Below are 144,179 nucleotides of genomic sequence, written 5' to 3' on the forward strand. Positions count from 1 at the left end.
AGCAGATGCTGCTGTGAGACCTCCCCGATGACTGTGTGGCTGCAACAGGGGCAGAAACTGGGAGGTCACATATAGCATCCATCACCATTAGGCCAGGACCAGGGCACAATATTGTACTCTTCTCCAACCTCCCCTCATAAGGACAGGGCAAAATATTGATAGATTTTGTATGTTTCTCTACTCATCTTTGACCTGTCCTTGCAGTAGTTGAGTTGGTGTACAGAAAGCGCTCCTAAATGATTGTTGTGCACACTTGACCTGAACCAGCTCCCTGTGTACTACACCATTAACCAAAATAGATTGGCTGACCCCTTTGCTTGCTAAAACCAATTTTAAGAGTAAATTACACTCAACTGATACTAACAGAATTTCTACTTAAAATAATGTTCAAACAGTGCAGTACATTGTGAGGAAAACATGACTTAATAGAAACAAAATATAGCTACAGCTACACACAAATTCTGTCACAGATTGCCCCTCAAATCTACTTCCTGGAGCTCGCTTCCATACCCTTGTGGATACCCATACACTTGTTTGGGGAAAACAGATGTACACTATTATATGCCTGATTGACAAGAATCTGTTGAGCCTGTCAGATTGGTGTTATAGTAATCTGTACATCCCCTCTCACTCCCCATTTGCTCCCCACTCACTCTCCACTCAGTCCCCACTCGCTCCCCACTCAATCTTACATCATTAACTCCACAACTGCTCGTAAATTTACCAATGTTTTTTCGTTCCACTACTACTGAGGGATTTTCCATGCATCGGCAGGACATCGAAAATATGTCTAGTAACACGAGGGTCGGGGGTGTGTGTCTATTTGTCAATAACAGCTGGTAAATGATGTCTAATATTAACAAAGTCTCAAGGTATTGCTCGCCTGAGGTAGAGTACCTTATGATAAGCTGTAGACCACACTATTTACCAAGAGAGTTCTCATCTAATTATATTATTCATAGCCATCTATTTTCCACCACAAACCAATGCTGGCACTAAGACCGCACTCAACCAGCTGTATAAGGCCATAAGCAAACAAGGAAATGATCATCCAGGAGCGGCGCTCCGGGGACTTTAATGCAGGTAAACTTAAATCCATGTTACTTAAATTCTACCAACATGTCACATGTGCAAACAAAGGAAAAAAAACTCTAGACCACCTTTACTCCACACACAGAGATGCATACAAAGTTCTCCCCCGCCCTCCATTTGGCAAATCTGACCATAATTATATCCTCCTGATTCCTGATTCCAAGCAAAAACTAAAGCAGGAAGTACCAGTGACTCGCTCAGTACGGAGTGGTCATATGACGCGGATGCTATGCTACAGCACAGAGTGGAATATGTTCCAGGATTCATCCAATGGCATTGAGGAGTATACCACCTCAGTCATCGGCTTCATCAAAAAGTGCATCAACGATGTCATCCCCACAGTGACCGTACGTACATATCCCAACCAAAAGCAATGAATTACAGGCAACATCCGCATCGAGCTAAAGGCTAGTGCCTCTGCTTTCAAGGTGCAGGACACTAATCCAGACGCTTATAAGAAATCCCGTTATGCCCTCAGACAAACCATCAAACAGGCAAAGCTTCAATACAGGATTAAGACTGAATCCTACTACACCAGCTCTGACGCACATCGGATGTGGCAGGGGTTGAAAACTATTACGGACTACATAGGGAAGCACAGCTGTGAGCTGTCCAGTGACGCGAGCCTACCAGACGAGCTAAATGCCTTTTATGCTCTCTTCGAGGCAAGCAACACTGAAGCATGCATGAGAGCACCAGCTGTTGCGGATGACTGTGTGATCACGCTCTCCGTAGCTGATGTGAGCAAGACCATTAAACAGGTCAACATTCACAAAGCCGCAGGGACAGGCAGATTACCAGGACGTATACTCAAAGCATGAGCAGACCAACTGGCAAGTATCTCCTCTGACATTTTGAACCTCTCCCTGACCGAGTCTGTAATACCTACATGTTTCAAGGGACGCAAACGTCCCACCGGCCAATAGCCAGGGAAAATACAGCGAGCCATATTCAAATAACATGATATAAAAATCAAACTTTCATTAAATCACACATGTAAGATACCAAATTAAAGCTACACTCGTTGTGAATCAAGCCAACATGTCAGATTTCAAAAAAGCTTTTTTGGCGAAAGCATAAGATGCTATTATCTGATGACAGCACATCAGTAAACAAACAGAGTAGCATATTTCAACACTGCAAGCACGACACAAAACGCAGAAATAAAATATAAATCATGCCTTACCTTTGACGAAATTCTTTTGTGGCACTCCAATATGTCCCATAAACATCACAAATGGTCCTTTTGTTCGATTAATTACGTCGATATATATCCAAAATGTCCATTTATTTGGACCGTTTCATCCAGAAAAACACAGCTTCCAACTTTCGCCAAGTCACTACAAAATATATCAAAAGTTACATGTAAATTTACCAAAACATTTCAAACTACTTTTGTCATACAACGTTAGGTATTTTTAAACGTTAATAATCGATCAATTTGAAGACGGGATGATCTGTGTTCAATACAAAACGAAACCAAACTGACGCAACTTTTTTCATAACGTGACTCTCCAAAAATGTACTTCATGTGACCCTCATTTACGATAGCCCTACTTCTTCAGTACACAAAGGAATAACCTCAACCGATTTCCAAGGACTGGTGACATCCAGTGGAAGCGGTAGGAACTGCAATCAAGTCCATTAAAAATCTGGTGTCTCTAAAATTCATTGAAAAGACAGTGACATCAAAAAAATACAAATTCTGAATGGTTTGTCCTCAGGGTTTTGCCTGCTACATAAGTTATGTTATTCTCACAGACATGATTCAAACAGTTTTAGAAACTTCCGAGTGTTTTCTATCCATCTACTAATACTATCCATATCTTATATTCTGGGGATGAGTAGCAAGCAGTAGAATTTAGGCATGCTATTTTTCCCGAAAGTGAAAAAGCTGCCCCCTGCCCTCAAGAAGTTTTAAGTACTTTGACAGGCTGGTTATAGCTCATGTCAACAGCATCATCCCGTATACCCTAGACCCACTCCAATTGGCATACCGCCCCAACAGATCCACAGATGAAGCAATCTCAATCGCACTCCATACTGCCCTTTCCCACCTGGACAAAAGGTACACCTATGTGAGAATGCTGTTCATTGACTACAGCTCAGTGTTGAACACCATAGTGCCCATAAAGCTCATCACTAAGCTAAGGACCCTGGGACTTAACACCTCCATCTGCAACTGGATCCTGAACTTCCTAACGGACCGCACCCAGGTGGTAAGGGTAGGCAATAACACGTCTGCCACACTGATCCTCAACACCGGGGCCCCTCAGGGGTGTGTGCTTAGTCTCCTCCTGTACTCAAACACGACTCCAACACCATCATTAAGTTTGCTGACAACAACAGTGGTAGGCCTGACCACCGACAAAGATGAGACAGCCTATAGGGAGGAGGTCAGAGACCTGGCAGTGTGGTGCCAGGACAACAACCTCTCACTCAATGTGAGCAAGACAAATGAGCTGATCAAGAACAGCAGGAAAAGGCTGGCCGAATAGGCACCCATTAACATTGATGGGGCTGTAGTGGAGCGTGTGGAGAGTTCTAAGTTCCTTGGTGTCGACATCACCAACAAACCTTCATGGTCAAAACACACCAAGACAGTCTTGAAGAGGGCATGACAACACATTTTCCCCCTCAGGAGACTGAAAAGATTTGGCATGTGTCCCCAGATCCTCAAAAACTTTTACATCTGTACCATCGAGAGCATCCTGACCGGTTGCATTACCGCCTGGTATGGCAATTGCTCGACATCGGATCATAAGGCTCTACAGAGGGTAGTGCATACTGCCCAGTATATCACTGGGGCCAAGCTTCCTGCCATCCAGGACCTATATACTTAGTGGTGTCAGAGGAAATCCCCAAAAATTGTCAAAGACTCCAGTCACCCAAGTCATAGACAGTTCTCTCTGCTACCACACATCAAGTGGTACCGGAGCACCAAGTCAAGGCCCAAATGGCTCCTTAACAGCTTCTACCCCAAACCATAAGACTGCTGAACAATTAATCACATGGCCACCGGACTATTTACATTGACCCCCCCATTTGTTTTTTACACTGCTGCTACTCGCTGTTTGTTGTCTATGCATAGTCACTTCACCCTTACCTACGTGTACAAATTACCTCGACTAACCTGAACCCCCACACATTGACTCGATACCGGTACCCCCTGTATAAGGCCTCATTATTGTTATTTTACTGTGTTTCTTGTTATTATTTAGTTTATTTGGTAAATATTTTCTTAACACTTTCTTGATCTGCACTGTTGCTTAAGGGCTTGTAAGTAAGCATTGCACTGTAAAGTCTACATCTGTTGTATTTGGCGCATCTGACAAATAAATTTTGATTTCATTTGATTTTATCCTGTTCTTTGTCATCACAACAATTATTTGCTGAACAGCTTCAATTACATGTCAGGCTACCTAAGACTCAGTGACACCAGTTAAAACCAATAATAAACTTTCTGCCAGAGTTACACCTTGGTTAAATGACCACTCACGTGCTAATTTAAGTTACATCTGGTACTTTAGGCTGAACATAAAAGGAAGGCATGCAAACTTCCAGAATTCTGTGATATAATGAATGATCTGATGAGAAATTACAATGTTGGTTTAAAAATTAAAAGCAAGCTACTTCTCTACTCTGATCTCTGAGAACTCCCACAACTCAAAAAATTAGTGTTGTTGGTGCCCCAACTAACAGTGACATGCTCGCATTCCCTGATCTCTTCGAACAGATTTTATGATTCTTTACAGAAAATACATTAAATATTCAGTTTTGCCTGTTTAGATTGGCGAAAAGTAGCTATCAGCTAACTGCTTCTCTCATGTTTCTTCATTGAGTAGAGCAGTCCAAGTGGAGCCATTGCTGTGAATATTCACAGACTTAGAGCCGCCATAAGTAGAGTGCATGCAGAGCAAGCAGTGGGCAGGGAGCGTGTGACAGACAGAGAGAAGCAGTTAATGGATTTACAAATTGAGAAAGTTATTTCTAATTTTAGGTTTCAGGCAGGACCTTAAGTTGGGCAGAAGCAATCGGGCCTGGGTAGGGTAGGGTCTGAACGTTGCGCGCATGGGTAGGGCTCAGGCTTAAAATTCATGCCCATGCAGGGCTTTAATTGTAAATGGCTTACTAACCTCTGGCTCATTTCTTGTCTATTTTAAAACTGCTCTGGTCCAACCTATCCTTTAAAAAAAGCTAAATCTAGACCCCTCCTCGATGAGTAATTATAGAACTATCTCTATACTTTTTTATCAAAGATTTTAGAAAAAGTAGTTTTCAAGCAATTTATGGATTATTTAAATATTAACAATTTATTTGAAAAATTCCAGCTGGGCTTCTGTTCAGCACAGAAACTGCTTTATTGAAAGTCAGTAATGACCTTTGTTGGCTGCCGATGCCGGTGAATGCTTGATTCTAGTTCGGATTTCAGTCTACTATTGATCATAACATCCTTGCTGACCAGCTGGAGAGGTGGTGGGAATCTCCGGCATTACCCTCGGCTGGTTCAGGTCAAATCTATGTGGCAGACTTTTCTCAGTGAGCATGGGTGGTTCAGTATTTTCTCCAGCACCTCTTCACTATGGTGTCCCTCAGGGGTCAATTCTGAGCTCCACTCTTTTTCCCTGTACATGCTTCCCATTGGTGACATCATCCACAATCATAACATTGAGTTTCACTGCTATGCGTATGACACACAGCTTTATTTACCAATCAGACCCACTGTCCAATGTAGCTACCCTTCACAAGTTTCTTGCTGTCATCAAATGTATGTCTGACTATTTTCTACAAGTTAATGATAAGTAATCAGATGTTGTTTATTTTTTATTTTTTACCATATCACACAATTTTAGCTTGTCTCCACTGGTCACTTTTAGAATATATTTGAAAATGTTCTTAATCACGTTTAAGGTTTCGTTTAGCCCCATTTAATATCTTGTATCTCCTCTGGTTGGGCAGTTGACCATTCCAAAGTCTAGGTTGAAAGTGAAAGGAGACTGGGTATTTGCCATTAAGGCTCCTAGACATTGGAATGGTCTGCCAGAGGAGATCAGGCATGCAGATTCAGTGCTTCTTTTTAAATCCTTGCTGAAGACACACTTTTATAAAGATGCTTAATGGATGATTTCAAAGAATGATTTTAATTAACTCATTTATATTTTTTCATTCTCCTTCCTCCTGTCTTTGTTTATTTGTTAGTACTTTAATTTTATGATGTGAAGCACTTTGTAACGTGCATTGAAAAGTGTTGAACAAATAAAGTTTATTAATATTATTATTATTATTACACTTTCCTGCACTTACAACTATTTAATGACATGCATCCTTCTGAATCTAAATAATCTCTGAAAGCAATGACAAGCCATGTGCAGTACATCTTTTCTGGAATCTCTTTAAAAAGCCAATGGACATTCCATGGTTGTTTGCAGCCAATATTGAACCTGGAAAGGGTTAAGACGCTAGTGTGCAATTAGAGGAGCGTTCCCATCCATGGTAACTCAGTTACCATCGGTAAGTCCATTACCAGAGGTGTATTTCTACTGAGAGGCTCGTGCAAATCGTTTAATGGCTCTCAGATTGCCTGTAAAACACAACAATCTTATTACCACCCTCAATCCTTTATAATCCTGACACCGCAATTCTAATGTGTTTTAAACTAAACATATCTGACTCCTCTGAAAATAAAATGTTGTACATTTTATGGTTTAATGGTTTCTCAGAGGCTCTGTAAAGCATGAAATCTTTATGCCATCTAAGGTTTTAACAAATCGACTTTAGTGTTACAGCTTTTAACCCACACGTCTATAAGTCTGCTGAATAACCTTGCTCTGTTTCATTAGCATTTCCATAAAAAAAACTTAACCGTTTCTCTCAGGACTTATGGCATATTTTTTACTAATTAATGGTGTGAATTCTGATGGCTTTTTCCCAATATTCCCCCTAAAAAAGCAAGCTGAATTTGTACCAATAATTACTTAAAAGACACAATACAGTGCATTCGCAAAGTATTCAGACCCTTGACTTTTTCCATATTGTTCTACATTTTATTACATTACAGCCTTATTCTGATTTTTTTTATTTTATATAAATTATATATATTTTTTCACATTTGCATAAGTATTCAGACCCTTTACTCAGTACTTTGTTGAAGCGACTTTGGCAGCGATTACAGCCTTGAGTGTTTTTGGGTATGACGCTACAAGCTTGGCACACCTGTATTTTGGGAGTTTCTCCCATTCTTCTCTGCAGATCCTCTCGAGCTCTATCAGGTTGGATGAGGAGCGCAGCTGCACAGATGTTTTCAGGTCGGGTTCAAGTCTGGGCTCTGGCTGGACCACTCAAGAACATTCAGAGACTTGCCCCGAAACCACTCTTGCTTTGTCTTGGCTGTGTGCTTAGAGTCGTTGTCCTGTTGGAAGGTGAATCTTCGCCCCAGTCCTAGGTCTTGAGCGCTTTAGAGAAAGTTTTCACCAAGGATCTCTCTGTACTTTGCTCCATTTATCTTTTCCTTGATCCTGACTAGTATCCCAGTCCCTGCTGCTGAAAAACATCCCCACAGCATGATGCTGCCAACACCATGCTTCACCGTAGGGATGGTGCCAGGTTTCTTTCAGATGTTATGCTTGGCATTCAGGCCAAAGAGTTCAATCTTGATTTCATCAGACCAGAGAATCTTGTTTCTCATGGTCTGAGTGTCTTTAGGTGCCTTTTGCCAAACCAAGTGGACTGTCATGTGCTTTTTACTGAGGAGTGGCTTCCGTCTGGCCACTCTACCATAAAGGCCTGATTGGTGGAGTGCTGCAGAGATGGTTGTCCTTCTGGAAGGTTCTCCCATCTTCACAGAGGAACTCTGGAGATCTGTCAGAGGGACCAGCGGGTTCTTGGTCACCTCCCTGACCAAGGCCCTTCTCCGCCGTTTGTCCAGGTGGCCAGCTCTAGGAAGAGTCTTTGTGGTTCCAAAGCTCTTCCATTTAAGAATGATGGAGGCCGCTGTGTTTTTGGGGACCTTCATTGCTGCAGAAATATGTTGGTACCCTTCCCCAGATCTGTGCCTCAATGCAATCCTGACTCGGAGCTCTACGGACAATTCCGTCGACCACATGACTTGGTTTTTGCACTGTCATGCACTGTCAACTGTGGGACCTTTATATAGACAGGTGTGTCCCTTTCCAAATCATGACCAATCAATTGAATTTACCACAGGTGGACTCCAATCAAGTTGTTAAAACAGCTCAAGGATGATCAATGGAAACAGGACCTGAGCTCAATTTCGAGTCTCATAACAAAGGGTGTCACGGCCGTTGTCTAGGTGGAAATGACCGGACCAAGGTGCAGCGTGGTTAGCGTAAATTTTATTTTATTTAGAATGTCGCCAACAAAACAAGAAACAAAGAAACGACTGTGAAGCTTAACAGGGCTATAGTGCCATTAACAAAGATAACTACCCACAAACACCAAAGGAAAAAAGGCTGCCTATGTATGATTCCCAATCAGAGACAACGATAGACAGCTGTCCCTGATTGAGAACCATACCCGGCCAAAACATAGAAATACAAAACATAGAAATGAAGAAACTAGAATGCCCACCCTAGTCACACCCTGGCCTAACCAAAAGAGAGAATAAAGCCTCTCTATGGCCAGGGCGTGACAAAGGGTCAGAATACTTATGTAATTATGTTTCTAAAAACCTGTTCTTGCTTTGTCATTATGGGGTATTGTGTGTAGACTGATGATAAAAAAAAATATATATTTTAGAATAAGGCTAACGTAACAAAATGCGGAATGAGTCAAGGTGTCGGAATAGTTTCTGAAATCACTGTAGGTCTCACTGGCGAGGAAAATTTTGACACATTCTCAACATGTACAATGTAAATATTGGTTATTTCTTTAGACAGAGCTACATTAACACATGTGCGCATCTCCCTTTGAGTGTTCTGACGTATGTTCCATCTTGTTCATGTAGTCAGTCTAGCATCCGCGCCTTTAGGCTCACATATTTCCACAACATCTGCTGTGCAACCTGAGGATCTTTAAGCAGTATTTATTTATGTATTTAGATTTACAAATAAGTCAATGTGTTTCATTCATTCATAACCCTCCAATACTCAAGTGTAAATAATCATGTTACCTTGTTCACAGTTAAGCATCAGAAGCCCTCTGATACTGGAACTGTCTGAATCCCCTTGATTGTTCTCGCCAGAAATAAATCTAATACCACGAAGAAAAATAAGATGGATAACCACAGTACAACAGTTTCTCGACTGATGTTCAAGCAGTCATAGATTATACCTAACAATGAAATGTGGTCTTTTAAAAAGGGATTCAAATTAATCTTACAATACAGTGTAAAGGAATCACAGAAATCAAAAGGTCAGCACTGCCACATCCTCCAAGCTTTCTAAGCTTTCTGACTGGCACAGAGTGGACTGGAAGCTAAAGAGATTGGCTGTGATACCCAGTCATTGCCAATAGTTCCTTGGCAGAGAGCTTAATCGGGTGGCAGGCGGCACACTCACTTTCCTTTCCTGTTCCATCCTCCACATCTTAGTGTTATTACTCACTGTTTTCCTGAAGCAAGAGGGTAAGACGTGTGTGGCCTCTCTTTTGGGAGTGAATGAAATGTGTGGAGGACTGAGACTGAGGGGGAAAAATGTACCCCTCTCTTTCTGCAATTTACAATCCCTCAGGTCAGGGGATAGGTCTTAAATCTCAGAGAAATAGTTGTTGGTTTTATACTGCCGCAAAACATCTCTTTCCACTGGCCTTGGTTCTCACAGGCACACTGCTTTTCTTCTCCCATTCCCTAAGGACACCATACTAAATCCTAATAATCACACTGCTTTTCTTCTCCCGTTCCCTAAGGACACCATATTAAATCCTAATGATCACACTGCTTTTCTTCTCCCATTCCCTAAGGACACCATATTAAATCCTAATGATCACACTGCTTTTCTTCTCCCATTCCCTAAGGACACCATATTAAATCCTAATGATCACACTGCTTTTCTTCTCCCATTCCCTAAGGACACCATATTAAATCCTAATGATCACACTGCTTTTCTTCTCCCATTCCCTAAGGACACCATATTAAATCCTAATGATCACACTGCTTTTCTTCTCCCATTCCCTAAGGACACCATATTAAATCCTAATGATCACACTGCTTTTCTTCTCCCATTCCCTAAGGACACCACATTAAATCCTAATGATCACACTGCTTTTCTTCTCCCATTCCCTAAGGACACCATACTAAATCCTAATAATCACACTGCTTTTCTTCTCCCATTCCCTAAGGACACCATACTAAATCCTAATAATCACACTGCTTTTCTTCTCCCATTCCCTTAGGACACCATACTATATCCTAATAATCACACTGGCTGTGCTGGTTTGCAGTACTTTTTCCTATAATGGGCTGTCTCAGATTTATTAAGAGAGATCAACCTAGTTTGGCTGAAATAATATCCATCCTTATACTTCTTATACACCTCCCTTTTATGCTCTCTATGCTCTCTCTCTCTATGCTCTCTCTATGCTCTCTCTCTCTCTCTCTCTCTCTCTCTCTCTCTCTCTCTCTCTCTCTCTCTCTCTCTCTCTCTCTCTCTCTCTCTCTCTCTCTCTCTCTCTCTCTCTCTCTCTCTATGAACTCTATCTCTCACTCTCGCTCTGTCTTTCGCTCTCTCTCTCGCTCTTGTTCTCTCACTCTCTGTCTTTTTAGCTATCATATTTTCTCTCTCATTGTCACAACAATTTCCATACATTCCCCTATACCTCTGAGAAGAGATGATTAACTGTGAACTGTCAGCTCCAAATGACACTGATACTTTTCCATTTAAGGAATATGTATATTGTGTTGATTGTTAGGGGTCTTAAATCAACATGAGTTGCAGGTGGGTGCCTTAAATTTACATCAGTAAATTGTCAGTTAAATTGCTGTTTTAGATTGAGATTCATTCCGACGTTTGCCAATCACAATAACATTAATCATCTTCATAGATTTAGAAGGCTTTTTGATTTCTCTTGATATGGACTGTAGGTCGGCCATCCAATTTAAATCAGATATCTGGTTGCATTGTTAATATGTAGCACTTAAATTGCCACCCATCTTGAGTGTCTGGCGGGAACAATGACTGTTACTTACATCTTAAAAAAGGGCTCCTACTGCCTCCCGGGTGGCGCAGTGGTCTAGGGCACTGCATCGCAGTGCTAACTGCGCCACCAGAGTCTCTGGGTTCGCCCCCAGGCTCTGTCGCAGCCGGCCGCGACCGGGAGGTCCGTGGGGCGACGCACAATTGGGCTAGCGTCGTCCGGGTTAGGGAGGGTTTGGCTGGTAGGGATTTCCTTGTCTCATCGCGCTCCAGCGACTCCTGTGGCGGGCCGGGCGCAGTGCGCGCTAACCAAGGGGGCCAGGTGCACGGTGTTGCCTCTGACACATTGGTGCGGCTGGCTTCCGGGTTGGAGGCGCGCTGTGTTAAAGAAGCAGTGCGGCTTGGTTGGGTTGTGCCTCGGAGGACGCATGGCTTTCGACCTTCGTCTCTCCCGAGCCCGTACGGGAGTTGTAGCGATGAGACAAGATAGTAATTACTAGCGATTGGATACCACGAAAATTGGGGGGAAAAGGGGATAAAATGTATTTAAATAAAAAAGGGCTCCTACTTATCTGCTCGTGATTACATTTTTCTGTCCGCCATGATTTTAGCGCTGCTTGAATGGCACACTCATTTTCCTCTCTCTCTGCTTGGCTCTCCCCTGGCTGCCTCTTACATGCTCACATAGACAGGGGCCAGGTTTTCCAGTGCAGGTGGAGCTACATCTGCTTCATGCCTCCGGGTGCCAACATCCAGGCTCTAGTTAGAGCTGTCCAAAGCCTACAAAATAGAGAGGTGTAAAACTGGCTATAGACACCTGACATATAGCTGCCCCCCTGCTGGAAACACTCTGGTCAACATACAGTACCAGCTGGGATACGTAGACTGAAAAAAAGGGGCAATGAATTAAAGAAATAAAGAATGGATAAATACCCTTTAGCTGAGGTGCTGACTAACGGTACTGGTCAAAAGTAGTGCACTATATAGGGAATAGGGTGCCATTTGGGACGCAGAAAGTCGGAGCAGAGCGTAGGCGTCCTGATTGTTGAGTGAACCTGGCTCATAGCTGGTCCGGACATCTCATCTCAGTAGCAGAGCACGGTGATTAAACAGGAGAAAGGCCTCAACCCTGTTTAGGAGAAAAGAGCACAGGGCAGAATTGAACTCTGTGCTCGTTCAAGCAGATCTGCTGCGGACTGGTTGACATTATTTATCATCTCTCTATATGTGTATTTGTATTTATTAGGGATCCCCATTAGCTGTTGCCAAGGCAGCAGCTACTCTTCCTGGTGTCCAAACACGTTAAGGCACTTACATTACATATAAAACAAAAGATAAAACATTACACCATATAACATTACTGCACCACTACATATCTACAATACAAAATGTATTATACCACCATACAACAATATTGCAATGTACATGTGTGTAGAGTGTGTGTGTGTGTGTGTGCGTATGCGTGTGTCGGGACGATACTAGGGCCGGGATGATACCATCATCACGATACTCATTTGTAATGTGGCAAGGAAACAAAACACGAAGTGGATTTAAATTCTTTAGGAAAACAGCCCTAATGTTGGAAGCAAATCATTATGTTGTCATCCAGAGTCACATGTATTTATTTTCCAAGCTATAGCACACAATATTTTACATACTGCAGGTTTTTAAAGGACCAAAGAGTTCGGACTGCTTTGTGTTTGATTTTTGTAATGGAAAAAGTATTGTGATACTGGTATCGTCACAGCCGGGCTATGGGCTGAAGGAGTGGAGCAATTTAACTTCAAAAACAGGTGGTCCGAGATTAGAATAGAACAGGAGGTGTGTGTGTGTGTGTGTGTGTGTGTGTGTGTGTGTGTGTGTGTGTGTGTGTGTGTGTGTGTGTGTGTGTGTGTGTGTGTGTGTGTGTGTGTGTGTGTGTGTGTGTGTGTGTGTGTGTGTGTGTGTGTGTGTGTGTGTGTGTGTGTGTGTGTGTGTGTGTGTGTGTGTGTGTGTGTGTGTGGAGGCTTGGAGCGGAGAGTGCAATGGTTCTGTGACACAGGTTTTCAATGAGAGGGGTTCACAGGAGGGCTGTGGCAGTCAGAATGGCTCAGTCTCCCTGTTTGTCACCGAGAGGAGCTTTCCGGCCTGCCTGATGACCGACCCACCTAATGTTCATTACAACTCATACCGGGTATGGGGTAGACTGACAGGTGACAAGGTATGCTGTTGGTGCTCTCCTCTTTTCCGTCTCTCCATCTATATCTCTCTTTCTCAGCTGTTCACTCTCTCCCCATCCACCTCTCCCCATCTACCCCCTCTCTCACTCTCTCTCTCTCTCTCGCTCTCTCTCTCTCCATCCATCTCTATTTCACTCTCTCATCTGCCACCTGAACTGCTCATTAGCAGAAAGTGTATTTTGATCCTCCAAGGGTGAGTGCAATGCCACTGAACCCCGGGTGTTAGTTGTGTGTGTGTGTGTGTGTGTGTGTGTGTGTGTGTGTGTGTGTGTGTGTGTGTGTGTGTGTGTGTGTGTGTGTGTGTGTGTGTGTGTGTGTGTGTGTGTGTGTGTGTGTGTGTGTGTGTGTGTGTGTGTGTGTGTGTGTGTGTGTGTATAGTCTGGAGAGAGGCTACTGTGGAATTATCCACAGACCATAGGCCACAGGATACCATGCAGGTGGCACCTACTGACAGCTGGACTCTTTCTGATAGGTCATTTGGTGGACTGGCCACCTGTTGAACAAAACGTGATTATAGTAGGCCACTTTGGAATTCCAACACAAACTCTAACATTCCAACAAATAATTTTTGGGGTGAAATATTTCAAGTAAGGGAACTATTTTCTCAAAAGGTAAATTATTTAACATTGCTCAACAAAGGACTACAGAAATTGGAACAAGCTTAAAGTAGAGGAGGCTGTGGGTTGGTTGATGACAGGGATCATTTGACTCTATGTCGGGTTGATTATTGTCTAAGTGTGATGGCATGCTGACTTCCTTGTGATGGTCATTTGACTGCATGTCATTCTGACTCCCTTGTGATGGTAATTTGCCTGTCATGCTGTCTGACTGTTGAGTGAGGGTGATGGTCATTTGATTGTCCTGCAGTGTGGTCCCAGTAAGGCAGAGCGGGTCACTATTTCATGAAGATTTATTCTAGGGGTTAGAAAGGGGGAGGGGAGGGGTAGAGGGATATGTTGTGTCAACATACCAGGTGGGTAGCTGATGCAGGTTGACGTTTACTATCATGGTCTTGCCCTGGAGGCAGAACTGAGCGATTTCTGCGAGATGGGCCAGCTGTAAAGTCAAAATTGGCTATACCATTGCTTTTGGTCTTAATTTACAGTTAGATTATTACTTTGTTGCTGTGCCAGCTAGTGACCACTCTGTATAGCTGCCTCCAGGGAAAGATTTATGACAATATATGCCAACCTGCGTAGCTTACAAAGGCAATGCCTGGTCTGACTCTGACCCATGCTGTGTTGTGGTGTTCAGACCCTAGCTGCTTGACATATTGGGATGAGTGTGTGGAGCTATCCATCAGTGTGTCTATTTTTCTGTCCTCGCTTTCTTTCTCTTTTCACAGTCTCTCTCTTTCTTTCTCTCTCCCCCCCCATTTGGTGAAATTACACTCTGTAATTGTTTAATATTTTTTTAATTTTGTCAGGAAATGCTGCGCCGTCTCAGGTTCTGCTGTTGTGCAGGGGTTGCACAGCCTTTCCTCTACGGGGATCCAGGTTATCCTGTGTCTACCCTTCTCAATGGCAAGGCTGTGCTCACTGAGTCTGTACTTTGTCAAGGTTTCTCAAAGTTTTTTTTTCTCTCTCTCTCTCTCTCTCTCCCTCTCTGTCTCTGTCTTTCTGTCTGTCTCTCACTATCTATCTCCCTCTCTGTCTCTGTCTGTCTCTCTCTCTCTTCATCTCTTTGTGTCTCTTTCTCCGTCTGTCTGTCTGTCTGTCTTTCTCTCTCTCTTTCTCTCTCTGTCTGTCTCTCACTATCTTGTCTCCCTCTCTGTCTCTGTCTGTCTGTCTTTCTCTCTCTCTCCCTCTCTTTGTCTCTTTCTCTCATGTTTTTTTTCAGCTCTCCATGTGGCTCAGGACAGCTGCCCAAGGCGCCTGAATGGGTTTGCTCCTTTTGAATGAGTCTCATTCACTGGCCATGTATTTTTCTTGGTGCATGCTTTGTTGAGTATCCAAATGCTTCTTCAACCAGATACATTAAGTGCATAGCAGAGCACTAGCTGAATGAAGTGGCCTTCCTACCAGTGATTACATTAGCAAACAAACTCAATATCGGCTCCAAATCTTCATGTCTCTGTTCATCCATTCTCCCTTACAATCACCATTTCACCCATGGCTGTATTGAGACAATATCCCCAAATCAACTCACTTTCATCACCCTAGATCCCTATTGAATTAGCAAGCGTCTTTGTTGCAAAAAACAATTTAATGCACATTGTTAGTCTTCAAGGGCAAACTGCAATGCATTGTCTGGTCTGCAGAGAAGGTCATCGGCTCCCACCTTCCCTCCATTGAGGACATGCACGACTCCAGGTCAAGGAAGCGTGCATGATAATTGCTGACCGGGTACACCCCCTTTTCCAAAAACTCTCCTCTGGCAAACGGTTCAGGTCAATCACGACCAAAACCGTTTGAACAGCTAATAATAATGTCTGTAATGGAGTAAATGGAATGGCATCAAACCATGTATTTGTTGTATTTGATACCATTCCACCTGTACCATTCCACCTGTTCCACTCCAGCCATGAACACGAGCCTGTCCTCCCCAATTAAGGTGCCACCAACCTTCTGTGATTTAGATGTATTATTTATCCTGTAGATTATCCATTCCTACAGTTTCTCTTTATTGCATATCTAGTATGTAAACATTATGGAAATTCCTCTGTTTGTTTCTGTATCTCTATTTGGTGTCTATTGCTATCAGCAATAGAAACCATTTCTGGGTTTGTGTAAATGTACTTGGTGAATAAAGGTGGTTCTGATTCATTCAGAGGGACAGGGCTGGTTAACAGTGCGGCACTGACCCCCTTGTGATCGATCAGGCTGCACCAATACTATGATAATAAAAACATTTCTTCATGGGGAAACAAAATTATTTTCCACCCCACTCTTATTTCCATTGCTGTTATAACTGTACTGGTTGGCCAAGACGCCCGTAACAAATATATCCCTGTTCCATCAAGGGTGGATAATCTGAAATGTTTCAAATCAGGAGTTTAAGTTTAAGAATAAACTACCAGCCATACTGGTTTAGTCCTTAGCAAGAATGATAAAGCTTCATACAGAAATAAGTGATCTGAAATGAGTGACAGGTGACTATATCTATTGACATCTTATTTAAATGTGACTTGTGATATTGTGTATTTTAACACTGCTTGATGAATAGTTAGAACAAACTCTCCTTATCATTCCCATTGAGCTCAGTTCACATTCTTCCTGCCTTCGTTATCTGGCTGCATGTTGTTGAAGATGTGGCTTAGCTTTTTTTGCTGCACATTCCTCTGCATTTATTCTCTTGTTCAAAATGAAACATAGGATTCGTACAGTATAGTCTCTACTGTTGTCGAGTGAGACTAAAGTGAATTGGCATTGACATTAAAACGGTCTACACAGCCAGTAAACAATGGTCAAGCAGATCAAATCAAACTTTATTTGTCACGTGCGCCGAATACAACAGGTGTAGACCTTACAGTGAAATGCTTACTTACAGGCTCTAACCAATAGTGCAAAAAAGGTATTAGGTGAACAATAGGTAAGTAAAGAAGTAAAACAACAGTAAAAAGACAGGCTATATACAGTAGCGAGGCCATAAAAGTAGCAAGGCTACATACAGACACCGGTTAGTCAGGCTGATTGAGGTAGTATGTACATGTAGGTATGGTTAAAGTGACTATGCATATATGATAAACAGAGAGTAGCAGCAGAGTAAAACAGAGGGGTTGGGGGGGAACACAATGCAAATAGTCCAGGTAGACATTTGATTACCTGTTCAGGAATCTTATGGCTTGGAGGTAAAAACTGTTGAGAAGCCTTTTTGTCCTAGACTTGGCATTCCGGTACAGGAGATGCACAGTATGGGGTGTATGCACAGTTCTCTTTGAGGAATAAAATGGGTTGGTATATAAGCAGCGATCCGGTGGATTTCAGAACAGACACGCTCTCCTGTTTTTATTAATGCATAAACCAAAATAGTGGAGAGATTAACCAAATCCAACCAAGATATGAACTTTTCCCTCTAAATGTGTTATTCTTCCGAGCATGTCACTCTCTGATTATCATTTTACAATATCCTTACTAGCACCCAACTCAGAATGCATTCCCAAATACTGTACCTTACATCATTCCAAGTAGTATGCTAGTGGACTTTGTTGGAACCTTGGTACAGAGCCACACTGCTCAAACAAAGCAAGAGGAACAAAAGCAAGTACCAAGGCCTTGCTTTGTCCAAAATGGCACCCTATTCCCTATATAGTGGACTACTCTTGACAAGAGCTATGGGTCCTGGTCAAAAGTAGAGCACTGTAAAGGGAATAGGGTGCGATTTCAGACGCAGTTCCTGTCTTTGATGGAGGTGGAACAGCTTGCCTTTTCCTCTGAGACTCAGCTGCCTCCCCTTCCCTAAATGCATAGGCCATCGAACATGTCTGAACAGCACTCATACCACTTTGAATGTGGATGTGGACATTAGGTATTATGCAGAGAGACAGTGAAAAACAATTAACCGTTTTCTGCGAGTAGCATCATCTTTTTTTGTGTTACCACAGATACCTGGGAAGTCATTTAGTTCGAAGGCCTGGCGTTCTAGACTTGGTGTTGGTTTATACAGTGCTCTGTTGTGTCACATTGATCTCTTGTCTAACAGGTAAACTGGTCACATACTTTTTGAAACAACAAAACAGTCAGAAGTCACACAGATGAGTAGTCTTCTCTCTGCCTGCTTTCTCTTTGTTCCCTTTATTTCACACCATCATCCACCTTTAATTGGCATTAAATTGAACACTGTTTGTCTGGTAAAGACGTTTTGGTCTAGCTAATCTGAGCATAGCAAAGCCATGTCCCCTTGTGTTTCACTAAAGGACTACATCATACAGATTACTGCAGATTTCAATGGCATCACTAAATTGACCAAATCTTATCTGTCTGCTTGAAATGACCTATCACTGAGGAGCACAAGCTCAGGGTAAGAGGCTTGAGATTGTATAAACAAGTACAAATGGGATAGTTATTATGGCACCATGCTCTGAAATATGTAAAAATGGTCTAGGTGCTTTTCTTTTAACTTCTCTGAGATATGTGGGACGGTAGCGTCCCACTTGGACAAAAGCCAGAAAAAATGTAGTGCGCCAAATTCAAATATACTACTATAAAAATCAATCTTTCATGAAATCACACATGAAAGACACCAAATTAAAGCTACACATGTTGTGAATCCAGACAACATGTCTGATTTCAAAAAGGATTTACGGGGAAAGCACACCAAACAATTATGTTAGCTCAGTACATAGCCACAGAAAAACACAGCCATTTTCCCAGCAAAAGATAGTAGTCACAAAAAGCAGAAATAGAGATCAAATGAATCACTAACCTTTGATGATCTTCATCAGATGACACTCATAGGACATCATGTTTGTAATGTTCGTCGTTGGGAGAAAGAGAGGAGGACCAAGGTGCAGTGTGGTAAGTATTCATTATCTCTTTTAATGAAAACGAATACTCGAACAAAAACAACAAAACACGAGAACGAAACAGTCCTGAACGGTGAAAATACAAACACAGAACAGAAAATAATCACCCACGAAACACAGGTGGAAAAAGGCTACCTAAGTATGATTGTCAATCAGAGACAACTAACGACACCTGCCTCTGATTGAGAACCATACCAGGCCAAACGCAAAACACAACATAGAAAAACTAACATAGACAACCCACTCAACTCACGCCCTGACCATACTAAAACAAAGAAATAACAAAAGAATTAAGGTCAGAACGTGACAATGTTACACAATACATTTATGTTTTGTTCGATAATGTGCATATTTATATCCACAAATCCCGGTTTACATTGGCGCCATGTTCAGAAATATCTGGAGAAATTGCAGAGAGCCACGTCAAATAACATAAAAAATCATCATAAATTTTGATGAAAGACAAATATTTTACATAGAATTAAAGATACACTTGTTCTTAATGCAACCGCTGTGTCAGATTTCAAAAAAACTTTTTTACGTAAAAAGCACACCATGCAATAATCTGAGACGGCGCTCAGATAAAAACAACATTTCTCCGCCATGTTGGAGTCAACAGAAATACGAAATTACATCATAAATATTCCCTTACCTTTTATGATCTTCATCAGAAAGCACTCCCAGGAATCCTAGTTCCACAATAAATTTTTGTTTTGTTCGATAATTTGCATTACTTATGTCTAAGTAGCTACTTTTGCTAGCATGTTTAGTGCACATGTCCAAACGCTCGCGCAGATGCAGGCGAACTCGGACGAAACCTTCAAAAAGTTATATAACAGGTCAAATAAACTGGTCAAACTAAGTAGAAAATCAATCTTCAGGATGTTGTTATCATAACTATCCAATAATGTTCCAAACCGGAGAATTTCTTCGTGTCTCTAGAAGAAATGGAACGCAAGGCGATATCATGTGTAATGCGCATGACCAGGAACTGGCATATTGCCAGACCACTGACTGAAACACCTCCCATCCGGCTCAACATCACAGCAGAGGCTTCATTCCACATTCTACAGACTGTTGACATCTAGTGGAAGGCGTTGGAAGTGCAAACAGATCCATATCTTACAGGGAACTGAAAAGGTGATGAGTTGAACGTCGACCAGCCTCAGAATTTTCACTTCCTGTTTGGAATATTTCTCAGGTTTTTGCCTGCCATATGAGTTATGTTATACTCACAGACATCATTCAAACAGTTTTAGAAACTTCAGAGTGTTCTATATCCAATAGTAATAATAATATGCATATATTAGCATCTGGGACAGAGTATGAGGCAGTTCACTATGGGCACGCAATTCATCCAAAAGTGAAAATGCTGCCCCCTATCATAAAGAAGTTTAAAGGAGAACAAGGTAGTGTGGGCATGATGATCAGCTGTGTTTCTCATTGTTAGCTGCAATAACAATGTTCCTGGAAAGTGTTGTGCAGTTGGTTTGATAGTAGAACACACAGTACTTGTGATGTGAGTATAGCCTCGCTGTCAGCCACTCTCCTCTCTGCTCTTTAATGGTCTGATGTGATGGTAGCCCCTCTCCAGCCCCTTTCCAGTGTGTGTGTGTGTGTGTGTGTGTGTGTGTGTGTGTGTGTGTGTGTGTGTGTGTGTGTGTGTGTGTGTGTGTGTGTGTGTGTGTGCGTGTGTGTGTGTGTGTGTGTGTGTGTGTGTGTGTGTGTGTGTGTGTGTGTGTGTGTGTGCGTGTGTGTGTGTGTGTGTGTGTGTGTGTGTGTGTGTGTGTGTGTGTGTGTGCGTGCGTACGTGCGTGCACGAGTGCTCGTGTGCGGGCGTGCGTGCTTGTGTTAGTCCAGGCCCCGGACTCCTCATCTGCCCTGTAATGATGACGGACATATCCAATGACTTGTCCCACTGGCAGACACAACACATGTATCCTGTGTAGCTCAGTTGGTAGAGCATGCAACTTGCAACACCAGGGTTGTGTATTCGATTCCTTTGTCTGCTAAATGACTAAAATGTAAAAATTGAGGATTTCATCCAGACCACATACCTCACCTAACAGTAGATCCTTCAAGTCTGGTGAGGAGTTCAGCCTTCTGTGTTGTATGTCTGGGGCAAAGAGTGTTAGGGAACATTGCATAAAAAAACACATTGCAATGATCAGTATCTCATTTGTTGCATTCAATGGAGCTTTGGGCACTACAAGGTTTTAATGATGTACTCATCCTAACTGGCGAAACTTTTAATGAGGGTTTCCCAAAACAAATGTAGAGAGTGAAAACATCCCCAAATGTACACGGTTGGAGTGTGGTGGAACATTGTGAAATAATCAATGTGCTGGCAGTGCTGCTAATTATTGCACCTTATTACACGTTTTTGATTCCAGATATATTTGAATATGAACAAGGCAGCTTCCAGCTCTCAATATGTGTGGATAATGTTTATAACATGTTTTCATTTCCATGAACGTAGGAATTTGGCTTGGTGACAGGAGTGGATGGGGATAATGTTATGCAGAGGATTCTTGTCTTTCGAATCCACTTGGGGATTCTGTTTCCATTGTCTCTAGGAGTGAGCCTGTGTTCCTGGCAGCTGTCTGTGTCACAGATAAGCGTGTGACTATATCACTTGAAGGAGGTTTATGCCGGGTCTCTCTCTCTCTCGGATCAGAAGACTGATTGATTACCAGCAGGTGTGTGTGTGTGCGTCTGTCTGTGCTTGCATGCCTGCATGTGTGTGTATGCAGGGAGCATAATGTACTGCAGACTAGAAAAACAGAAAAAAATGGCGTCTGTGTCACATTGAGCTAAACACCCCCCCCCCACCCCCGCGCTTCCCCAATCAGAGATCAGACCACACATGACCAGCTGTCTCAAACACTTCATATTCAGTTGCTCAGCCAATGTACACACGCTGAAGTATACACACGTACTTTAATGATGCTGGATTGGTACTGTATAGTCTGCTGGTCAGCTACAATGAAAGACCACAGAGACTGCACCACGGGAGGGCAAAATGCAAATGAGTACAGTGTAAAGGTAATCTCATCTTCCTATTCAAATACAGTTAGACTTAAAACCCAGACAGCGGGGCCATGCACAGACCTTTGGGGGGGAAGATGCTCAAAATAAAATAGTGCTGCCCCACCCCCCACCACCAAAAAGGAGAAAAAAATAAAATCGACATTCATAATTCATTACTCAAATCATAACGTCATAACATGCCAACTGCCTCTGCAGCATATCAATATTTATAGGCCTATTTATTTTCTGATACAACCCACTCATTCATCACACATTGTAAACTAGCTAGTGCCAGTGAGTCCTAGGCCTAGAGACAATGAGAGATGATTGACATCAGGAAAAGAGTGGCTATAAACTCATCAGAGCGAACGATGATATAGGCTAAATATGCTAGCTAGCTAAATAGTTAGCTATGCTGTTGAAACAAAATAGTTTTCACTTGATTTGAGTTTGTTCTACTGCTGACATCTGCCTCTTACAAGCAAGCAGTCGAATTGCCCTATTCCTTTCCCCTAACAGTGAGAGAGACACATGATAGATCCAACTCAAAAGTAGCCTCCTACCAGTATTCATGTCTCCCTGCCCAGCGCCAGTGGAAACTGCATGCAAGTCAGACCAGTGCACTTTTGGGTCGAGAGAGCGGGGAGGGTTTTTTGGAAATTCAAGAGCTTATGAAATTAGCTATTTTGATGTGGAAATCATTATATATTTAAGGAAAAAAAAAGAATATAACTCAAAATAACATTTAAAGGTAATTCATAAAATAAAATAAAATCCACTGAGCTGTGAGGGCACTTTTTCATAGGAGGGCAAAAGGGCAGGTGCTTGGGCACTGGTTGAGCACTGGTTGAGCACTGGTTGGGCACTGGTTGCACGTGCCTGCCAGACAGAGTGTTTTGATATGGGGACCTATGGACTACATGGCTATGTCTCGATGGTCCTAGTTAGATAGTTGGATACAATGGATATACCAAACTCCAGCTGTATCCCTGGCACATATAAAGAAGCTACTCACCTGCATATAAATGAGTCGTATGGAAGAACAGCTCATGCAGGCACCAGCTCAAGGGCAAAGTAAAAACTATTTTCAAATCAGTGGCTTCATTAACTAGGAAACACACCAAAGGGAGAAAGCATATCTCATATATCCTACCTGTCACTAATGTATTCCTGTTCAGATGTTGCATAACATTTAAGATGGTTAATCTCCATCAGGGTAATTAGCCCTATTTTTCAATGTTCTCTACTAAATTTAGACCACACAATAGAGGAAAAACAACCAATGCAAAAATAAACCAACGTTACATGGAGCCTATCCAAATACTCACCATGAAATAAGTCCCTTGGGGAATATACATTCTCTATTACCACTATCTGGAATTTGGTATTTAATTAAGATTCCCATTAGCTGTTGCGATAGCAGCAGCTACGCTTCCTGGGGTCCACACAAAAGATGAAACATGACATAATACAGAACATTAACAGACAAGAACAGCTCAAGGACAGAACTACAGTTGAAGTCGGAAGTTTACATACACCTTAGTCAAATACATTTAAACTCAGTTTTTCACAATTCCTGACATTTAATCCTAGTAAAAAGTCCTTGTTTTAGGTCAGATAGGATCACCACTTTATTTTAAGAATGTGAAATGTCAGAATAATAGTAGAGAAAATTATTTTTTTCAGCTTATATTTCTTTCATCACATTCCCAGTGGGACAGGAGTTTACATACACTCAATTAGTATTTGGTAGCATTGCCTTTAAATTGTTTACCTTGGGTCAAATGTTTTGGGTAGCCTTCCACAAGCTTCAACAATAAGTTGGGTGAATTTTGTCCCATTCCTCCTGACACAGCTGGTGTAACTGAATCAGGTTTGTAGGCCTCCTTGCTCGTACACGCTTTTTCAGTTCTGCCCACAATTGTTTTCTATAGAATTGAAGTCAGGGCTTTGTGACGGCCACTCCAATACCTTGACTTTGTTGTCCGTAAGCCATTTTGCCACAACTTTGGAAGTATGCCTGGGGTCATTGTCCATTTGAAAGACCCATTTGCGACCAAGCTTTTACTTCCTGACTGATGTTTTGAAATGTGGCTTCAATATATCCACATAATTTTCCTGCCTCATGATGCCATCTATTTTGTGAAGTGCACCAGTCCCTCCAGCAGCAAAGTACCCCCACAGCATGATGATGCCACCCCCGTGCTTCACGGTTGGAATGGTGTTCTTCGGCTTGCAAGCCTCCACCTTTTTCCTCCAAACATGACGATGTTCATTATGGCCAAACAGTTCTATTTTTGTTTCATCAGACCGGAGGACATTTCTCCAAAAAGTACGATATTTGTCCCCATGTGCAGTTGCAAACCGTAGTCTGGCTTTTTTATGGCGGTTTTGGAGCAGTGGCCTCTTCCGTGCTGAGCGGCCTTTCAGGTTATGCCGATATAGGACTCGTTTTACTGTGGATATAGATACTTTTGTACCTGTTTCCTCAAGCATCTTCACAAGGTCCTTTGCTGTTGTTCTGTGATTAATTTGCACTTTTCACACCAAAGTACGTTCATCTCTAGGAGACAGAACGCGTCTACTTCCTGAGCGGTATGACGTCTGTGTGGTTCCATGGTGTTTATACTTGCGTACTATTGTTTGTACAGATGAACGTGGTACCTTCAGGCATTTGGAAATTGCTCCCAAGGATGAACCAGACTTGTGGACTACAATTTTTTTTCTGAGGTCTTGGCTGATTTCTTTTGATTTTCCCATGATGTCAAGCAAAGAGGCACTGAGTTTGAAGTTAGGCGTTGAAATACATCCACAGGTACACCTCCAATTGACTCAAATGATGTCAATTAGCCTATCAGAAGTTCCAAATTCATGACATAATTTTCTTTAGTTTTCCAAGATGTTTAAAGGCACAGTCAGCTTAGTGTATGTAACTTCTGACCCACTGGAATTGTGATACAGTGAAATAATCTGTCTGTAAACAATTGTTGGAAAAATGACTTGTGTCATGCAAAAAGTAGATGTCCTAACCGACTTGCCAAAACTATAGTTTGTTAACAATATATTTGTGGAGTGGTTGAAAAATGAGTTTTAATGACTCCAACCTAAGTGTATGTAAACTTCTGACTTGAACAGTACACACATTTAAAACGTCACGTTTAAAAGCCCAGTGCAGTCAAAGACGTGATTGTCCTGTGTTTTATATATATAGTTCCACACTATGAGGTTGGAATAATACTTTGAACTTGTGAAAATTATGATAATGTCCTTTTAGTGTAAGAGCTGTTTGAGCTGTTTACCAGGTGGTAAATTAGTTAATAGACCAATAAGAAAGAGAGTTGAAAACCTCTCTGCTAATAAAGGCTGCGGTAGTTTTCCCCTCCCTGCTCAGACCACTCTCAGACCGTCCTAGCAAAATTCTTGCTTGAGAAAATGCTCTTTGCTAAGAAGCTATTTTTGTTTGTTTTTGATTAAAATTGTTTTAAAAAATTATCACAGTAAGGTACATAATTGTTACCCAGAAATGAATTTATATTAAGATAAAAAAAAATATGGCTGCATTGGACCATTAAGGAAATCATATGAGATGAGTTTGAAGACCACAGGTGTGTGAGTGAAGGCACCATGATTAATAGGACAGGTACGTGATTTACAGTGTTAGTGGATTCTTATTCCCAATCTCCCTCCCTCGTTGTGATATGTCTTTCCATGAGGAGCACACATACATGTTAGTGTAAATTCTTCTAATATGGCTTTTATATCATTATGTGAAGGTATTTCCACAGCATACACTGCATAAAATGGCCTGTTTCCAAGTATGTATAGGTGTATCAAAATGTCTTTAATCATAACCAGTCAGCCTGTACTTAGTGGAAGTCGTGATGCGAACAAGTTTCAAGAGTCAGCAATCGGTTATCTCACTGACTCTCTAACCACGTGATGTAGTGATGTGGTTAGTTATCTAATTGATATAGTTTACTCTAAAATAGCCATGCACTTTGTCTCTACAGCATTGTCTATACAATTAGTCTCTACAATGTAATTCACCATAATCTTGTGTCAATTGTTTTGAGAAAATCTGATGGGTTATTGTTTACACTGTATCTCCAATGTATAGAATGGGAGAGAATAAAACACAATGATATACAGTCAATTAGCTACTGTGAAACTACCAATGATCTGCTTCTCGCTCAGGATGTGTGACTACAATATATGTCATTTATACTGATACACAGTAGTATCATAATGCTGGTTATGTGATTTTGTTTTTTCTCTCTAAAATATGATAAATTGTTCCTCTTATAATGCTTTGCCTTTACTGTAAATCCCCTGGTGTCAGATAATGATTGATTGGGTTTTCGTGTATTTCGTGTTTCAGTTCCAAGTTGTAATCATAATGAGGAGACTTTCAAGTTTCACTGTATCTCTTTCATTGTACGCATAACACAACATATGAAATACCATAATAGATTGCCTTAATAACCTGTGCTGTAAGGAAAGCCTGTGTGCTGTCAGCTTCATGAGATCATGTTGATGGCATAGAACCAAGGAACACTGAGAGTGACGATTTTTATACAACAAACCATCAGGAAAAGGACCTGTAAAATGTGTCTGTAAAATAATAATGAGGAGACTTTCACATTATTCTTAACATTAGCACTTTAATTGATATGCCAGATGTATGTGCACCTTTTCAACATAGCATATAGCATACCCCCCCCCCCCCCCCCCCACGGAACAGTTGAGCTAACGTGTGTCAATGTGATTAGCACGACGTTGTAAGTAACAAGAACATTTTCCAGGACATAGACATGTCTTATATGGGCAGAAAGCTTAAATTTGTGTTAATCTAACTGCACCGTCCAATTTACAGTAGCTATTGCAGTGAAAGAATTCCATTCTATTGTTTGAGGAGAGTGCACAGCTATGTACTTGAAAATGTATCAATAAACCAATTAGGCACATTTGGGCAGACTTGATGCCATATTTTGAACAGTAATGCAATGGTTCATTGGATCAGTCTAGAACTTTGCACATACACTGATGCCATCTAGAGGCCTAAATCTAAATTGTGCCTAAACTGCAATAACACATTGTGGTCTTTCTCTTGCATTTCAAAGATGATGGAACAAAAAAACGAGAAAAAAACATGTTTTTTATTTTTTATTATCTTTTATGACATGTAATGTGTTATATTCTCCTACATTAATTTCACATTTCCCCAAACTTCAAAGTGTTTCCTTTCAAATGGTATCAAGAATATGCATATCCTTGCGTAGATTTGGGTATGTCATTTTAGGCAAAAAAAATAAGAAAAAGGGTACGATACAAAAAAGGTAAGTAAAAAATAGAAAATAAAAGTTACAAAAAATTAAACAGCAGCAGTAAAATAACAATAGCGAGGCTATATACAGAAGGAACCGGTACAGAGTCAATGTGCGAAGGCACCGGTTAGTCAAGGTGATTGAGGTAACATGTAAATGTACTGTAGGTAGAGTTAAAGTGATTATGCATAGATAAACAGAGAGTAGCAGCAGTGTAAAAGAGGGGTCTGGGTAGCCCTTTGACTAGATGTTCAGGAGTCTTATGGCTTGGGGGTAGAAGCTGTAAAGAAGCCTTTTGGACCTAGACTTGGCGCTCCGGTACCGCTTGCCGTGTGGGAGCAGAGAGAAAAGTCCATGACTAGGGTGGCTGGAGTCTTTTACAATTTTTAGGGCCTTCCTCTGACACCGCCTGGTGTAGAGGTCCTGGATGGCAGGCAGCTTAGCCCCAGTGATGTACTGGGCCGTACGCACTACCCTCTCCTGTACCTTGCAGTCAGAGGCCGAGCAGTTGCCCTACCAGGCAGTGATGCAACCAGTCAGGATGCTCTCGAAGGTGCAGCTGTAGAACCTTTTGAGGATCTGAGGACCCATGCCAAATCTCTTCAGTTTCCTGAGGGGGAACAGGCTTTGTCGTGCCCTCTTCACGTCTTTTGATATTTGAAGAATCTCAAATCTCAAATATATTTAGATTTGTTTAACACTTTTTGGTTACTACATGATTCCATATGTGTTATATCATAGTGTTGATGTCTTCACTATTATTCCATAATGTAGAAAATAGTCAAAATAAAGAAAAAACCTTGAATGAGTAGGTGTTCTAAAACTTTTGACTGGTAGTATAGGTGATATACAGGGCATTCGGAAAGTATTCAGACCCCTTACCTTTTTCCACATTTTGTTACATTACAGCCTTATTCTAAAATGGATTTAATAAAAAAAAATCCTCATCAATCTACACACAATACACCGTAATGACAAAGCAAAAACAGGTTAATTAAAAAAACAAAACAGAAATGCCTTATTTACATAAGTATTCAGACCCTTTGCTATGAAACTCAAAATTGAGCTCAGGTGCATCCTGTTTCCATTGATTATCCTTGAGATATTTCTACAACTTGATTGGTCAATTTAATTGATTGGACATGATCTGGAAATGTCCCTCAACGCAAGAACCAAGCCATGAGGTCGAAGGAATTGCCCATAGAGCTCTGAGACAGGATTGTGTTGAGGCACAGATCTGGGGAAGGGTACTAAAAAATGTCTGCAGCATTGAAGGTCCCCAAGAATACAGTGGCCTCTATCTTTCTTAAATGGAAGAAGTTTGGAACCACCAAGACTCTTCCTAGAGCTGGCCCACCGACGAAACTGAGTAATCTGGGGAGAAGGGCCTTGGCCGATGGTCACTATGACAGAGCTCCAGAGTTCCTGTGGGGAGATGGGAGAACCTTCCAGAAGGACTACAATCACTGCAGCTCTCCACCAATCAGGCCTTTATGGAAGTGGCCAGACAGAAGCCACTCCTTAGTAAAAGGCACCTGTTAGGAGTTTGCCAGATGGCACCTAAAGAACTCTCAGACCATGAGAAATAAGATTCTCTGGTCTGATGAAACCAAGATTGAACTCTTGGTCTGAATGCCAAGCGTCACGTCTGGAGGAAACATGGCACCATCCCTTTCGGTGAAGCATGGTGGTGGCAGCATCATGCTGTGGGGATGTTTTTCAGCAGCAGGGACTGGGAGACTAGTCAGGATCAAGGGAAAGATGAACGGAGCAAAGTACAGAGATTCTTGATGAAAACCTGCTCCAGAGTCCTCAGCACCTTCAACAAAGTACTGAATAAAGTGTCTGAAAACTTATGTAAATGTGATATTTACGTTTTTTATTTGGTATACATTTGCAAGAATTTCTAAAAAACTGTTTTTGTTTTGTCATTATTGGGGTATTGTGTGTAAATTGATGAGGGGGAAAAACATTCAATCCATTTTTAGAATTAGGCTGTAAAGTAACAAAATGTGGGAAAGTCAAGGGGTCTGAATACTTTCCGAATGCACTGTGACATAGCCATGGCCATTAAAACTGTACTTCAGATGTCGTTATTGGGTGCTATCGTTCCATCTGTGTGGAGCCGTCTTGAGAGAATGTTGTATGGAAACTACACAACTCTGAGAGGTGGTGGTCTGTAATATGTGATTATATCCTTGAGGTGTAAACCCCCCTTTCCTCTAATGATTGTCTAGGAATTATAATATAATTTCAGTGAGTCTGTATTTTCTGGAGATGATTGAGTATTTGTGACAGAAGTAATGTGCGTTCTGGGGTACTGCAGAGGAGGCTGGTGGGAGGGGCTATAGGAGGATGGGCTCGTTGTAACGGCTGGAATGGAATAAATGGAACGCTATCAAACACATCAAACATATGGGAACCACGTTTGACTCCGTTGCTTTAATTCCATTCCAGCCATTACAATGAGCATGTCTTCCTATAGCTCTTTCCACCAGCCTCCACTGGTGTACTGTTTCCAGACAAAAAATACTAAAGTTTCACTGTAGTTTGATAACAGGTATAGTATGTCGGTCAAATACATTTGTTTTCTTCCAGATGTGTTCTTTGTGAGCCATTGTTCCATATTACAACAGCTCCCCCATCTCACCACATCTGTCCGCGGCAGGCACCGCAGACCGACACTGAGACAGTCCGCAGGGTAACTCATTAGAATAACCATCAATGGGTAATCTTTTGACGGTTTAATGACTTGAGAATTCCCAGTAGAGACCATGTAATCAATACAAATAGAGGCCCTGGAAGCTCATTGACATAGAATGTACAAGTATGTGATGTAAAATGTGTTGTATAATAAGCACCAATGAGAGAACAGGGAATAGGGGTATCCACTAGTGCAGGGTTTCCCAAACTCGGTCCTGGGGACCCCAAGGGGTGCACGTTTTTGTTTTTGCCATAGCACTACACAGCTGATTCAAATAATCAACTAATCATCAAGCTTTGATCATATGAACCAGCTGTGTAGTGTTCAGGCAAAAAACCAAACGTGCACCCCTTGGCGTACCGAGGGCCGAGTTTGGGAAACCCTGCAGCAATGTTTGACAAAGTTAGGAGATTGCAGAATCTTAATACGTCATCGAACATTGGTTTACACTGGCTGTTCAGGAGGCATGGCCGCTGGGAACTATAGCCCTACATCATTCCAGCATAATTGTAATACAAATGCGACAATAATTTGCTTCGAAAATGCAGAAACCTTTAAGAAGTTAAAATTATATATTAAAGTTCTGTACTCGAGTCCCTTGATGCCATTGAAGAAGTTGGCGCGGTCCCTGGGGCTGAATCGCTCGTGATACTCCAGTATTGAAAAATAATTGTGTAGAGATTAGTTCTGTCCATGGTACTGAATCGCTCGCTGAAGCAGTGTATATACTATATGTTCGCGCTGTCCGTAGTGCTAAATCCCTCAAGGTAGTAGCTAACGTATTACAGTAAACTTGCATTGATGAAGTCCATTACAGTAAACATGCGTTGATGAAGTCCTTGTAAACGGAGTAAATTTCAACATGTGAACATAGGTTGTACAAGGTTAAAACAGGTTAGTAGAACATGTCTAGACTCTATTGTCATAATAACTCCACTGTAGATGTAGATACCGTCTGCATGTTCCTTCTGAGTGGAGAGGCCTTGTCTTGAATGCACTGAGTCGCATCCAATCAAATGTATTTATTGTAAGAGCTAAAATTTATACTGAGAAGCATTGACTTGCGCTATTACAACTGCAGTAACACAACACACCGTTTGGAAGTAATCTGAAACCTTGTATCCCACTCAAAAATGATGTCAGACTCCCATGTTATCAGCATTGCTGTGCGAATGAATAGGATATAGCGGGGTATACGTAAACATCAGGTGCGTTGTTAGAGGAGCCAATATCCTACTCTTGCGATATTCCGTGCAGTTACCCAATAGACTTCAGTTGCCGTTTCTAAATTTAGCAAATGTTTTATGAACAGCGTAAAGGCATAACGTCTGCGAAGACTATAAACTATATTATAGTCAGTATCCCTCTTAATTGTTAGTGCAAAAATACAACAGATGTATTAATCATTGTCAATTGTAAAAGTTATGCAACAAAAGAGTCGGGTGCGTGCAGTCGGTTTCCTCCAAGATTATGCACGGGATCCTATGGTTTGACATCAGAGCGGTTCTATTGCCCATGTGGCGTCGTTCTTTAGGCCTACCTCTTTTGTTCAATGCAATACTATCCCGTCTTCCCTGCAAAAGTTCTACCACCAGCACTTCTTTAGCAGGTCCCACAGAGTGAAAGGCTGAATCAAGGAGTATGAACGAACGTGAGTCTGAGCCAATCCGTGATGACTTCCTCCATGTTTTTCCAATCGAAAGGAGAGGGAAAATAGCTAACATCACATGTCCCAGTAACTGCTGCTAAAGGTCTTAGTTTGTTAAATCTTCTCGACTGGTAGAACTAACTATTTTGGGGGGATGGAAGCACAACGATGGCAATAGGGGGAGAACCGCTCATTTGTGCAGTGTAATGTGCGTCCCTTCTTTTTGGTCGAGGTTTCAAATCGAAAATCCATTGAGCAGCATACATTTGGATAATAAAGCGCTGTTGCGGGGCTGAATAGCTGAGAATACACTGAAGAAGGACTGAAGGAGCAAGCCTTTTGATAACTTGGATGGAGGGCAAGCAGCACTCAGTCACTGTGGATTAACTCGGCGTAGAGGCACAGCGGGGGGAAGTGCGCTTGAGGTGCAAAGGTCTCCCTGCTGAGAGTTGATCCGAGTTCCCCATAGCAGCCACTTTATCGCACTCGGCTGCAGAGACGTGCGATCGGCTAAATAGAGCAAGCCGGTGTTACTGCGGAGGAAAGCTTCTACTGTTGAGAGGTGTGTCGACGAGCGGCAGGAGAATGGCAAGGGCTTTAGCGAGTCTGAGGGAAAAGCAAACGCCCGTTTTTCAGCAAAGGATTCTGTCGAACCGCGTTGGAATTTGACTTTCTCTGTGTTGGTTTATTTGGATCTTTATTTTAAACTCCGAAGAAAATGAGCACAAGTGGATTGGATTCTGAGGGGTACAAACCAATGGCACATTACTCGGGCACTCTGAATAGGTGGGCTGTGCGGAATTGTGCGCTATGAAATCCAGCGCACCTTGTATCGATATAATTTAGCCAAAATCTAATGGAGCAAAACAAAAAGGAACATGGGAAAATATGAAATGTGAGAAAATTCGATTCCCCTGACCCTCGGTGCTCAGATCAGGACTGGCGTTCCTTCTTCAAGGTAAACTTTTACAGTTTAGATGTTAAGAATGTTTGTACATTTTCATCAGTCCTTTTTGTGTTCTTTGGTTCGTCGTTTGTCGACATAAAGAACAAAACAGTGTTAAGATGTGGGCTACGATTGTCAAGGCTGAACCCATTAGGTTCCAAAGCAAGATAACCTGCAGGACGCTGTTGAAAACTAGGTGTGAGCAGTATAACCAGGTATTCAGGTACATCGCAAGGTCAAAAATTCAGGAATTCAAAAATTCAGGAATTCAGTCGTCTGACTGCAATATTATTAATTTGATGGTATGGGTGTAGATCAACATTACGCAGTGGTATCATTTGTTTGGCCAGGTCGCGGGTTGAAATGTTATACATAGCCTACACAGCATCACAACTGATCCTATCTATCGCTAGGCCTGTTCTATCTTTATCTTGATTTGGGTGAATGTAGTATATTGGTATTTTACTAGGATCCCCGTTATTTATTTGGATCACCACTCTTCCTGGTGTCCAAAATGTGGTGGTAATGATGGTGTGTTTGTGGGTGTGTTAACGCAGGCACCCTCTTTTACTGCCTCATCCTGTCACGAGGAGCTAGATTGAAATCACCTCCATGTATATGCAAGCTGAGTTCCCATGCCAATTCAACTTGAACTCCGTTAAATGTCCGCTATGAAATGTGTGTACTAAATGTAGGCTACCCATGCATGTTACAATAGTCTTCAACCTTGGCATAGGTTCCAATGATGATAGAGTATCCAGGCGTCGTCATCTTCTTGCCCTATCCTAGGCGATATATCATGCTCACTACCATGGCACCACTGTCTGGCTGCTTGATGCAGCCCACATAACCACCCACATATGCTTGATGCACTGGAATTACATGTATCGAGATGATACGTAAATGAGCAACATTATTCTATAATAATCCTTTGGTGAGACATATGGAGTTCATATTTGCTATGTATAGGTAAAGGCAATGCATGGATGTTATTTAGAATGGCAACTATGTGTCCTAGGAAATTCACAATTTACGCAGTGTTCTTGCGCGCGTATTTGCGTTTGAGTTAGCTTTCTGTACTTGTGGTACCATTTGTGCATCAAAACTATGTCATCTAGTGAGTACAATAGAATACGTCAATGCCCATTTGAATTCCACATCACAAGGCGTTTATTTTATTTCAGCAACGCTGGTTGTCGGGTAGGCTATCTTTACGCACGTGCGCTTCTATAAATCGAATCTGATAAACACGACATATTTCAATACTTCAGACCCCACGACATGTCACCCATAACGGGGCAGGGTAGCTGTCATGGTATTGGTTTCAACAATGTGTTTGTTGTGCTTTATAGTCAAACGTGTGCTATTTTAGGGCGTCATTATGAGGAGACAATGACACGTCTCTGTGTTCTGATGAGGCTTACCTGCGCATGTTTATCCATTGACATGTATCTCACACCTGTCACATGAAAGCATATGAGCAAAACACTATTATTACCATATATGAAGTTGATATACACATTTACTTCTAGACGGCAGGGGAATAGAAAACAAATAGGTAGGTAGTTCAGCAGCCCCTGTCAATTCCTAAACCGCTCTTAGAAATGGTTGAAATAGTCATTTGTTTTTGAACGCACATTGTGATATGCTATATAATTAATTTCACTTAATAAACAGTAGTTATGTAATGTACAGTTCTATGTACTGTATGTAAGGGTATTCTGTACTCCATATCTTCTGTCCAAGTCTATAGGTAAACTGAGCTGCAGCTCCCCTGCTAGTGGCTGGTGGTACTATAATTCAATTTATGCTACTGTACCTCCAAGTCCATACTGCTGCCTGCTTCAGCTCTGAGGGGCTGGGCAGCACTGAAGACGGACTACAGCTTTATCCTACAACGTATAGGCCTAAGGGTGGAGTGGAGAGTGGAATGTATTTTTGATAAACAAATAAGCCTGTATTCAAAAGAAAATATTGTATAGTGCATTATGTATTCATTTTAGACCCGTGGACTTCTTCAATTGTTGTGATATAATTTGAAAGATCTGTCTTTTTTAGATCTGTGGGCGATTTGGGCCGTGTGAGATGTAGTGGCAGTGGTCCCTGTAGCTCTGAGACGTGTTTTAATTACACTAGCAGTGCTTAAGACCCCGTGATGTCGCGAGCCCGAGCCAAGGAAGGGCACGGTGTGATGATCCTGCTGTTACTGTGATAGGGTAACTGAGGGAATCAAATGCTGCAAAACAACATCCTCCCCCAGGCAGGATTAGCACCACACTCTACCTGGGTGCCCAACAAGTACATACTGTATCCTTTAGTCTACTACAGCATATTGCCTTTGATATGCCCTCTGGGTGCATGTTTGAGAAGTTACCATGACATACACTATTTGAACACATTTACGGCCAATATTACTTGTTCTTACAGAGAGCATACGATCAGCAAGTACTTACGGTCCTCTACTACACCATCTTTATGCCTTTGATATGCGTGTTCTTTTTCCCTCTGTGTGTGTGTGAAGACATACCATGACAGGTTTGAACACATTTATTGACACCTGATACATGAGACATGTATGTCTCAGACAGATAAGTGTTAGCAGATGTGTGACTTGACAGCTCTGGTTGGATGAAACCTGGATAGAGTCGAACATTAAACTAGACATAGCACTCAGCTAAAAATCATGTGACCCATGTATGCTGAGTTAGTGTAACCCAAGATGCCTTTCTAGAGATGTTATGTTTTACCATGATGTGGTATATGCTCTATGCTGTGTTTACCAAATGTTGCATATCCACTTGTCTTTTTTGCATCATATGCTGTCAATGAATTGTGTCACTTCTCTTGCGTTCATTGCACGCAGAGTCAGGGTATATGCAACAGTTTGGGCCACCTGGCTCGTTGCGAACTAATTTACCAGAAATTTACATAATTATGACATAACATTCAACGTTGTGCAACGTAACAGGAATATTTAGACTTATGGATGCCACCCGTTAGATAAAATACGGAACGGTTCCGTATTTCACTGAAAGAATAAACGTTTTATTTTCGAAAATATAGTTTCCGGATTTGACCATATTAATGACCTAAGGCTCGTATTTCTGTGTGTTATTATGTTATAATTAAGTATATGATTTGATATTTGATAGAGCAGTCTGACTGAGTGGTGGTAGGCAGCAGCAGGCTTGTAAGCATTCATTCAAATAGCACTTTCGTGCCTTTGCCAGCAGCTCTTCGCTGTGCTTCAAGCATTGAGCTGTTTATGACTTCAAGCCTATCAACTCCGGAGCTAGTTAGCGGTGTGCGCGCTAATAGCGTTTCAATTGGTGACGTCACTCGCTCTGAGACCTTGAAGTAGTTGTTCCCCTTGCTCTGCAAGGGCCGCGGCTTTTGTGGAGCGATGGGTAACGATGCTTCGAGGGTAGCGGTTGTCGATGTGTTCCTGGTTCGAGCCCAGGTAGGGGCGAGGAGAGGGACGGAAGCTATACTGTTTCACTGGCAATACTAAAGTGCCTATAAGAACATCCAATAGTCAAAGGTATATGAATAGTCAAATGGTATAGAGAGAAACAGTCCTATAATAACTACAACCTAAAACGTCTTACCTGGGAAAATTGAAGACTCATGTTAAAAGGAACCAGCAGCTTTCATATGGTCTCATGTTCTGAGCAAGGAACTTAAACGTTAGCTTTCTTACATAGCACATACTGCACTTTTACTTTCTTCTCCAGCACTTTGTTTTTGCATTATTTAAACCAAATTGAACATTTTATTGATGTATTATATTAAGTTAAACTAAAAGTGTTCATTCAGTATTGTTGTAATTGTCATTATTACAAATAAATAAATAAATAAAAAAAATTGCCCCATTAATCGGTATCGGCTTTTTTTTGGTCCTCCAATAATCGGTATCGGTATCGGCGATGAAAAATCATAATCGGTCGACCTCTAGTGTGCACTCACTACTGTAGGTTGCTCTGGATATTCTGCTACAATGTAAATGTTTCAAGCTCATTCATTAACTGGGAATCATGGACAGAAACCACATTCTCCGTTTGCTTAAATATACTGTACTGTAGCTTTTTCTGCTCCCAAAACAGCTTTGATATGAGGCTTATGAGAGAGATGTATTTATAATCTATCTGACCTTTATGTGATGTTCTCATTGGATTTTGTGGTAATCATTATTCTTAGCATTTAATTACCTACTGTGTTTGTAGTGTTTAAGGATGTCTTAGTTTTTATGATTTGTTAATTGCTAAACAAGGAGTTAATTGTTGAGTCAATTTTAAAAGTCACCAGGCAGCATTGCATTTAAGCACAAGGTTAATAGAGATTGGGCCAAAGTGGATTGCTGAATATGTACATTTAATTAAGAATAATTGAATGAAATACCAATCAGAGGATCAGGTCTGCTAGGCTCTGTATAAGCTGCAGATCCAGATGGGATGTAAATAACATCTTATAGTTTAGATAAACACTGGTGGTCCATTTAACACATTACAGACTGGCTAGACACCTAGTATGGCAATAGATCCCTTTACTGGTCCTAAATCCATGATCCAGGATTACCTTGAAAGATTACATAATACTTTTACCTTAGTGATAGGTAAATTAACCTTTGTTGTTTTGGATTTCAAATAAAAAATAAATATTGGTTTGTGATATTTAATGGAAGCAAGTTTTTAGGAGTTTTTACTTATAGTATAGACTAAACACTGGTATCCAATGTACCTTATTTAAGAGAGCATAGAATCAGACCGGCATAGATCGTTGCCAAGGAAGCTGTGGAGTCCTAATGCTTCTGGAGGATCCCAAACCAAATCAGGAGTTACAGTTCATTAGCGTAGGAGAAAACTTCAGCTGGGAACGACTAATCAAAACCACCAGGTATTTCAATGTTTTAATTTCCTTAATTTGGTGTTCCTCAAGTTGTTTATGCAGGGTGAGCTTTGTGTCAGTGTGTCATTGTAATGTGGTGACTAGAATGGCCTCCTCTGTCTGTCTGTGAGTGGGATGGACTTTGAGGGGTGTTTGTCTGTGATAATGAGCTGTCAAGGTGACAGCGGTGGGTTGTTTTGATCTTGCAACCACCTGCTGGTTTAAACAGGAGAAAAGTGGCAGTCAGGAATGGTAATAGTTTCTGTGGCGAAGGACAGTGAGTCTGTGATGTGGTTATGCATTTGACTGATGAGGCACTGATCCCTAGTTACTAAAATATTGATAGATTGATATGCACCGGGGTAAATCCCAAATGAAATAACAGTAGAACTTCATGTTCTGTTATTTTTACAGCAGAGACACCAGGGATGAGCGCATACGTATTAACTGAAAGTCTATCCACTTTCAGTTAAAACATTAATATTCACAATATTCTCTTAGCCTGTTAGGTGTTTGTAAATACAAACATATCATAATACTATCTATCTTTATAATCTTAATGCTTTGTGGGCAGCTATCAGCTTTTTGCGACTGTCAGTAAATTGTAGTGTGTAAGGTTCTGGGCCGGCTTCCTGTAGTGTGATGAGATTATTTTCAATAGATGGGTATATCCTCTTCTCTGCCTGGCCTTAATCTGCCCAGCAACACACGGACCCTGCCGTACCCTGCTGTACATATGGCACATTTGACAAGATTACACACACCACTGTTGGGAAAAGCCCTTAACGAGGCTTTGGCTGTGACAGACAGAGGCAGAACCACAGACACAAGCTGCAGAGCTATTCTGTACAGTAACAATAAGTCATTTATTGGATTTATATAGTGCTTTTCTACCAACTGAGGTACTCAAAGCGTTTTTCATAGTAATGGGGAAACTCACCTCATCCACCGCCAATGTGTAGGACCCACCTGGGTGAAGCAAGGCGACCATTTTTGTGCCAGAACGCTCACCACACATCAGCTTTCAGGTGGAAAGGTGAGGAGTGATAAATGCCAATTAGGAATGATGCTTTGGCTGTGATAGAGGTAGAGCCTCAGGAAACTACAGAGCCATTTTGGCTCACTACAGCACCGCCACACAGTGTTCCCAGCAGCCCCACCTCCCCTTCTTAATCATATTACTCTAAAGAGCAGATTATTTAAAAAAAATAACCTTCTTGTGATTTCAGTTTAAATGCAATTAACTAAACCACACATTTGATTTTAATAGCTGTTTTATGTATTGCATTTTCCAAGCAACCTGGGGTCTGTTCCCACAACAGTCTTATTGTGATTACACAGCTGATGTATAGCTATATACAGTTGTGTGTGTGTGTGTATATCAGTGTGATAGCCAGACTACTAAATAGTCAATTAATGATACCCAAACTATCTGCACTGACTCTATCTTGCACTGACCCTACGCACTCTCACTATACTTTATATACACACCATATACACTCTCACTATACTTTATATACACACCATATACACACTGACTATACTTTATATACACACCATATACACACTGACTAGACTTTATATACACACCATATACACTCTCACTATACTTTATATACACACCATATACACACTGACTAGACTTTATATACACACCATATACACACTGACTAGACTTTATATACACACCATATACACACTGACTAGACTTTATATACACACCATATACACTCTCACTAGACTTTATATACACACCATATACACTCTCACTATACTTTATATACACACCATATACACACTGACTAGACTTTATATACACACCATATACACTCTCACTATACTTTATATACACACCATATACACACTGACTAGACTTTATATACACACCATATACACACTGACTAGACTTTATATACACACCATATACACACTAACTAGACTTTATATACACACCATATACACACTGACTAGACTTTATATACACACCATATACCCACTGACTAGACTTTATATACACACCATATACACACTGACTAGACTTTATATACACACCATATGCACACTGACTAGACTTTATATACACACCATATACACACTGACTAGACTTTATATACACACCATATACACTCTCACTATACTTTATATACACACCATATACACTCTCACTATACTTTATATACACACCATATACACACTGACTAGACTTTATATACACACCATATACACACTGACTAGACTTTATATACACACCATATACACACTGACTAGACTTTATATACACACCATATGCACACTGACTAGACTTTATATACACACTCACTCACACACACTACACTGTCACTCCCACACAAATACCTAACACATTCTCTTCAAACACTACATGCGCACACACTCACGCACACACACACACACACACACACACACATAACACACACGCATACCGACACAACACAAACCAACAAACATACTTACACACACGCACACACTTTCACACTTATCATTTGCTGCTGCTATTCTGATCTTTATTTTACTGTTATTATTATCTTTCCGGATGCCTAATCACTTTACCCTGCCTTCATGTACATACAGTATCTACGTCATGTTCCTTTGCACATTGATCTGGTACTGGTACTCCCTGTATTTAGCGTCATTCTTGTGTATTTTATTTTATTCCTCTCTCTAGTGTTAGTTACTATTTTATATATATATATATATTTGTTTGTTTTTTTACTCTGCATTGTTGTACAGGTTCGTAAGCAAACATTTCACTGTAAAGTCTACACAAATTGTATTCGGCGCATGTGATGAATAGAATGTAATTTGATTTGTGATTAGGGATTATCATTTGGCACCATACTCAGGATACTGCTAGTGATTGACCACTGTACCAGACCTTAAAATGGGTTTCTTTCTACCACTTCAGCAGGGCTTGATTGAGCTTGCCTGGTGGATATGAATACATGCATGAATAGTGATGTTCCTTTGGCACCATACTCAGGATACTGCTAATGATGCACGTTGAGGTAGCCAGTCTGGTACAGTGTACAGTGTGTATGTCATGCATCACGTTTAGTGAGATGGAGCATGGAACCCTAATCCCCAACTCTTATGAGGTGGCAGCCATCTGTCCTGGCTGGCTTGTGTTCTATTATTAAAAACCCTATCCTGTAGTCAAATGACCTATTGGCCTCATGGGTGGAATGTTATTCATATTTTTCATAATTTCATAGTTTATGTATATATACGTATATATTTTACTGACGAAAATCTGGTGTTTCCATGTCAAACAGGTTTGTTATATTTCAGTCTTCTGTGATGTATATAAAGTGTAACACTGGAATGCAAACTCAAAATGTAATACATTTCAACTCTATCTGACATGGTACAACCATGTGTGTGAGGTGTATACTTTTGTTTGAAAGTAGATTCTCTATGTGACCCTGATTTAGCCCACTGCAATAAAAGGTTGATGCCTGCTGTGGATTGACAGAATGGCTAATTCTGTGGCGATGTAGCCTATAACATACTTGGCCTATTATTGGGAATTGCCATAATTCAGACATGCAGAGTATTTATCAGAGATGAGATCGAATAACAACATCAAGGCAAAATAAGAGTTTTGGACTGTATTCAATCCGTTTCGCCGATGTAAAGGTCATTTCAGATTGAGCCGGCATATGCAACGTTTACCATGAATGCAGTCTGCGACTGTGGGAACATTGTCAACCGCGCTATAAAGTGTATTTTCTGTGCTACGGATTGAATAGGAATCTAAATCTAGATTCCAAGAATATTTAGATATTCCTGACGCGTTGTGATAACGGAGGTTGGGTTTCAGGTTTTATGGTGCATCTGATCTGAGTGTTCTCTGAGAGCCACCTCTTATATTGCTCCACACACAGTAATGAATTGGAATAGCTTTGTGCACATCTGTATTCAGCATAGAGGCCACAGTGTGATACTATAATGGTGTCTCTTGCTTCATTGAGGATAGGCTCATACCAGTTATACGCCTGCAGACAGTTGTGCTGAATACAGATGTAGGTTCCTGCATCTCTCTCATTTAATTAAAAAAACGATTGATCAAACACCAACAATTTTTTTAATCCTCTGAGCATCCTCCTCTGAGCATGCACTCAACCAGGTTCATTTCATATCTTCTGTGACCCTAAGTTACAGTTTGATATAATACTTTGTAATGTATCATATTCTTTCCCTGGTGCACTTAAAGACAAACACACGGAAAAGAACAAAGAGTCGCTAGAATATTACAGATGAATAATTAAGGGAGCCAAATATCTCGGGAGAGATAGAGATAACGTTAATGCCTTGGTGGTGGTGGTGGGGATATTTCAAGTATTTATTGCATTAGAGATGAGGAAAGTGTCTGGAGGAGCCCAGCTAGTTAGGGCATTGAGTTGAATAAACCCATGAGGACAGATGAAAGGATGATAGGACAGTCTCCACTCCCCAGTATTTGCTCTGTCAAATAGGAGTCTGGAGACAGTTACATGCAGTGCATGACTGAAACTCTATATATTACACAACGTTAGATTGGGCTTTTGTCAAACCTAATGTCAATGTGCTATTGTGAAGCTATAAACTGGGTAAGAATACATGGGAAGGGGGGAGGGAGAGGGAGGGAGGGAGGGAGCGAGGGAGGGAAAGGGAGAGAGAGAGGAAGGATGGGAAAGGGAGAGATAGATGGGAGAGAAAGAGGGGAGAGGGAGAGAGAGAGGAGAGGGAAAGGGTGAGAGAGTGAAATGGAGAGAGAGGGAAAGGGAGAGAGAGAGAGGGGGAAAGGGGAGAGAGAGGGAAAAGGAGAGAGAGATTACAATTGCAATTATTCTTTACACTTCTTTGCATCATTCCACTGCTGAATTGAGCTTCCTATACCGATATTCTACAGAGGTGTGCTAGTGCAGGCTACTTATTTGACTCCCATTAAAAGATAAATGTTTAAACCGTAAAGATTCAATTAAACACTTCGTAATTTGCACAGCGGGAGACGAAACAGGGCCAGACTGTCACTATGAGTTTATTTCTAAGCTTATATTCATAAGCAGTGGGGTTGGGAGAGGTGGACAGATGCTGTTCACCATCACACCTTCCAAAGAGGAAGGCAAGGACATGAGAGGGAGTAGAGTGAAGAGATGAGAGGAGGGAGTAGAGGGAAGAGAGGAGAGGAGAGAGGAGATGAGGGGAGTAGAGGGAAGAGAGGAGAGGAGGGAGGAGATGAGGGGGAGTAGAGGGAAGAGAGGAGAGGAGAGAGGAGATGAGGTGGAGTAGAGGGAAGAGAGGAGAGGAGGGAGGAGATGAGGGGGAGTAGAGGGAAGAGAGGAGGGAGGAGATGAGAGGGAGTAGAGGGAAGAGAGGAGAGGAGAGAGGAGATGAGGGGGAGTAGAGGGAAGAGAGGAGAGGAGGGAGGAGATGAGGGGGAGTAGAGGGAAGAGAGGAGAGGAGGGAGGAGATGAGGGGGAGTAGAGGGAAGAGAGGAGAGGAGGGAGGAGATGAGGGGGAGTAGAGGGAAGAGAGGAGAGGAGAGAGGAGATGAGGGGGAGTAGATGGAAGAGAGGAGAGGAGGGAGGAGATGAGGGGGAGTAGAGGGAAGAGAGGAGAGGAGAGAGGAGATGAGGTGGAGTAGAGGGAAGAGAGGAGAGGAGGGAGGAGATGAGGGGGAGTAGAGGGAAGAGAGGAGGGAGGAGATGAGAGGGAGTAGAGGGAAGAGAGGAGAGGAGAGAGGAGATGAGGGGGAGTAGAGGGAAGAGAGGAGAGGAGGGAGGAGATGAGGGGGAGTAGAGGGAAGAGAGGAGAGGAGGGAGGAGATGAGGGGGAGTAGAGGGAAGAGAGGAGAGGAGGGAGGAGATGAGGGGGAGTAGAGGGAAGAGAGGAGAGGTGGGAGGAGATGGGGGGAGTAGAGGGAAGAGAGAAGAGGAGGGAGGAGATGGGGGGGAGTAGAGGGAAGAGAGGAGAGGAGGGAGGAGATGAGAGGGAGTAGAGGGAAGAGAAGAGAGCAGGGAGGAGAGGAGAGGAGGGGTAGTAGATGGAGGAGATGAGTGGGAGTAGAGGGAAGAGAGGAGAAGAGGGAGCATATGAGGGGGAGTAGAGGGAAGAGAGGAGGGAGGAGGGAGGAGATGAGGGAAGAGAGGAGAGGAGGGAGGGAGGAGATGAGGAAGCAGAGGTATAGAAAGGACTGGGAGGAGATCTGTTCATTAGAGGACAGGAGAGAGAGGAGCCTTATGCCACTAAAACAACCATGGACCAAGGTCAGGAGAGACAGAGAAGCATGTGGGACAATGTTAGTCAGAGCCAAGCTGAACTACAGTATATGGTAGAGTTGAGTTGAGTAGTTAGACACATCACAAAATGGTTGCCTTGCTGGGTCCTTGGTTATATTCTCGGTTAGAATGGCTTCATCTGCCATGCTGCAATACCTTTATATATATATATCTATGTACAATGGGCTAATACGACTAAGCGCAATACATTTTTTACTTCTGTTGGCCATTCTCTGCTCATTTGGTGTGGGATTCCCTTCTGTTCTTAGTGACTAACAGTAGTTCTATCTTTCACAACTAGTTATCCAGGCGTACTGTGAGCGAGTGGCACGGGGAGCAGGGAAGAGGGAGGGAGAGATGAGAGACTGCAACCAACCAAGCCGACTCGCCCTATATTTGACTAATAGCTGTCATAGCTAGGTAATTTATCATCAAATATGATTACATAGTACCTGTCTTGGACTGCAGCAAACTGGGAGATACTACTTAGCTAATGTTAGCTAGCTAGGCTAATTGAGGCTGCAGTGCATGTGCTTTCTCATCCTACAGTTACAAATAACAATAACTCTATTCAAAATATTATGTAGCAGCCTACCTGTTGGCTGTTGGTCGTTGTTGCCTATCCTTCTCCTTTAACCTTTAAATACGTCATTTTAATTCATCTCCTAATTTTTGACATACATGGGTATTCGGGTATAGGCGGATACATGAAAATCTTGACTTCAAGCCCATTCTTAGTTATTGTGAATTAGCATTGCTTTGATATTAGTTTTTCACAGTAACAATATTAATCCACTCTCTAATTACCTCCCAGGGAGATTTGAAATATGGGAAGGGATAAAATATGCCAATTAATGACAAACATACAAACTCACACACAGAGAGCGAGAGCGACATGGAGAGAGGGGCTAGGGAGAGAGAGAGGGGAGGGAAATATATGCCAACGACAAACATACAAACTTGAGAGAGAGATTAAATATACCAACGACAAACATACAAACTTGAGAGAGAGATTAAATATACCAATGACAAACATACAAATTTGAGAGAGAGATTAAATATACCAACGACAAACATACAAACTTGAGAGAGAGATTAAATATACCAACGACAAACATACCAATTTGAGAGAGAGATTAAATATACCAACGACAAACATACAAACTCACAAACACACCCTTCCACAGCTGGCATGCTGATTGGGGTCTTAGACAGATAATATAACCATTCTATAGAGACAGTAGAATTATTAGCTATCTAGCTCAGCCACTTGGCAAATAACTATCATCCCTCCCTACCTCTCTCCTCGAGCAAGTGAGTGTGTCTCATGGCAGAGAGAGAGAGACAGAGAGAGAGAGAGAAACATAGAGAGACATGGAGAGAGACATGGAGAGAGACAGAGAGAGAGACAGAGAGACAGAGGGGGAGAGAGATAGGGAGAGAGAGAAATAAGGAGAGAGAACGATAATAGGACAGAGAGAGAGAGAGTTAGTGACTGTGCCAATACTCCCATAATGACCCTTTAATGAGGCCCTGCATGTATTGGATAAACCCATAGTGCATCCATCTCTATTCTCCTCCTTCACTGTTTTCTATTGCTTTCCATCACCAGTCATTTGCAGGTTGTCTGCTTGACCTTCAGAGGAAGGTAATCATTAGCATGCACCAGTTGTATTGATTAAGAGAGGGAAAGAGAGAGAGCTTTGCTGGGATATTGTTTCGTAGCGCAGACGGGAGTATGCATTTGAGTTTCATCGAGGCTGGGTGGGATGGGTGAGGAGATTGGCAGATTGATGAGCTAGGTTGGTTGATTGGTGGGTTGGTATTGGTGTTGGTGTTGGTGGGGGCATGTGTAATGGCTCGAGAGGAGAGTCTTTGTGACATGTTGCATGCTGGGATGGGACGTCAGCATGGCATGGTGTGCTGTAGTTATGCGCCAAGCACGCAGAGATATAGAGCTGTGGCTGCCTGTACACGCCAGAACAACCTTTTAGCACATTTAACACTGCTCAGGCCCAAGACTGTGAAACGCAAGGACAATATTTCTTAGATTTGAGGAGTTCGAGTTTTAAACTCTCCCAACTCTCAGTTAAATACAGAAATATCTCAGTAGCTTTGCTTCTAGCATGGGAAATGACAGAAAGCATATTGTAGTAGGTCTTGTAGACATGCATGAACACCATCAAGCAAAAAAATCATAGTGTTTGAAATTCCTAATGGACTTACCTAGCTGCATTTTAATGCATAGTGTACACATTCTAAACAGAACCTCACCTGAATGTATAATAATAGGATGTGTTCTATCTCAGCATACACAGTATAATATGTTTTATGGGAGTTACACAACTGCAGATTGTATTTTTTCTTGCATTTTCGAAGACAGACGCCAAGGCACAGTACACTGCGGTGGGAATGGGTAATCTGTCATGACATTTTATGGCTTTTCATACATATTCAGGCTGTGTAACCCGAACAGGATGCACATCGTACATCATAAGTGACCAGAGGGCCATTAAAGACAGTCCTTATTAATTATCACGCCTCTCTACTTCACACACAGAGAACCCAACATGACAGACAAAAATATGTCTCAGAAGGTAAAATATTTGTTGAGAACTTAACTCTGAGCTTGAATTAATGTGCTTCTATATTAAAATCAATACAGGTCATGAATTCTGTGTAGTTTGTGTTTATTATTCAGCCTTAGATCACAATGCTTGCCTTGCTCAGCCAGTAGCCTCAGCTGTAGTGCAAAGTCAAATAGGGTGACATCACACACAGATCCAATTAACCCCAGGAATATTGTTTTGAAACAAACCAGCTAGCCATAGCTGACACTGTATGGCTTTTGCACTGTTGTTGATGTTTTCTCATCTTGATAATTAAAAACAAAACACATAGTATACAGAACCTCGCTATAACGTCAAATATTTCTGATTAGAATCGTGTAATACTGTAGCTGTGCCTGTTGTTATCTATCACTATCTTCTCTTTCTGTGTGAGCATGGTATCTGCCCACCTCAGTCCTTTGAAGGGCTATGTAGCATAGGCTGTTGTACGGGGGATTATACACTTTGAATTAAGTCCATGAAGTTTTGAAGATGGCCGGCAGAGATAGCACAGACACAGACTGTAGAATCAGCAGTTGCGCTTGCTTGAGGCAGGTAGAAAGTCATGTATTTTGAGAGGCGAGTGGAATGACCTCTCAATGTGTGGTGAGTCAATGACAGCTGCCCTATAACAGTCAGGCATTGCATGCTAGGCTAATATGGGACCTGACCTCAACACTACAACAGAAAACTCTGCTGGACTGGGGAAACACTATTCTAGATAACTAAGTGAGTTAAATATACACAGAGCTGCATGTTGTCCACAAAATTGAATCCAGGGTTTGTTTAATCATATGATCTCCATGACTGATCTAGACCTTGGCTCAAACCCCTACAGCTCTGCTCTGCTAAACAGAGCTCCAACTCTGGCTCGCCTCCTTGTTGGGACATCTCTAGCATTCTGTCTGGGTGCTAAGGTAAAATATATGATGGCCTACTTCTCAGCAGAAGAATATGATGTGTGTCAATAATGTACAGATTTGAGGTAGCTAGCTAAGAGAAAGCTGAGAGAGCAGCCATACAGTCACTGAATGGACTTCTAGAATCAGAATTCTGAACATAAAGACCACTTCCACCAGCTAGATAGATCAAAGAGACCCACCGTGTCCTGTTCAATAGCCTGCATCTCTTTAGAGACTCTTTTGAGGCCTCCACCTGGCAGGCTTCCACCTGGCAGCAAAACTTTGTTATGGAGAGAGTTGAGGAGACTAGAGAGAGGAGAGAGATTGATGTCTGAGATGAGATGTCAGACATGGCCTATCGCTGAATGGCCAAAATAGTTTCCAACCAGGAGAGCAGAGTAGAACAGCAGGATTAGATAGGCCCACTTAAATGAGAGGTGTATTCTGCTTCCATCTGCACTGCCAGCGGTTACCCCCCCTAGGGGCAGCGGCCACACTCAGGACTGTTTTTTCCCCATTGATAGACGGTTTGTGGATGTATTTAAGGTGCTTCCAGAGCAGACATGTCTGGTCTCAAGGACAGGGCATCCGCTAGACTGTCTGTCTGGATGGATGTATCCGTTAGGCTAGCTAGACAGTCATTGATGTCACTATGGCAAACAGTGAACCGATACATTTCCATATTCTCCTTTGCTTTGAATATATACTGATCAAGAGTATCATTTCAGCTAAGCCTAGGGTGTGCCAAAGTAACAGGGGAGGATTTTTTTATTGCATTTCTACACACAGGGGAGCTCATTTACTGCATTTCTACACAATTTAAGAAACTCTACATGCAATTTGGAGAACAGCAAAATGGACTCCAGCCATTACCACCTTGTTGCTGTAGCTTTATTCACCTCAGTCAATAAGGGACTTAACATTCTACAAACACATGTCATACAAGAATTAGCTGCTACGCACTAGCTCAGCACCGGGATTAAACCTCTAGTTTAGTTTCATGTCAAGTCAAACAGCAGTTACCGAGGCAAAGCCATGTACTACAGCCATCTTTACCTCTGCACTGTTTCGAGGAAAAGTTGCACTTTTCCCTGCAGCTACTGTCGACGCGCTCGCCAAAAAGCCAGCCAACCATACTAACAGCTTTCCCTCCGGTCCCAGGTGTCTGCATGGTCCTAAAGTCAGCCTCTTATACCGCTAAACTGCATCTTCCTTTTAATCAGGATTTAATCGGGTTGATTTTAGCAGTCTATTCTGAATTGTTTGGTGTTGAGCCCCTGACACTGATTATCACTGTTCACTAAAAACTGCATTCTTAGCATCATATATTCAAACCTGCTTCTATCATTATGAACAAACCATGCCATTCCGTTAGGATTTCTATAAGTAGCTGCTTCTGTTTGGAAATTATTATTATTATTATTATATTATTATGTCTAGCCCTAGCAGCAGATGCTCAGACAGAAAAACATCTGAGTTGACCTGAAAGCACTGAGGTTGAGATTTAACCAAAACAATATCAGCTGGAAAGGAGAGCTATAGCCTGTAGACACATTTGACTGATTATAGGTGTGATAGCATTCAATAAACAAGTCAAGGAACAGCCATAGACTGATTATAGGTGTGATCGTCTTGTATCAGCAGATCCAGGGTCAACTATAGACTGATTGTATGCCTAGGTGTGATACAGATGTTGGATCTTAATTTGAGCAAATTTGCTACAGCAGGAAAATAATACTGCAGCATCAGAACATGTGAATTATTATGTGGATTATAATTAATGGACATTTTTTTGATACATTTGATACAAATCAAGATACTAGATATGACAAACTTCAGAAGCCTTTTTAAACCTCAAATAAACTACAAGTTTTAAATATCATGCATTGCAGGAAAGTTGCAACAGGGTAATCAAATTAAGATTCTATATCTGTATATGATTGCTTTGTATGCCTCCTGCTGCTAGGCAGTGGACACACAGATGGAGGAGGAGAGCGATTTGGAGTGGTTGCCCATTAGGCCCTGCATTAATCCCTAAATGTGAAATCAATACAGGAAGTGAAATGTGAGTGGAATAAAAAGGCAAGGGGATCAGGTAAAGGCTATACAGTATGCCTGCCATTGGATCAAAGAGAAATCAATGACAAATAGAATCGTAATGGTTGCAGTTGCACATCATTATTGTATTATAAAACATGATGTTGAAAAGCCGTGCGATGCATTTCTGCAAGCCAAAGTCATAGATTAGTAACAACAAATCTATGAATATTATGTCTTGACCTAATCTCACTATGTCAAAAAGCAGTAGGTTTTGTCAGTCAGTGCCATGTAATTGCTTGTAGCTGCCTCTTACTGTAAATGCATTTTGCATACAATGTGTGCAAAATAAATAGCCATACTGGTAAAACGTGAGCCTATCACAATTAATACAACATGCCCCCATGTAGTGGTTTGAGGAGAACACTTACACTTTGTCAAGGTGGAGATGAGTGGCTGAGACGCTCCTGGACAAGGTGGAGATAAGTGGCCTAGACCGAGGTGCGCGTGGACAACAGTGGATGCATCAATTCAGGCTACAAGTGTAGGCCTATTGACAATCACATAATGTCATTACAATACACCTAGGTTTCCTAACAGATGTCTCTTTCCATTTATCAAATTGCTTGTTGCACAGTGCACTGTTGGGGTTTGGATGCTGAAATTATTTTCTGAGTGGACGAATGTGCGCAGGTAGTCTACAGGAGCGCCTTGGTTAAGTGATTTCTGACAATCAGATGAAAACATATCCACTGGTTGTGTTTATGCCACATTAAAAGGATAGTGCGTGTCCATAAGGCTAGGGGAAGCTAAGCTTTCCCTAAAGTACATTTTATTAAATTGCCAAAACAATATATAGCTTAATTAGCTATACATAGATAAATAAAATCATAAAAAATAGGCTACTACACCAGAAAGCATGATTTGGCCACAGAGGATCATTTGCTTCAACAAAAAAAAAGCTTTGAATTGTTTTAAATCGCATAGCCTAATGTCGGAAGGGCCCATAATTTAGGCAGCTGTCACGCCCTGACCTTAGTATTCTTTGTTTTCTTTATTATTTTGGTTAGGTCAGGCTGTGACGAGGGTGGTATGTGTGTTTTTGTCTTGTCTAGGGTTTTTTGTATGCCTAGGTGTGTGTGTCTAGTCTAGACATATGTAGGTTTATGGTGGCCTAGATTGCTTCCCAATCAGAGGCAGCTGTTTATCGTTGTCTCTGATTGGGGATCCTATTTAGGTTGCCATTTTCCAGTTTGGTTTGTGGGTTATTGTCAATGTGATGTTGCATGTTTGCACTCAGTGTTATAGCGGTCATGTTTGGTTTGTTATTTTGTATTGTTAATTAAGTGTTCTTCATTATTAAAAGGAAGAATGTATTCTAATCACGCTGCGCCTTGGTCTCCTCACTAAGATGTTCGTGACAGCAGCGCACTCTGCAAATACCAAATAGATGATTGTTGAGTTGAGACTGTCAATAAAAAGCAGAGAGGCAGGCATATCACAATATTTATAATACAATCGCTGAAAAACTGTTTGGAAAGCAAATGGCTATTGCTGTAAAGAGATGACAATGAAAAGACTCTAATCCGTCTTTTAGCTATACAAATTCTTAACTTAACTCATCCCCGGTGAGTGTGCATCATCACTATCTAATTCATTGGGTCAGTACCACCTTTGTTTGTTTTTGGACAATCATGTCCTCCTCCAGGTCAGACCAACGTCATATTGTATTTGTGTCTCCCCTTTTCGTAGGCCTATTTTATGTATCAGACAACATAGTTTTTATTTATCTGTTTGTCCGTGTCAGCAGAGTAGGCTACCATGTCATTTTTCTAGTATAAAAATGTGTGTGCACAGTTTGGTGTTCGGTACCGGTAAGAAATTAAATCTACTTTCACCCCTGCTGTATTTTGTAGTGTAGATCATTCTGTCATCCATATTCATGGGTAACAGACCCGTGGAACTGGCAGTATTTGTATTTATTCAGGATCCCCATTAGTTCCTGCCAAGGCAGCAGCTACTCTTCCTGGGGTCCAGCAACATTAAAGCAGTTATATACTGTACAATAAAAAATATTACATGGCATTACATTTCATAACACTTGACACAATACATTAAGTGTGTTCTCTCAGGCCACTGCTCTACCATCACATACAGTATCTACAATACAAAATAAAGGTGTACGTGTGTGTAGGGTGCGTGTCTTATCATGTGTATGTATATCTGTGCCTGTGTGTGTCTCTTCACAGTCCCACTGTTCCATAAGGTGTATTTTTATCTGTTTTTAAAATCTGATTAAAATCAAATCACATTTTATTGGTCACATACACATGGTTAGCAGATGTTATTGCGAGTGTACTGAAATGCTTGCATCAGTTATCTGATGTGGAATAGAGTTCCATGTAGTCATGGCTCTATTTAGTACTGTGTGCCTCCCATAGTCTGTTCTTGACTTGGGGATTGTGAAGAGACCTTTGGTGGCATGTCTTGTGGGGTAGTCATGGGTGTCCGAGCTGTGTGCCTGATATACATACAGCTGTAGGCCTATCCAAATGTATAGTACAGGAATCCTATACTAAGCAATAAGGCCCGAGGGGGTGTGGTATATGGCCAATATACCACAGATAAGGGCTGTTCTTATGCATGACGCAGTGTCTGGATACAGCTCTTACAAATAAATGTTTTGTCTTACCCATGGTATACAATCTGATATACCATGGCTTTCAGCCAATCAGCATTCAGTGCTCGAACCACCCAGTATAAATGATTAGGCCTAGGCCGAGGCTGCTGCCCCCAGTTGGGAATGAGGCGCCTTTGCTGCTTGGTACAGTACGGTCTTGGAATAAGTCTTCGAAAACAAACAAACAGCACATTCAACAGACATCATATAATAACAAATCCTATATTCATGCAACAATCAGTCTGCTTTGTCTCGTCTCATAATGAGGCTACAGGAATTAGGTCATTTTTCTCTTTCTGGATCCCATACAAGTTTCATGAGAGCAGCAGAGCCACAGCCACTATGTATGTGCTGCTGCCAGTCTAACTGTAGAAATAACTCTGAACTCAGGACCCGTCCATCTGTAGCACGTTTTATGTTCATATCCCTGGCGTCATGGTAGACAGGCCAGGCTGGGAGGAAGCGGGTGTTTTTGAGAGAGAACAGGACAGGAAGTGTGTGTGTGTCTGTGGAAAAGCCCTCCACTCTACACTAGCACCACAAACAGACAGATGGCCTCAGTAGATGGCCCGCTACGTTGAGAGATTTGGGGTTAAGCTCCAAAGTTATTCTCATGACTTTGCCGTGCAGCAAACGCACATCCTATTTTTCTCAGACAAGAGGATTTACAGATTTTACTAGAAAAAATAAACAAATAGAATGATGAAGGGAGAGATGGAGGGAGGGATGGTGGGAGGGATGGTTGTAGTGAGGGATGAAGGGAGGGATGGAGAGTTGAAGGGATGGAGGGAGGGATGGAGGGTTGAAGGGATGGAAGGAGGGATGGAGAGTTGAAGGGATGGAGGGAGGGATGGAGAGTTGAAGGGATGGAGGGAGGGATGGAGAGTTGAAGGGATGGAGGGAGGGATGGTGGGAGGGATGGTTGTAGTGAGGGATGAAGGGAGGGATGGAGAGTTGAAGGGATGGAGGGAGGGATGGAGGGTTGAAGGGATGGAAGGAGGGATGGAGAGTTGAAGGGATGGAGAGTGGAAGGGATGGAGAGTAGAAGGGATGGAGGGAGGGAGGGAGGGTTGAAGGGATGGAGAGTGGGATGAGAGAAGGGATGGAGGGTTGAAGGGATGGAGGGAGGGATGGAGAGTTGAAGGGATGGAGAGTGGAAGGGATGGAAGGAGGGATGGAGGGTTGAAGGGATGGAAGGAGGGATGGAGAGTTGAAGGGATGGAGAGTGGAAGGGATGGAAGGAGGGATGGAGGGTTGAAGGGATGGAGGGAGGGATGGAGAGTTGAAGGGATGGAAGGAGGGATGGAGGGTTGAAGGGATGGAAGGAGGGATGGAGAGTTGAAGGGATGGAAGGAGGGATGGAGGGTTGAAGGGATGGAAGGAGGGATGGAGAGTGGAAAGGATGGAGAGTGGAAGGGATGGAGGGAGGGATGGAGGGTTGAAGGGATGGAGGGAGGGATGGAGGGTTGAAGGGATGGAAGGAGGGATGGAGAGTGGAAGGGATGGAGAGTGGAAGGGATGGAGAGTGGAAGGGATGGAGGGAGGGATGGAGAGTTGAAGGGATGGAGGGAGGGATGGAGAGTTGAAGGGATGGAAGGAGGGATGGAGGGTTGAAGGGATGGAAGGAGGGATGGAGAGTGGAAGGGATGGAGAGTGGAAGGGATGGAGGGAGGGATGGAGGGTTGAAGGGATGGAGGGAGGGATGGAGGGTTGAAGGGATGGAAGGAGGGATGGAGAGTGGAAGGGATGGAGAGTGGAAGGGATGGAGGGAGGGATGGAGGGTTGAAGGGATGGAGGGAGGGATGGAGGGTTGAAGGGATGGAAGGAGGGATGGAGAGTTGAAGGGATGGAGGGAGGGATGGAGGGTTGAAGGGATGGAAGGAGGGATGGAGAGTTGAAGGGATGGAGGGAGGGATGGAGGGTTGAAGGGATGGAAGGAGGGATGGAGAGTTGAAGGGATGGAGAGTGGAAGGGATGAAGGGAGGGATGGAGAGTTGAAGGGATGGAAGGAGGGATGGAGGGTTGAAGGGATGGAAGGAGGGATGGAGAGTGGAAGGGATGGAGAGTGGAAGGGATGGAGGGAGGGATGGAGGGTTGAAGGGATGGAGGGAGGGATGGAGAGTTGAAGGGATGGAAGGAGGGATGGAGAGTTGAAGGGATGGAAGGAGGGATGGAGAGTTGAAGGGATGGAAGGAGGGATGGAGAGTTGAAGGGATGGAGGGAGGGATGGAGAGTTGAAGGGATGGAGAGTGGAAGGGATGGAGAGTGGAAGGGATGGAGAGTGGAAGGGATGGATGGAGGGATGGAGGGTTGAAGGGATGGAGGGAGGGATGGAGGGTTGAAGGGATGGAAGGAGGGATGGAGAGTTGAAGGGATGGAGGGAGGGATGGAGAGTTGAAGGGATGGAGAGTGGAAGGGATGGAGAGTAGAAGGGATGGATGGAGGGATGGAGGGTTGAAGGGATGGAGGGAGGGATGGAGGGTTGAAGGGATGGAAGGAGGGATGGAGAGTTGAAGGGATGGAAGGAGGGATGGAGGGTTGAAGGGATGGAGGGAGGGATGGAGAGTTGAAGGGATGGAAGGAGGGATGGAGGGTTGAAGGGATGGAAGGAGGGATGGAGGGTTGAAGGGATGGAAGGAGGGATGGAGGGTTGAAGGGATGGAAGGAGGGATGGAGAGTTGAAGGGATGGAGAGTGGAAGGGATGAAGGGAGGGATGGAGAGTTGAAGGTATGGAGGGAGGGATGGAGGGTTGAAGGGATGGAAGGAGGGATGGAGAGTTGAAGGGATGGAGGGAGGGATGGAGGGATGGAGAGTGGAAGGGATGGATGGAGGGAGGGAACACAAACACACACAAAAAGACACACAATGTGCACTACGGAACATAATTTCAGAGGTGTTCGGTTCTGCATGCATGGCAGAGTGCACACACATCGTTACATAAGCATAACGTTCTGTCTGCTGCGTCTGTTAAGGGTCATCAGCCTGCCCACCTCATCTATAACAAAAACGAATCCAAAATTAATGGACACATTTAATTGCCTCACGATCCCCACCACCCTTCATGAAAGAGTTTCCATGCATTTCTAAGTGCTTATTTGTTTTTGCATTATTCATGTCTCTTTAATTGCACAGGGCTCCTGATCTTGTATAGCTAGTGTGCTGTCTATTCTACACTGTTTGAATTATTCAGTGGTACGACTGGCTGGGCTGTTTTCTCTTTTTAACCAGGTGCTGCACACAGAGAGAGAGAGAGGCGATAGTCATACATGTGTAGCAGCTGTGTGTTGTATTACATGCCTATGGTTTCAGGCACATTGAGGATGTATACAGCATTTGAAAGCACAGCTCTTCACAGTTTCACGTGTGAAGGCTCCACACATACACTACACACAGGCAGACACGCAAGCACACACTTATGAAGCGTCCCAGGGGTGTTCCTGTCCGTCTCATGTACGAGGACGTTTTCCCCAATGTAGCCGGAGATGACAAGGGAAAGAATAATAGCCACAGATAGGCAGCATTTCCGTTGTGGAGAAATTATTATTCTGCTAGCATGGGCAGGTGATGAGATTAAGTTTATTGATCACAACATAGCATTTAATCTCCGCTGGGAATCCACATAGAGAAAATGTAAGGGAACATTTACCTGGCAAGGTTTACTCATAGATCATGTAACTTCAGATGGGTTTTACTCTGTAAAGAAGAGTGGCACTTGACCGGATCGGGAGTTGTTGTATTTTCTTCAAATGCCAAAGTCATTACTCATTTCAGAGCATAATGAAAAAGTACTCCCATTTCTTGGAGCTTTGGGGAGATTCAGTTTAAGTCTGTATAGATAACATGTTGTGTTACATTATTCTCATGCCATTTTATGTTTGTGCTGCAGGACATGCACAGTATGTCATAGACAACTCTATCATTGTCCTCCCTAGCACAGTGTGGACTCGAGTCACATGACTTGGACGCAAGTCTGACTCGAGTCTTAAATTTGATGACTTGATATAAAATAACTTGAGACTTGACTTGGACCACAAGACTTGGGACTCGACTTTGACTTGAGACTGATCATTTTATCTGGCCAAGTATTGTCATGTTTTGTCACTCATTTTGTTAAACAGAGTCTCCTGTCGATTACTCTCCATGCAGCCAGAGACAATAGCCACAGCATCGCAAAACATTGGCTAGTGAAACGCACACTAGGTCCTCTGATTGGACCAGCAAACTGTCAATCAACCCAGGTCGAGTGAGCTAGCAAACAGATTGTTGAGTTTCTGTACAGCTATAAGATCAGGTGTAGCACAAACGTCAAATTTTAGGGAGAGAGAATTGCCACAAAGAAATATGCAGCTCCAAAAAAATGAAATAATGCAAAGGGCTGTCTAGTAGCCCCAATAAATAGACACAGATTTGTAGTTGAACAAGTCATTGCATGTATGGATTTTTTTTTAACTTGTCTTGAGACTCGTGACTCGACTATACTTGCTCTTAGAATGCACGACTTGGACTTTACTTGATCCATCCTACTTGGGACTCGACTTGAGACTTGAACCATGGAACTTAATAGTTAGTTACTTGGTCCCACCTCTGCCCTAACATAACAATGATACGTAATGTTGTTTAAGCTCAATTTTAGGGTTCAAATGTTGTAATTTGTCACTAGTGATTGTTATATAATCCTACCATGCTTAGCTAGGCTCTCGGTAGAGTTGTCTGTATGAGGTAAGCAAATCAAATTATATTTGTGACATGCGTCAAATACAATAGGTGTAGGCCTTACAGTGAAATGCTTACTTACAAGCCCTTAACCAACAATGCAGTTAAAAACAAAAAGTGTTAAGAAAGTATTTACTAAAATCAGCTCCAGTTGATGGGTGGTGTGCTGCCACTGCCTTCTCCGCTGTCTTATAAATATCAGAGCCATTCTGCAAAGTTGAAGCTATTGATCCATATACACTCAAGCCTCTCAGCTGTGTCAGCTCTAAAGGGTATGCTACTCTGTTCTCTACTGTGTGTATATACAGCAGGCCAGGTTTCTTTACAGGGCACTAGAGATGTAAGTTACTGTAGCTTACATCAAATGTTTGGTCGGTTGTAGCAGAAAACCGCATTGACAGACTATTAGAAGACTATTAGAAGATGGTGTGGCACATAATGCTGGGGGAGATACAAAGATAGTGAACACAAATTGTGACTTTGGATCTTTTGTCTTATGTTAGGAGAGGACAGTGAACATATGATGTTTGAAAAGGTATGGCATTAGTCGCATGAGTAGAAAACAAAGTAAAAGGCAAGCAGGCATTGATGTTTTAATTTTTTACATTTTTATTTAACCTTTATTTAACTAGGCAAGTCAGTTAAGAACAAATTCTTATTTACAATGAAGGCCTACCCCGGCCAAACCCAGACGACGGTGGGACAATTGTGCGCCGCCCTATGGGACTCCAAATCACGACCGGATGTGATACAGCCTGGATTCGAACCAGATGTGAGACTGTAACAAAATTGAAATGGAAATAATTTATACTTAATTATTGATTTATCATTTGGCAATGAGGCATAGCTACTGTACAAATGTCTCCATTGTGGTTTAATATGTGTGATGTCATCATATAAACTGCTAATGGATTTGTTTTAGTAATTTTTTTAGCTAATGGTGAGCTAAGCTGTTTTCCATGCTAGTCATTACAAATCCAGGGCAATTGATATCACTTCTCTGAAAGCGGGATATATAAAAAAGCTGCTTAAACCCTGTTACAAAATGAAGGGATCCCTTTGCAGTTAGACGCACGGTGTCCATCAGTGGGGGAAAAAACTGCCTTAAACATAATCTCACAGTGAATAGCATTCATACTGCATGTGCAACCACAGTGGAATTTGCCAAAAGACCATACTATGGGCTTACTGTACTGTAGGCTTCTCACATCGTATTCAGCCAGTCAGTCCCAGCTTAGTCCCAGGCTCTGGGCATGGATTCTGTCTTGTTTAATTGTCCTATCTCAGGAGATAGGGTTGTGTGATTGGCGATAAGTAGGCCTGGGGCCAGTGGGAAGCTACTCAGCACATTATCGGCCCATCTAAGCAGCCTGCCTGCCTGGAGGCTGGAGGCTGCATTCCATCTCTATCTGCTCCTCCTCTCATCTCATCTGGGTCTTCATTCAGATTCCCACATCAGATCATCCTATCCATGGATGTTTTCTGCTGGCTACTCAGCTCAGCTTGGTGCCATTATTTCAACTTCACCCAAGAACAGTTCAGGGAGAGTATCTTACAGGCTTACAGTGCATGTAATTAAGCGTAAGGTGCAGAGGTGAAAAGAGACAGGTAGAGGGAAGACAAGGTTTTTGAACCCATTACCCTCGCGGCTACCCATCTCTGCACTACCTGCTTCTCAGTTGGAGTGTTCTGGACGTGGTCACGACTCAGATCAAAGCTGCCGTTGACCCCGGTTCCCCCAACACTGTTCAAAGCACAGGGGTCACAGAGGCTAGTAGTGATTTGAGGCAGCAGTTTTCTGGACCCCCCTCTTCACGTCGTTATCACCCACTGAGAGCTCCTTCCTCCCGGGCTAGAACACTTGCAGCGTGGTGTCAGTCTGTTCTGATCAGACCCACAAGACTGAGGGTTTGTAGCAGGGGGGCTGTGCTCTCCTGGGGAGATGAAAGATGGGCTTAGGGAGGCCTGGCTGCTCATTGGGCCTGGTGGAGGCCAGCTATACTGTAAATACGGATCACAACGCAGCCTGTTACTCTTGCCCTCTCCACGGCTCTCCACCACGCCGGCCGCTTAGCATATGGGCCCGCTGGTGGTTCTCTCCCCAGCAAAGCCTGATGGGATGCTGGGGCCTCCGGCTCCTCCATTGACGCTCATCTATTGCTGGAGGCCTTGGACCACACAACAGCTACACATCACCCCATGCCCACACACACAGACGCACACACGCATGCACCTACACACTCACACATATTATCCTTTGTGAAACACAGGCAGGGGGAAGGGGACAGGTTCAACTGTCCTGGATGGTAACCTGCGATTCAGTGACCAACATGTAAACAACATGTCTAAGGAACCATGGGAAATCAGGTCGGTAGCTTGATAAGCTTCGTCACAGTGTCATCAGCTGCTTCAGTCTGTTTATTAATATGCATCTCATTACATGCAGCGCTGGATTTATGTTCCTTTACAATTAAAAAGGCCTGAGTGAACAGGCAAACAGGTTCACACATGCACCCATGCATGTACAGATGTACACACACGCGCACACACACACACACTCACGCCTGCACATAAACACATGCCTGCACGCCGGCCTACACACACACACACACACACACACACACACACACACACACACACACACACACACACACACACACACACACACACACACACACACACACACACACACACACACACACACACACACACACACACACACACACACACACACTGTTACTCATGCTGAACAGTGTTGTTCCTCTCTTGTTATTGAAGCTCCCCAAGCATTGCTGCAGAAAAGAGGGAAGTGGTGCGAATGAAATAAGATATGGGTATACTGTCTACAATGTATTTTTAAACTTTTTTTTTTACCCCCCAACTTACCATCACAAATAGCTGACAAGACAACATTTGTATATTTAAACTAGCAGATATGGAAGGAGAGATGGCGAGAGAGAGAGGTAAAAGAGAGTCTGTGTGACTCAGAGCGCCTTCCTTCCAGAACACTCCATTGTCTCCTTGTGATGAAAGTCTCTGAGGGAGCAGGGCAGGGTGAGGCTGTTCCTGCTTTATACAGCACAGTGGCGGATGCTGCTGCCTGGCTCTTGGGGGAGCAGCCTTTTGCAGCATGCCGTGCTGGGTTTCAGCTCATGTTTCCTCTTTAAGATGGTGATTTATGTGAAATATTCTGTGGAAATCCTGCCGCCACCATTTATAGGAAAAAAGTATTTTCATTCCTAAAGTCCTCACCTAATTAAAGCTACGTCTTTAGCTGTTTGAAAATAGATAAAAACATACATTGAGTGTATAAAACATTAGGAACACCTTCTTAATAGTGAGTTGCACCCCCTTTTGCCCTCAGAACAGCCTCAATTCGTTGGGGCATGTACTTTACAAAGTGTTCCACAGGGATGCGCGCCTATGTTGAATCGAATGCTTCCCACAGCTGTGTCAAGTTGGCTGGATGTCCCTTGGATGGTGGACCATTCTTGATACTGGTGTACACACTCGGGAGCCATTCTTCGCTCCCGAGTGGCGCAGTGGTCTAAGGCACTGCATCTCAGTGTAAGAAGTGTCACTACAGTCCCTGGTTCAAATCCAGGCTGTATCACACCCGGCTGTGATTTGGAGTCCCATAGGGTGGCGCACAATTGGCCCAGCGTTGTCAGGGTTTGACCGGTGTAGGCCGTCATTGTAAATAAGAATTTGTTCTTAACTGGCTTGCCTATTTAATTATATATATTTTTTTATATACAAATGGAAAGATGTTGATCATGAAAAACCCAGCAATGTTGCAGTTCTTGTCACACTCAAACCCGTTTCACCTGGCACCTACTTTTGTCTTTCCCATTCATGCTCTGATTGGCACACATACACAATCCATGTCTCAATTGTCTCTGTAAGCTGTCTCCTCCCCTTCATCTATACTGATTGAAATGTAATTAACAGGTGACATCAATAAGGGATCATAGTTTCAACCTGTCCTGGAAAGAGCAGGTGTTCCTAATGTTTTGTACACAGTGTATACTGTAGCGCTTTAGAAGCCATTAGCAGTGTAGATGCAGCTTGAAGCTATGTTCACTTTGGAAATATTTTCTTAGCACCTCATACTATTCTACTTTGCAATGCAAGAAGATGTCAAAGCCAAGCAGAGAGACAATCAAAAATCGCAAATGCAAATGTATCTCCAAACGAAACTGAAAGAAATGACTATGTAATTTGTTCGGGGAAAGAATGAATCAGACTTTTCTAGTCTTGCTCAGCAGCTTCATTATGTCTTGCTATGACTACAACAAAAGCCAAAGCCGGGAACAGTGCATATTGGTGAGAAAACATACCACCACAGGGCATGCATACAAATCGCATAGAATATATTGTTTTGATAGTAGCCATGTCTCCAATATGAATATACCTATCTCAATGTGCATGTGTGTTTTTGTGTATGTCACTGTGTGTGCATATGTGTATGCGCACAGGCACATGTTCTGTTTTGAGGCCGACCACTTTTATTACGATAAAGAAAGCATCCGTACACTGTCCACCCCACTCTCTCTCTCTTTCTCTCTCTCTGAATAGAGGGAAAGAGACAGACAGACAGACAGACAGACAGACAGACAGACAGACAGACAGACAGACAGACAGACAGACAGACAGACAGACAGACAGACAGACAGAGACTAGACACAGCAATATGTAAGTGGGCTGTTAGTACAGTATGAAGCCACCATGTTGCCCTGATCCTTGTAACACCCTCCTCTATCACTCTCTCTCTCTCTGGGAAAATAAACACCTCTCTCCAGCATTCCCCCCCCCCCTCTTTCTGTCTCTTTGTGTCTGTCTGTCTTGCTCTGTCTCTCTATCTCTCCCTCTCTTTTTCCTCTTGCTCTCCTTTCTGGGTAGCACTCACTGAGGGTTAATAGTACGACTGCAGTTTAACAGAAGCTACCATGCCAATGTCAGACCAGAGTAGAGTACAGCCTGTATATGCTGGCCTGCACTCAGAGACTCTAGTCTGTACACAGCAGGACTGCCAAGCTGAGATACTGTAAGAACCCTTAAGCACCCCTTCACCATGTGATTCTATCTCTACTGCTCCAAGGTTTCCAAGAGCATTTATCAGAAAGGTGACTATATTTGCATTGGCTTCTATATTTATTAACATACAGTACAGTCTCATGCCTGTTTTGTCACTTGTGCCAAATTGTCATTTCAGTATTTTTCATATTGACGATGTTGTCAAATTTTCTATAATCTTTTGCTCAGGATTATATTAGGGTTTGGGTTATGGGTTATGAAACGTTTTACAGTTAGGGGTTATGATACGGTTCACAGTTAGGGGTTATATGGGTTATGATAAGGTTTACAGTTAGGGGTTAGTGGTTATAAGGTTTACAGTTAGGGGTTAGGGGTTAGTGGTTAAAAGTTAGGGCTTAGGGTTTATGGGTTATGGGTTATGATACGGTTTACAGTTAGGGGTTATGATAAGGTTTACAGTTAGGGGCTAAGGGTTAGTGATTCGATTCACAGTTAGGGGTTATGGGTTATGATAAGGTTTACAGTTAGTGGTTATGGGTTATGATAATGTTTACAGTTAGTGTTTAGGAATTAGGGGTTAGTGGTTAGTGGTTATGGGTTAGGGGTTAGGATAAGGTTTACAGTTAGTGGTTAGTGGTTCAGGGTTATGATAAGGTTTACATTTAGTGGTTATGGGTTATGATAATGTTTACAGTTAGTGGTTAGGAATCAGGGGTTAGTGGTTAGTGGTTAGGATAAGGTTTACAGTTAGTGGTTAGTGGTTCGGGGTTATGATAAGGTTTACATTTAGTGGTTAGGGGTTATGATAAGGTTTACAGTTAGTGGTTAGGGGTTATGATAAGGTTTACAGTTAGTAGTTAGCAGTTAGTGGTTAGGGGTTATGATAAGGTTTACAGTTAGTGGTTAGGGGTTATGATAAGGTTTACAGTTAGTAGTTAGCAGTTAGTGGTTAGGGGTTATGATAAGGTTTACAGTTAGTAGTTAGCAGTTAGTGGTTAAGGAGTTAGGGGTTTAAGGTTATGCTTCGGTTACATTGAGGTTAGAGGTAAATATGATCCATAACACTTCGAAAATAAATGTATTGAGCAATTGGCGTGCGATGAAAACAATGTGGGGCCAGGTTATTCCAGGTTAAACATCAACATGTGATCCGAATGTGGTTATTTTAGGGACTGTGACACAATACCAGCCTAATTCCAGTTGACATTCATGTCAATGCTCTCACTGTCCTGAGGGCCAGCTGCCAAGCCACAGGGCTCGTTCATCCTTCTCCTCATCCCCCTTTTCTGTGTACACCAGACCACCTGCACGTGTGTTGACATATCTTAAACATTTAGGATCAGATTTTGAATGGGATGGAAACATCCCCTTTTAGAGCACTTAAAATATTAATGTTTGCGTTGTGTGTTAAATTTGATCAGTGTGAATTATAGAGGAGTGTTCATGTTTTGGCTATATGCATAATTCATCGGGTGGAGTGTCTTCCACACATCACTCCCCTAATGCTCCCCCTGAAGTTTTGTTTGCACTCCACTGCACAGTCAGTCAGCCATTTTTTATTGATGAACAGGATACAGAAACAGAACGGTACCTCTTGCACAACTCCACCTTGTCCTTAACATCGAGTGTGACTGTGTTGGCGAATATGATTATTAGTAACTAGCCATTGTTGCTTGTCTTTGAGTGCTGTGCTGTGCTAGAGTTAATTTCAGAAGCCATTGTTATTGTGCTCTTGCAATGTATAATGCTCTTAATATGAACACTGTAGTTTAGTTAGAAGGCTGAAGGCAGGCCTGCTGTAAAACAGAAGAGCATTTTTATTTGACACAGTTATGAAGGGTTATTGTCTGGCTGTGTAATAAATCGGGACTTTACCATTCTGAATACTACTTTTGTTAAGATGTTTCCCTAGTTTAATAGGAAGATGGAAGTCATTGAAAGTAGGTAAAACATGCCTTTCAAATTTGCCTCCATCTGTGTTAAATAAAGGACCCTTTCAGACTATAAATTAGCATGGACTTCCTGAACTTTGGTTGAATGTAATAATAATGCAGTAATTGCATTGACACTCTTGTGGTTAATTGCACATTCGGGACAAACACATAATGTTCCATCATGAAAGGAAGGCGATAATGTTATGTTTTCAATGCTTTAGTATTTCCTATTCTGGATTCTGTAACACCCTATAATTTGCTTATACGTAAACAAACAACAAACATCCTGCTAGCAGAGCATTGCATTTGAGTATGTGACTTGCACCCATAAAGAATACCCATCTACGTTGAATAATCCTGCCTCCACTTGCCTCAAGGACAAATCCTACAATGTCATACTCCCCTCTCTCTCTCTCTCTCTCTCTCTCTCTCTCTCTCTCTCTCATCAATACAGTGCCTTGCGAAAGTATTCACCCCTTGGCATTTTTTCTATTTTGTTGCCTTACAACCTGGAATTAAAGTAGATTTTTTGTGGGGTTTATATCATTTGATTTACACAACATGCCTACCACTTTGAAGATGCAACATATTTTTTTGTGTGAAACAAACAAGAAATAAGACAAATAAACAGAAAACTTGAGCGTGCATAACTATTCACCTCCTCAAAGTCAAATATCTAGAAGAATGAAACAGGTTTCCCTCAAGAATATCCTTGTATTTAGCGCCATCCACCATTCCTTCAATTCTGACCAGTGTCCCAGTCCCTGCTGATGGAAAATCATCCCCACAGCATGATGCTGCCACCACCATGCTTCACTCTGGGGATGGTGTTCTCGGGGTGATGAGAGGTGTTGGGTTTGTGCCAGACATAGTTTTTTCCTCGATGGCCAAAAAGCTCAATTTTTGTTTCATCTGACCAGAGTAACTTCTTCCATGTGTTTGGGGAGCCTCCCACATGCTTTTTGGCAAACACCAAACATGTTTGCTTATTTTTTTCATTAAGCAATGTTTTTTTGCTGGCCACTCTTCTGTAAAGCCCAGTTCCGTGGAGTGTACTACTTAAAGTGGTCCTATGGACAGATACTCCAATCTACGCAGTGGAGCTTTGCAGCTCCTTCAGTGTTATCGTTGGTCTCTTTGTTGCCTCTCTGATCAATGCCCTCCTTGCCTGGTCCGTGAGTTTTGGTGGGCGGCCCTCTCTTGGCATGTTTGTTGTGGTGCCAAATTCTTTCCATTTTTTAATAATGGATTTAATGGTGCTCTGTGGGAGTTCAAAGTTTCGGATAATTTTTTATAACGCAACCCTGATCTGTACTTCTCCACAACTTTGTCCCTGACCTGTATGGAGAGCTCCTTGGTCTTCATGGTGCCTCTTGCTTGGTGGTGACCCTTGCTTAGTGGTGTTGCAGACTCAGGGGCCTTTCAGAACAGTTGTATATATACTGAGATCATGTGACAAATCATGTGACACTTAGATTGCACACAAGTGGACTTTATTTAACTAATTATGTGACTTCTGAAGGTAATTGGTTGCACCAGATCTTATTTAGGGGCTTCATAGCAAAGGGGGTGAATACATATGCACGCACCACTTTTCCATTGAATCTTTTATTTTATTTTTTGACATTTTCATTTCATTTCACCAATTTGGACTATTTTGTGTATGTCCATCACATGAAATCCCCCCCAAAAATCTATTTAAATTGCAGGTTCTAATGCAACAAAATAGGAAAAACGCCAAAGGGGGTGAATACTTTTGCAAGGCGCTGTATCTAGTAGATGTCATGAACATTTTCCAATACTGTTTGTGTGTCCAAGAATGATCTTGGCATACTCCTCAACGTTGATCAGGGAGTCATAGGCCTTGGTCAAAGGTAGTGTCTAAATAGGGAAAAGGATGCTATTTGGGACTTACAGAGCAGACAGGAGTGTATGTACTGTGTCTCTGCAGGGAGTCAGGCCATTAGTCTCAAAGTGCCTACTTTAACTGCTATTCTCATATCTGATTTTATGAGGAATCATCAAACAGTGCTTTTTTAAGGTTCTCTGCAGTCTCTCTGTGTATAAATGCTATTTTTAAACCACCACTCGTGGCTGTCACTGAGAGATTGCATTGAGGTTTTAGCCTCAGTAAAAACAGCTACTAATTTATATGCATGGGTATATTTGCATAGTTGTGACATTCTTTGTTTTCAATCTAAAGCATGTAGAAAATGTGTTGATTGATGGGCCATTCCCCTACTGTACATATTCTCTGTTTTTCTTAGACTTGTGATTTAGCTAGAGGATTTAGATGATATTGTATTGATATTGTAGGTTCTTGTTCATGGATATGGAATTATGAAAGCAAGCTAAACCTTCCCTGGCACATTCCGTTTGTCCTGGCATTCCAGCATGGCTAGAGGTGAAATAAGTATTAAATTGTCATACTTGAGTAAAAGTAAAGATACCAAAATATAAAATGACTCAAGTAAAAGTGAAAGTAACCCAGTAAAAAAAATACTTGAGTAAAAGTATAAACGTATCAGATTTGAAATGTACTTAAGTACAGTGGTGGAAAAAGTACTAAATTGTCATAATTGAGTGAAAGTACAAAGTAACAGTACATTCTACACATCAAATTCCTTATATTTAGCAAACCACATGGCACAATTTCCTTCTTTTGACAGCCATGTTTGGTGAGTGCACCAGATCAGAGGCAGTAGGGATGACCAGGGACATTTTCTTGATAAGTATGTGAATTGGACTTTTTCCTTTACTGCTAAGCATTCAAATTGTAACTAGTTCTTTTGGGTGTCAGGGAAAATGTATGGAGTAAAAAGAACATCATTTTCTTTAGGAATGTAGTGAAGTAAAAGTAAAAGTAGTCAAAAGTATAAATTCTAAAGTAAAGTACAGATACTCCAAAAAACTACTTAAGTAGTACTTTAAAGTATTTTTACTTAAGTACTTTACACCACTGACCATGGCAATTCACTTCCTTAAGCATCATGTGTTAACCATGATGCATCATGTCTTGTATATTGTTGTAAAGGCCCTTATCCAGGCTTGTGAATCAGATCTACCCAGCTATGAATCAGATATTTAATGTTCCACTGCAGATCTGTATATGCAATACAGACTGCAGAGGGAGAGGGAGAGAGCGCACTCTCTCCATTATGATCTCCTATTTCTCTCCTCCTCCTCTTCCCTCCCTCATCCTCGTTCGTTCTAGTCCCTCATGCACACGCAAACAGCAGTATGTATAGCCTGGAAAGGAAAATCGATGGTAAAGAATTACAGTGTGGTAATGAACATGATCCTGCTGTCTGCTCTGTGAGTGGGCAGCAGTGTTGCTTTCATTACCCTGTGGTGGTATGACCTTCCTGTGTGCTCTGGAGACAAGACTAGAAAATTAGAAAATCCCACAGGCTGCCATGCCATGCAAGTTCACTGGACATGCATGTCATGTGATTCACTGTGTCCCAGATAGCACCATATTTCCTATACAGTGCACTATGGACCCTGGTTAAAATTATTGCACTATATAGGGAATAGGGACAGTAGGGTGCTATTTCGGATGCAGATATTGGCTCTTTACCTACCTTTAGTAGCCTGTCATGTGACGAATACCTATTCTCCTTCATAAAAATGACATACTGTATCATGCCAGATCATCCTTTTGGCTAAATGAGGCCTTTTCCAAACGTGAGGTAATCATACGTTCATTCATCATACAGCTCTGTGGTTTTGGCATGTGTCAGTGTCAAGTATGGTCTGGCTGACTAGGATGATAGACCGTTATGTCGACATGATCCCATTCACTCTATGGCACGAAATTAAATTCTCCTGTCAGAATTTTTCACACCTCATCACATTGACTTTATTTAATTTGCACATCATCCTTCCTTTGTAGCTAGGCAGACAGGCAGCCAGACAGGCAGGCAACCAGGCAGCCAGTCAGGCAGGCAACCAGGCAGCCTGCCAGGTAGCCAGGCAGCCAGCCAGGTAGCCAGGTAGCCAGGCAGGCAGCCAGGCTGAGAGAGTAGCGAGACACTTATCTTGTCATTCCATACTTTCCTTAATTATGGCGGTGATACCTTCCCGTGTGTCAGGGTCATGTGTTAGATGTGTCCACTGCAGTCCACAGATCAGGCTTAAGCAAGATGAAACAGCTCCTCTGTTCGGCACCCCCACACACTTCTAATGCTGAGTGAGTGACCCCAACACAGGGATAACATTACTCACTCTGGGTGTAGAGGAGAGGAGAGCAGCAGGGGATGTGTTTGAAAGTATAAAGCTCTGTTCGGGACTATAGTGTATGGACAGGTTAGTGATGCATGTAAACACACATTTATTCTTTCTGTTAGAATATTTCAACCAGTTTCTAGTTGTACTGACGTTATTTAACCAGTTTCTAGTTGTACTGACATTATTTCAACCAGTTTCTAGTTGTACTGACGTTATTTAACCAGTTTCTAGTTGTATTGACGTTATTTAACCAGTTTCTAGTTGTACTGACATTATTTCAACCAGTTTCTAGTTGTACTGACGTTATTTAACCAGTTTCTAGTTGTATTGACGTTATTTAACCAGTTTCTAGTTGTACTGACGTTATTTAACCAGTTTCTAGTTGTACTGACGTTATTTAACCAGTTTCTAGTTGTACTGACGCTATTTAACCAGTTTTTAGTTGTACTGACGTTATTTAACCAGTTTCTAGTTTTACTGACGTTATTTAACCAGTTTCTAGTTGTACTGACGTTATTTAACCAGTTTTTAGTTGTACTGACGCTATTTAACCAATTTTTGTTGTTGTATTCACATTATTTCAACCAGTTTCTAGTTGTACTGACGTTATTTAACCAGTTTCTAGTTGTACTGACGTTATTTAACCAGTTTCTAGTTGTACTGACGTTATTTAACCAGTTTCTAGTTATACTGACGTTATTTAACCAGTTTCTAGTTGTACTGACCTTATTTAACCAGTTTTTAGTTGTACTGACGCTATTTAACCTGTCTAGGATCAGCGTGGCGCTAGCGGCACACCCCCCCCCCCCCCACTGAAAAACCAGTGCCGCGAAATTCAAAAAAAATATTTTTTTAAAATATTTAACTTTCACACATTAAAGTCCAATACAGCTAATGAAAGACACAGATCTTATGAATCCAGTCAACATTTCCGATTTTTAAAATGTTTTACAGGGAAGACACAATATGTAAAGATGTACATCTATTACCTAAAAACACATTAGCATATTCCACCATCTTTTATTTGTCCACCAACACCAGTAGCCATCACCAATTCGGCTAAACTAAGATATTTATAGCCCCTAACCAACAAAAAAACTCATTAGATGACAGTCTGATAACATATTTATGGTATGGGATAGGTTTTGTTAGAAAAAAGTGCATATTTCAGGTATATGGCATAGTTTACAATTGCACCCACCATCACAAATGGACTAGAATAATTACAATGAGCAACGTGTTTACCTAACTACTAATCATCAAACATTTCGTAAAAATACACAGCATACACGAATCGAAAGACACAGATCCTGTGAATACAGACAATATTTCAGATTTTCTAAGTGTCTTACAGCGAAAACACAATAAATCGTTATATTAGCTTAGCACATAGCAATTAGCAGCCCAGCATTGATTCTAGCCAAAGTGAGCGATAAAAGTCAACATCGCCAAAAGATATTAATTTTTTCACTAACCTTCTCAGAATTCTTCCGATGACACTCCTGTAACATCACATTACAACATGCATATACAGTTTGATCGAAAATGTTTATATTTAGCCACCAAAATCATGGTTAGACAATGTGAAATGTAGACAAGCTGGTAAAGAAAACGTCCTTGCGCCACTTAGACAGTGATCTACTCTTATACATAAATACTCATAAACGTGACTAAAAAATATAGGGTGGACAGGGATTGATAGACAATTTAATTCTTAATACAATTGCGTTATTACATTTTTTAATTTATCCTTACTTTTCAATACAGTTTGCGCCAAGCGAAGCTACGTCAAAAAACATGGCGTCCTAAGCCACTAAAATGTTTCGACAGAAACACGATTTATCATAATAAAAATGTCCTACCTTGAGCTGTTCTTCCATCAGTATCTTGGGCAAAGGATCCTTTCTTGGGAGAAATCGTCTTTTGGTGGAAAGCTGTCCTCTTGCCATGTGGAAATGTCAACTACGTTCGGGATGAACTGAAAAGCGTTCCCAACTTTTCACATCGTTGCAAAAATAAATGTCCCAAAATCGCACTAAACGGATATAAATTGCTATAAAACGCTTTAAATTAACTACTTTGTGATGTTTGTAACTCCTATAACGAGTGAAAAGATGACCGGAGAAATATAACAGGCTAAACTAATGCTTGGAACAGGAGAGGGTCGGTGTCTTCCACGCGCGTTACGCAGCAAGAAAAGACTTGCTAGCTAAAGGTTTTTTTCATTTGTAGTGCCTGTGAACGAGCAATCGAGCCCGTTGGAATCGTCATCACGTAAAGGCATCCAGGGGAAGACGTAAGAAGTGTCCGTATAGTCATAGCAACGACAGTGCCCGTTTAAATGACTTCAGAAAAGTGGCCAACGTTTCTCAAATCTGACTCCATGTCAGGGAAATTGCTGTAGAATGGGCTCTGTTCCACTTAGAGACAAAATTTCAACTCCTATAGAAACTATAGACTGTTTTCTATCCAATAATAATAATAATATGCATATTGTACGATCAAGGATTTTGTGGGAAGCCGTTTAAAAAATTAGCCACATTAGCATAAATAGTCTAAACAGCGCCCCCATCCCCAACAGGTTATCCAATTTTTGTTGTTGTATTGACATTATTTCAACCAGTTTCTAGTTGTACTGACGTTATTTAACCAGTTTCTAGTTGTACTGACGTTATTTAACCAGTTTCTAGTTGTACTGACGTTATTTAACCAGTTTCTAGTTGTACTGACGTTATTTAACCAGTTTTTTGTTGTACTGACGCTATTTAACCAATTTTTGTTGTTGTATTGACATTATTTCAACCAGTTTCTAGTTGTACTGACGTTATTTAACCAGTTTCTAGTTGTACTGGCGTTATGTAACCAGTTTCTAGTTGTACTGACGTTATTTAACCAGTTTCTAGTTGTACTGACGTTATTTAACCAGTTTCTAGTTGTACTGACATTATTTAACCAGTTTCTAGTTGTACTGACGTTATTTAACCAGTTTCTAGTTGTATTGACGTTATTTCAACCAGTTTATAGATGTACTAATGTCATTCCAACCACTTTCTAGTTGTGCTGATGTCATTTCAACACATTTTTATTTGTACTGACCTCAATCAGTTTCTAGTTATACTGGTGTCATTTCAACAAGTTTTGACCCCTGGGTATTGTCCTACTAAATGGACACATTATACAAATAGATGTTCAAGACTGGGGTGAAATATAACTAAGTATCAGAGCATCTTCAACTCAGGCTGTCATTGTCACTGCTGGTGTCATGAAATGAATTAAATAATCCAGTTCAGAAATTATAATTAAATTATCTATTTTTCTCTCTCTCTCTCTCTGTCTTATGTTGCAGGTGTTTGAACCTGATTTACAATGGAAAAACTGCTGGTCTGTCTGTTGGTTATCGGAATGGCAGTGAAGGCACAGATCTGTCCGAAGCGATGTGTCTGTCAAATACTATCTCCCAACCTCGCAACCCTCTGTGCCAAAAAAGGGCTCCTCTTTGCCCCCCCAAACATTGACAGGCACACTGTGGAGCTGCGACTGGCCGACAACTTCGTCACCAGCATCAAAAGGAAAGACTTTGCCAACATGACCAGGCTGCAGGACCTTACACTGTCCAGGAATACCATTAGCTTCATCACGCCGCATGCATTCGCTGACCTGGAGAACCTCCGCGCCTTGCACCTTAACAGCAACCGTCTGACCCGGATAGCCAATGACACCTTCAGCGGCATGTCCAAACTGCACCACCTCATCCTCAACAACAACCAGCTGACGTTGATCCACCTGGGGGCCTTCAACGACCTGCTGGCCCTGGAGGAGCTGGACCTGTCCTACAACAACCTGGAGTCCATCCCCTGGGAGGCTATCCAGAGGATGACCAGCCTTGCCACCCTCAGCCTGGACCACAACATGATCGACTACATTCCTGAGGGGACCTTCTCTCTTCTCCAAAAGCTCAACCGCTTGGACGTGACCTCTAATAAGTTACAGAAGCTCCCTCCTGATCCTCTGTTCCAGCGGGCCCAGGTTTTGGCCACGTCTGGGATCATGAACTCTCCCTCGTTCGCGTTGAGCTTTGGTGGGAACCCACTGCACTGCAACTGTGAGCTGCTGTGGTTGAGGCGCCTGAGCCGAGAGGATGATCTGGAGACATGCGCCTCACCGCAGCATCTCTCCGGACGCTACTTCTGGTCTATACCTGAGGAGGAGTTCCTGTGTGAACCTCCTCTCATCACCCGGCACTCCCATGAGATGCGGGTGCTGGAAGGCCAGAGGGTGGTCTTGAGGTGCAAGGCCCGGGGGGACCCTGAGCCTGCCATACACTGGATCTCCCCAGAGGGGAAGCTGGTGGCAAACTCCTCCCGAACGCTTGTGTACACCAACGGCACCCTGGATATTCTGATCAGCACAGTGAAGGACACAGGATCCTTCACCTGCATCTCGTCCAACCCGGCGGGTGAGGCACATCAGACTGTGGAGCTGCTGATTATCAAACTCCCACACATCTCCAACAGCACCAACAACATCCAGGAGCCTGATCCTGGCTCCTCGGACATCTCCACATCCACCAGGGCTGGGGCCAACGGCAGCAACCACACTGGGGACACCAAAACAAGCACAGATAAACGGGTGGTCATCGCCGAGGCCACGTCCTCCACTGCGCTGATCAAGTTCAATTTCCAGAGGAATATACCTGGGATCCGCATGTTCCAGATTCAGTACAATGGCAGTTATGATGACTCTCTCGTTTACAGGTAGGTTCTGTTCAATCCCCTCTTGGTGATTTTATTGACTGGATTTGTGTATGAAATTCGTGGTGAATTTAGTAATGGCCCTAATGGATTTCATTTCAATCAAGTGCACTTATATTGGTTCAGAAATGTTTTTATGGAGATTCATCTGTGCATAATATATATTTTTTCTCAATCACATTCACACACCATGCAAACCCAAAATTATGTTTTATAGGCTTTCAACCACTTGTTTGTAAAATCAATGATGGTGGCCATCTTTATTAAGCAACACATTAAACTAAACAACCAATATTCAATTGCTTAGCAATTACGGTAGCCACAATCTGAGATTTAAAGATGTTTAGCTAGTAGCTCATGCTAGATTTTTGGGATTGCAATCTATTACATTTCATGTTAGGCTGTTGTACAGTGAGCGATTGTATTTGCACAACAGAATTGAGTAAACATACAAATATTTACAAAAAAATACATGGGAGTGGAATTACAAAAACAAAATCCCAATGTTATTACATCTGTTTTAGATCCTCTGTAATCCTTGAAAATTAATTAGTAAAACCCCTGCAAAGCAAAACTCACATCCCCACATTGGCTCAGAGCAGGCGGGCTGTGTAACAGAGGGATCAAAGAAAGACAGCAGTCTCTCAGTCATAATTTCATATAGATTAAGATGACCTGAACTCTGCATCGTGAAGCAGCACATAACTGGCCTGTTTTCTCTGTGATGTGAATAGGAGATTATTGAATTTCGAAGAGGTCCTCAGTAAAATGGCTAATTCAGTCTCAATAACTACAACTAACTGGAATTGCAATGGGCACATGCAGTGCATTGATTTACGTAGTTGGAGAACTCCAATGGGCAGGAAGAAACCGTCTGCGGTTCATTAACGAATACATCTGTCACTTTTTTATGTTGATCTAATAGGGAAGGATCAATCCCTTTGCTCTCTTTGCCTGTAGCGGCATGAATAGAAACCAATCCTATATCTTTTGAGCATAGGGCGTGTAATGGCTGGCTGCAGCATCTATCCTCAGAGAGTTGGGAGTGGCGAACACCAGGCTTCTTTTGAAAGGGTTTCTAACATTAGCGTATCTTCAGGTTGTACATTGAACAGTATTAATCATTTTCCACTAATACAGTCTTAAATATAACTTATTTAAAGCTTCACACAACTACAATATCACATTATTCCCTCTCACTAGTATTGAGTTTGTGTTCTTGTGTTTATATGAAGGATCACCAATTGTCTCTGGGTTACATTGACCTTTTGAATAGCATGTCTCCTGTCTATATATCCCACAAGCACAGGCCATTTCGGTTTTACTATAGTTTTCTCTATAGTTGTTTCCAGGGGCACAACTTTCACTGGGGACGGGGAGGACATGTCCCTCCCACGTTCTGAAATTGCATTTTTGTCCCCCCCAGTTTTATAATTGGAATGTAATACAAAATGAGGCAACGGTATGATTTAGGACCATGTGGACACCTCCGAGCGGTCGGGTAGGCTATTTGGAGTGTTTAACCGACTGGATGAAAAAAAAATACTATGTCCCCCCCACTTCTAAAACCAAAGTTGCACCCCTGATTGTTTCACCTGCACACAGTCATTTTCCTTTCAAGCATATTTATTACTCAATGGGGGGTGATTAAAAAATGTGGGCATCAAGCAAATTGTACAGCAAGCTTTTATGTGCACACAAATCAGGAGAATGAGCCTCTTTTAAAGCACTCCAACTTGGGCCATTTTAGCCAGCAAAAAGTCCTGTGAGGCAGGTAATACCTGGCTCAGATGTGCTTAAGGCAATAAAGAAACAGCTTCATTCAAATTAAATGGTCCCAATTTCCATGTTATTGTCCAATAAACACACCCAGGCTAACATAACAATCTTGTTAAAATGATGTGTTGTCTGTGTCTCACGTGATTTTAAATATGTTTAAACTAAAAGAAGAAAAACAGCTGTAGATTTCGATGACATGGCTGGATGGAGATGTGCTGTCCACATTGCCTGATGACTGTTGGTTGATGTCAAGGATGTCAACCTGCATGTGAAGTCAGCCTACATTATCTTGGTTTGACAACCTCAGGCTCAGCAAATGTTAATCGTAAATAAATCAGTGGAAGTGTTGTTTACTTTTTGGGCGCTATTGTTTTTATCTTTTACATTTTAATAGCTGAACAGTAATTTTCTTGACAATGTACAGTACTCTACACTGGTAGAGAGCCATGTTACGTGCCTGCCATAAGCTAAGTTTTCTGCATGAAAGGATTCAATTAATTGATTTTGTTTGGCAATGCAGTCAGTTCCATGTGTTGTTGAGCATCGCAAAATCATAAACAAAGAAAGGAAAAAAATACAGTATTTACTGGTTATTCTGTGACTGTCACAGTTTGAAAGATCGATATAGCTAAGCATTTTTAAATGACAATGACAATCTCTGCCAAGTAATGTCATTGTAACTCCTTTTTGTATAGTGATGAATATGTATACACTCGCTACTTACTGTCATTCTGGATAAGAGCGTCTGCTAAATGACTAAAATGTAAATGTAAAAATGGATATCCCTTCACTCGAAAATTACCATGACTGGCTTAAAGTCTTTCCATTGTCAGCCATTTCTAGAATTTATCAATGTGTTAACTGTTCAGAATTTTCCGGCAAATATTTGTCAGAAGATATTTTTTTGATTTGATTTAATTTGATTTGAAAATTTGATTTGATTTGGTTAAAAAAGAGGGAAGGAATGGACAGGCCGTTGTTCATTAAATGAGTCCTTGCTGGTTCTTAGAGTGAACAGTCCTAGGCAGACATAGCGAGGACAACTTTAATAAGAGAGATAATAACACAGCTAGCCACCAATAAATGCTGCTTTCTTGGCCACTTTCTTCCAAATAAATAAACAACACAATGGCAAAGACAACATTAGAGGTCAAACGATATTCAGGAATATAAATAACATTAGCATTCACCTAGTCAATGTATGCTGTCTAATGTTATACAGGAATATTGCACACACAATGCTGTAACATCTTGAGGTTGTTTATGTTGTCTTTGAACATTTTACGTTTCATTGCTCTCCAAAAATATATTCATTTTTATTAGCCTTGTAGTTTTGGGATAACGAGATATTATATAACAATATTTATAAAATGCAGCAACTAGCATTGTTTTAAGACTATAGGAAATTGCTTGCCAGAAAAAGAAGTACATTTTTAACAATTGGTAAGAAAAGAGTATGCATTAATGACATGAATTGTCTTTATAACACATTTAATTTAAATCCACATTGATATATCTTTCCTTTGTCCTTCTCTCCTCTCAGAATGATTCCCCCCACAAGCAAAAACTTCCTAGTCAACAACCTGGCTGCTGGGACATCGTACGACCTGTGTGTTCTGGCCATCTACGACGACGGTATCACCTCCCTCACCGCCACCCGTGTGGTGGGCTGCGTCCAGTTCACTACCGAGTCTGAGTACCTGCGCTGTCACTTCATGCAGTCCCAGTTCCTGGGAGGCACCATGATCATCATCATCGGCGGCATCATCGTGGCCTCTGTCCTCGTCTTCATCATCATCCTCATGATTCGCTACAAGGTCTGCAACACCAGTGACTCGGGCAAAGGCACCCTTGTCACCAATGTCCACTCACAGACCAACGGGGCGCAGTCTCAGGGGTGCACTGTCACACCCTCTGTGTCCAAGCAGGCCATGGGAGGGTCAGACGGAGGGGGTGGAGGATGTCTAAAGGCTGTTGGCCACGCGTCGGACACGCTAACGCACTCATCCGAGACCTCTCTCCCAGACTGCTCTACTGCTACGTCCCAGGTGACCCAAAGCTGGAACACACCTGGATCCTCAGGGTCTCTGAAGCCAAAGCGCAAGGCTGCACCAAAGCCCTACACTGCTGCTGCCATCCCTGAGCCCAATATAGAGGCCCTCCCCAACGCTGAGACCCAGAATACCAACCGCAACAACTCCACGGCTCTGCAGCAGCCGTCCGCTCCAGTATTCCACTCCCCCCTACCCTTCTCGCGTGTCAAGGACACCCCCATATTGAGACGTGCACACCCCAGACCCTCCTCCAAGTACCTGACCTTACCGGTGGAAGGGGTGAGGGCCAAACGTAGGTACTCTCTAAACGAGGACTCATCCAAGCACCACTGCTACGTTGGGACAACACAATTTGGGAATATGTGGTCTAAGCGGAGTATGTCCATGAACGGGATTGTACTTCAACAGGAAGATATAGACAGTGTGAAGGCCACCTTTTCCAGTTCAGAGTGGATTCTAGAAAGCACTGTGTGACTGTTCATGCACGCGCGCATATGTGTGTGTGTGTGTGTGTGTGTGTGTGTGTGTGTGTGTGTGTGTGTGTGTGTGTGTGTGTGTGTGTGTGTGTGTGTGTGTGTGTGTGTGTGTGTGTGTGTGTGTGTGTGTGTGTGTGTGTGTGTGTGTGTGTGTGTGAAAGAGAGAGAGAGAGAGTTGGGAAATCTGTTTTTGAACCATTTTCTTTTTTTTCGCCTCGGGTTTCAGTTTACTTTTCAAAGACCAACAATAAAACGGATGCTTGCCTTGTAGGAATCAGAATTGCATCCCTGCTTTCCTCCGATGGAGAGAATCTCCAGGAGGGCTCGGAGCCCAGAGCTCAGCAGTCCATGCAGTGTTTTCATACCCATACAACAAAGAAACGAAAAAGAAAGAAAAAGAAAACCAACATACCTGTCCACTTATACATTACATAGTCCCATTGTTAAAGTTGTGGCAAGAGAAAAGCATTGGTGCCTTACCTCTGCATAACAGTTGTCCTTTTGCCAGGAGCACCAACAGGAATTCAGCTGTCCCTGACACAGGATGTGGGATCGAGAGGAACAAGAGCGATTTCACAAAAAGCCTTTCTATTACAAGGAAATAACATTTCCTGCATATAGAGACAATACAAAAAAAACTATCAAAGACTTGTTACTTGGCCTCTTATTAAATTGATATTTTTTCAAGACAAATTCAAGCTTTCTTTTCAATGACATTGATATTGCCTTTGTTTAAAGGCACAAAAAAAAACTGTACATAGAAACAACATCTGCTGTGTTGTTATGTTGTGTAAAATAAAAAATATGAAATAAGTATATTTCAATGGTCTTGTATTGGTAATCTCTTCATCACAGACAGGCATATTCTCAGGCTAGCCCTACCATGCACTATATATACAAATGAAGGTGGACACCCCTTCAAATGAGTGGATTTGGCGATTTCAGCCACACCCGTTGCTAACAGGTGTATAAAATCGAGCACACAGCCATGCAATCGCCATAGACAAACATTGGCAGTAGAATAGCCTTACTAAAGAGCTCAGTGACTTTCAACGTGCCACCGTCATAGGATGCTACCTTTCAAACAAGTCAGTTTGTCAATTTTCTGCTCTGCTAGAGCTGCCCCGGTCAACTGTAAGTGCTGTTATTGAGAAGTGGAAATGTTTAAGAGCAACAACGGTTCAGTCACAAAGTGGTAGGCCACACAACGGGACCGCAGAGTGCTGAAGTGAGCAACCAGACACAAGCTTAATATCACCATGCACAATGCCAAGTGTCAGCTGGAGTGTTGTAAAGCTCGCCGCCATTGGAGTCTGGAGCAGTGGAAACACGTTCTCTGGAGTGATGAATCACGCTTCACCATCTGGTAGTCCGACGGACGAATATGGGTTTGGCAGATGCTAGGAGAATGCTACCTGCCCTAATGCATAGTGCCAACTGTAAAGTTTGGTGGATAATTATTAATGGTCTGGGGCTGTTTTTCATGGTTCTGGGAAATCTTAATGCTACACCATACAATGACATTCTAGATGATTCTGTGCTTCCAACTTTGTGGCAACAGTTTGTTATAGAGGCTGTTATAGAGCAAAGGGGAGGGACCAACTCCATATTAATGCCCATGGTTTTGGAATGAGATGTTCGATGAGCAGGTGTCCACAGACTTGTAGTGTACCTGAGAAACCCTCTCTAAGGTTCAGTCTAACCTCATCCATTAGTCCTGAAATATTTTTGCGTTCCCATAGCTTGTCAAATGTTCCTCTGACCTACCAGTTAAGCCAAGTGAATGTTTTCAAATGCTATTGTAGGCTTTCACTGGCGGGACCTCCATTTAGGGAAACACTGACAGAATCCATATGGAATTATCCATACCAAGATAGGAAAATGGCAGACATATAGTAGTAACATGATACTATAGTAGGCCTACATATTTTACTGGCACATTAATTCAGATGAATGTATCAAGACGCGGCAGGTAGCCTAGTGGTTAGAGCGTTGGACTAGTAACCGAAAGGTTGCAAGATTGAATCCCCGAGCTGACAAGGTAAAAATCTGTCTTTCTGCCCCTGAACAAGGCAGTTAACCTACTGTTCCTAATCAGAATTTGTTCTTAACTGACTTGCCTATATAAATAAAGGTTTAAAAAAACCATAAAAAGGCTGATAGGAAATAACTACTGATGTATGGGGACTTGTCAATGTCACAGTAGTAAATCCATTTTACTAGATAAAGCTCACATCTGTGTAGCATGGAAACTGACGTGCAAGTTTGATGATTCTCACTCATGCTACCTAAGGACTTCACTTCAGGAGAATCAATCTGATGCCAGATGCATGGAGCTCTAAGTCTGCAATGTCATGTACCATTAGAGCGGGATTTACATGTTTCAGTACAATTCCAAAATGGGTTTATAATTTCTTCCACACAAAACCCAGATATTTTATCCTGGACAAACGGTACAATGCTGCTGAACTAATTCTGCGGGCAGTGACATAGGATAGGACAAATAGGATGAACTTTAATGTCCTAGAGGGGAAAATTGTCTAAGACACACAAAACTGCTGTATACAAAAAAGACACTGTACGTTAATAAAGTTCGTTGTTGGTTACCCATGTCATACACATTGGTGGTAGATGGAATGATAACTAGTTGAAATATAATCAAATGTAATTATATAGCCCTTCTTACATCAGCTGATATCTCAAAGTGCTGTACAGAAACACAGCCTAAAACCCCAAACAGCAAGCAATGCAGGTGTAGAAGCACGGTGGCTAGGAAAAACTCCCTAGAAAGGCCAAAACCTAGGAAGAAACCTAGAGAGGAACCAGGCTATGAGGGGTGGCCAGTCCTCTTCTGGCTGTGCCGGGGTGGAGATTATAACAGAACATGGCCAAGATGTTCAAATGTTCATAAATGACCAGCATGGTCAAATAATAATAATCAGTCGTTGTCGAGGGTGCAACAGGTCAGCACCTCAGGAGTAAATGTCAGTTGGCTTTTCATAGCCGTTTATTGAGAGTATCTCTACTGCTGCTGCTGTCTCTGCTGTCTCTAGAGAAATCACGTCATTACAACCTTTTATACAACGGGTGGGTCTAACCCTGAATGCTGATTGGTTAAAACTGCATTCCATCCGGTGTCTATTCTACAAGTTACCAAATCAAATCAAATGAAATGTTATTTGTCACATGCACCGAATACAACAGGTTTAGACCTTACAGTGAAATGCCTACATACAACCACTTAACCAACAATGCAGTTTTAGCGAGGCTATATACAGGGGGCACCGGTACAGAGTCAATGTGCGAGTGCACCGATTAGTCGAGGTAATTGAGGTAATATGTACATGTAGGTACAGTTATTAAAGTGACTATGCAAATAGAATGCTTAGCCATTTGATTAGATGTTCAGGAGTCTTATGGCTTGGGCGTAGAAGCTGTTTAGAAGCCTCTTGGACCTAGACTTGGTGCTCCAGTCCCGCTTGCCGTGCCTTCGTAGAGAGAATAGTCTATGACTAGGGTGGCTAGAGTCTTTGACCATTTTTAGGGCGTTCCTCTGTCACCGTCTGGTATAGAAGTCCTGGATGGCAGGAAGCTTGTCCCCAGTGATGTACTGAGCCATACGAACTACCGTCTGTAGTGCCTTCCAGACGGAGACCGAGCTGTTACCATACCAGGCTCTCGATGGTGCAGCTGTAGAACCTTTTAAGGATCTGAGGACCGATGCCAAATCTTTTCAGTCTCCTGAGGGGGAATAGGTTTTGTCATGCCCTCTTCACGACTGCCTTGGTGAGCTTGAACCATGTTAGTTGTTGATGATGTGGACGCCAAGGAACTTGAAGCTCTCAACCTGCTCCACTACAGCCCTGTCGATGAGAATGGGGGCATGCTCGGTCCTCCTTTTCCTGTAGTCCACAATCATCTCCTTTTATTTGATCACATTGAGGGAGAGGCTGTTGTCCTTGCAACACACGGTTAGGTCTCTGACCTCCTCCCTATAGGCTGTTTCGTCGTTGTCTGTGATCAGGCCTACCGCTGATGATTATGGTGTTGAAGTCGTCCTTGGCCGTGCAGTCATGAGTGAACAGGGAGTACAGGAGGGGAATGAGCACGCACCCCTGAGAGGCCCCCGTGTTGAGGATCAGCGTGGCGGATGTGTTGTTACCTACCCTTATCACCTGGGGGTGGCCCTTCAGGAAGTCCAGGATCCAGTTGCAGAGGGAGGTGTTTAGTTCCAGGGCCCTTAGCTTAGTGATGAGCATTGAGGGCACTATGGTGTTGAACGCTGAGCTGTAGTCAATGAATAGCATTCTCACATAGAATAGTTCCTTTTGTCCAGGTGGGAAAGGGCAGTGTGGAGTACAATAGAGATTGCATCATCTGTGGATCTGTTGGGGCGGTATGGAAATTGGAGTGGGCCTAGGGTTTCTTGGATAATTGTGTTGATGTGAGCCATGACCAGCCTTTCAAAGCACTTCGTGGCTACAGACGTGAGTGCTATGGGTCGGTAGTAATTTAGGCAGGTTACCTTAGTGTTCTTGGGCACAGGGACTATGGTGGTCTGCTTGAAACATGTTGGTATTACAGACTCAGACTTAGAGAGGTTGAAAATATCAGTGAAGGCACTTGCCAGTTTGTCAGCGCATGCTCGGAGTACACGTCCTGGTAATCCGTCTGGCCCTGCGGCCTTGTTAATTTTGACCCGTTTAAAGGTCTTGCTCACATCGGCTGCGGAGAGCGTGATCACACAGTTGTCCAGAACAGCTGATGCTCTCATGCATGTTTCAGTGTTACTTGCCTCGAAGCGAGCATAGAAGTAATTTAGCTTGTCTGGTAGGCTCGCGTCATTGGGCAGCTCTTGGCTGTGCTTCCCTTTGTAGTCTTTAATAGTTTGCAAGCTCTGCCACATTGGACGAGTGTCGGAAAAAGTGTAGTACGATTCGATCTTCGTCCTGTATTGGCACTTTGCCTGTTTGATGGTTCGTTGGAGGGCATAGCAGGATTTCTTATAAGCTTCCGGGTTAGACTCCCGCTACTTGAAAGCTGCAGCTCTACCCTTTAGCTCAGTGCGGATATTGCCTGTAATCCATGGCTTCTGGTTGGGGTATGTACATACAGTCCCTGTGGGGACGACGTCATCGATGCACTTATTGATGAAACCAGTGACTGATGTGGTGTACTCCTCAATGCCATCAGAAGAATCTGAGAACATATTCCAGTCTGTGCTAGCAAAACAGTCCTGTAGCTTAGCATCTGCTTCATCTGACCACTTTTTTATTGACCGAGTCACTGTTGCGTCCTGCTTTAATTTTTGCTTGTAAGCAGGAATCAGGAGGATAGAATTATGGTCAGATTTGAGAGGGTGAGGGAGAGCTTTGTATGTGTCTCTGTGTGTGAAGTAAAGGTGGTCTAGAGGTGTGTGTGATGTAAAGGTGGTCTTTTTTCCCTCTAGTTGCACATTTAACATGCTGGTAGAAATTAGGTAAAACAGATTTAAGTTTCCCTGCATTAAAGTCCCTGGCCACTAGGAGCGCCGCCTCTGGATGAACGTTTTCCTGTTTGCTTATGGCCGTCTACAGCTCATTGAGTGCGGTCTTAGTGCCAGCATCGGTTTGTGGTGGTAAATAGACAGCTACAAAGAATATAGATGAAAACTCTCTAGGTAGATAGTGTGGTCTATAGCTTACCACGGCTAAATTGATGACATTAAAATGTCTATTTACTCAGTTCCATCTGACTGTGCAATCCACTGTCTCATCATCCCAGCCAGGCTATCTGTGAACTTGATCTCCACCATAAAAAGCATGTTGCCATTTCTCACATTTCTTTTAGACTAACATTTCATTTTCAACAGCAGAGATTTGTATAAACCTTGCTGTCTGTCTGTCTGACATTTGCAACATTGTTTCAATACTGAAATTCGATCTCCAACTGTCCCATAGTAATGAACGTGTCGAGAGTCGGGACGAGACGGACAGACAGGCAGCGTTTCTCAGCCAGTCAAAAATCATGAATTAACTGGCATAGTTTTTATGGATATATACAAAGATGTAAATTGAAAAAAGGTCAAACTAAACAAAGTGTAGCTAGTTTGCAATCTTTCCAGCTTCAGTTTGAAATGATTGTGTTAGCTGTGTTGTTGGCTAGATCCTCTGAACAACAGTGTCCTGACAAGTGAGCATTTTCTATGCCAGGCAAAATGATGCCTCATTAGCTCATTGTTATAGATGTATCCAAATAAATGTCACTAGAAAAAGCTTAGAAAAAATACAAATGCAGTTAGTTTGCTGTTATTCTGGCTGCACTGTTTGCTGTGACTGTAAGCTTATTGTAGTTGACTAGCTACCAAGCAAGGGATAAGAATATTGTCAGCCAGTATGGCAATGGATCATTTAGAACGAATGACTGGGTTGTGTCTCTGGCAACCAAACCAATAGAACGAACGACCAGCCGGCTTGGGTAGCAATCCTAGATTTGTGTCGGGACTATATCTTGTGGAAGGATGAAATTGTATAAATAAATTAATAAAAGTAACGTTTTTAATGAAAATATGTCAATCATTATTTGAATATGTTGGTAATCTGTTGTATAAAAGTGATAATGCACTTGAAGCCAGTGTTTGGAGGATATATTGACACGGTTTGCCGGCCTTCGACATTGTCTCGGGCCTTATATATTCAATATATTCTCCTAACACCGGCATCTCGGGGATTCTCTCTTAAATAATAACCAACAGGTTGTAATGATGTCATTTCAACCAGCTTTGCCAGCTGGGATGAGTATACTGTCAGGATTGTTACACGCTCCCATTTGGAATCAAGTAGGTTCCTGGATTTAGTCTTCGATCTCTCACAATAAAGCACTAGTGTATGACCAGTTGACTCATAAAGACTTGAAAGGTGAGTCACCTCTGTGTACATTTTATGGACTATTTGTCATTCTATTGCACTATAGCTCTATAATGCAACTGCAAACCATGCCTATACATGTCAGTAGACACAAAAGTGTCGCCATAATATATTGGAAACAACAGTTCAGTTTTTTTGTCATATAACAAATCCATGACGTGGCTTTGTAAGCCTCACTTGGAAACAAACTGACTTGTTGTTTTACCTTCTGACCTTTGACACTATGGATTCACAATGGATTATAGAATCTGATCAAACATATGGTGTTTCTCTCTTTGTTTAGGTGCAACGTTGAAATAATTACAATATCTTAAAATAGAATATCACAATCTCCAGGATTGGGAGTAGCGCAACAGACTGCTTATAATTACTACAGCACTCTCTTTTTCGCATTCGCTATATTTTCCCTCTCTTATTCCATGAAGAATTTCTTTACTGGCATGAGTCCACTAGCCTTCCGTGTGGAATGATTTAACATGGGACATCTTTCTCTGCACAAGAATGCACAATATTATTTAAATTTTCCCATCAGAGCTCCGGTGAATCAGCCAATGGTGACAATAACAGTCGTGTTTCACAGCTTTACAGACTTTGCTCTGCAATTTTTAGCCCTAAACACTTAACTGTAAGTAGCTTTATAAGGACTTCCTCTTCTCTTCCCTCATATGGCACAGTGAGACAGGGCAGAGAATAGACACCTGCGACGCCCCTCTCCCGCTTTCTCTGTCTCTTTCGCTCTCTGTCTCTCTGTCTCTGTTTCCCTCTCTCTCTCACTCTCTCTCTCTCTCTCGCTCCCATTATCTATTTCTCTCCCTCCCTCTCTCCCTCTCTCTGTATCTCTGTCTCTGTTTATCTCCTTCTCTCTCTGTCTCTATTTCTCTCCCTCCCTCTCTGTCTCTGTCATTCCCTCTCAATCTGTCTCTTTCTCCTTTTCTTTCTTTGAATCTCTCCACAGGCACAATGGAAGAACCGCACCTCCAGGGCTTGCAAACATTTTCAGCATCAAAACAGAGCTGAGAGCGATGAGATTTTAACAAGCCACATCCTAATTAATCATTCCCTCCGCTGTTTTTGTCCAGAAGGCCTTCTTAATGAGAGTGTTTCAGCTTGGGAGGAGGAGGGGTCAAAGGGGTAGGGAGGGTTAAGGGGGGGAGAAACGAGATGATTGCCAATGTGTTCCAAAGGGAAATAAACCACAGCATTCATTCATCTGACACAAACCAGGCATTCAGCCTTTGACTTCAGAACCCAGAGACTTGGACACAGGGCCTTTGAAGTGATGACACATTGGGGGAAACATAAACAAAAATTGGGATTTAAGATTATAAGTCGTGGTTTAAAAAAACGACATGGAAGGGTTAATTCATTAAATTATTCCTACAGATTTTGTCATTATATTTCTTCAGGCTCAGGGGACTTTGTTGAGGGTATGACATCCCGCCTGAGTCACCCATCCCTTTAGGTCCAGCCTTCAGTTAGTCTTCATCTTACTCTGTGTTTCATGAAAGGAGGAATCATTATTTCCGAAACTTACAACAGACTGTTGGACACTACAGCCTTTAGCCTGCAGGGGCTACACTGACTGACTGATCTACCGTGCCTTCAGAAAGTATTCAGACCCCTTGACCTCCATATTTTGTTACGTTACACCTTACTCTAAAATAGATGTTTTCCTCATCAATCTACACACAATACCCAATAATGACAAGCAAAAACAGCTTTTTAGATTTTTTTGCAAATTGATTAAAAACAAAAAACAGAAATAGCTTTTTTGCATAAGTATTCAGACCCCTTGCTATGAGGCTTGAAATTGAACTCAGGTTCATCCTGTTTCCATTGATCATCCTTGAGCTGTTTCTACAACTTGATGTTTTAAATTTATTGATTGGAGATGATTTGGAAAGGCACACACCTGTCTATATACGGTCCAATGTCAGAGCAAAAACCAAGCCATGAGGTCGAAGGAATTGTCCGTAGAGCTCCGAGACAGGATTGTGTCGAGGCACAGATCTGTGGAAGGGTACCAAAACATTTCTGCAGCATTGAATGTCCCTAAGAACACAGTGGCCTCCATCATTCTTAAATGGAAGAAGTTTGGAACCACAAAGACCCTTCATAGGCCAAACTGAGCAATCGGGGGAGAAGGGCCTTGGTCTGGGAGGTGTTCCAAGATTTCTCTGTGGAGATGGGTGAACCTTCCAGAAGGACAACCATTTCTGTAGCACTCCACCAATCAGGCTTTTATGGTAGAGTTGCCAGACGGAAGCCTCAGTAAAAGGCACATGACAGCCCACTTGGAGTTTGCCAAAAGTCAACTAAAGACTCTAAGACCATGAGAAACAAGATTCTCTGGTCTGATAAAATGAAGATTGAACTCTTTGGCCTGAATGCCAATCGTCACACCTGGAGGAAACCTGGCACCATCCCTACGGTGAAGCATGGTGGTGGCAGCATCATGATGTGGTGATGTTTTTTAGCTGCAGGGACTGGGAGACTAGTCAGGATCGATGGACAGATGAACGGAGCAAAGTACAGAGAGATCCTTGATGAAAATCTGCTCCAGAGTGCTCAGGACCTCAGACTGGGGTGAAGGTTCATCTTCCAACAGGACAATGTCTGAAAGCACACAGCCAAGACAACGCAGGCCAGTGCCAAGCTTGTAGCGTCCTACCCAAGAAGACTCGAGGCTGTAGTTGCTGCCAAAGGTGCTTCAACAAAGTACTGAGTAAAGAGTCCGAATATTTTGTAAATGTGATATTTCGTTTGATTTTATTTGATAAATTAGAAGGATTTTTTTATTTTATTACGGGGGATTGTATGTAGATTGATGAGGAATTAAAACATTTATATATTTTAGAATAAGGCTGTAACTTAACAAAATGTGGAAAAAGTCAAGGGGTCTGAATACTTTCCTAAGGGACTGCAACTCTGTGTGTGTGTGTGTGTGTGTGTGTGTGTGTGTGTGTGTGTGTGTGTGTGTGTGTGTGTGTGTGTGTGTGTGTGTGTGTGTGTGTGTGTGTGTGTGTGTGTGTGTGTGTGTGTGTGTGTGTGTGTGTGTGTGTTAGGTGGCCGTGTAGAGTTTTAATGAGGCAACTTGACTTTTAAGCAGACACTAAACAACCAAACTTGTTTGGAAGGAAAAATACTTGTCATACTTTAGTGATACAAACCCACTGACCATTTCTTCAGGACAGGTACAAAGGTCTCTAACTGTAGAGTGTTTAGAATGTCATGTAAGGCGATCATAATGACCTCCGATCTTTTGATCTTTGCCTTCTTATGATGTTAACAGTGGAACACAGACCACTGTGAACAGAAGGTGACGCTCCATGAGGAGGTTTCCTCATGGAGTAAAAATTATTTCAAGTACTACTTAAGTCGCTTTTGGGGGTATCTGTACTTCTCTATTCATATTTTTGCCAATTTTTACTTTTACTTCACTACATTCCTAAAGAAAATAATGTACTTTATACTCCATACATTTTCCCTGACACCCAAAAGTAGCCGTTACATTTTGACAGGAAAATGGTCCAATTCAAAAACGTAACAAGAAAACATCCCAGGTCATCCCTACTGCCTCTCATCTGGCGGCCTCACTAAACACAAATGCTTTGTTTGCAATTTATGTCTGATTTTTGGTGTGCCCCTGGCTATTCGTCAATAAAAATATAAAAAGACAATTGTACCGTCTGATTTGCTTAATATGAGGAATTTGAAAGGGTTTATACTTATACTTTGATACTTAAGTACATTTTAGCAATTCCATTTACTTTTGATACAAATACTTTTAGACTTTTACTCAAGTAGTATTTTACTTTTACTTGAGTCATTTTCTATTTAGGTATCTTTACTTTTACTCAAGTATGACAATTGAGTACTTTTTCCCCCACTGATCCTACTGACCACTATCATGGATGGAGAAGCTAGGTCCCACCTATGTGCTTTCACGTATACTCCCTCTCCGGCCTCTAGGTCACCAGGCTGCTGATTATTACGCACACCTGTCACTACTGTTCCTAGGCCGTCATTGTAAATAAAAATGTGTTCTTAACGGACTTACCTATTTAAATAAAGGTTAAATAAAGAAGTTGTTGTGCACACCAGTGCTTCACTCACCTGGACTCCATCACCTCCTTGATTACCCTCCCTATATTTGTCACTCCCCTTGGTTCTTTCCTCAGGTGTTATTGACTCTGTTCCATGTCAGTGCTTTGTTCCTGTTCCTTGTTTTCTGTTCCGTTTATATGTTAAACACTCACTCCCTGTACTTGCTTCCCGACTCTCAGTGCATTCCTTAAATGTGCCAAATATAGTAAAACATTGAACATACAAGATAAGTGTTTACTTCTACAAAATCCGCTGAAGTAGCTAGCACGTTTTGTCACGCCCTGGCCTTAGTATTCTTTGTTTAATTTATTATTTTAGTTAGGTCAGGGTGTGACATGGGGAAGGTATGTGTTTTTTTGTATTGTCTAGGGTGGTTGTATGGTTTAGGGGGTTAAGTAGAGTAGATGGGTTAGTGTTCAGTGTAGGTGTTTAGGAAAGTCTATGGTTGCCTGAATTGGTTCTCAATCAGAGACAGCTGGTTATTGTTGTCTCTGATTGGGAGCCATATTTAAGGCAGCCATGGGCTTTAGCTGTTTGTGGGTAATTGTCTATGTTGAACGTTTGTTGCTTGTCTGTGCACTTACGTTATTTAGCTTCACGGTCGTTTGTGTATAGTGTTCGTTTTGTGTTTTCTCTCTCTTCTCAATAAAAGAAGATGTATTTTCCACACGCTGCGCCTTGGTCCACTGTATATCAAGAAGACGATCGTGACACGTTTACTAAATAGCTACAGAAGTTGCCTTGGTAACCAAACAAACATGCTAGCTTAGCTAACCAAACAATAAGTCCTAGTTTGCTATTATGAAAATCAAATTAAACAATGGCAATAATGTTTTCAATTCGACTTCTGCTTTCAAAAGCAGAATATGCAACATGTAAGAAAGAACTTCATAGCCATTGAATTATACTCTGCATTATAGGGAAATAATCCACACTCTAGGATGCCCTTCAAGCCAATAACAAACGAGTATTCAACAATCCCATGGTATAAATTGTTTTAAAAAGCCAATACTGACTATGTACTGTATGTATATGATAATGACGACAATATCTCTCAGAGAGCAAGAATACATTAAAGAAAAATGACTGTTTCTTTGTCCATAGTATTTGTAGCAGCACAATTACAATGGTGTTAATTGTTCTCTCATAGGGCACCTATTTTGTAGTGACCTATCATTACAACAGTAATAGTATATACAGATCATGGTTGCCTTAAAGTCTATGTGGTCCCTGTAAATCCTCGGGAGGGCTTTAATTTCATATTTACAACAGGCTAGCTAATAAATCAGTTTTGATTATGTTAACTTGCTGGTCAGTCATCACTCATTACAAGTTGTGTTTATAGTGTCAATATAGCTGTCACATCCTAATCACCTGGCCAGAAGAGAGAGAAGGGTCAGATACTGACACTGAACACCATACATCACTCCTGAAGGTGAACAGTACAGTAACCCGAGGGCTCTCAGCCAGGTCATTTATGTGACAGCTGCAATCAACCCTGAATAATGAATCACTAAGGAGACATATTGAACGGTAAGGAGGAACAGTCGGATCATTTGTGTCAATAACCACCACTGAGTTTGGGTAAAACTTTACTTAACACGCTAAATCCACTAAAGCAGTAATTTGGACTTCTCATGGATAAAAAAAGAAACGACTGCAATTTTTAAAAATCATGCCCCCTCTGTCCTTGATTTTTCCTAAAGAAGTCTATTTAACACACTGTCGTTAGAATTGTAATATCACAAACAGAACTGCAGTTAGGAGGGCATGACATTTTTTTATGGTTTTCCCCCATTGCCCCTCCTCCTGACAGCAGGGCCTGCTCCCCTCCTTCTCCCGATAGTTGAAGATGCCGTGGCCAGTTGATAATCACCCCGATATTTGCCTCGAAACAGAACTTAAACTATACCGAAACATATATGTAACGGTCCTGACCTGTTTTATGTTGTTTTTGTATGTGTTTATGGTCAGGGCGTGTGTTTTGGGTGGGCAGTCTATGTTTTCTGTTTCTATGTTGATTTTGGGTTGCCTGGTATGGCTCTTAATTAGAGGCAGGTGGTTTGCGTTTTCCTCTAATTAAGAGTTATATTTAGGTAGGGTGTTCTCACTGTTTGTTTGTGGGTGATTGTCTTCCGTATCTGTGTTATGTTTGCACCATACGAGACTGTTTGGATGTTCGTTTCGTTTTGATGTAGTCTGTTCCTGTCCGTGAGTTTTACGTTAGTTATGTAAGTTCATGTTCAGGTTTTTCGTCTACGTCGTTTTCTTGTTTTGTAATTTTGAAAGTGTTTTGTTTTTCGTGTTGCCATCGTCGTGTTTAAATAAAAGATGGCTTATTTCCCGAATGCTGCATTTTGGTCTGATGATCCTTCTCTCCTCTCCTCGTCCGAGGAAGAGGAGAACGACAGCCCTTACAGAATCACCCACCACGCTAGGACCAAGCGGCAAGGGAAAACTCAACGGAGTAAGGGACAGGAAAAGAAGGAGCAATGGACTTGGGACGATATATTGGACGGAAAAGGTTGCTACACATGGGAGGAGATCCTGGCTGGTAGGGATCGCCTCCCATGGGAGCAGCTGGAGGCACTGAGGAGAGCAGAGGCTACCGGAGAGAGGAACCGGAGTTATGAGGGAACGCGTCTGGCACGGAAGCCCAAAAAGCCCGTAAGTAACACCCAAAAATTTCTTGGGGGGGGCTAAGAGGTTGTGGGCCAAGGGCAGGTAGGAGACCTGCGCCCACTTCCCAGGCTTACCGTGGAGAGCGGGAGTACGGGCAGGCGCCGTGTTACGCAGTAGAGCGCACGGTGTCTCCTGTACGAGTGCATAGCCCAGTGCGGGTTATTCCACCTCCCCGCACTGGCAGGGCTAGATTGGGTATTGAGCCAGGTGTCATGAGGCCGGCTCAACGCGTCTGGTCTCCAGTGCGTCTCCTCGGGCCGGCATACATGGCACCTGCCTTACGCATGGTTTCCCCGGTTCGCCTACATAGGCCGGTGCGGGTTATTCCACCTCCCCGCACTGGTTGGGCGACCGGGAGCATTCAACCAGGTAAGGTTGGGCAGGCTCAATGCTCAAGAGTGCCAGTACGCCTCCACGGTCCGGTATATCCGGCGCCACGTCCCCGCCCCAGCCCAGTACCACCAGTACCACGCACCAAGCCTCCTGTGCATCTCCAGAGCCCTGTTCCTCCTCCACGCACTAGCCCTATGGTGCGTGTCTCCTGCCCATTACCACCAGTGCCTACACCACGCACTAAGCATCCTGTGCGCCTCCAGAGTCCTGTGCGTCCTGTTGCTGCTCCCCGCACTAGCCTGAAGGTGCGTGTCCTTAGCCCGGTACCTCCAGTTCCGGCACTACGCACCAGGCCTACAGTGCGCCTCAGCCGGCCAGAGTCTGCCGTTTGCCCAGCGGCGCCTGAACTGCCCGTCCTCCCAACGGTGCCTGAACTGCCCGTCTGCCCAACGCCGTCTGAGCTGTCCGTCTGCCAAGCACCGCATGAACTGCCCGTCTGTACTGAGCCTTCAAAGCCGCCCGTCTGTACTGAGCCTGCAAAGCCGCCCGTCTGTCCTGAGCCTTCAGAGCCATCTGCCAGACAGGAGCCGCTAGAGCCGTCCGCCAGACAGGAGCCGCTAGAGCCGTCCGCCAGGCAGGAGCCGCTAGAGCCTTCCGCCAGACAGGAGCAGCCAGAGCCTTCCGCCAGACAGGAGCAGCAAGAGCCTTCCGCCAGACAGGAGCAGCCAGAGCCTTCCGCCAGACAGGAGCCGCCAGAGCCTTCTGCCAGACAGGAGCAGCCAGAGTCTTCCGCCAGACATGAGCAGTCAGAGCCGCCAGCCAGCCATGAGCAGCCAGAGCCGCCAGCCAGCCATGAGCAGCCAGAGCCGCCAGCCAGCCATGAGAAGCCAGAGCCGCCAGCCAGCCATGAGCAACCAGAGCCGCCAGCCAGCCATGAGCAACCAGAGCCGCCAGCCAGCCATGAGCAGCCAGAGCCGCCAGCCAGCCATGAGCAGCCAGAGCCAGCCAGCCAGAATCCGCCAGAGCTAGCCAGCCAGGATCCGCCAGAACCAGCCAGCCAGGATCCGCCAGAGCCAGCCAGCCAGGATCCGCCAGAGCCAGCCAGCCAGGATCCGCCAGAGCCAGCCACCCAGGATCCGCCAGAGCCAGCCAGCCAGGATCCGCCAGAGCCAGCCAGCCAGGATCCGCCAGCCAGTCCGGTGCTGCCCCTCAGTCCGGAGCTGCCCCTCAGTCTGGAGCTGCCCCTCATTCCGGTGTTGCCTCTCATTCCGGTGTTGCCCCTTAGTCCGGTGCTGCCCCTTAATCCAGTGGGGTTAATTTGGAGGGTGGCCATTTGGAGGAGGCTACGGAAGCGGGGATTGACTATGGTGGGGTGGGGACCACGTCCGGAGCCGGAGCCGCCACCGTGGACAGATGTCCACCCAGACCCTCCCCTTGAGGTTCAGTTATGCGGCCAGAGTCCGCATCTTGGGGGGGGGGGGGGGGGGTACTGTCACGTTCCTGACCTTATTTTCCTTTGTTTAACTTTGTTTAGTTGGTCAGGTCGTGAGCTGGGTGGGTAGTCTATGTTATGTGTTTCTATGTGGGGTTAAATGTGTTGCCTGATATGGTTCTCAATTAGAGGCAGGTGTTTGACGTTTCCTCTGATTGAGAACCATATTAAGGTAGGCTGTTCTCACTGTTTGTTTGTGGGTGATTGTTCCTGTGTCTGTGTCTGTATGCACCACACGGGACTGTTTCGTGTTTTCGTTCGTTTGGGTAGTCTGTACCTGTTCGTGCGTTCTTCGTGTATATGTAAGTTCTCAAGTTCAGGTCTGTCTACGTCGTTTATTGTTTTGTAGTTTGTGTAAGAGTTTTGGTGGTTCGTCTTGTCTTTAATAAATATCCATTATGTCTGCATACAACGCTGCGTTTTGGTCCGACCCTTACTCCTCCTCCTCCTCATCCGAGGAGGAGGCATTAGACAGCCGTTACAAGGGTGGTGTGGTCGGCCCAACGCATCACCGGGGGCAAACTACCTGCCCTCCAGCACACCTACAACACCCGATGTCACAGGAAGGCCAAAAAGATCATCAAGGACAACAACCACCCGAGCCATTTCCTGTTCAACCCGCTATCATCAAGAAGGCGAGGTCAGTAGAGGTACATCAAAGCTGGGACCAAGAAACTGAATAGCAGTTGCTATCTAAAGGCCATCAGACTGTTCAATAGCCATCACTAGCACATTGGAGGCTGCTGCCTATGTGCGTAGACTTGAAATCACTGCCCACTTTAATAAATAGAACACTAGTCACTTTAATAATGTTTACATATTTTGCATTACTCATCTGATATGTATATTCTGTATTATAAACTGGGTGGTTTGAGCCCTGAATGCTGATTGGCTGACAGCCATGGTATATCAAACCGTATACCACGGGTATGACAAAACATGTATTTTTACTGCTCTAATTACATTGGTAACCAGTTTATAATAGCAATATGGCATCTCGGGGGGTTGTGATATACGGCAAATATACCACAGCTAAGGGTTGTGTCCAGGCACTCGGTGCTGCGTCGTGCTTGACAACAGCCCTTAGCCGTGGTATATTGGCCATATACCACACCCCCTCGGGCATTATTGCTTAATTCTATTATATTCTACTGTATCTTAGTCTATGCCGCTCTGACATTGCTTATCCATATATTTATATATTCTTAATTCCATTCCTTTACTTAGATTTGTGTGTATTGGGTATATGTTGTGAAACTGTTAGATATTACTGCACTGTCGGAGCTAGAAACACAAGCATTTCGCTACACCCGCAATAACATCTGCTAAACACGTGTATGTGACCAATACAATTTGATTTGACTTTGTTCCTCTTTTTAAGGATATATTTTATTAAACTAAATCCCAGCGGCCTTGGGGTAGGCTGATGTTGATGCTGATGTAAATCTGCTAGTTGGCTAGCTCAATATATATTTTTTAAGCTTTATAATGAAGCATTGCATATGTAATCACATTTGCGTAGTGGCATAGAGCAGTAGAGTAGAGGCACTTACAGAATTTTTAATAGCCTAGATCCATTTTGTTTTTGTATTTTATAAAAGTATTTCATGCAATTCTACATAATTTTACTTGACTGTGGACTTGGCAGATGTAAGGGGTGCGTGTTGGTGGCAGGGAAGTCAAGCGCAGGAGAACGAACTTGGTATAAAAGGAGTTGTTTAATAAATGCTGACAAAACTCTAAAACAACCAAAATGTACAAAATAACAAAGTGGGTACAAAACCCGTCGCACACCAACACTACATAGCACATCACATACAATCAAAACAATCTCCGACAAGGACATGAGGGGAAACAGAGGACTAAATACACAACATGTAATTGATGGGATTGGAACCAGGTGTGTAGGAAGACAAGACAAAACCAATGGTTTTGGGGACCGACTTCGGCGGAAGTCATGACAGCAGAATACTTTTTAAGAGCTTACTGCACAAATTATCAAAATGGCAGGCTACTTTGAGAACTGAGAATCTGAGATCAATAAAAAATGATTTGTCTTGATTCCATCAATGGCCCAGGCCAGGTGTGTGGAGACACACATTATGCAACATGAGGAGGAAATTGTTATCCTATAAAAGCTTTTTAGTTTCACTGACTCACACAATGATGCGCAGCTTACTTGCCAGCTTTGGCCGCAATGCTCTCCTGCCAACAGCCGACTTCTCTCTTGTTTTACTTTGTAAAACAATGTTCACTCAATAGGCCTATTTGGAAGTTTATAAAATCTTTTGGTAGCCGACAGCAGACAGATTAGAATCTTCACTTTTCAGCGGGTGCAATTTGCTTTCCAACCTGTGTTTTCCTGCGATTGTATTTGACATATTGCGAAAGGCCTGTTTTGTCTGCATGCTGTTTACTGACAGATTTGCAGCGTGTCTCTCACTTGTTAATGGGCTACATACAATCTGCAGCTTGGCTATTTTAAAAAATAAACTATTGATCCTATGTGGCTATATTATTGGCCTACTCATGGTGTAGTAGGTTATTCTGAATGATTTCATGTCAACAGACAGCAGTCATTCTATAACTTTTTATTTATAAAATGTATGAGGATTGCTGTAGCACCTCCAGCACCCGCTGCCTTGCTTCTATAAGGAAATAAATGATGATGGGCTGCTGCTAGTAGGCTATCAGCCAACCTGACCGAATATTGATGACCATGTAAATCAAGTGTTAATCAAATATTATGCTGCTGTGGCAGTACTGTTAATATTTAAACTAGGTAGTTTGCTACACACACACCTGACCAGTGACCACATTTCAAGCCATGCATGTGTAGATACCTGGCACGGCACGCTCAATCTGCACACAGGGCAGACTGGGTAAAAAGGATCAACTGGGCACATGCGAGCTCCGTACAGGGCGGGGTAGGGGTGGGGGATGGCGAACTCGATGATATCATGATGACTTGGGGGCAGTTGGTTCAGAACAATAACGCCAAAAACTGTATACCCCCCCCCCCCCCAAAACATTATAGCACCACACAAAAGGGCACTTGGCGAGTGGGAGGGTAAAGGTAGAATCCTATCTCCTACTGTTTCTCAGACATGAACTAGCCTTGACTGGTGAGTCAGCACACAGCATTTCATTTTCTCAGAACCATCTTGTCAACCAATCACCCTCAGCAGCCGTCAGAAACAGCCCTCTCCTCAGCTAATAGCTGCAATGTGTCAAAGCATAACCTCAACATCCACTCCTCCTCAGTGCCATCACTGTGTGCATCAATGTATGGCTGGGGGCGATATGTTTCAGCCATTCACTATGGTCAGGCTTGGCTGGAATGCTTATAAATCAGAAAGTAGTACACACACTTGAGGGCGCTATCCATAGTGTTTGTGTCAGTGGCGGTCATTGCGGTTTAAGATGAGGGAGGACACGTTTTTTTCATGAGCATGGACTTATTTCTATTACAGCATATTGGATGACTGTCATTCATATTCCATTCACCCAGTTCAATGTAACAGCGATAGGTTTAGGCTGCTACATTATACTCAAATTGTCCCTATACCCGACATGAGGTTACTACAACCTAGCCTATGAATGGAAGTTTACAACGTAGGTGTGCACAGGTCGAGAGACAAATTTGAGGTGACAGACAGTGACACATGGACACACCTTGCACACTCTTGCCTACATTTAGCTGATATAGGATGTAATCATTAGTCCAATAGTTGCAAACAAGCGTTTCTATTGGCCAAATCAAGTATGTTTATCCCCGTTTTGTTCTGTTTGCTTCCGTTTAAGAAACATTTTTCAACAGAATCGGTGGAATGAATACACCCGTGATCACGCGTATTGTGTAAGTTGTGTAAGTCTATGGAAGGGGTTGAGAACCTTGAGCCACCTAGGTTTTGTATTGAAGTCAATGTACCCAGAGGAGGACGGAAGATAACTGTCCTCTGGCTGCACGATGGTGCTACCCTACAGAGTGCTGTTGAGGCTACTGTTGACCTTCTTTACAAAATAATGTGTTTTAATCAATTATTTGGTGATGTGATTATATTTAAATAGTTACATCTAAAATTCAAAAGGCACTCGCACATCTGAGCAATATTATTTGCAGGTGCATGGCAACAATTGAACAAGATGAAGGAAAAAGGAAACCGCACACTGCTCTTGATAGTATCACCGATATTTAATAAGCTTACGTATCGTCAGAGCTCTGACGAAGGCCGTGTGGCCGATATGTAAGCTTATTAAATATCGGTGATACTATCAAGAGCAGTGTGCGGTTTCTTTTTTCCTTCAAATAGTTACATCTAAAAGCATAACTTTTTTTATGTTTTACCGTTCCTCCTCTGAGGAGCCTCCACTGGTTGGTATCATTGTAAGAACATGGTCATTCTTACCCACAGCGATTAGTTTTTTTAATGAGTATACTGATTAACTGATTCATGATGTCTTCTTTTTATGAATGCTTTGTTGTTTGACTCCCTAAAATAGGATAGACAACTTTGAATCAGACTATATGTTATGGCTACTAATTTGCCGGCGCCTTCATATGTGTCTTAATGTGTATTTATCATGTTTGTCATTGTTTGTCTCTCTACTCTTTTATTACCTACCGCATCCTGTTTTAGGTGACTAAATTACAGAAGTATATTGGTAAAGTTTTTTTTTTCTCTCTCTCTCTCTCTCTCTCTCTCTCTCTCTCTCTCTCTCTCTCTCTCTCTCTCTCTCTCTCTCTCTCTCTCTCTCTCTCTCTCTCTCTCTCTCTCTCTCTCTCTCTCTCTCTCCTCTCTCCTCTCTCCTCTCTCCTCTCTCATCTAGCTGCATGACATGACACTGCAGTTAATTACAAAGTGATATGGATGCACAACCTATTACGCAATTTGTTATTTGTGCTTTCTTTGCTCCTGATGCCTAGTCCCTTTACCCCTGCCTACATGTACATATCTGCCTCAATTACCTCATACCCTCTGCACATTGATATGGTACTAGATCTCCCTTTATATAGTTTCATTCTTGTGTATTTTACTCCTCGTGTTTTTATTTTCTTATTTTTACCTCTGCATCTTTGAGAAAGAGCTCGTAAGTAAGCATTTCATGGTAAAGTCTGCACCTGTTGTATTTGGCGCATGTGACAAATGACATTTGATTTGATTTAGACTGATTTAGAGCACACAAAGGAGTATTAAAGATAAATCAGGAAAATGTATTTTGAAGCGACAGACAGTGTGTAACAGTCCTGACCTATTTATGTTAGTTTTTATGTGTTTATGGTCAGGGCATGTGTTTTGGGTGGGCAGTCTATGTTATCTGTTTCTATGTTGGTTTCGGTTTGCCTGGTATGGCTCTTGATTAGAGGCAGGTGGTTTGCATTTTCCTCTAATCAAGAGTCATATTTAGGTAGGGCATTCTCACTGTTTGTTTGTGGGTGATTGTCTCCTGTGATGTTTCGTGTTGTTCGATATATATTCACAAACGGGACTGTTTGGCTGTTCGTATGTTTCGATGTCCGTTCCTGTTCGTGAGTTTACGTTTGTCTATGTAAGTTTATGTTCAGGTTGCGTCGACGTCGTTTTGTTATTTTGTAAATTTTGAAAGTGTTTGTTTTGTTTAGTCTACGTCGTGTTATATAATAAAGATGGCATATTTCCCTGACTCCGCATTTTGGTCCGAAGATCCTTCTCTCCTCACCTCATCTGAGGATGAGGAAAGCGACAGTTATAACAGAATCACCCACCAAAATACAGAGACCAAGCGGTATGGGAAAAATCGATGGAGCAACAAGGACTTTTGGACTTGGGAGGAGATCTTGTCTGGTAGAGGACCCTGGGCGCAAACTGGAGAATATCGCTGCTCTCGTGAGAAGAGTGAGGCAGCCACAGCCCAGGAGCGCTGGTATGAGGAGGCAGCTAGGAGACGTGGATGGAAGCCGGAGAATCAAGCTCGTAACCGGAATTATGAGGGGACACGTCTTGCACGGAAGCCCGAAAAGCCCGTGAGCAACTCCCAAAAATTTCTTGGGGGGGGGCTAAAGGGTAGTGGGCCAAGGGCAGGTAGGAGACCTGCGCCCACTTCCCAGGCTAACCGTGGAGAGCGGGAGTACGGGCAGACACCGTGTTACGCAGTAGAGCGCACGGTGTCTCCTGTACGTGTGCATAGCCCAGTGCGGGTTATTCCACCTCCCCGCACTGGTAGGGCTAGATTGGGCATTGAGCCAGGTGTCATGAGGCCGGCTCAACGCGTCTGGTCTCCAGTGCGTCTCCTCGGGCCGGCATACATGGCACCTGCCTTACGCAGGGTTTCCCCGGTTCGCCTACACAGCCCGGTGCGGGTTATTCCACCTCCCCGTACTGGGCGGGCGACCGGGAGCATTCAACCAGGTAAGGTTGGGCAGGCTCAATGCTCAAGAGAGCCAGTACGCCTGCACGGTCCGGTATTTCCGGCGCCACCTCCCCGCCCCAGCCTAGTACCTACAGTGCCTATATTACGCACTAGGCTACCAGTGCATTTCCAGAGCCCTGTTCCTCCTCCACGCACTCTCCCTATAGTGCGTGTATCCAGTTCGGTGCCTCCAGTTCCGGCCCCACGCACTAAGCCACCTGTGCGTCTCCCAAGTCCTGTACACACTGTCACTTCTCCCCGTACTAGTCCTGAGGTGCGTGCCCTCAGCCAGGTGCCACCAGTGCCGGTACCACGCACCAGGTATAGAGTACGCTTTGAGAGTTCAGTGTGCCCTGTCTCTGCTCCACGCACTAGTAGGAAGGTGCTTATCATTAGCCCGGTGCCTCCAGTTCCGGCACCACGCACCAGGTCTACAGTGCGCCGTATCCGGCCAGAGCCATCCGTCTCCCCAGCGCCATCTGAGCCATCCGTCTCTCCAGCGCCATCTGAGCCATCCGTCTCCCCAGCGCCATCTGAGCCATCCGTCTCCCCAGCGCCATCTGAGCCATCCGTCTCCCCAGCGCCATCTGAGCCATCCGTCTGCCAGGAGCCTGCAAAGCCGCCCGTCTGCCATGAGCCTGCAAAGCCGCCCGTCTGCCATGAGCCTACAGAGCCGTCAGCCAGACAGGAGCCGCTAGAGCCATCAGCCAGACAGGAGCCGCTAGAGCCGTCAGCCAGACAGGATCTGCCAGAGCCGCCAACCAGACAGGATCTGCCAGAGCCGCCAACCAGACAGGATCTGCCAGAGCCGCCAACCAGACAGGATCTGCCAGAGCCGCCAACCAGACAGGATCTGTCAGAGCCGCCAACCAGACAGGATCTGCCAGAGCCGCCAACCAGACAGGATCTGCCAGAGCCGCCAGCGAGCCATGAGCAGCCAGAGCCGCCAGTGAGCCATGAGCAGCCAGAGCCGTCAGAGAGCCATGAGCAGCCAGAGCCGTCAGAGCGCCATGAGCAGCCAGAGCCGTCAGAGCGCCATGAGCGTCGAGAGCCGTCAGAGCGCCATGAGCGTCGTGAGCCGTCAGCCTGCCATGAGCGTCGAGAGCCGTCAGCCTGCCATGAGCGTCGAGAGCCGTCAGCCTGCCATGAGCGTCGAGAGCCGTCAGCCTGCCATGAGCGTCGAGAGCCGTCAGCCTGCCATGAGCGTCGAGAGCCGTCAGCCTGCCATGAGCTGCCCTCCAGCCTGAAAAGGCTGGATACCCAGAACTGCCCATCAGTCCAGAGCTGTCTCTCTGTCCGGAGCTGCCTTTCAGTCCGGAGTTGCCCCTCTATCCTAATCTCCCTCTCTATCTTCATCTATCTCTATAGTCTTATCTATCCCTCTATCTTGATTTATCTCTCTGTCCCGGTGTTATCCTTATTAAATATATTATTAAGAGAATTGTGTGGGGGAAAAAAGAGGGTGGACATTCTTTGTGGGAGGAAGTTAGGATGGATTATGGTGGGGTGGGAACCGCGCCCAGAGCCTGAGCCACCACCGTGGTCAACTGCCCACCCGGACCCTCCCCTGGACTTTGTGCTGGTGCGCCCGGCGTTCGCACCTTGGGGGGGGGGTACTGTAACAGTCCTGACCTATTTATGTTAGTTTTTATGTGTTTATGGTCAGGGCATGTGTTTTGGGTGGGCAGTCTATGTTATCTGTTTCTATGTTGGTTTCGGTTTGCCTGGTATGGCTCTTGATTAGAGGCAGGTGGTTTGCATTTTCCTCTAATCAAGAGTCATATTTAGGTAGGGCATTCTCACTGTTTGTTTGTGGGTGATTGTCTCCTGTGATGTTTCGTGTTGTTCGATATATATTCACAAACGGGACTGTTTGGCTGTTCGTATGTTTCGATGTCCGTTCCTGTTCGTGAGTTTACGTTTGTCTATGTAAGTTTATGTTCAGGTTGCGTCGACGTCGTTTTGTTATTTTGTAAATTTTGAAAGTGTTTGTTTTGTTTAGTCTACGTCGTGTTATATAATAAAGATGGCATATTTCCCTGACTCCGCATTTTGGTCCGAAGATCCTTCTCTCCTCACCTCATCTGAGGATGAGGAAAGCGACAGTTATAACACAGTGTGAGTAGATACTTACCTTCGCCAAAAGTTGGGACAGGAGAAAACTAATGACTTGTTTTTTGCTAGAATGTAGCAATCTTTGTAATGAAAATGCAGTTCAAACTATATGTCTTCAGACCGAGAAGGCTCTAGTCCAAAATACTGTCGGTGGTCCTACATTGAATAATTTGTGTTGGTTCAAACAACAGCTCAGGCTTATGATACACGTATCTCCCACAGGATCAGAAGAATCCATCCTTTAATTTTCTTACATGAGATAAAATGGAGGGTAGTTACTGGAGCCAAGTAAAGTTTACATAACAAGGTCCCTTCAATAGCAATACAACTAGTACATTAATAAATCAATCATTCACTTAAATTTGTTTTTCAAAATGGTTGGTTGATTGATTGATTTCGTTTTTCGCAGCCTTAGAGGAGCTGTTATTCAACCACTCCCTTAATATAAGTTGGATGAGAAGACAACTATGATGCAAACAAGGTGAATACTAGAAGTTCAGTGTTACAGACAATTACACTGACTACTTGCCCTTGTGTTAAATGTGCACTGAAACTAGACCCGTTAGTATCGTACATGTGACTTAACATATCTGGATTACTGTCAAACTTGATTGACATTTTCAATTACCCCGGGGTTTAACACCCAATAATTGGCCTTATTGTGAGGAGCAGTGGCAGCTATTGTGGGTCCTTGTCTGAGGAATCTCTTCCACTTGACACAGAAAGAGAAGGATGGATGCATGGGGCCCTTTGGCTTGCCTGCTCTTTGACAGCTCTCACACTGCTGCTCATTTATCATGGCAAAGCCTCTTTTCCCTGACAGGACAGAGCTGGCATGGCATGTTGGAAGGCTGATGTGTAGTGGTGGAGTGGTGAGGCAGGGGAGTACACACCGGGAACTGGAACTACAGTAACAACAAGGTCTCAGGATGAAGTCCCAGGTGGGACTCAACGACATGCAGTATCCCTATAATCATACTTAACCTGAATTCTTAACCCACCTCAAACATCCAATTGTGATGGTTTATAAATGACATGTACTGATGAAAAACATTGGCTTGCAAAATAGCTCTGAGCAAGTAAGATTTAGGCTATCTATCTAATATTGATTCTGCACCGTTTCATAATGTTTCCTATTGCAATTTACATTGTGCAATGAATTATTTTCTCATTTGATCAATAAACTGACTATAATAAAGGACCATCAACTATAAACTTAGGAAAAACATTTGCTGTCAATATCAAAAGCTTTTGTCCAAAGTTGTTTGTCAGAAGATAATAATCTTCTATAAAGCCTCAAGTGTATGCCTGAGTCTAATTGAAGCTTTCTGATTACAGCACTGCACGGTGGAAGTGTAGACAGAAGCACAATGATGGAAGAACATGTTCTGGTCTTGTCCAGCACAGAGAGACTAACAGACAACGAGTCCATACCCTGAACCGTTTCCCCTCGGTGGCTGAAATGAGGATTTTTCACTTTAGATCAGAGCTTACTCTACAGACAGCTCAGTACAGACGGGTGATGGAGAAACAGAACTGGTCATTAGAGCTGCTACAGTTTAACAGCATGAAGGACTGACTCATTCTATCACCATCCCTGCCATAGGACAACACCGGTGCTTTACCCAGACATACTGTATCACAGAGCTATACAACTATATTCTTACGGGGGCCAGATTTGAAAAAGGTTATTTACAGGGGAGCCAGACATTTTCTACATGGGATTATTTTTCTTCAAACCAGTATAAAAAACAATGCACAGACACAATTATAATCTTCTAAAGCACTTTTATTATAATTCAATGTTGCTAAAAATTCATTAAGATTAGCCTAATTCAGTGCATCGAATTGTTTAAATAATGGAACACATTTATACTTATAACACAGTTGACCTGCATCACATTAATTCATTTGATGATGATTGAATATATATATATATTTGCTCTGTGTAGGGAAATGGTGCGTATATTTTGGGCTCAAATAAGAGGAGAAAATAACGTTTATTTTGAAAAGATGTCAGTTTTTCAATCATGTCAATAACTGCTTTATCCCTCCCTTGTAGTCCCAAAGTCCATTCAATTGATTGAAGATGTCACTAAAAATCATACAACTGATATTAACTCCTCACCAAGCATTTTCACTTGATACAGTATGTCTTTCCTGTGATGGAAATTAGAGAGAAAAACAACTTTCTCCTTAAACTCCTATACTGTAGGCTGCTCTCTTGAGAGCATTATTATCCTTGCTTAACCACCAAACATCATTATGTAAAAGTAGATCATGATGCTCAGCAGATTACAAAACAAGCGATGTTGCAGGCTAGATGTTGATCGGATAAAGTTTATGTTAGGCATAACTGAGTCCATGGTGTTTTTTTATTCACCGCTGAGTTAATCTCAAAGCACACTCTGGTGTTTCAGGCAGTGTAGTGGTCTCATCTGCGGTGAAAGAGCTGATAGGTGGGCAGATTGACCCTGTACCCCTGTTGACAGCTCTGATTGGCTGTAACTGGTACGTTAGGTGATATTGATTGACAGCACTTAATGGATGAGACTACAGGAAAACAGATTCTCCTTTTGGAGAATGTTAAATGAGGACCCCTTTTTGCACTATAAACATCAGTTTTCTGTCTGGATTTATTTGATTAATGTTCAGAATTGATAAACGTGCTGAATCTGGACCGTGTGTAACGGCGATCCTCCTCCTCTTCATCTTCGAAAGAGGAGGAGTATTGAGGGAACCAAGGCGCAGCGAAGTTTGAACACATATTTATTTAACAAAACAAGAAAACGGTCGTGAAACTAAATAAACGATGTGCACACACAGGCTACAAACGTTTAACATAGACACGAACTTGAATAAACTAACAAAACAACAAAACGGTGTAGACAGACCTATACGACGAACTTACATCAAAACAAGAAGAACTCACGAAATAGGACAATTAGACTACACAAACCGAACAAACCGTAACAGTCCCGTATGGTGCAAACAATTACACAGACACGGAAGACAATCACCCACAACGAACACTGTGACAACGCCTACCTAAATATGACTCTTAATTAGAGGAACGCCAAACACCTGCCTCTAATTAAGAGCCATACCAGGCAACCCAAAACCAACACAGAAACAGAAAACATAGAATGCCCACCCAACCTCACGTCCTGACCAACTAACACACATAACAAACTAACAGAAATAGGTCAGGAACGTGACACCGTGGGCTTCCAGTTGAATAGCCCCTGCTGTATCACATGAGCCATGAGCTCGAGGGGCTGATTACCTCAACAAGCCTGCTATTGAATGGATCAATAGTCTTCTCAAACAACCTTTTAGAGCTTATCACAGGGATGTGTAGACTATACAAACTGGGAATGGGTTTATTGGTGAGCACCAAGATGAGAGGTTGGTTGACAAGTCATATCACAGAGTCCCTAGTGATTCTATATGCCATTCTATGAGTCATATGGTGTGAGGTTGTGTGGGTTGCTCTAAATAATTCCAAACTCCTTAAATCAGAAAGAAGAAAATGACATAGAGCCCTGTGGAAGTTTGTATCCAAACAGTCAACTACTTGTTAGCCTGGTCAAGCAGAGTGACCACTGCATTCACGTTTAGTTTCAAGTGAAACAGAATGCAAGCTATCATAAAATCAGTTTGGTTTCATGAGGCTACTTAACAACATATATCTTCAGAATGCCTTTCTGTGCAGGGCTCCCCCGTAGCCTGTAGGTTTGCTTCTCTGAAGTGTATTGGAGTGTAGCTACTACAGGTCACAGTGTAACTGAAGTGCTGAGTGGAGTATGCTTCTCAGCCTGATTGGGTTCAGCTCAGGTCCCACTGCTAGGACTGAATGAGCTGTGCTTTCAACTCTGGAGATTAAGTTCTAGAAGGTAGACCCAGGGGTTGGCTTTTTTTGCTTGGCTTTATCAAATCCCTGCCAACACCAGAAACTCAGAGGAGCTACAGAGGCCCTTGTTCCATCACTGCCCCCTTCCCTTACTAAGCCGCACAAGTGGCGTAAAATGTTTCATCCTCTCTCTGTAGTCTCCCACAGAGAGCCTGCTACTGATAAAGCATTGAGGAGCAACACTGGATAATATCTAAGTAGATCATCAAAACGAGTGGATGTTTGGATATGCTTTTTTGTACGTCTAAGCAATGCATTGAATGCCACGCTTATTTAGTCTCAGATTCCAACCATTTCTAATGGATCATGTTGATCAAAGAGAGGCTCTAACAAAATAATGTCATTCAGCCTAATTGAAGAAAACTAGCTGTTGTTCATTATTGTATGAAACTATGGCATAAAGGGGGTAGAGAACTTTCACCGGGCCGTTATTAATAGCTTCCCTGCGTTTTGAAGTCGCCAGATTTTTTGGGACAGAGAGTAAGCACTTTAGGAATGAATTAGAAAGAACTGCAGGTGTGCATTATGCAAATATCTTTTTATTTTTGAGTTGGAGCACTTCTGGCCATCTTGCTCATTTTCAAAGGAAACCCAAAAGGTGTCATTATATAGAACATAATGGACCTCTCTGCCCGTTTCAAAGCAGAAAGCCTGACTTCTGAAATTGGGTACCTGTCAAAGAGAATTTCAAAGGTCATGTTTAGATGTTCTGCAGAATAGGGAGCTGCGTGACAGTTAAATTATGAAACTTTATTCAAAGCTGAAGGAGCTGAGCTTTTCCAACTTTCACAGTAGAAGATCAGTGATAACAAACATGATTATAAGTGCTGATTAGGATATATGGAGTGTGGTTGCTTACCCTCAATCTGTAATTCCAGCATATATACAGTCGTGGCCAAAAGTTTTGAGAATGACACAAATATTAATTTCGACAAAGTTTGCTTTATCAGTGTCTTTAAGTATTTTTATCAGATGTTACTATGGAATACTGAAGTTTAATTACAAGTATTTCATAAGTGTCAAAGGCTTTTATTGACAATTACATGAAGTTGATGCAAAGATTCAATATTTGCAGTGTTGACCCTTCTTTTTCAAGGCCTCTATAATCCGCCCCGGCATGCTGTTAATTAACTTCTGTGCCACATCCTGACTGATGGCAGCCCATTCTTGCATAATCAATGCTTGGAGTTTGTCAGAATTTGTGGGTTTTTGTTTGTCCACCTGCCTCTTGAGGATTGACCACAAGTTCTCAATGGGATTAAGGTCTGGGGCGTTTCCTGGCCATGGACCCAAAATATCGACGTTTTGTTCCCCGAGCCACTCAGTTATCACTTTTGCCTTATGGCAAGGTCCTCCATCATGCTGGAAAAGGCATTGTTCGTCACCAAACTGTTCCAGGATGGTTGGGAGAAGTTGCTCTCGTAGGATGTGTTGGTACCATTCTTTATTCATGGCTGTGTTCTTAAGCAAAATTGTGAGTGAGCCCCACTCCCTAGGCTGAGAAGCAACCCCACACATGAATGGTCTCAGGATGCTTTACTGTTGGCATGACATTGATGGTAGTGCTCACCTTGTCTTCTCCGGACAAGCATTTTTCCGGATGCCCCAAATAATCAGAAAGGGGATTCATCAGAGAAAATGACTTTATCTCAGTCCTCAGCAGTCCAATCCCTATACCTTTTGCAGAATATAAGTTTGTCCCTGAAGTTTTTCCTGGAGAGAAGTGGCTTCTTTGCTGCCCTTCTTGACACCAGGCCATCCTCCAAAGGTCTTCGCCTCACTGTGCGTGCAGATGCACTCACACCTGCCTGCTGCCATTCCTGAGCAAGCTCTGTACTGGTGGTGCCCCGATCCCGCATCTGAATCAACTTTAGGAGATGGTCCTGGCGCTTGCTGGACTTTCTTGGGTGCCCTGAAGCCTTCTTCACAACAATTGAACCGCTCTCCTTGAAGTTCTTGATGATCTGATAAATAGTGGATTTAGGTGCAATCTTACTGGCAGCAATATCCTTGCCTGTGAAGCCCTTTTTGTGCAAAGCAATGATGACAGCACGTGTTTCCTTGCAGAGAACCATGGTTGACAGAGGAAGAACAATGATTCCAAGCACCACCCTCTATTTGAAGCTTCCAGTCTGTTATTCCAACTCAATCAGCATGACCGAGTAATTTACAGCCTTGTCATCGTCAACACTCACACCTGTGTTAACGAGAGAATCACTGACATGATGTCAGCTGGTCAAATCAAATTTATTTCAAATCAAATATATTTATATAGCCCTTCTTACATCAGCTGATATATCAAAGTGCTGTACAGAAACCCAGCCTAAAACCCCAAACAGCAAGCATTGGAGGTGTAGAAGTACGTTGGCAAGGAAAAACTCCCTAGAAAGGCCAAAACCTAGAAAGAAAGATAGAGAGGAACCAGGCTATGAGGGGTGGCCAGTCCTCTTCTGGCTGTGCCGGGTGGAGATTATAACAGAACATGGCCAAGATGTTCAAATGTTCATAAATGACCAGCATGGTCAAATAATAATAATCAGTCATTGTCGAGGGTACAACAAGTCAGCACCTCAGGAGTAAATGTCAGTTGGCTTTTCATAGCCGATCATTGAGAGTATCTCTACCGCTCCTGCGGTCTCTAGAGAGTTGAAAACAGCAGGTCTGGGAAGGTAGCACGTCCGGTGAACAGGTCAGGGTTCCATAGCCGCAGGCAGAACAGTTGAAACTGGAGCAGCAGCACAGCCAGGTGGACTGGGGACAGCAAGGAGTCATCATGCCAGGTATTCCTGAGGCATGGTCCTAGGGCTCAGGTCCTCCGAGAGAGAGAAAGAAAGAGAGAAAGAGAGAATTAGAGAGAGCATACTTAATTTCACACAGGACACCGGATAAGACAGGAGAAATACTCCAGATATAACAGACTGACCCTAGCCCCCCGACACATAAACTACTGCAGCATAAATACTGGAGGCTGAGACAGGAGGGGTCAGGAGACACTGTGGCCCCATACGATGAACCCCCGGACAGGGCCAAACAGGCAGGATATAACCCCACCCACTTTGCAAAAGCACAGCCCCCACACCACTAGAGGGATATCTTCAAGCACCAACTTACCATCCTGAGACAAGGCCGAGTATAGCCCACAAAGATCTCCGCCACGGCACAACCCAAGGGGGCGCCAACCTGGACAGGAAGACCACGTCAGTGACTCAACCCACTCAAGTGACGCCCCCCTCCTAGGGACGGCATGGAAGAGCTCCAGTAAGCCAGTGACTCAGCCCCTGTAATAGGGTTAGAGGCAGAGAATCCCAGTGGGGAGAGGGGAACCGGCTAGGCAGAGACAGCAAGGGCGGTTCGTTGCTCCAGAGCCTTTCCGTTCATCTTCACACTCTTGGGCCAGACTACACTCAATCATATGACCTACTGAAGAGATGAGTCTTCAGTAAAGATTTAAAGGTTGAGACCCAGTCTGCATCTCTCACATGGGTAGGCAGACCATTCCATAAAAATGGAGCTCTATAGGAGAAAGCCCTGCCTCCAGCTGTTTGCTTAGAAATTCTAGGGACAATTAGGAGGCCTGCGTCTTGTGACCGTAGCGTACGTGTAGGTATGTACGGCAGGACCAAATCGGAAAGATAGGTAGGAGCAAGCCCATGTAATGCTATGTAGGTTAGCAGTAAAACCTTGAAATCAGTCCTTGCCTGAACAGGAAGCCAGTGTAGGGAGGCTAACACTGGAGTAATATGATCACATTTCTTGGTTCTAGTCAGGATTCTAGTAGCCGTATTTAGCACTAACTGACGTTTATTTAGTGCTTTATCCAGGTAGCCGCAAAGTAGACCATTGCAGTAGTCTAACCTAGAAGTAACAATAGCATGGATTAATTTTTCTGCATCCTTTTTGGAGAGGATTTTTCTAAATTTTGCAATGTTACATAGATGGAAAAAAGCTGTCCTTGAAACAGTCTCGATAAGTTCGTCAAAAGAGAGATCAGGGTCCAGAGTAACGCCGAGGTTCTTCACAGTTTTATTTGAGACGACTGTACAAACAACAAGATTAATTGTCAGATTCAACAGAAGATCTCTTTGTTTCTTTGGACCTAGAACAAGCATCTCTGTTTTGTCCGAGTTTGAAAGTAGAAAGTCTGCAGCCATCCACTTCCTTATGTCTTAAACACAGGTTTCTAGCGAGGGCAATTTTGGGGCTTCACCATGTTTCATTGAAATGTACAGTTGTGTCTCATTCGCATAGCAGTGAAAGTTAACATTATGTTTTCGAATGACATCCCCAAGAGGTAAAATATATAGTGAAAACAATAGTGGTTCTACAACGGAACCTTGAGAAACCAGGACAAACCATCCACAGAGACAAACTGATATCTTTCCGACAGATAAGATCTAAACCAGGCCAGAACTTGTCCGTGTAGACCAATTTGGGTTTCCAATCTTTCCAAAAGAATGTGGTGATCGATGGTATCAAATGCAGCACTAAGGTCTAGGAGCACGAGGACAGATGCAGAGCCTCAGTCTGACGCCATTAAAAGGTCATTTACCACCTTCACAAGTGCAGTCTCAGTGCTATAATGGGGTCTAAAATCAGACTGAAGCATTTCATATGCATTGTTTGTCTTCAGGAAGGCAGTGAGTTGCTGTGCAACAGCTTTTTCTTTTTTTGAGAGGAATGGAAGATTCGATATAGGCTGATAGTTTTTTATATTTTCTGGATCAAGGTTTGGCTTTTTCAAGAGAGGCTTTATTACTGCCACTTTTAGTGAGTTTGGTACACATCCGGTGGATAGAGAGCCGTTTATTATGTTCAACATAGGAGGACCAAGCACAGGAAGCAGCTCTTTCAGTAGATTAGTTGGAATAGGGTCCAGTATGCAGCTTGAAGGTTTAGAGGCCATGATTATTTTCATCATTGTGTCAAGAGATATAGTGCTAAAACACTTGAGTGTCTCCCTTGATCCTAGGTCCTGGCAGAGTTGTGCAGTCTCAGGACAACTGAGCTTTGGAGGAATACACAGATTTAAAGAGGAGTCCGTAATTTTCTTTCTAATGATCATGATCTTTTCCTCAAAGAAGTTCATGAATTTATTACTGCTGAAGTGAAAGCCATCCCCTCGGGGAATGCTGCTTTTTAGTTAGCTTTGCGACAGTATCAAAAATACATTTCAGATTGTTCTTATTTTCCTCAATTAAGTGGGCAAAATAGGATGATTGAGCAGCAGTGAGGGCTCTTCGATACTGCACTGTACTGTCTTTCCAAGCTAGTCGGAAGACTTCCAGTTTGGTGTGGCGCCATTTCCGTTCCAATTTTCTGGAAGCTTGCTTCAGAGCTCGGGTATTTTCTGTATACCAGGGAGCTAGTTTCTTATGACAAACGTTTTTAGTTTTTAGGGGTGCAACTGCATCTAGGGTATTGCGCAAGGTTAAATTGAGTTCCTCAGTTAGGTGGTTAACTGATTTTTGTCCTCTGACGTCCTTGGGTAGGCATCAAGGGCATCAAGGAATCTTTGGGTTGTCTGAGAATTTATAGCATGACTTTTGATGCTCCTTGGTTTGGGTCTGAGCAGATTATTTGTTGCGATTGCAAACGTAATACAATGGTGATCCGATAGTCTGGGATTATGAGAAAAGACATTAAGATCCACAACATTTATTCCATGGGACAAAACTAGGTCCAGAGTATGACTGTGGCAGTAAGTAGGTCCAGAGACATGTTGGACAAAACCCACTGAGTCGATGATGGCTCCAAAAGCCTTTTGGAGTGGGTCTGTGGACTTTTCCATGTGAATATTACGTGCTATGACTACAAGGTCCGATAGGAATTCAGGGAACTCAGTGAGGAATGCTAGTCCTTTTGTGACAGGGCTGAAATGCAGTATAACTGTTTTTTGGGGATTCAGGTCATTTACATGGCAAAGAGGGACTTTGCAATTAATTGCAATTCATCTGATCACTCTTCATAACATACTGGAGTATATGCAAATTGCCATCATACAAACTGAGGCAGCAGACTTTGTGAAAATTAATATTTGTGTCATTCTCAAAACTTTTGGCCACGACTGTACTGTATTACTTGTAGATTGTAAAACGACACTCTCCTGAGCTAGCTGATTTAGAAAGTATGTTTCTAGGCCCCATTTTGTATTTGGTGTTGATTATGACTATGTCCCAGTGGTACGGTATCTAAAATTATATGAATCTTTCCTGCCACAGAGATTTACAAATTATTTAGTATCATTAAATGCAGCCTCTCCAATGATGAAAGCTAATATGTGACATTTTTTTTTCTGTCACCAAACAAAATTCAACATTGTAGACCATTTCACTTTCCAAAAGGGGGGAAATTAAGAATTCGACAGTTCATTTAAACGCTCTCCATTTACCCTGGTGGGATCGTGCTGCGAATCATCATGACGGCCTTCCCTCAGCTGCTGAAAGGTGGTGAGATGCACAAATAGGGTTTAGTATTTCTTCCTCAAACAGAAATTGAATGAAATGGATAACACTCCTACAGGCGAATAGATTAAATATTCCATTGGCTTGATGGCAGACGTCATTCTCTGGCCAGAGACACTGGAGACCAGAGACACATTTAACAGATTTGACAAAATAAATATTGTTTACAAATAGCACACTGGATGCTACTGATAAATACAGTGCCTTCGGAAAGTATTCAGACCCCTTCACTTTTTCAAAATGTTGATACTTTACAGCATTATTCTAAAATGGGTAAAAAAAAAAAAAGCCACAGAAACCAACACACAATACCCCATGATGACAAAGCAAATTATTTATTTTTTTACATTTTTGCAAATGTATTAAAACTTAAAAACAGAAATACCTTATATACATAAGTATTCAGACCCTTCGCTATGAGCTCAGGTGCATCCTGTTTCCATTGACCATCCTTAATTGGAGTCCATGTGGGGTAAATTCAATTGATTGGACATGATGTGGAAAGGGACACACCTGTCTATACAAGGTCCCACAGTTGACAGTGCATGTCAGAGCAAAAACCAAGCCATGAGGTCGAAGGAATTGTCTGTAGAGCTCCGAGACAGTATTGTGTCGTGGCACAGATCTGGGGAAGGGTACCAAAACATTTCTGCTGCATTGAAGGTCCCCAAGAACACAGTGGCCTCCATCATTCTTAAATGGAAGAAGTTTGGAACCACCAAGACTCTTCCTAGAGCCGACCGCCCAGCCAAACTGAGCAATCGGGGGAGAAGAGCCTTGGTCAGGGAGGTGACCAAGAACCCGATGGTCACTCTGACAAAGCTCTGGAGTTCCTCTGTGGAGATGGGAGAACCTTCCAGAAGGACAACCCTCTCTGCAGTACTCCACCAATCAGGCCGTTATGGTAAAGTGGCCAGTAAAAGGCACATGACAGGCCGCTTGAGTTTGCCAAAAGTCACCTAAAGACTCTCAGACCATGAGAATCAAGATTTTCTGGTCTGATGAAACCAATATTGAAATCTTTGGCCTGAATGCCAATCGTCATGTCTGGAGGAACCCTGGCACCATCCCTACGGTGAAGCATGGTGGTGGCAGCATCATGCTGTGGGGATGTTTTTCAGCAACAGGGACTGGGAGACTAGTCAGGATGGAGGCAAAGATGAATGGAGCAAAGTCCAGACGATCCTTGATGAAAACCTGCTTCAGAGCGCCCAGGACCTCAGACCGGGGTGAAGGTTCACCTTCCAACAGGACAACAACCCTAAGCACACAGCCAAGACAACGCAGGAGTGGCTTCGGGACAAGTCTCTGAATGTCCTTGATTGGCCCAGCCAGAGCCCGTACTTGAACATCTCCGAATACCTATGTAAATGTGATATTTCTGTTCGTTTTTTTTATTATAACTTTTAAAAAATTTCTTTAAACCTGTTTTTGCTTTGTCATTATGGGATATTGTGTGTAGATTGATGAGAATTATATATTTTTTTGAATAAGGCTGTAACGTAACAAAATGTGGAAAAAGTCAAGGGGTGTGAATAATTTCTGAAGGCATTGTATGTCACCATTCATTATAAATAGTCAACACTGTATACGTCACCAAAACATTTACATTTTACCAATGGATTCAATCATGATATACAGCAAATTGTAATTTCCACACTCAATAGTCACTGTAAATATTTCTTCCTGAATAAAATGTGTCCATGGCCATGTACTGTATGTTGATGTGAGTTGTATGAGCTTCTTTCAGCAATGCAGCTCACTGTTGAAATGTTGATCCAGCACAAGGGCCTACCAAGCGTTACGCACTGCCTAGAGAGATACAGAAAGAGACAGGGAGAGGGAGAGATAAATAGAATAAATCAACCCCATAACCTTTGTAATTCATAACGGGGAAACAGAAGAAACACTTGCAATAAGACTTACTACACAATCAAAATAATGCGTTACAAAACAAAGCTGGGGAGATATGAGCGGAGTCGTTAAATGTAAACCCTCAACCTCCCCCACCCAAACCTGACAAGCAGAGCCGTCCCCTGTGGAGCTGTGTGTGAGATTTCCCATGTTATTGATGAACATACTCGATAATCCACATTTACGCCAGCTAATGAATAAAACATACACTCCATCCTCAACCACACGAGTACAGATATGTTCTGAAAGCTATAATAAACACTATTTCATGCACTCAAAATGATTTACTTTAGTACCCAATTAAATCAAAACATGATTTCGACTATAGCTGTTACGTTTCCAATGGTGAATGAAGGAGTCAGGCGCAGAGAGCAGGGTAGTTTCGAGCAAGTGGATATATTTTAACATTCCAAAATAGAATATAAACCAGACGGCTACACCACACAACAAAAGGGTGCGTCAACATCCAGTCCACAATAAACAAGGACAAAATCCACAGGAATACAAACACCACAAACAGAATAACAAGTCCGCACAAAAGCCAGCGGGCCTACTGCCCTTATATAGCCTACCCACAAAACTAAACTCAAAACAGGTGCACCCAATCAGCCCAAACTAACAGAAACAAAAAGAAGAGAATCGATGGCAGCTAGTAGGCCGATGACGACGACCGCCGAGCGCCGCCCAGGAAGAGGCACCATCTCCGGCGGGATTCGTGACAATAGCTTTTTTCTAATGTAATGTTTAACCTTTTAATCCAATTTTGAGTTGAACCTTATTATGCTATTCTGATTACATGCAAATACTGTATGCATAAGTACATGAATACATTGGAAAGTTAAACAGTGATATTTCCAAGACTAGATTTGAATCTTAATGTTAATTAATGGAGGGCATGAAATATTTCCCTATAAATGTCAGTGTACAATATTAGATGTAAACAAAGTATCAGTGAGCGTTAAAATACGGAATTCTGATTAATGACTAGTAGTGACAGACTGTTGTCTGTGTTCTGAGTTTCTCTCAAGGCAGAGGCGAAGTCAGGCAGTTCTCCTGTGACTGAGAGACCTGATAGATAAGAGGAGTGTATGTGCTGCGAGGCACTTCTACTCATACGAATCAAAATGAAATAAAAAATGATATCCTATTTGGTGGGCTAGGCAGGTAGCAGCAGCACAAACAAACAGCCTGAGAGAGCAAACAAAGCCTCTAGACCATAATTGCTCGACTCTACCCATGTCTGGCAAAGGAGAGATACTGGATAGGGTAGATACCTGGCTAGCAACATAATCACATCCACCGTCACGTGGGCTCCCTCTCCGGCCTCTAGGTCACCAGGCTGCTCGTTATGGCGCACACCTGTCACCATCGTTACCTGCGCATCATCAGACTCACCTGGACTCCATCACTTCCTTGATTATCTTCCCTATACTGTATATGTCACTCCCTTTGGTTCCTTTCCCAGGCGTCATTGTTTCTGTTTCAGTTTCCTGTCTGTGGATCGTTTGCGTTTCTTGTTTTGTTTTATGTTTTGTTTTTTGATTAAATCACTCACTCCCTGAACTTGCTTCCCGACTCTCAGCTCACATCGTTACATTCACACCCTATCACAATTATTAAATGATATACAGTGGGGTGCAAATTGATTGGATCCCTTGATAAAGATGAGCAAAAAATACAGTATAAAACAAATGCTGAGCTATATTATATGCACATAAAAAAACATGTTTTATTTTGTACTAATGCAATTGCTCAGAGAAAGAGATTTTCTTTAACAAGTCTTTTTTTTTTTACCAGAACATTTTAGATAGAAACCTGGTTGCCTCTACCAGGAGGCTGAAACTTGGACGCAAGTGGATTTTCCAGGAAAACAGTAACATTTTGCAATGGCCCGTCTCTAGACTTCAGCCCCATTAGGGCTAGATGAGGACCAGAAATTGGCCCTGGCATTTCTATCAATGTTCCACTTTTTGGGAAAACCTATTTTTAATTGAAAAGGCCGGTCCATAAGTTCAGACAAAAGATATCAAAGATCTGGAAAGATTCTGTATGTGGGATGGTCTAAGATACCTCCCAAAGTGTTCTCCAATCTCATAAAACATTTAAGAAAAAGGTTCAGCGTCGTTATCCTCGCAAGGGGAGGGTGCTGGAGTACTGAAAACAGGGGATACAATACTTCCTTAAAAAAAAATGTTATTACTTGTTAAACATCTCTTTCTCTGAGCAGTTGTATTAGTATAAAATATTTTTTTCAGCATACAATATAGCTCTGAATTTGTATTTAAATGATACAGTATTTTTTACTGACCTTTATCAAGGGATTAAATATTTATTGACTGTATTTACGCTGCAGGGAATATGTTTAATACTCCGCTCCATTTCCACTGTAAGTTACTGTTTTGTCAGTATTTCCAGTGTGAGCTGATAATGGGGTCGGAATCCTGTAAAGATCACAGTTTACAGAATAATGTCTGCATTCCAAATGGCACCCTATTCCCTATATACTGCACTACTTTTGACCAGGGCCCATAGCCAATGTGTCCTGTCCCTACTCTATTCCTGACTGGGTTCAATCCCCCCCAAAGTCTGTTTTAATAGCATTTTTATTTCAGATGCAACAGTTATCTAAATGACTTGAATGTGTTAATTAAGTATGACTCTTAACTTAAAAAGTGTTCATGTTTAAACAGCTCTTGATATCTAAAGGGTGTCCTCCACCACTCACTCCTGCTTCAGTGTGTCACCCCCTTGGCCTCTGCTATCCTTCTATGCTTGTTGAAGGTCGGTAAGTACACATCATCGTGGACACGAGCTGGAAACTTTCATAAAAATGTGATTGCTCTTACTGAATTACATTTCTATTTGAATAGGGAACTGACAATACTAATACATGCATTACCAGTTTGATATTGGCTGTGTAGACCTCGACAATTCATGTTTATTTTACACACGCAAACCCCCTTTGGGTTAGGGCAGTTTACTCTACTGCGGGAGAGAATGGCACCTGTCAGCACGAAATAGATAATATGCATGTGTCAGACAAAACCAGGGGAGGAAAATGAGTGGATCTTAAATAATTGAAAGAGGGGAAGACAATGGTAAGTGCTGCTTACTGATATAGCATACATGAATAAGTAATGTATTTGGACCTGAATTAATTAGTGTCCTAGCTGGCCTGCCTGGTCGATCGACTGTGGATGCACTTTTGATTAATTAACAAAAACGATGTTTACTTTTTGCACTGTTTTTAGAGCAATGCTTTATACATTATTTAGATGACCGTTTTGATATTTAATGAACTAGACTGACTGACTTGTAATTCCATATTAAAAGTATTATCTCCACATTATCGAATTGCTGTATATAAACTCAGCAAAAAAATACATGTTCTCTCACTGTCAACTGCGTTTATTTTCATCAAACTTAACATGTGTAAATATTTGTATGAACATAACAAGATTCAACAACTGAGACATAAACTGAACAAGTTCCACAGACATGTGACTAACAGAAATGGAACAATGTGTCCCTGGACAAATCAAAAGTAACAGTCAGTATCTGGTGTGGCCACCAGCTGCATTAAGTACTGCAGTGCATCTCCTCCTCATGGACTGGACCAGATTTGCCAGTTCTTGCTGTGAGATGTTACCCCACTCTTCCACCAAGGCGCCTTCAAGTTCCCAGACATTTCTGGGGGGAATGGCCCTAGTCCTCACCCTCCAATCCAACAGGTCCCAGACGTGCTCAATGGGATTGAGATCCGGGCTCTTCGCTGGCCATGGCAGAACATTGACATTCCTGTCTTGCAGGAAATCATGCACAGAACGAGCAGTATGGCTGGTGGCATTGTCATGCTGGAGGATCATGTCAGGATGAGCCTGCAGGAAGGGTACCACATGAGGGAGGAGGATGTCTGCCCTGTAACGCACAGCGTTGAGATTGCCTGCAATGACAGGAAGCTCAGTCCGATGATGCTGTGACACATTGCCCCAGACCATGACGGACCATCCACATCCAAATCGATCCCGCTGCAGAGTACAGACCTCAGTGTAATGCTCATTCCTTCGACGATAAACGCGAATCCGACCATTACCCCTGGTGAGACAAAACCGTGACTCATCAGTGAAGAGCACTTTTTGCCAGTCCTGTCTGGTCCAGCGACGGTGGGTTTGTGCCCATTGGCGACGTTGTTGCCGGTGATGTATGGTGAGGACCTGCCTTAAAACAGGCCTACAAGCCCTCAGTCAAGCCTCTCTTTGCCTATTACGGACAGTCTGATCACTGATGGAGGAATGTGCGTTCCTGGTGTAACTCGGGCAATTGTTTTTGCCATCCTGTACCTGTCCCGCAGGTGTGATGTTCGGATGTACCGATCCTGTGCAGGTGTTGTTACACGTGGTCTGCCACTGTGAGGACAATCAACATTGCAATTTATTTCCCTGGCCACATCTGCAGTCCTCATGCCTCCTTGCAGCATGTCTAAGGTACACACAGATGAGCAGGGAAAGTCGAAAGGCCTCTTTAGTGTCCTAAGTTTTCATACTTGTGACCTTAATTGCCTAACGTCTGGAAGCTGTTATTGTCTTAACAACCATTCCACAGGTGCATGTTCATGAATTGTTTATTGTTCGTTGAACAAGCATGGGAAACAGTGTTAAAACCCTTTACAATGAAGATCTGTGAAGTTATTTGGATTTTTACGAATTATCTTGTAAAGACAGGGTCCTGAAAAAGGGATGTTTCTTTTTTTGCTGAGTTTATAAAGGATCTTAATTTGATCACTATTTTGTTTCTGAGAATTTTCCTGCACTGCAGAAAATGCATATGAGCTTCCTGGTTTACATAATTCTCTGAAAATCCACACTAATACATGGTTATATTACTTTTCATGTAGCCTACTTTTGGCCAGCTGATAGCTTGGCAGCTTTATGGACTAAACGTTCAAATCCGGTTGCTGAAGGATTATTTTGCTGTGACAGTACATTTCAAATTAAGATCCTACATCTGTATTTTGACAAAGGACTAGTTTCCCTTGGTGCATACTGATGTTCCGGAAACTACACAACTAGTCATTAAAACTATTGTCTCATCGTGCAAATCTGTAACCATGGAGAGAGTTGTTAATAAGGGTTCTAATAGTTCTCAAGCTATTATATCACAATGAAATTCTCCCAACTAGCTACAAATGTTTTATTCTACAATCAATTAGAATGCTGAGCATAATCCACAAGGCCTTATTCGAATGACCTTGCCTTTGCTTTATTTCTTTCTAATAGGAATTCATTTTCAAAAGGAGTTAAAAAAATAGAGCCTCTTGACTCATTGAATAGTCAGCGACGTTGCTCCCCTTTTGTGATGCTGAATAGCATGAGCGCGAAAGCACATATCAAAAGAGATTGGTGACACCAATCCCACTGCTTAAATGGCTATAATTATAGCCTGTACTTCCTTTACATTGCAAATCAAAGCTTCTCCATTTCCTCATTCCTGTCTCCCCAATCAATTTAAATGATCAGTTATTTGTCACCCATCGTGATGAATTGCAGTGTCCAGCATCCTTACCATTGGCCAATAAGTCTGACCTATCCTAACTATGATATATTTAACCACTAGTGCTCTAGCTCAGCTGCCAGGCAACCCCATCACTCTTACTGGTGTAAATTAGGCCAATGGCTTGAACAGTGACCAGCCAGAGAAACTGGGCAAATAGCTATCCAATAGACCTCAGCCTTTTGTCACAGAACAAGCCTGTTAATGTCACCTGCTGAGGCCTTTTCACACTTTACTACACTATCACATTTATCAAATCTTTCTCTGTGGCAGTCTATTGTCAATGATATTCTACACTCTCAGAAAAAAAGGTTTCCAAAAGGGTTCTTCGGCTGTCCCCCATAGCAGAACCCTTTTTTGTTCGAGGTAGAACCCTTTTGGGTTCCATGTAGAGTTGTTTGTGTAAAGGGTTGTACATGGAACTCAAAAGGGTTCTACCTGAAACCAAAAAGGATTCTTCAAAGGGTTCTCCTATGGGGACTGCCGAAGAACCCTTTTAGGTTCTAGATAACACCTTTTTTTCTAAGAGTGTATCTGGACAACCCACAGCTTAATGTGGGAGTTTATGTGGTTTAAGTTTGTAATGCTTCCAAATAAGGCTATTGTCCAGGCACTAACCCATTCCAGGGGTCACGAACGGTGGCAGGTAGCCTGGCGGTTAGAATAACACATTTCACTGCACCTATCCGGTGTATGTGACAATTAAACATATTTGTTAAAATATATATATAGAGAGAAAGATATGGAAGCCTTGGTCCAGTGTAAGACAATTTTTAGGGTAGGTAGCTATATAGCTCCTGTCTGCATACATATACTGCCATTAAATGGAGCTTTGCATTAGAACAAAGCTTCCCTATATCTCTCTATCTGTTCTTTAAATTGTTCTGTCACCCATGGATTTCCTCACATATGGCTTTGCATTTTCTAGTATTACTATAACTATGTCGAAAATGAGGGAGGTTATATGGATTTACATGCTGGCGTTCATTTCTCAAATAATGACAGTAAGGTGAGACAGTAATGGCTTAGTGAGAAAATCTCCTGCATGCAGTTGTCCTTTAATGAAAGTATATGATCTAGCCATGTTTGCAAAATGTTTTTTCCCAGCAGTCGGTTTACAGCTATGTATTTCTACAGATTATGAGTGAAAGGTAGGCCCCCGAACCCAATTTAATTTGAAAGATAAAATGACCCATATTAACGTATCTCTGTATTTGAACTCATCTCATCTGCCATGCGTGACAAATAACATTGGGCTCCCCAGAGGACAGGACTGTAAAATAGACCTGCCGAACGGCTAACGCTCATCCCAGTCCCAGCCCATCATGTTGGCCAACGCTACAAAGCCATTCAAATACAAACAGTTTAAATACCTTGCTTGCCTCCACCATTAAACAAAATTATATGCATGACATTAAAATGACTCACTGCTGTCCTTGATTGTGTCTTTGCAGCTGGAATTTATCCTGATTTATACACCACACTAGCTGCTCTCTCTCTCTTTCTCTCTTTCTTTAAGCCTTACCAGCCATGATTAAATATATAAAGATCTTGTGTGTAATCTGCGCCGTGTAAAGATTGAGGCAAGCGGTATTGTGTTTTATTTGTTCATGTTTCACCAGTGAAGGGTCCGGCTACCAAGAGAATCAGGTTCACTCTCACTTCCACGGTGTACAGAGCACCCCACCGTGTAGGGATATAGGCAGACACTCAATACAAACGGCAGGAAGAGAAGAGCAGAAATAAATCAATGGTATCCATCATAATCTTTGGCCACGAGGCTACGACTGACTGCAGAGTCTCAGACAGTCGATAGAGTCGTTTCCTGGCAGAGATGCTGCATTGCAGAGAGCAGAGAGAGAAAAGGAGGGAGGGAGGAGGGGTGAGAACAAGGGTGCTGTCTTTAGTGTCTAGTGTGCTCCCTCAATACAAAATCCACATTATTATCTACACACCTTACCTTGTCTAACCTACTTCAGTCAGCTGGGCATGGAAACTGGTAACTTGGAATCTATTCTTATGGCAGCTTGGATGTCTCATTGAATAGAACGACTCACAGAAAGCCAAATGATATAGGAGCGGAGGAGGGGTGAGAACAAGGTTGCTGTCTCTAGTGTCTAGTGTCCTCCCTCAATACAAGGTCCACATTATTATCTACACACACAGATGATATCAGGATACTCAAGAATCCAATATTATTTTTCAGTGTTACAACTAACACAATGAGGATAATGAAAAGTGTGAGTTCTACTATAGTGTTTTAGCTTCGACTTCCCAGCAGCGTCCCACTGAGGGATCAATACAGCAACATGGGAGATGGTTATCATGGTCAATCATTTGAAGATGGGGAAAAGTGCATCACTTCCAGCCCAATGATTGTCACTTTAAAAGAGTGTCCGTCTCAGAAGTATTCAAATATTGATCAGTCGCTAATAAAAACGTCTCCCATGGGGCAACTTCTTGCTCTGACTTATCAATGTGAAATTCGGCAGACAATATATTTATGATGTTATGTGTTGAAATGTACAGTACGCACCAAATGGGGTAGTCATATATTCCCTTTTGCAAAACAAGCACAGTATTATTACTATAAGGGGTGTGTTGTATTTACCAAGGTGATTATTTGGAGAATTAGCTACAGGCAACATTAAGGCCCCATGCTTCTGCTGCTTTGAAAACCAGGCCAATTTTAATACTGTGGTGATGCAGATAAGACTGTCACATTTGCAATCTAAATCAAGCACACTGGAGTGAAGCAAAGACAAAGTGCCTGTCAATAATTTCCCAGTCGGAAGAACTGAATATTAGCACAAAAAAGGAGAGGAGAAAAAAAGGACTAATTTCAAGATGAGATTCCGTCAGAGATATGCATCAGAGAGAAGTTTAATTCCGTTTGAGTGGCAGTTTTCTGTATCTGATGGTGATAGACGTGATCCATCTGATGTAGAAATACAGTGAAGGAGACAAGCATCTGACATACAGTAGAGATCTGTGAATGTCCATTGTCATCTTCACCATATCACATCTTGGGTTTCACCTTACCTTGTCTAACCTACTTCGGTCAGCTGGGCATAGAAATTGGTAACTTGGTAACTATTTTTATGTCACCTTGGATGTCTCATTGAATAGAATGACTCACAGAAAGCCAAATGATATACCGATATGTTCAAAAGCCTTTCCGCATGGTGCAATAAATAAGACAGAGGTTAGGGGTGGACAATGTTGATTCAACTATGTTTGGAGTCAATATTACACACATTGACAAAATTGGCATTCTGTCGGAAGCACCATAGAATTTAATTAAACTTTGGAATGAAGCACTGACTACTCTAACATGGCAATTGACTCAGCTTTAGTTATTAGCCTCTGAAGCATTCATATTTAGGGTAGGACTCTTGGCACATTGAGTTCTGAAAGTGGATTGAATAGAATGTCATCAATAAACAATGCTCAAATATTTGCATGTTACAGTACCACTGACAGAAATGAATGTTTCCATCTCCATATGGCAGAGACAAAGCATATCGCGAGCCTTTAAATAAACCAGACACATTTTACAGTCCTTTTAGGCGATATACACCTCAGCATAGGTAACACCATATTCCAAACCGGATAAGTTTGACAGTGACACTGACATATGAGGCTGGCACATGCTATATGGGAAGACCTGAAGGCATATCAGACTACCCCATTGCCCTTGAGCAAAACTCTAATGGATAGTCAGTGCATCATATTAGCTATCAGACAATTGATTACTGTTGGCCTTTACAATGCTCATGTAGAATCCTAACTTGAGAGTCTTGGGTTTGTGGGCACTAGTCATTGTGTGGGCAGAATCAGGGTTTAAATTGGGGGTGAGGAGAGGTAGAGATAGACAAGGTGGTCGTAAGTGGACTGAAACAGAATACTGTTAGGAATGACCACACAAAACTATATATTTTAGTTGACTGTTCCATAAAACTCCTAAACTCCAAATAACTACCTGGGCAAAAATTATAATTGAAGTCACTAAAATATAATACACAAATAATATAATGACCCAAAGTATGTGGAAATACTCGTCGAACATCTCATTCCAAAATCATGGGCATTAATTTGGAATTGGTCCCCCCTTTGCTGCTATAACAGCCTCCACTCTTCTCGGAAGGCTTTCCACTAAAAGTTGGAACATTGCTGTGGGGACTTGCTTCCATTCAGCAACAAGAGCATTTGTGAGGTCAGGCACTGCTGTTGGGCGATTAGGCCTGGCTCGCAGTTGGCATTCCAATTTATCCCAAAGGTGTTCGATGGGGTTGAGGTCAGGGCTCTGTGCAGGCCAGTTAAGTTCTTCCACACCGATTTTGACAAACCATTTCTGTACGGACCTCGCTTTGTGCACTGGGGCATTGTTATGCTGAAACAGGAAAGGGCCTTCCCCAAACTGTTGCCTCAAAGTTGGAAACACAGAATCGTCTAGAATGTCATTGTATGCTGTAGTATTAAGATGTCCCTTCACTGGAACTAAGCCTGAACCATGAATAACAGCCCCAGACAATTATTCCTCCTCCACCAAACTTTACAGTTAGCCCTATGCATTGGGGCAAGTAGCGTTCTCCTGGCATCCGCCAAACCCAAATTCGTCCGTCAGACTGCCAGATGGTAAAGCGTGCTTCATCACTCCAGAGAATGCGTTTTCACTGCTCCAGAGTCCAATGGCGACGAGCTTTACACCATTCCAGCCAAAGCTTGGCATTGTGCATGGCCATGGAAACCCATTTCATGAAGCTCTTACGAACAGTTCTTGTGCTGAAGTTGCTTCCAGAGGCAGTTTGGAACTCGGCAGTGAGTGTTGCAACCGAGAACAGACTATTTTTACACACTGTGCACTTCAGCACTCGGCGGTCCCGTTCTGTGAGCTCGTGTAGTCTAACACTTTGCGGCTGAGCCATTGTTGCTCCTAGATGTTTACACTTCACAATAACAGCACTTACAGTTGACATGGGAAGCTCTAGCAGGGAAGAAATTTGACGAACTGACTTGTTGGAAAGGTGGCATCCTATGACGTAGTCACGTTGAAAGTTACTGAGCTCTTCAGTAAGGCCATTCTACTGCCAATGTTTAGCTATGGAGATTGCATGGCTGTGTGCTCAATTTTATACACCTGTCAGCCACAGTTATGGCTGAATTAGCCAAATCCACTAATTTAAAGGAGTGTCAACATACTTTTGTGTATATAGTGTATGTTATTAATTAGAAGAGGCTGCTGAGATGAGAAAAATTGTCAATTTCGAAACGAATGCATTATATAGTACTAGTAACATGCTATAGTCACATGTCATCACGAACGCAACATATCCTGAGTAAATACACTGAGTGTACAAAACATTCATATGTAGTTGCACCATGTCATGGAAAGAGCAGGTGTTCATAATGTTTTGTACACTCAGTGTATAAGCGGTACCACCATATGATACACTACTAATTGGAATGCAGTGGGACTTACTTCAAAAAAATTGTTTGGACTGCCAGCTAAAAAACAAATTCATTGCTCAATAATTACATATAAGCTGTATTTGCTTTGTAGTTATTATTCCTAACAAGGGTATTGGACTGAATAAACCACAACAGTAGTTAACAAGCTCATCAAAAGCTTACTCTAACTCTAACTCAAAGATTTGAATTATATTTTAATTTCACTTTCCAGTGAATATTTCTCTGGGTAACTCAGTAGAGAAGCAGCAACATTTCGGCAGCAGCAATCACTCATTCAGCAACGCTGCAAAAACCTTCAGCTATGGGGCTATATTTAGCCCGAGATCACTGCACCTCTTTGCAAAAGATTAATGGCGTATAAAGCCAGGAGGAACCACAGGTAGAGACAGAACTGGAATTGATCATAGGGCAATGAGAGTTCAATGGGGACCAGTGTACTGTAGCTACTGTACTTCTGATCATGAACACATCAACCCATAGGCAGGGTATAATGACTAGATTAATCATTGATGTACAGGGTGGAATAGGAAAGCTATTACATGTTCAGACCAGAGGGACTGTTCTTCAAGAATGATGCGTTTTACCTGATGTACTGCATTGTTCACATCCTAGATAATGGCAGCAAGATACAGTTATCACAGGGATAATGATTACTTGTTCCTTTAATTTCTTATTCTTATTTGTCATTTTTTAAACTGCACTTTTGATTTAAAGGTCCTGACAGGCATGTGGACATTACAACATTTCACCATGTTGCATGTGTCTTTAGACTTTTTCCAACTTAGAACATTATAAAGTTCATTCGGAAAGTATTCAGACCCCTTGTCTTTTCCCATATTATATTACGTTACAGCCTTGTTCTAAAATGGATTTCAATTACAGCTTTTCCTCATCAATCTACACACAATACCCCATAATGACTAAGCAAAAACAGGTTTTTAGAAATTTTAAATATCACATTTACAGACTCTTTACTCAGTACTTTGTTGAAGCATCTTTGGCAGCGATTACAGCCTTGAATCTTCTTGGGTATGAAGCTACAACCGTGGCACACCTGTATTTGTGGAGTTTCTTTCATTCCTCTCTGCAGATCCTTTCAAACTCTGTCAGGTTGGATGTGGAGCGTCGCTGCACAGCTATTTTCAGGTCTCTCCAGAGATGTTTGATCGGGTTCATGTCCGGGCTCTGGCTGAGCCACTCAAGGACATTCAGAGACTTGTCCTGAAGCCACTCCTGCATTGTCTTGGCTGTTGGCTTAGGGTCTTTGTCCTGTTGGAAGGTGAACCTTAGCTCTGGAGCAAGTTTTCACCAAGGATCTCTCTGTACTTTGCTCCGTTCAACTTTCCCTCGATTCTGACTAATCTCCCAGTCCCTGCCGCTGAAAAATATCCCCACAGCATGATGCTGCCACCACCATGCTTCAACGTAGAGATGGTGCCAGGTTTCCTCCAGACGTGATGCTTGGCCCTCAGGCCAAAGAGTTCAATCTTGCTTCCATCAGACAAGAAAATCTTGTTTCTCATGGTCTGAGTCCTTTACGTGACTTTTGGGAAACTCCAAGTGGGCTGTCATGTGCCTTTTACTGAGGCTTCCGTCTGGCCACTCTACCATAAAAGCCTGATTGGTGGAGTGCTACAGAGATGGTTGTCCTTCTGGAAGGTTCACCCATCTCCACAGAGAAATCTTGGAACACCTCCCAGACCAAGGCCCTTCTCCCCCGATTGCTCAGTTTGGCCTATGAAGGGTCTTTGTGGTTCCAAACTTCTTCCATTTAAGAATGATGGAGGCCACTGTGTTCTTGGGGACCTTCAATGCTGCAGAAATGTTTTGGTACCCTTCCCCAGATCATTGCCTCCACACAATCCTGTTTCGGAGCTCTACAGACAATTCCTTAGACCTCATGGCTTGGTTTTTGCTCTGACATGCACTGTCAACTGGGGGACCTTATATAGATGGGTGTGTGCCTTCAATTGAATTTACCACAGGATGACTTCAATCCAGTTGTGGAAACATCTCAAGGGTGATCAACGGAAACAGGATGCACCTGAGCTCAATTTCGATTCTCATAGCAATGGGTCTGAATAGATGTATTTTTAAAACCATGTTTTTGATTTGTCATTATGGGGTATTGTGTGTGGATTTAGGAAGATTTTTATTTTATTTAGGAAGATTTTAGAATAAGGCCGTAACGTATCAAAATGTGGAAAAGTCAAGGGGTCTGAATACTCTCCGAATGCACTGTATAACCAGATAACATGGCAATCATCTGAATTTGAGGGGGAACAACCGTTGAATTGAGCAGATTTTGTGGGGTATATCAACTGATGTGAGCCTAAAGGCACAGTTTGACAACTCTGTTAGAGTTCTTGTTAGCTATGTCCACCCAAACAGCCTCTGTACCTGCTGCTTCTAAAGCTCAACTAGAGTTCTCAATGGGTAAAGAAGGAGAGACTTGCAGAAGATTATGTGCAGATCTGCGTATAATACATAATACATAATTTTTTCATGCTTTTGTTGCTGACAAACTTTAAGCATATTGAAGGTTTAAAAAGACTTCTAAAGTTTGTCATTTCCACTTCAAAATGTCAGACTTGATTTGCCGTAATGAAAAATATATCTACCCCTACAAAAAATGCCATTAATTATAAACCACATAATAATTTACATTTCCTGTTGATGCAGGATTCTTTTCCTGCTGTAGCAAACTGGCTCAAATTAAGATCGTAAATCTGTATTGGATTCTTATAGCAGAGCAGAAGATAAAACACTCCTACAGACATTATAAAGATCTACAGATGTAGGATCTTAATTTGAGCCAGTTTGCTACGGTAGGAAAATAATCTTACAGCAACAGGAAATTTTAATTACTATCAACAGGAAATGTGAATTATTATGTGGATTATAATTAATGGACATTTTTGTAGGGTTGGTACATTTTTTTAAGCGGAAAATACAAACTTCAGAAACATATTAAACCTCAATTACATTATACGTTTTACATTTCCTGCATTACAGGGTGATTGTTCTATGCATACTTGCGCACTATGGCTTAAAGAATACATGTCCATAAAAATACAAAACAGCCTTCACAGTCACAGACTATGCTTCAGTTTGTGCACAGGCCAAACAGGAGAAGATAAAAGCTAACAAGCGGAACATATTGAGCATTCTTTCTGCCTGTCTACACATTGTGCACACTTGATTATAATTGTGATTGTCACTTTCCTAAACTCACAAAGTTTTGATGGGATCTGTGACAGTGCTGCTTAGATTACTTATTTCCCCCTTCCTCACCGTACTACCTGCCCCATCCCGCCTCATTGCTGGGGTAAATCATAGTAATTAGAGATTTCACAGACCGTAACATTAATTACATTGCTAAATGGGAAACGAAGCAAGCCACGTCTTTAACTACCCATGCACAGCAGTTTTGGATGTTGGGAACAGCTGTCGACCGAGCACAAGCATCAGTATGGCTCTGGAGGGTAGTGGCTTAGAATCTGTCTGTGTTTATCAGATGTTCAGTTGTTTATCAGTGCAGAGAGAGAGGGAAGGAGAGGGAGCGGGGAGGGAGAGAAAGAAAGGAAGAGAAAGAGAGGGGAGAGAGAGAGGTTAGCGAGATATAGATACAGAGACAGAGAGCAAAACATAAATAGATGAAAGGGGGGAGGGGGGTGTTTAACTGAGACCAGATGATGGATTGATTACTTGCTACCACTTGCTACCACACATGGCCTCAAACAAGTCAGAATGTTATGAGGTTAACCAGCACTCAGTCAGCAGTGATGTTGATTAGTACACCCCTCTTTGAGCCGGCCTCAATTAACAAGCTCTGCAATGCATCCCAAAAAAAGATACAAGACAACCAATTGAAACCGATATCGATTTGGTGCTGCTGGAATCACTGTGAAGTCCTGATGACATGCTGATGAGGAAGATTGGGGTTTAATGTCCCATATCAGAAATGGCTCATTATATTATCATTCTACCTTTCCGATCCCTTAGAGTAGATTATGCATGTGTGGGGCATGCTGATGAGGCACCATGTTAATTGATGGACTTAATCAAGGCCTTGGAATGTTGGCATTGTATAATCCAAGCAGCCGCACCTCGAGAATTAAATCATATTCCATTTCCTTCTGCGACGCTACCAGGCATGCGTAGCATAGCAGGGTTTATGTGTGGTGACGAGATGGCTCACAACGTAGTCATGACACACTCACACACTAACTGATGTTTCATACACCACTGAACCCTTGCAGGTCTGATGAAGCACCACAGCTAGACATCCATCCAAACAGACAGTACATTTCTATATATAGATAACCAGCATACTGAAGAAAAGCTTTTGAGAGCCTGAGAACTGATCATGTCAAAACGTTTCTGAATAAAACAGCTGGTGGCTCTTGTATTTTTAATTATGTAAAGTTTGGAGGGAAGATGGAGAGTGACAGACCTATTCCACAGTTGGGATGAAGCATGCAATCCATGTCCTTGATCATTACTTGTGTATGTGTGTGTGTGTGTGTGTGTGTGTGTGTGTGTGTGTGTGTGTGTGTGTGTGTGTGTGTGTGTGTGTGTGTGTGTGTGTGTGTGTGTGTGTGTGTGTGTGTGTGTGTGTGTGTGTGTGTGTGTGTGTGTGTGTGTGTGTGTGTGTGTGTGTGTGTGTGTGTGTGCACCTTAGTGTGTTGGTGCCTTACAGCTTGTCACGAAATCCACCCACATCGCAGGCAGCCTTGAAGATCACAGAATAGTGCATATCTTTCTGTTTGCCCTGAAAGGAGCACAATGTAACAAACAATTGTTGTCAACTCACTGTGTATGTCGATATGTAAGTCAACCTACATTTACACATCTCACTGGCCTGGCGATGCTCTTCAATTCTTATAATCAAGCATAATGAGATGGATGTGTAGGTATACAAAATGTAACTATTGTTTTTGGTGTATTTCATAGGTACTGTATGTATCTAACAACAATGTTCGAAATCTGTTTGTTATCTGCAGGCGAACTGGCTCAAGTTGCGGTAGAGTGCACATAACTATGAAACCCAATTACTAATCTGGCTCAGAAAAGACAAGTGGGCCCCTGATCCATCATGACAAAAGTGCATCCTCCGTCTCCCTTGGAGCCTCCCGACAAGGGAGCGGTGTAATGGGGTGAGAAAACAGGGCTTATTGGGGAGATTTTTCTCCCTTTCCACCCTTTATGTCTTCGCGTTAAAGGATTACCGGCACATGCCAGGCTAGAGAGCCCCCTTGTTTTATTGGCTGATAAATATCAGAATAACAATTCTGTTAGACTGTTGTGAGAGATATTACAAATGGAGACGGACGTTTTTCATTTTATACTTGTATATTCTGAGGAAGGATTAATCTGTCTCCCTCTTATGTTATGTAAACTGCATAACAGGATTTATATTGTCATTAAGAGGGTGATCTGACAGCAGGGTGGCCAGATAAAGGCTCATGATGGAGACCCTCCCAATCGCCAGGCTTCCTCTCCTCTCTCTCTATCTCTCACTGAGGCCCTTTCTTACGACATCGTCAGCTCACTGATACATCAGCTTGACATGTGGCCTGCTGAAATCCTCCAGGAAGGAGTCACAAGCATTTTCTTGTGCATCCTGACTGAATCCACCAAATCATGTCGGTTTTCTGAGAAGTCAAAGTATTTCTGATACTCCCATGCTTTTACGCCAGTTACATTCAGCCAATGTATACTCAGAATCATTTTCCTTTTGTCACTTGATATCCATGACAACATGACAAGGTAAGTGGAAAAGCATAGGTGCTCTACCAGAAAAGAACATCCTACTTTTATCGATAGAGTTGTAGCATCCCTTTATATTTGAGCATAACTATTTACATTTAATGGTGTAAGTACCGTTAACACTAAAACCGTTAACACTAAAATAGGATTTTAGTATTATTTAAAATAACACAATAGCATTTTCATTAGTTTATGTTACTGTAGGTTAAATGTAAAATTAAAAAAACACAAAAAACACAAATTCATGTCACGTGGACCAAGATGCAGCGTGGTATGGTTTCGTTCTCTTTATTATGAAGTGAAACTCAAAGAAAACAATAAATGCAAAACGAAACGTGAAGCTGCTATAGTGCTCAGAGGCAACTATTCATAGTCAAGATCCCTCAAAGCACAAAGGGGAAATGGCTGCCTAAATATGATCCCCAATCAGAGACAACGATAAACAGCTGCCTCTGATTGGGAACCATACCAGGCTAACATAGAAATATAATTACCTAGATGACCCACCCTAGTCACACCCCGACCTAACCAACATAGAGAATGAAAAGCTCTCTATGGTCAGGGCATGACAATTCAAGTGTTCAATGTTATTCGTGGAGTGCCTTTGTTACAACTATGAAACAGAAAGCGTATGTGTTGGAACATGATAAGAGTATTTTTATAATGACAAAAAAAAAAATACCCCAACCACTAAGACGCACTGTCGGCAGGACACACGGTCAAATTATGAAAACATCAGTAGCCTAAACATCATTATAAGAGTCAAGTGTGCCTGAAAAGCAGTACAAAGTCAATAATGCATTACAATGAATATAACTGTCGATATAACAGCATTCAAAAGTTGTCAATTATTTATACGTCGGATACCATTGGCGAATTTGTCTCTTTGTCATCAAAATGGAGGTAACACATGATCTCTCTGAAGCGATCCTGTGACATGGTTTCTCCAAAGACAACTATACGATATACACGCACTTTCCACCGAATACTCCATGAATATACAGGATTGATATTACGCTTCCAGCTCATCAACAGACAGATCCCAGGCAGTGTGTCCTTGACCGTGTGCGCCTTAGCCACAGTACATCCCTGAATGCTGTAGCATGTCACATAAACAACGAAAGCTGGTGAGTGTTGTTTTTTGCATGACATGTAGGGCCTGCTATCTCAGTGGAGACATTTATTGCTGAAAATCGGCCAATAGCATTGTCACCGGCTTGTTCTATCTAAATGGTGCTGTCCCTTCCTCTCTCCTGTCTCACGTTTCATTTGGTGCTGAGGCTCAGAATCAGAAGAACTAATTTCTCCCCATCTTACTTTATATAATCTGTTGTTATGTATGTGTGAAATTAGTTTTGGTTTAGTTGAGGTTCAGTTTCGAGGCAATTATCGTGGTGATTATCAACTGTGCACGGCACATTCCACAGTCGGGAGAAGGAGGGGCATAGGTCCTACTGTCAGATGAAGGAGGAGCAACAGGGAAAACCCTAAAAACACATGACCACAACAACGGCATTGTGTTATATAGATTTATTTAGGAAAGGTCAAGGACAAAAAGGGGCATGACTTAATAAAAAATTGCAAAACAATTGAATTCCTTAGCAGTCAAAATGACTGCTTTAGCCTCTTGGCGCTAGGGGTCATATTTTTTTTATAGAAAAATAAAAATAACGTTCCCAAGGTAAATGGACTATTTCTCAGGTCCAGATCGTAGAATATGCATATAATTTGCAGATTAGGATAGAAAACACTCCAAAATTTCCAAAACTGTCAAAATATTGTCTGTGAGTATAACTTAACTGATTCTGCAGGTGAAAACCTGAGAAAATCTAACCCGGAAGTGAAATAAAAAAATTAAAAAATCTGTGTTTCCTGGCCCGTCTTTCTTCCATTTAAAGGGGTATCAACCAGATTCCTTTTCCAATGGCTTCCTCAGGCTGTGACCAGGCTTTAGACATAGTTTCAGGCTTTTATTTTGAAAAATTAGCGAGATTTTTCAAAAGTAGTCAGGTGTCCTCAGATTAGTTCCTGCGTGCGAGAGGGTAGCGCTCCATTTTGTTTTTCTCTCTTATTGAGTAGGTTACGGTCCAGTTGAAATATTATCAATTATGTTTGTTAAAAACAACCTGAAGATTGATTATAAAAAACATTTGACATGTTTCTACGACCATTACGGATACTTTTGGGAATTTTCGTCGAACGGAACGAGGCTTTGGTTTTCTGAACATAACGCGCAACCCAAATCAATCAATCAATCAAGTTTATTTTATATAGCCCTTCGTACATCAGCTAATGTCTCGAAGTGCTGTACAGAGACCCAGCCTAAAACCCCAAACAGCTAGAATGCAGGTGTAGAAGCACGGTGGCTAGGAAAAACTCCCTAGAAAGGCCAAAACCTAGGAAGAAACCTAGAGAGGAACCAGGCTATGAGGGGTGGCCAGTCCTCTTCTGGCTGTGCCGGGTGGAGATTATAACAGAACTATGCCAAGATGTTCAAAAATGTTCATAAGTGACAAGCATGGTCAAATAATAATCATGAATAATATTCAGTTGGCTTTTCATAGCCGATCATTAAGAGTTGAAAAACAACAGGTCTGGGACAGGTGGCGGTTCCATAACCGCAGGCAGAACAGCAGCAAGGCCAGGCGGACTGAGGACAGCAAGGAGCCACCACGCCCGGCAGTCCCGACGTATGGTCCCAGGGCTCAGGTCCTCCGAGAGAAAGAAAGAGAGAAGGAGAAAATTAGAGAGAGCCAAGATTTTCAAAATGTTCATAAATGACAAGCGTGGTCAAATAATAATCAGGAATAAATCTGTTGGCTTTTCATAGCCGATCATTAAGAGTTGAAAACAGCAGGTCTGGGACAGGTAGGGGTTCCGTAACCGCAGGCAGAACCGTTGAAACTGGAATAGCAGCAAGGCCAGGCGGACTGGGGGCAGCAGGGAGTCGTCATGCCCGGTAGTCCTGACGTATGGTCCTAGGGCTCAGGTTCTCAGAGAGAGAAAGAAAGAGAGAACGAGAGAATTAGAGAAAGCATACTTAAATTCACACAGGACACTGAATAAGACAGGAGAAGTACTCCAGGTATAACCAACTGACCCTCTCCCCCCGACACAAACTACTGCAGCATAAATACTGGAGGCTGAGACAAATGGCATTTTTTGTTATAAAAGTAATATTTATCGAACAAAAATAACATTTGTTGTGTAACTGGGAGTCTCAGAGTGCAAACATCCGAAGATTATCAAAGGTAAGCGATTAATTTTATTGCTTTTCTGACTTTCGTGACCAAGCTAACCAAGCTAATACAAGGCTAACTGTTCTAGCATTGATTGATACACTCACAAAAGCTTAGATTGCTTTCGTTGCAAAGCGTATTTTCAAAATCTGACACGATAGGTGGATTAACAACAAGCTAAACTTCACTTGTGATTGCATGATTATAAATATTTTTTGTAATATTTTGCGCCCTGCAATTCAGCGGTTGTTTAGGAAAATGATCCCGTAAAAGGGATCCGTAGCGTGGTTCAAGTGTTAAGAACGTATTTGGTGCCCATATGAGGGCAGTTACTTACATGTTGGTGACCCATGTGAGGAGGATTTTCTGCTGTACTTTTCTTTGGAGCCTGCAATAATACTTCCAAATTATTATTCATACCCTATTTGTACCATTCATTGAACCAACATTTTCCATAATTGAATACTTTTACAGATTTAGAATTCACCTTCTGTATCAGAATAGTGTAATAAACGAAATCCCTTACAAAAATAACCATTAAGATGTATTGTGGGCCAAAATAATACGGAGTGCTTGGGTTTGGAGGGCTCATTGATCCTTTGAAATATATTTATTGCAAAGCAAGAGCTTTCCTTGGAGTGCAACATGTTTAAAATATATAATATTTGTCTGTGCTCCTGGATGATTTATGTTTTTACTTAAACTATCTATTAAAATTAAATTACTGACCATCTTCCAATGGAAGCATTTCCAGCAGCACAGCAATTCATGGTTTCCTTTATCTGTCACAAATAGAGCGGTGTGATCTCACTTGAATTAAATCCTCCCAAAATTACGCATTGCAGGGAAAACTATTCACTCATGGGAAAGACAAGTTGTGGTGCAGTCTGACAAATAAGATAACGTGTGAATCTATGGGTGCTCCTAATATAAGCCAAAATCTTAGCCCAACACAATAATGACTAATCACATTACTTTCATTAAGGGTGGACAACATTTTTCATACAGATAGGCTTGACTGTTTAACTAGCTGTCAGTGCTAAGGCAAAGACAAGTACACTCTGCAAAATGTACAACTGTCATTCTGTATGTTGTGATGGTAATTATGTCATCCTATCCTCATATTTGTGTGTCAGACTAATGTGTTTAAATCACTGGATAAGTTGCGAGAGGAATATGAAGTGGAGTAAATGTCAGTCAATCAGTGAATGTGAGCAACACGACGACACTCCTCGCGCTTCAACGTCCTTCGGAGACGGCCACCTGGGCTGAGCTTCATGGTGGAGGTAATGTGGATCACTGGCGAGGCACCATGTATATTTATGACTTGCTAATGAGCCACAACTGACCCAAGCTGAGAGCTGAGTGACTTCAGCTGAGTGGCAGGCAGCACTTCATCCCCAGCACGCTGCCTCTATGTATGTGTGTGTGTGTGTGTGTGTGTGTGTGTGTGTGTGTGTGTGTGTGTGTGTGTGTGTGTGTGTGTGTGTGTGTGTGTGTGTGTGTGTGTGTGTGTGTGTGTGTGTGTGTGTGTGTGTGTGTGTGTGTGTGTGTGTGTGTGTGTGTGTCTGCATATATGAAATTGTTCGTATGCTGTAATGTCATTGACTGTATTTGGAAACATTTATCAATCGTGGTTAGAACTTTATCATCTAAATGTTTTAGTATTGCATTTACTGTAATGTAATAACACTTACGTCAATTGCATAACAGTTTTTTTTATAATATAACAGGATTTTCAAGCCAATTTAAGTGAACTAGTCCACTCAGGAACATTCAATGGTGTCTCGGTAATAAATTGGAATATTTGGCCTTGTGTTTTAGGTTATTGTCCTGTTGAAAAGTGAATATCTCCCAGTGTCTGTTGGAAAGCAGACTGAACCAGGTTTTCCTCTAGGATTTTGCCTGTACTTAGCTCCATTTTATCCTGAAAAACTTACCAGTCCTTTATGATTCAAGCATACCCATAACATGATGCAGCAACCACAATGCTTGAAAATATGCAGAGTGGTACTCAGTAATGTGTTGTATTGGATTTGCCTCAAACATAACACTTTGTATTCAGGACAAAAAAAAGTTGTTGCATTATTACTTTAGTGTCTTGTTGCAAACAGGATGCATGTTTTGGAATATTGTATTCTGTACAGGCTTCCATCTTTTCACTCTGTCATTTAGGTTAGTATTGTGGAGTAACTACAATGTTGTTGATCCATCCTCAGTTTTCTCCTATCAAATCAAATGTATTTTTATAGCCCTTCGTACATCAGCTGATATCTCAAAGTGCTGTACAGAAACCCAGCCTAAAACCCCAAACAGCAAGCAATGCAGGTGGAGAAGCACGGTGGCTAGGAAAAACTCCCTAGGAAGGCCAAAACCTAGGAAGAAACCTAGAGAGGAACCAGGCTATGAGGGGTGGCCAGTCCTCTTCTGGCTGTGCCGGGTGGAGATTATAACAGAACATGGCCAAGATGTTCAAATGTTCATAAATGACCAGCATGGTCAAATAATAATAATCACAGTAGCTGTCGAGAGTGCCGCAAGTCAGCACCTCAGGAGTAAATGTCAGTTGGCTTTTCATAGCCGATCATTAAGAGTATCTCTACCGCTCCTGCGGTCTCTAGAGAGTTGAAAACAGCAGGTCTGGGACAAGTAGCACGTCCGCTGAACAGGTCAAGGTTCCATAGCCGCAGGCAGAACAGTTGAAACTGGAGCAGCAGCACGGCCAGGTGGACAAGGAGTCATCATGTCAGGTCGTCCTGAGGCATGGGGGGCTCAGGTCCTCCGAGAGAGGACCTGAGGGCTCAGGTCCTCCGAGAGAGAGAAAGAAAGAGAGAAAGAGAGAATTAGAAAGAGCATATTTAAGTTCACACAGGACACCGGATAAGATAGGAGAAGTACTCCAGATATAACAAACTGACCCTAGCCCCCCTATCACAGCCATTAAACTATGTAACTATTTTAAAGTCACCATTGGCCTCATGGTGAACTCCCTGAGTGGTTTCCTTCCTCTCTGGCAACTGAGTTAGGAAGGATACCTGTATCTTTGTAGCGACCGGGTGTATTGATACACCATCCAAAGTGTAATTAATAACTTCACCATGCTCAAAGGGATATTCAATGTCTGCATTTTTACTTTACCCATCTACCAATATGTGCCCTTCTTATTTGTTAGGCATTGGGAAACCTTCCTGGTCTTTGTGGTTTGTGTGTTTGAAATTCACTGCTCGACTGAGGGACCTTACAGATAATTGTATGTGTCGGGTACAAAGATGAGGTAGTCATTCAAAAATCATGTTAAACACTATTATTGCACACAGAGTCCATGCAACTAATTATGTGACCTGTTAAGCAAATGTTTAATGCTGTACTTATTTAGGCATACCATAACAAATGGGTTGAATACTTATTAACTCAATACATGTCAGCTTTTCATTTTTAATTAATTTGTAAAAAATTCAAAAAACATAATTCCACTGTGACATTATGAGGTATTGTGAATAGGTCAGTTACACAAAATATTTTGAATTCAGGCTGTAACACAACAAAATGCGTAAAAAGTCAAGGGGCGTGAATACTTTCTGAAGGCAATGTAGCTACAAAGAGAGGGAGCTATTTTGATACAGTGTTACGGAAATATTTCTATGTGATTAATCTGTTAACCTATCTTAAAGGTCACTGCACTAGCTACAAACATATCTTAAGACTTAAGCATCATAAGTCAATATCAGCAGCCACAAGATCAAAATATGCAGAAAAAAGAAAACTATTTAAAAGGAGTGCTCAACATTGAGTTAATTCCGTAAAATAATAATTATAGAAGTATAAAATCCTTTGAAAACAACATTTTCAGTTTAATGAAAGCATAATGCATTGCATTTTTAAAATGTCTAACGTTTCTGAGCTCTAGTAGTTTCACACTAGTTATTGTTGTTTGTGTTGTACTTTGCCTTGCATACAAATAAAAAACAATAAAATGTCATGCAGCAAGAAAATCAGAATTTGTCTGTGGGGCCAGAGCATTGGGTTAACGGAATCATGACATTTAAATTTGTGAGTCACATTCTTTCATTTTTAGCCCCAACCACAGTCCTGCATTTTCCCCAATGACTGTCTGGTGGACTTAAAACAAACATTGAGTGAAACACAGGTCTGGGTGGACATTCAAATGTAAACCGTTGTTTTGTTCACTCACTTCTCAGTTAAGTCAAAACTGCATTCCTATCCCAGTTTTACAGTTGGAACCCTACAGCTAAAACAAGTCAGTACTGTGAGAATCATTTCATGCTTGCTGTTGCACACATAGACACCAGGGTCATAGAGAGGCGATAACATGAAGATCTGGCTATCAATTTGATAATATGTTTAGGGGCCACTGGAGCCCAAACAGAAATACATTACTCCTTTTGTTCACCTGCACCCAACTTACAGTAGATTCACTTTCAGGATTTACCATAAGAAACCACTCATAGACACAACTTTTTTGTTTCAAAGCAGAAGTGCTCTGAAATCATATTTTCATTATCTTGATTTATAACTTCAACAGGACACATTCATATTGTGTGTGTAAACCGACTCCTGTATGCAAACTCCTCAAGTGTTTCTCTTTGCATATATGGTTCAAACAATAAACAAGTCTCCGCAAACAAAAAACATGCCTCCGATATGTCTCTAATATGAAGTATATTTTCCCCTGAGACATACAGTGCCTTCAGAAAGTATTCACACCCCTTGACTTTTTCCAAATGTTGTTGTGTTGCAGCCTGAATTTAAAATAGATCAATTTGAGATTTTGTGTCACTGGCTTACACACAATGCCCCATAATGTCAAAGTGGAATTATGTTTTTTGAAAATGTTATAAACTAATACAAAATGAAAAACTGAAATGTCTTTCAAACCGTTTGTTATTGTAACGGTAGTCCTCCTCCTCTTCATCCGAAGAGGAGGAGCATGGATTGAACCAAAACGCAGCTTCTGAAGTTGACATATTTATTTACAGAAAAGACAAAAAAACACGAACTTCACTATAACCTAACAAACAACAAAACGGAGTAGACAAACCTGGACATGCGAACTCACATACAACGCAGAACTCATGAACAGGAAAATAGACTACACAAAATGACGATGTACAAAACAAACCGAACAGTCCCGTATGGTGCGACAAACACTGACACAGGAGACAACCACCCACAACGAACACTGTGAAACAACCTACCTAAATATGACTCTCAATTAGAGGAATGCCAAACACCTGCCTCTAATTAAGAGCCATACCAGGCAACCCTAAACCAACATAGAAACAGACAACATAGAATGCCCACCCAAACTCACGTCCTGACCAACTAACACATACAACAAACTAACAGAAATAGGTCAGGAACGTGACATAACCCCCCCCCCTAAGGTGCGAACTCCGGGCGCACCAGCACAAAATATAGGGGAGGGTCTGGGTGGGCATCTGACCACGGTGGTGGCTCAGGCTCTGGGCGAGTTCCCCACCCCACCATAGTCAATCCCAGCTTACATCTTCCCCTTATAATGACCACCCTCCTATTACACCCACTTAATATATATTGTACCATCAAGATAAGGGGCAGCACCAGGATAAGGTAGCGCAGGACAAAGAGATAGCTCAAGACAGAGAGGTAGGTCAAAATAGAGATGTAGCTCAGGATAGAGGGGCAACTCCGGACTGAAGGGCAGCTCCGGACAGAGAGACAGCTCTGGACTGAGGGGCAGTTCAGGATTAATGGCCGCTCTGGGCTGAAAAGCAGCTCATGGCTGGCTGACGGCTCTGGACGCTCATGGCTGGCTGACGGCTCTGGACGTTCATGGCTGGCTGACGGCTCTGGACGCTCATGGCTGGCTGACGGCTCTGGACGCTCATGGCTGGCTGACGGCTCTGGACGCTCATGGCTGGCTGACGGCTCTGGACGCTCATGGCTGGCTGACGGCTCTGGACGTTCATGGCTGGCTGACGGCTCTGGACGCTCATGACTGGCTGACGGCTCTGGACGCTCATGGCTGGCGGCTCTGGCAGATCCTGTCTGGTTGGCGGCTCTGGCAGATCCTGTCTGGTTGGCGGCTCTGGCAGATCCAGTCTGGTTGGCGGCTCTGGCAGATCCTGACTGACGAATGGCTCTAGCGGCTCCTGACTGACAAACGGCTCTGACAGCTCGGGACAGACGGGCGGCTCTAATGGCTCGGGACAGACGGATGGCTCAGACGGCGCTGGGGAGACGGATGGCTCAGATGGCGCTGAGGAGACGGAATGGCTCAGACGGCGCTGAGGAGACGGATGGCTCAGATGGCGCTGCGGAGACGGATGGCTCAGACTGATCCTGTCTAGTGGAAGGCTTTGGCTGCTCCTGTCTGGTGGAAGGCTCTAGCGGCTCCTGTCTGACGGAAGGCTCTAGCGGCTCCAGTCTGGCGGAAGGCTCTGTAGGCTCATGGCAGACGGGCGGCTTTGCAGACTCAATGCAGACGGGCGGCTTTGAAGGCTCAATACAGACGAGCAGTTCATGCGGCGCTTGGTAGACGGACAGTTCAGGCGCCGTTGGGCAGACGGCAGACTCTGGCCGGCTGAGACGCACTGTAGGCCTGGTGCGTGGTGCCGGAACTGGAGGCACCGGACTGGATACACGCACTTCAAGCCTCGTGCGGGGAGCAGGGACAGGGCACACTGGACTCTCAAAACGTACTATTTGTCTGGTGCGTGGTACCGGCACTGGTGGCACCGGGCTGAGTACACGCACATCAGGACGAGTACGGGGAGAAGGAACAGTGTGTACAGGGCTCTGGAGACGCACAGGTAGCTCAGTGCGTGGTGCCGGAACTGGAGGCACTGGACTGGAGACACGCACCATAGAGAGAGTGCGTGGAGGAGGAACAGGGCTCTGGAAACGCACTGGAAGCCTGGTGCGTGGTGTAGGCACTGGTGGTACTGGGCTGGGGCGGGGAGGTAGTGCGGGAAATACCGGACCGTGCAAGCATACTGGCTCCCTTGAGCACCGAGCCTGCCCAACCTTACCTGGTTGAATGCTCCCCGTCGCCCGCCCAGTGCGGAGAGGTGGAATAACCCGCACCGGGCTATGTAGGCGAACCGGGGACACCATGCGTAAAGCTGGTGCCATGTAAGCCGGCCCAAAGAGACGTACTGGTGGCCAGATATGTAGAGCCGGCTTCATGGCACTTGGCTCAATGCTCAATCTAGCCCTACCAGTGCGGGGAGGTGGAATAACCCGCACTGGGCTATGCACACGTACAGGAGACACCGTGCGCTCTACTGCGTAACACGGTGTCTGCCCGTACTCCCGCTCTCCACGGTTAGCCTGGGAAGTGGGCGCAGGTCTCCTACCTGCCCTTGGCCCACTACCTCTTAGCCCCCTCCCAGAAATTTTTGGGTAGTACTCACGGGCTTTTCGGGCTTCCGTGCTAGATGCGTCCCCTCATAAAGCCGGTTCCCTTCTCCGGTTGCCTCTGCTCTCCTCAGTGCCTCCAGCTGTTCCCATGGGGATCCCTTCCAGCCAGGATCTCCTCCCATGTGTAGCAACCTTTACCGTCTAAAACATCCTCCCAAGTCCATTCCTCCTTCTTGCGCTGTCCCTTCCTCCGATTACACCGCTGCTTGGTTCTGGTTAGGAGGTGGGTGGTTCTGTAACGGTAGTCCTCCTCCTCTTCATCCGAAGAGGAGGAGCATGGATTGAACCAAAACGCAGCTTCTGAAATTGACATATTTATTTACAGAAAAGACGAAAAAACACGAACTTCACTATAACCTAACAAAACAACAAAACGGAGTAGACAAACCTGGACATGCGAACTCACAACGCAGAACTCACGAACAGGAAAATAGACTGCACAAAATGACAACGTACAAAACAAACCGAACAGTCCCGTATGGTGCGACAAACACTGACACAGGAGACAACCACCCACAACGAACACTGTGAAACAACCTACCTAAATATGACTCTCAATTAGAGGAACGCCAAACACCTGCCTCTAATTAAGAGCCATACCAGGCAACCCTAAACCAACATAGAAACAGACAACATAGAATGCCCACCCAAACTCACGTCCTGACCAACTACCACATACAACAAACTAACAGAAATAGGTCAGGAACGTGACAGTTATGGCAAGCCTAAAAAAGTTTAGGAGTAACAATTTGTTTAACAAGTCACATAATAAGTTGTGTGGACTCACTTTGTGTGCATTAATAGTGTTTAACATGATTTTTGAATGACTACCTCATCTCTGTACCACACACATCTATCTGTAAGGTCCCCAGTCGAACAGTGAATTTTAAACACAGATTCAAACACAAAGACCAGAGAGGTATTCCAATGCCTCGCAAAATAAGGGCACCTATTGGTAGATGGGTAAAAATGTAAAAAGCAGACATTGAATATCCCTTTGACCATGGAAGCCTCCACATAATACAAATATTCCAAAACATGCATCCTGATTTCAATAAGTCACTAAAGTATAACTGCAATAAATGTGGCAAAGAAATGAACTATGTTCTGAATACAAAGCGTAATATTTAGGGCAAATCCAACACAACACATCATGGAGTACCACTCTTCATACTTTCAAGCATGTTGGTGGCTGCATAATGCTATGAGTATGTTTTTTTTTGGGGGGGGGGGGGGTAAATGTAGCGGAATAGAGCTAAGCACAGACAAAATCCTAGAGGAAAACTTAGTTCAGTCTGCTTTCCAACAGAGACTGGGAGACAAATTCACCTTTCAGTTACTTACAAAAACAACATTGAATGTTACTGAGTGGCCTGCTTACAGTTTTGACTTAAATCCGCTTGAAAACCTATGGCTAGACTAACAAATGGCTGTCTAGCAATGATCAACAACCCACTTGACAGAGCTTGAAGAATTTGCAAATATTTCTACAATCCAAGGTGTACAAAGCTCCCAGAGACTTACCCAGAAAGACTCACAGCTGTAATCGCTGCCAAAGGTGATTCTTATTTGTATTTACTCAGGAGTGTGAGTGCTTATGTAAATGAGATATTTCTGTCACTAATTTTCAATAAATTAGAAACATTTTCTAAAAACAGATTTTCACTTTGTTGTATTGTGTGTAGATGGGTTAGATTTTTTTTTAATCCACTTTGAATTCATGCTGTAACACAACAAAATGTGGAATATGTCAAGAGGTGTGAATACTTTCTAAATGCACTGTATCTGACCTCTTAAACTGGTTGTCTTACAGCTAATGTTGAATGCCTCAATTAAAATGACAAAAAAGTACCCTTTTTAAGTATAATCGTGCAAAACATTAAGCCTCATTGAGACATTTTGGATATCTCTCTTCGTTCTCAGTTGGTGGCAGGCAGTCTGCTGATGTTAACTCATACAACTAGTCATTAATTATTTAGAGGAAAGACTAGGGCAATTTTTCTAATAGCAGATACTGAATAATATATCTAAGCCTGTTTTGCTTTTATCCAAGAATCCTGGCTTGTCTGAATCAGAAAATCAGAGGGGGCCTCGCACTAGGCCATTGTTATGACATATTTACAGCACCTTACCAAAGTTCATATATAATGCATATGTTAATAGCCTATGTTGATTTCCTGTTGTGTAACTTTCTATTTATTTGCTTATATGTTGCTATTTTATCTAGGTAGCCAAAAATCCTTTAATGTGGTTTCTGATACAAAAAACAAATACATTGAATACACAGACAACAAATAAATAAATATTGGTACTGAGGATGTGGCCCTGGGTTGGAGGACAGTTGGAGGAGGGTTGAAGGAGGGCAGGAAGAAGGTAAGAGGAGGGTTAGAGCTGGGTAAGGGGAAGGTAGGAGGAGGTTTGAAGGAGGGTTGGAGGAGGGTAAGATAAGGGTTGAAGGAGTGTAGGAGGGGGGTTGGAGGAGAGTAGGATGTTTGGAGGAGGGTAGGAGGAAGGCAGGAGTTGGATTGAAGGGGCATTGGAAGAGGGTAAGAGAAGGGTGGGCGGAGGGTTGGAAGAGGTTAGGAGGAGGGTAGAAAGAAGGTATAGGGAGGTTTGGAGGAGGGTAGGAGGAGGGTTGAAGGAGAGTAGGATGAAGGTTAGATGATGGTAGAAGGCTTGGAGGAGGGTAGGCGGAGGGTCTGAGGAGGGTATGAGGCTTGGAGGAGGGTTAGAGGAGGGTATGAGTTGGGTAGAAGGAGGGTGGGGAGGTTGGAGGGGGGTAAGAGAAGGGGAAGAGGAGGGTTGGAAGAGGTTAGGAGGAGGGTAGGAAGTAGGTAGGGTGAGGGTTGGAGGGTAGAAGAAGGGTTGGAGGAGTGTAGGAGGAGGGTTGAAGGATAGTAGAAAGAGGGTAGGCAGAGGGTTGGCAGAGGGTAGCAGGAGGTTTGCAGAGGGTAGGTTTAGGGTAGTATAAGGGTTAGAGGAAGATAGGAGGAGAGTAGGATGAGGGGTAGATGAGGGTACGATGAGGGTTGGAGGAGGGTGAGAAGGGTAGGAGGAAGGTTGGAGGAGGTTAAGAGGAGAGTAGGATGAAGGTAGAAGAAGGGTAGAGGGGGTCAAGTGGAGGAGGAGAAGAGGGTAGCAGGACGGTTGAAGGAGGGTAGGAGGAGGGTAGGATTTCTGGAGGAGAGTAGGAATAGGGTTAAATGAGGGTAGTAGGAGGGTTGGAGGAAGGTAGGAGGAGGGTTGGAGGAGGGTAGGAATAGGGTGGGAGGAGGGTAGGAGGTATGGAGGAGGGTGGGTAGAGGGTAAGAGGAGGGTTGAGGAGGCCTGGAGGAGGGTGGAGGAGGAGGTTTGAAGGAATGTTGGAAGAGAGTAAGAGAAGGGTGGGAGGAGGGTTGGAAGAGGTTAGGAGGAGGGTAGGAAGACGGTAGAAGGAGGGTTGGAAGGTGTTAGGAGGAGGGTAGGAAGAAGGTAGTAGGAGGGTTGGAGGGGGGTTGAAGGAAAGTAGGATGAAGGTAGGAGGAGGGTTGGA

At 42.7% G+C, this 144,179-nt stretch overlaps 1 protein-coding gene across 1 annotated transcript; it reads left to right on the top strand.

Moving 5' to 3' along the window:
• Window positions 1–31,442: 31,442 nt before the first annotated feature.
• On the top strand, window positions 31,443–77,698 carry lrfn5a (leucine rich repeat and fibronectin type III domain containing 5a). The gene is made up of 3 exons (XM_055865256.1): window positions 31,443–32,527; window positions 71,167–72,574; window positions 75,894–77,698. Exons 2-3 carry the CDS (start codon window positions 71,187–71,189, stop codon window positions 76,876–76,878), a joined length of 2,373 nt encoding a protein of 790 aa, XP_055721231.1. The 5' UTR covers window positions 31,443–32,527; window positions 71,167–71,186; the 3' UTR covers window positions 76,879–77,698.
• The last annotated feature ends 66,481 nt before the right edge of the window (window positions 77,699–144,179 follow it).

Source organism: Salvelinus fontinalis, chromosome 16 (genome assembly GCF_029448725.1).
Source record: "Salvelinus fontinalis isolate EN_2023a chromosome 16, ASM2944872v1, whole genome shotgun sequence".
NCBI classification, from domain to species: Eukaryota; Metazoa; Chordata; class Actinopteri; order Salmoniformes; family Salmonidae; genus Salvelinus; species Salvelinus fontinalis.

Excerpts from the sequence above, each read along its gene's own strand:
- lrfn5a (XM_055865256.1), top strand. The coding sequence starts at position 71,187 with ATGGAAAAACTGCTGGTCTGTCTGTTGGTTATCGGAATGGCAGTGAAG. Across the intron at positions 72,575-75,893 it reads GATGACTCTCTCGTTTACAG|AATGATTCCCCCCACAAGCA; the intron begins GTAGGTTCTGTT and ends CTCTCCTCTCAG.